Here is a 143,756-nt window from a genome sequence, read left to right as displayed (position 1 = left end):
ATTATAACCTGAATTCAGGGATGTGGTAGGATGGTACTGGTGCTCGTGGGACCATTGAACCACAGAAGAGGTGGTGACAATATTTGGTAGCACATCACTGAATGGTTCTTTTCTGCATTGGTTCTTAGCAGTGTGATTAAATGAACATGCATCCTTCTTCAACAGGCTCTTGTTCCAAGGGTGCTTCTTCTAAGCATCCCCAAAATACCCTGGGACATCTTTGTTTCTCTTTGATTCAAAGGCCTCTTCTGCTATGCAGCTTCTGAATCATAGACATATGCAGGGTATTTATTTTTTATTCAATCTATCTGTTTAATTTGGTTAGATATGAAATACAAAATATGTCTGCTCAGAACTGGGTGCTCCCTGATAGCTAAAACAACAGCATGGTAGGAGCTAAGGGCACCATTAAGCAACCAGTGCTTGTTGTGTCTGCTGGGGCACCACTGGGGTCATATAGTTGGACTGTATGTGGTTTATAAGGTGATTTATACTGCTGGGTTTTATATGAATGTAACAGAAAGTCTGAGCTTGGCTTGCAACTTAGCTGGGTAATAACTGACAACAGATAACTTTCAGCAAACTATTTTTGATCATTTTCTGTGGAAAAGAATACTGGGGTGGGGGGGAAGGTGAAGTATGGTGAAGACTACACGTTCCTTCCCTGTGTAAGGAGCGGTCTGGAAGAAAACAAAATGGAAGAGAAAGGCTGGCATTACAGGTAGAGCACAACAGCAACCTCCTCAGAGATGGTGGGCAGGGTGGAGCAGGCCAGGAGCAGCTGGAGAATGAAGCTGGTTTGTGTTTGTCATTGTGGAACAAAAGGAGTGTTGAGGCAAAAGGACATCTGGGGGCATCAATCCAGCAATAGCTGCAGGGAGGGATCTGGAGTTATCTCCTGCTCCGCTTTCCAGAAAAGTTACATTCAGAAAGTTGTGACCTTTGCCTAGACGGGGACATCTCAACATGTCACTCATCCAGTTTCAAAGATGGCCTTAACATCTGGCATTAAAGCCCAGCTTTGGCAGCACCCCTATAGCAGGTCACATCCCCTGCTATTCAGCAAGATGCTGAAACTTTTCGCGTTTAAAAAATGTGCCTTGAGTGCCTTGATGATTTGGGGGTCTCTTTTTTCAGGGAAGATGCCTACCAAGCGCTAAAAGCAAAACAAATGACACAATACCGACAGTTAGGACCACCAAAATCTTATGGATCTTGGCCAAATAAGTGTTATCTAGAGCTTTGGCTCTGGATGTTAACTGCTGTAAGAAATTCAGCATCACTTCATGCTGGCCTCCCGAATAGGGTAAAATTTAGCATTCTGCCATTCTAGCCAAGGCTGTTACACTTTCTTTTTTCATTATTAGGACAAAATGTACCTTTAAAATACAGAATGGAATTCTTTATCTCTGAAAGTTTCATTTAGAGCCATGGTTCAATATTGCCTGAGACATTTGCATACCTGTAAGTGTCTCTTACGTGATGATCCCCGCAAATGAAATGCATTGTTGATTTAGTTTATTATCCCAAAAGATGGTATCGTGGTTAAGGTTTGTATGTGGTACATCAGGAGAAAAATACAGAAAGGCTGAATTGGAGTAGATTTTAATTCTGCCAGGTATACTGCTGAAGTTAATGAAAGTCAGACATACATTTGGCTGCTGTTGCTAACTGAATAATGCAAGTAATAACAGAGGCATCTATTCAATTCCTGATGAACATGAGTAATTTCCATTATCTTAAAACGTGTAGGAGTTTTGAATTATAGGTGCAGAGATTGCCCAACACTTTCTCATTATTATATCTTGTTGTCAGTTTCTTATACATTTGCCAAAGTTTAATGCATCGAGCTGAAATTTCCTATGCTGGGTATCAGCCTCTGGCTGACTTGATTTGTTTAGTTTTATTTTTGTTTTGCAAGTTTTATCAAGAATGGTACATCTGTATCCAAGAGCAAGGTTAGGAGAAAGTATGTTATTTTGTCTATGGTAAGACAAATTCCTTCAAACATTTCTCTGAGAAGATGTTTTACCTCCATGTGTGGAAGCAAAGAGAAAAATTTGACAAAGGAAGTCAGCCCAACACCAGAAATTTGCTTTTCAACACATTTGGGGAATTTTTCCCAAATATGGACCATGTCTAAGCATTACTGTCTTTGCAGCTTGTACATGCTTGGTAGAGACTTGTTTAATTCTGACATCTAAAAATCCCATCTAAGCCAGGCATGTTCCAGCTCAGAGCCACAGAAATCTCTCTGCGGTTGGTCTCCAAATAAAAGGGCTGGCTGCAGATTTCCTCTCGACACTTGCAAGACAAGGTCTGCTGTGTGTGCCTGCGCCGCAAGAGGAAAGAGAAGGGAATTTGATTTACTCATGGAGGAATAAAGAGAGGGGCACTGGTTTTAAGAGTTGGAGAGTGAGGAGGGAGAGGGGGAGGTTATGGGCAAGAAGGAGCACAGTGGGAGAGGGAGAAGAGCGAGGGTGGAGGGCGGTGTTGGCATAGACAGGTGATGGCCAGAGCATCAGACCCACAGTAGGTGATACCTGCAGGGGCAGTGAGGAAGGAAGGCAGAGTGATGCAGTGCCTGGGGTGGCCAGGAGAAAGGGAAGGAAAGGGTCCTGCCAGAGACAAGGTGGTAACTGCCCATCATTGGGCATCTGCCCTCTCCTCCAGACCTCGAAATTACCACCACTGGATGTAAGGCTTCACATTCCTCTGCTGTCAGCAAATAGTGTTGGGAAGATGTCTGTCTGCCCCAACACTCTGCATTGGCTGACCAGCATAAATAATAGGCTGTATAGTGAGAGATAATGTTGTCAGTAAGATCCATGCAGCATTTTGTTGCAGAAGTTAAAAGCTACGGAGAAAATGACAAAGACGACTGTAATTAAAGATGGTATCATAAGGCATTAGCTGCAAGGACAACGTTAATTCTGATGTTTCTCAACTCTGAGCACTTTGCTTTGTAGCTTAAATGTTTTTATAGCAAAGGTTTTGTAATGTTACTCTTAAAATATAATGCACAACATGTCACATTTGGGTTAACTGATTTCTATTGTCTGGCCCTGGAAATCTTTACCTGTGTGAGTAATGTTTGTGCACATAAAAAAACCCACTGGAATTAATTGACGCCACTTATCACCTCCTGACTTATGGGAATACACAGATGCTGTAGAACTTGCCCATATAATATACCACGCATGCTCAAGTTAGTCCAGATTTGTCTATAATTGATGAAAGTGTTTTAAAACAGTATATGCTACCTCTTGCCTGATCATACTTTATTGTTCAGATATAAATATATTTTAAATAAACATATATTCCAAGTGAGCATCTGTCTATGTCAAGTGTTATCACAGCTATTTGGGTTTTTCACATTTACGTTTCTGTCTCTGTTGGTGTTCCTTTTACCTTTTCAGGATGGAACTGGATCCAGAGCCAAAAGAATAAATATGTGTCCAGGTCATACACGTTTCAGCATATTTATTCCAATCTCAGGATATACATCCTGTGAGCATCAAAACAAATTAGTCTGCAGTATAAGGAGAGTCTATGGTCTGACTGTTTCTAAGACAAAATGCAGCTGGACTTCTTTTTGTGATAGAGAAAAAGCTTCACTTTCATGTTCCAAGGTTTTGTGTGTGGTGTGTTTTGTTTTGGTTTTTGTTTGTTTGTTTTTTAACGTAGTTGCAAACTCATGAGGGATGTTGAAAAGACTACTTACCAGGGTGAAACGAAATAATGACCAATGTCCCTCAGTGCTGGTAGAGCAGTCCCCGGGGGAAGTTTGACACCCAGGTGAGAAGAGCCACCACCTATCACCGTGAGACAATGTGGTGTGGGGCTTCCCCTGGCTGGAGCATCCCTCATTTGGCGTTTCAGGAATCAAAGGGTAATACATGCATTATTGATAATGACCAGCTTCCTAATGATAGTAAAATGGGAATTATGCAGGGCTGCAAGCAAAGGACAAATTCTGAATGAGACAAAATGAGTTCAAAGCATGTGATTAAATAGTGGTAGGCTTAAGGTCTTAATTCTCCTCTCACACTATGCAAAGCAGGAGTAACTCATTTGTAGTCAGTGAAGCTACAGAGATGTAAAATGGCATCAGAGGAGAATCAGGCCATTGTTCTCTGCAAAACTCACTGATAAGACATTAATTACTAAAGAGAAAATGCCATCAAAAGGATTTTAAATGCTTTGCAGAACTCAGGAGACAAACTCATTAAATGGTATGTCATACAGGGAATTAGTTCCAAATTTGTGAATGTGGAGAAGACAAATGCTCCACTACAGATAAATGGGTGATCATTTTGAAAGCCTTTTTCGGAAGGCCTACTTTTTTGGGGAGGGGGAGCCAGCCCCACACATTACATCCAGAGATGTGAAACAATTCCAGATAAAATAAATCACCCTGAACCTTGGTCCATCTCACACACTGAATCCCAGCCAGCTGTGGTTGTTTAAGGTTTGTAAAAGTTCACTGGACTCTGTTTCCTGCCCAGGCTGTCTCCCCTTCCTCCCCTCCACTCCCAGCTCTCGTCTTAGGTCAAGCCAGGCTTGGAAGCAGAAAAACTAAACACCAGTCCGACAGCATCATGTGCGGTCTTTCTAACAGAACACCCAGTTAAAGTGCTAGAAGTCTCACTGGAGGAAATCTTAGCTCCAGGGATATGATAAAATCTATGGTTAAATTCTCATTTGACCTCTCCAAGGGCAACATTTTACTCTCATCCTCAGGATAGTGCTCAGATACTTTTGCAGATCCCAGTTGCTGAGATAGGGTGACCAAGTATTTGAAGCTTCTGATGTCTTTTTGAACAAAAACCCCAAGTAGTTATCCCTCCATTAAATCCACCATGGAGGAGATGAAGGTTATTAATATACAAGAAAGAACAGCAGAGGAGTTATCGGTGAGAAGTGAAAACGTGACCCCGTCATAGGCGACAGTGCTGCCTGCCACAGCCACTGCAGGTGCTGTGTCCAGCTGGGGGACCCTGGGTGCTGAGGCTCCCAGTCCAGCATCCTGGAGATCCCGAAGGCACGTTTTTACACCCAGGATTTGGCAGTCATGAACGTGATGAATAAATACCCCATGTGGGAGTTGGGCTTCTCAGAGCTGAGGTCTGCATTGGACTGTGTGATGGGACAAGAGAAGCGAGACAAGCAGACCAGCTTGTCACATGAACCAGGGGCAAGCTGGGGTTGCCAGGACAATATGTTCATAACACGTGACCTGTGTGCAACACTGTCCTGTGGTCTGCTGGGGTGACCACGTTCCTGTCACAGGATCTCTGTGAAGGAGAGAGTCCTTTTGAATATCCCCTACATCCCGCCCTTTTCTTGTCACTGTTGTTAAAACCCAGCCACTTGGATCAGGAGAAGGTTCAGACTATCTCATTGGCGTCATTGTCCACTGATCACACTTTGGGACTGGTGGCAGGAGCACAAAAGGATTATTCACAGTCCCTCGAGCTGCCAAAGAGGCCGTCCACTGCAGAGCAGCAGGAGTGGTTCCCTGGCTCATGGGAGAACGCGTCTGCCAAGACAGCAATGGCCTTGGCTGCAGGGCTTGTCTTGTCATCTCCATCTAGCCCTGAGTACTCGCAGTTCAGATTCCTGGGCACCAGGAAGATTGACAGGTACCTAGCCATGGTCAAAGTGGTCATGATAGCAGTCTCACTCCTCAGAACAGGGGCAACTTATGCATCGGCCAGAGGCTGTCCTGATTGTGCCTCTCAGTGGATGATGGTGCAGCCTCACAGATGTCATTTCCAGCTTGAATGGCATGATGAGGCAGTTGATGTCCCCTTGCGCATTGGGCTGGATGCTCTTCTGCTACCACATAGTTCAGACTTCTCCTGTCCCATGCAGTCTTGCATCTTCACAGTCTGGCTACAGTTGACTGGAGTGTTTTGGCTGTCAGTCCTGTGGTATAATTCTGGGCAACAGTGCAGATGATTTGCTCACAGACTTTTTGGATCTTTCCTCCTCCAGTCAAGGAGATCAAGTCTGATCAAGTGAATGTGACCACAGAGGCATGCGGGCAGTCACCAGAGCTGCAGTGTCTTAAATGCAAAATAGGGCATGACCTGTAGGGTGTTCAGCTGCACAGTTTGAGGAGGGTAGAGGTTTTGATTATCCTGTTACAGTGGTAGTGGTGGTTGTGACCACAACTCTGTGTTGCTCACTGTGGTGGCACGTGCCCATGCTGGCTGATCGCAGGTGGTTGAGACCCTGGGTGTCAGGGAAGTGTGTACCGTTGGCTAGAGAGATGCCCATTATGAGGTCCTTCAATAGGGGTACCCACTGGCTACCTGGGGCATGTCTGACCTGCCCCATGCTGTGTGCGATCCCCTGGAGACAGCAAGAATATGCAGTCATGGATCAGGGAACAACCTGGAGAAGGTGTGAGCTGGATAAACCACTCAATAGTTCTGGACAGAACCAGAAGTCAAGACATATACCAAAGGTCAGGAAAAGGCTTAGAAGCAGCACAATGGGCTTAATTTAACAGGTGGATTAATTGCATGCACTGCCTGGAGCAGACAATCTTCATGCTAACCCTCAACTCCAAAGCTAGCCAGGAGAATGTCCTTAGCCAGTAGCAGGTCACAAATGGGGGGAGTCCTACCAGAAAGAGCATCCCTTTTTTGTGAGCAATATATTTTGTATCCAAATCTACATGTGACCTCTTTTAGTAATAAGTTTAGATTAAGTCACTAAGTTGTGTTTGCAAAGGCATCTTTTCAAAATGGGCCAAAAAGTGGATTAATAGTACAAAATAAAACAGAATTAAAATAGCCAACATCAAAGTCATGGCTGTGCTACTGTAGTGTCCCATCACTGGGCATCAGCTTGCTGGAACTGTGTCCGTTCCAGTGTTTTGTTAAAACACTGCATTGGGAACAGTAATTAAACAGATTCTGATGATGGTTTTTAACACATGCCAGCTGGCTCATAGCCAGTGTTGAAGCAGAAACATTGTGCAAACTCATGGTCAATGATGACTTTGATCTTTGAAGGGCTTTGTAGCTGCGGAAGGAAATGGGAGGATAGGAGGGAGGGAGAAGAGTGCCAGCAGTGGGGAGAAAAAAGAGTGATGTGCACTAGAGCAGGAATTATCTCCTGCACCTTGACCAAGGCAGTGGGTGCTTTCTTCCTTCCTCACTTTCTTTATGTGTGGCAATAGGCACAGTCATAAACACCATCATAGAGGCCCAGTTTTGTTATGGGTAACCCATGTGAGTAACAGAAGTCACTTGAATATTCCCATGTGTGTGCCCTTGGGATTGCTCTGTGAGTGACTTGCAGTGCATGCTGGCTCGCAGCAGCTGGCCCTGCCAGCGCATTGATGCACAATGGACACCGCACAGTGTAGTCCTCCAGGACAGAACCTCAGACAAAGGTGAAGAAGAGGTCTTCTGTGGCCAGAAAAAATCAGAAACACATGTGCTATTAAAATTGTCTGCTCAGACATTGCCTGAAATGCTACAACAGCTCTTTAGGCAAATGGAAAGTTGTTGCTTCTGTCCCACAAGTTTCTCTGTGCCTTGGTCAGGAAGGAGCTCTTGTTCCCAAGCCCAATGGCTCTGAATATTGGTGTGCTTTCTCACAAGCGAACATTCAGAGATCGCAGCTGCTTTTACTCCAATATTTTTATGAAATTCTTCACAGAAGTAGGATTAGCTTGACAGTACAAGCTGCAATGCATCTGTAAAAGCACAGGAAAGCAGGAAAACCATGCAAATATCTTCACAGTGAAAAAAAAGAAATCTTCATTTCCCTTCCAAATTCTTCACTAATGTTAGATGATGACACATGATTTTTCCTTTTTTCTTCTCTTCTGTAATGAATGACATTTTAAATTCATTAACTTCCAATTCTGGAAGGACACATTCGGCAGCCATGGGGTTTTGCTGTGACTCCTAAGAATTTCAAAGAATAAAGTCCTTAATGAGTTCTCCTGTGCTTTTGCATGCACAAAAGTTGTTGTCAGTGAGAATAACCTTTATTTCAGTTCAAGAGCTCCAGGAGACAACTGAGTTAAGTAACTAAAGTTGCATCAGCTGAGCTCCCACAGATGCCAATAACCATCTATGTGCACTCCTCACCTGCTCTAATTGCAAGGTGAGGCAACTCAGCATGAACTCTGGTGGGAGAGTTTTAAGCTAAACTGTTTCCTCCACAATGGAATGAGAGTAGTTCAGCTTGGTATCTGAGCCACAAGAAAACAATAAGCTGGAAAAGATAAGCATGTTGTTTACAGGATAGCGACTGGCCTTGCTGCAAGGAGACCTTGAACTGGAATGTAAATACCAACAATCTGTGACTCAGTCTTGCATTTTATACCAGTCAGGTCCTCTGAGTGGACATATTTAATTGATTTACAACTGACTAATAGCAAAGAAATTGGTGTAAATCAGTTCTAAAGCAATTTAAGTGTGCACAGTGTAGCTCATCCTCTTAATTAAAATCCTATTAATTAATGCAGCTTTTCTGTTTATTCAAAACCTATTGCAAAGTTCTTCAGATAGTATACCTTGAGCTCTAACAGCAAAAATGGCCATGACATTGAACCCTCCAGCAATATGCAGAACTACAAATGCCCAGAAAAAAAAGATCCTGGAAATTATGTCCACCATGGATTTATGGTAAGATAATTTCCCATGCGATTCTCTGATCTAGCTCACATAATTTTAGCGTCCTTGCTTCTTGAGTTTGTTTGGACACAGAAGAAGTCTTGAAGAGACAGGCTAAAGGAGGGCAGCAGGAACTCAGAGGTTCTCCCTCAGTGTAATGAAGACTCTCCTGCACATATCCACTTAGTCTTGCTGTCTGCTTGCTGGAAAGGGGCCCAAGATCACAGCAGGCCTCACTGAAATGCACAGTCCCTCAGTCATTATTTTACTGCTGTGACACAATCCTTGTTCAAAAAAACTGTGAATGGAGAATGGCTCCTGTTGCGGCAGGAAGGACCAAATCAGGTTGGGCAGCCACTGCTGGAGGAGCAGCCACAGGGGTCCTGGCTCCCCCTGCTCCCAAACCGGTGGGTTCTGCTGGGCCCTTGGCATAGGACAACACATCTGAATTGTCCCCACCTGTGGGCACCTGGCATCCAGCCAAGGTCAGCCCACCACCCCATGAGGAGCCAGGGTGGTGGAGCTGCAGCTGGAATATTTGGCACCTACGTTTTGAATTGGATTTTTACCAGATGGATGGGCACATGCCCACACACAGAGATGATAATGCTAAATGACCACCTTACAGGTCATTGGTTAACCTCACCCTTCACAGATACATATAGAACTTACAGCTTTTACAGTAGCAAGAGGAGCTGATAATGAATGCTCCATCCTGTGACAGGCACCTGCTCTAACTGCAGTAGCGTGGCTGTTGTCATCGGTACTTGATGCACATGCTCTTTTGGGAATGACCCTCCACCTAAAATAAAGGGATCACATCCAACACCTAGGCACCAATAGCAGCTTCATTGGCTTGGGACTGCAAGCAGCTCAGTCACAGAGTAGAGAGGTATTTGTGTGCATCCATTCATCCAGAGGTCCTTTACTACAGCAGGGTGTACTTTTGCTAAGTGAAGGTAGGCAGGAGATCTTGGTTGGAATCAAGGACTTGTTTAAGTGCAAAAGAGAAACAAGGTCAAGATAATTGATCTTCTACAGTCATGTCCAGTCAAAGCCCTCTCACTCCAGCCAGGCCTGAGGGATGGATGGAGAGAGGACCTCATACCTGAGCAGAAGTATAGGCACAGTTGTGCTGTTCACAGGCAGCAGAGAGAAGTGTCACCCAGGGAGATGTGCATGGCTCAGGCAGAGGACCAACAGGCACATGGGGTTTAAAATAGTCTTGTTGCAAGACCTCATCACCAGGCTGGGAGCTCCCATCTCCCACCTCTGCTCTGCCAGAAGCACCTCGTGTGAGGCTGAGCCTTCAGGTAGCTCAGCTGCAGGTGGAGAGAGCAGGGGTGGGACCACTTCTCTACCACATGGGAAGAAACTTGGATCAGCTCACTGAAGATTGGGAGGTCATCACATAGCAGGAGCAAGGCAGAGACAGTAAATACACCCATGCTCAGGCTTTGCTGTACGGCCAATATTCAGGACACTTGAAAATGTCCTGTATAGCTAGAGACCCACCTCTGCATCCCAGTGGAGAGCTAGAGAAAGCCCGATAAGAGTCATGTTTCATTATGAGCTTGATGAAACTAGAGTCGCCATTTTCCTTGGAAAATTGGACTACTGCTACCCTTAATCTTCTGGGGTTCTGCTCTGTCCATGTGAAAGGTGAAAGGGAGTTCCTAGGAGATACTTAGTCACAGCTTAAACAGACCTTGCTTTTTCAGTTGAGTTTGATGGCTCACAAAAAGTTACTCCTCCCTTAATGAGCCCCTGGGGATCCAGTTGTGTATTTTTTCAAGATCTGTGATGCACATATGTATCTATCTGGCATCCTCCCAAATATTTTCAAAGATAAAACGTGAGATGAACATCTGGTTCACACTATTACAATCTTTATTAAACACTAATTTCTTCTCCAGAAAAGTACCATCTGCCACAGCTCCAGCCCTTGTTTTTTAACATGGATTTTTCTTCAGAAGTACACAATGAAATAAATCTTCACCAGTTACAGTCACAAGAATTTCCTGAGATGAAAAAGCACAGTGACAGTAGTATGCTACAAGAGTTTATTTGTGTAAAAAACCCCACGTTATTATTTACCTGGGTAAGAAACCATATTATCAGGGATAGTAACTTCACATTACAAGGAGTTCACTTAAGCATTTTGATAAATCCATTGCTGAAGGGTTTGATACTTTTTCAGCAGCTTAGAGCACCACATCTTCAAGCCTTGATAGTTAAGGTGTGGATTTTGCAAAATCTCCCCTGCTTCTCACAAAATTTTTGGAAAAGAGAGACAGCTTGTTATAGATATGTAGAAAGATAATTTTTACGCCAGTTCAGTCCCTATGTTTATGACTTCTGTTCTTAAGCCCAGTACTACCCAAAAGCCAGGAGAGAAAACCGCTCGCCTCCTTCAGAGGCAGCAGGATTCCCTGCATTCCCCACAGTCGGGGCACAGTCCTGAGTCGCTCGTGCCTTTTACATGATATTTGGAGATTCACCTCACTTTGCTTGGGAGCTTGAGTGTCTAAAAGGATTAGAGTCTCCTGGGCTATTAGGCCCTTATTCTTGCCCGTTACTAAAGCAAATCTAAATAAATGCTATTAAGAGGCTAAATTCAATTTGCTGTCTCTTGGTGTTCCAGTATCACATCAATAAGAAGCTGCGTGCACATCGCTCTGTGCCCGAGGTGCACTGTATAACTGATGCTTTCAAAGGGCTTCATAAAGTGCCAAGTCCTTAATGTTGTGGTGTTGGGCAGCGATGGAGCATGACTCCAACCCCTGCAGTCAGTCCGGCCTGGAGAAGACAAGGCTGAATGAGCACATTTAGCCTGATTTCAAACCCCCTCAGGTACTGGCAGCTGAAGAGCTTTGCACAGAATGAGCTGCTGTTGGGATCAAGGTTGGTTTTAGGCTTCAGTAAAGGAGGGAAACCAAGATAGACTCAGCCCCTCTACCTGTGGCTAGCTGAGGGTCTGACTTGACATGCAATGGCCAGGCAAGTCCCTGCTGGGAGTCCTTCTCCACTACAAGCCAATACAGGTCCTTTCTGTCTAGACTCCCAAACACAAAATGTATACCTGCTGAATGGTTGGTGTCATCAGAGGACAGATGAACTCCATAAACACCACACGGTGATGCTTTCCTCCATAGCAACATCCTAGAGCGGCTCCCCGCACCCCATGCTCTCTGCAACAGCAACATGCAGCTACACTCGTGTCCATAAATTCTTGCTGTAAAATGTATTTTGCTGTCTCTCTAGCTTCAGTTTTGATGCCCAGACATTGCTCAGTCCATGGTGCAGCAGAATATGAAAAAAGCCATGGAAGTTGAGCCTCCTGCCTTTCTCTGCCAGCCTGTTCTTTTGGAGTGCCCTCTCTGCCTTCGTACCTCTCACAACAGTTTGCTGGGCTTTGTGGCCACAGCAGCAGCAAAAAGGAATAAAGAAAAGTAAGCTCACTGTGATACAGCTCCTGGGTGAAACTGTTGAAGGATATTCTACATAATGTTGTCCAGAAGTTATATATTTCTAGCCTGGACCTGCTCTTTCAAGACTATTAGAAATATGTACTGAGTAGTGACAATATAAAAGTTAAGGAGTGTGCCTTTTTAATGGAAATCTGAAATTGATCTCAAATGTGCTGCTGACATGAGTGCTTCGATAAAAACCCTTGGGAGGTAAAAACAGTGTAGCGATTTTCATCAGAGTTGTGGCCTAGTGGGTGGAGGTTCACATGTCTATCAGCTTCACAATTGTCTTCCCCAAAGTGAGGGATAAACAGGTAGAAACTGAGATTAGAGAGAGTGGGCCAGCACCACTGGGAGTCAGAAATGCCTGCTCATACCACAGTGGACATGAGAGTGAGAGTGAGAGTGATGGCACGTTGATTTAGGGGGAAATTGGAAGATTTCCTGCAGAGGTTCATGAAATCTGTACACCTGGGGGGAGAGAAAGGTTCAGCCTCACAAGGAAATGGATGCCATACAAAGGAGACCCAGGCAACCCATGGCCACAGTTATCCCAGGGAAGAATGAGCTTTTTTTAGTGATTTATGGATTTCAGTGGTGTTCCAGCTTAGATAGTCCTCATTTGCCCTCTAGTCCCAAAACCAGACCCTGAGTGTCTTCAAAAAGGCAGCTGAAACCACTGCACTTCTCCTGTTGGACATTTTCCTTTGCTGCTGCCCCTTCAGACACTGTGCAGGTACAGAACATTCCCAGAAGCTCTGTTATTTACCCCAGCTGGAAACTGGGCCAAAACCACAGTGAGCACAGTGCAAGGGTAACTTTTCCAACTCTGCTCATTGCATGAAAATCCTCCCATTTCTCCAGTGGCAATATATCCTGACCAAACTGCTGGGGACCTCTGGCAGCTCCAGGGGAAAGGGCTGGCCTGCACCAGTATATCTGCTGCTAAAACCGAAGTATAGGCAAGTGGGAAAATTTGTTTCAAGATCACCGTTCTTGAGGGCAGTACTTGCAGAGCAGCCCCGGGCTGGAGGGCTGCTGCTCTGACCATTGCCCTGCTGGGTCCTTTAGAGGAAGCAAGGTCAGAGGTGGAGGTCGCCTCTGTGTCACCCTCCAGGTCAGAGATCAATCCTGTGGCATTCCTTAAAAAAATAAGAGTGAATGTGTAAACCCAGTGATGTCACTAAAATTCCTTCTGACCATTAAACAAGCTGAAATAGGCATCCAGAGTCACCAGAGCTGCTGTGCCTGAGGATTACCTATGTGATGTGATTGTATAGTTGCTACCAGCTGATGAATTTCCACTACAGTTTTCCATACTCCGCATGTGAAAAATGCAATAAAAGTCAAATTCCTCAGGACTTATTTCACAGTAATTTTGATTGTAAATGGCTCCTGCACACAGGCAAGGCAGGTACAGAAGGGAAACTGGAGACACAGGTTGTGCAGTCACATAAACAAGACTTCCAACGAGCAGCGTTTGCCCAGAACAGATACCTATTGCCAAGCACATGCACAGGCTGATGAAACCTGAAGTGACAAACTCTGAACGTGTCCACTGAGTCGGCTGTGTGAGCCGCTTCCATACACTGAGCCAGGAGATTACAAGAACTTGCTGCACTGGATGATTCCAGAGGGGTACGAGGAGTTTCATCCTGTTGCCCGAGGGCGGTTTGATTACCCTGTACAGCGTGTTGCAATCCTCAATCAAAACGTTTCACTACGTTCAGTACACCAGCATGGGAACATCTGGCAATTTACAGCAGAATGTCTTGTAGCATTTAGTGCCTGAGTATCTCTTTCCTACAACCTATTTTCATTTTACTGAATAGAGACCCAATTTCCTGAATTTTTAAACAGTCTTGCTAACATAATCAAATTACCATGATTACTCGGCAACAATTTCAAAAAGTCCTAAAAGCACTGTTCCGACTTTGCAGTGAATTCCTATTACATGTAGAAGATTTTGTAAACACTTTAAATAAAATGCTTTTAATTCAATCAGAAGAGTAAACAGTATTTGTTTTTAGCTATTCAACGTATTTGAGCCACAAGCATTTTTCCAAGTGAGTGGCTATGGGGGTTTGTAATGCAACGCAAAGCAAATACTGAGAATATAAAATCACACTTGTTCAAACAGGATTAGAGAGTTTATTCTAGCAGAATTTCCAAGGATTTCAAAGAGAAAATAGCTTTCTTTTTTTTTTAAGTTAGGTGGAAAATATGTGATGCCTGGTCAGTGATTGTACTTGCTAGGATCCCAGCAGTACCCTGCAGCCCACCCTCCTGCTGGGTAGCAGGGCAGGGATGCCATTCATTTTTCACAGTCTCTCATCCCTCTGCAGCTCAGTCCAGTTCTGCCTTTGCTCAGCAATCACTTTCACTGTGTTTTGTTAACACAAACTGGAAGCCACCAAAGACCTAAAGCCTATTTCTGGCATGCAGAGAGCAATTGAGGAAAAACGTAACTGCTCCTTGCCTCTTCATGTATGCTTTTTGCAGGCCACGTACAAGACATGATGATAAGAAAGGGGGAAGTTTCCCTGCCTGGCAGTGCAGGTTAGAGCCGTGTGGAAGGCACAGTGTCTCAGCCTGTGCTCGTGCAACAGCTCCTGTTTGCATGGCCACACCACTGAACCTCTCCCTGCATTCCTCCTCCTTCACCATCCCTCCCTGTGCCTCCTGTGAAGGTTTCTGGTACCTTTTGCCAGCCTTTCCCAGCAAAACTTCCTGCCCTGGGCTAGGCACATCCAAAAGTACAGGGCGAGTGCTGTCCTTGCTCTGCTTTCAGCTGTGTTGAAGCACATGGTGGCTGGCCATCCTCTCTCCCACAACCCGGCTCCCCAGGGCAGAGGCACATTGGGGAGGTATCAGGGCTTCATAGCAGGTGACCACAAAAACTTTGCCCAATTCAAAATATTAGGCAACCCAGAAAGGTCACTACAGACTCCCCCAGAAGTATTTCCTAGGTACCACACTCTGGACTTTTCCACGATAATAAAACAGTTGTTGCTGGGGCTGTGAATACTTCATACCAGATAGTGGCTAGCAAGACAGTTTGTGAGCCCCACCAGTTTCTTCAAATGTATTTGTTATTCATAAGCACTCACAGAATTGCTTGGACAGATGATTTGCAGATTACGAGTTGTGCATAACTTTTTTTGTTTCAGCTGCTCCCTATTCAGGACTTGTTTTGTGTGATTGGCAATTTAAGTGACATGGTGTCATTTCTGATCCTGGATTAGATGGCTGAAGTATTTTAAAGAGAAGAGGCGAGAACAGCAGACAGAAAACAATGCTGTTCTGCTGTGAAGACACATTTCTTCTACAGTTCATCAAACTTCCACAGGATTATTTTAGGCATCGACAGTGGTCGAAACACTGTCAAAATGTCAGTAAGATAATTCCACTCTTTGTAGTAAACTGAACCTAGTATATTAAAAATGTATATATATATATATAAAATGTAGATTTTGTTTACTAGTTAGCCTTGTGCATATACATGTGTACATTTGTGCATGTGGAGGCACAAACATTAAAAGAAAATATTAACCTTGTGCAAATACTGTATGCACAAACAGTTTCTAGCTTTGACTGTGAAAACATATCACTTTGCAACCCTTTCACAAAGTTTTAAGAAATGTTTAGTGTCACCCATTATGGTACAAAAGTCTCTAAATGCTGCCTTGATTTAGTATTCTGTTAGCAGCCCAAGAGCCAAGAGCACAACAAGGCAGAGTGCTGAATTTTTGTCATTGATTTTCTTACAGTTGTTGGTCAAAATCAAGTGACATTTAGATATTGTGATGTTACCTAATTATTTCTGCTTTAATTCAGGACGTTGTGGTGCCCTAGAGAACCTGGATTATAAGAGTGAAGATTTATGCTGTCATTTGAAGTTTTTACCGCCAACAGAATCCCTGATATAATATGAAACCAACCATCCACATAGATATTTCCAAAAAAGGGTGATATTGATCCCAGGCATTTTGGGGCAGGGCAGCTGTGGCCCCTTGCTGCTCTGTGACTCTTCCCACCAAAGGCTGGGCAGCTCCGGGGCCCAGCAGGATTTCAAGGTTGTGGAAAAGCAAAGATTGGGAGTGAGTCCTCCTTGTACCACAGGAGCACCCAACACATTTCAGAGCTAACAAAAAGTGGGAGTTTGGTTGTGTTTCCTTTTGGGGCTTCCTTTTCACCTCAATGATCTAACGATCACATGCATTTGACCAAACTAGGAAGGATGTGTTTAAAATAGGGAAAGTGAACGCCTCCACTGGAAAATTTAGATTCTGAAGAGTTATCAAATATTTTTGTCATATGGGTGGGAGGATTTCCCCATACAGCTTGCAAGATGATATTGCAAAAAAGACTACATATAAGGGTAATATTAAGCAATAGCCATATTTTTAGCAACCTTTTAAGCAATTAATAGCTGGAAGTAAAGAGAGATAATGACTCCCATGTGATTCACGCTGTAGGATCTGCTTTGTAGGCCAGAGTTTGGGATGTTCTCTGCTACCAGTAGCTATTTCTGCAAGAGGCTGCAGTGTGACACTGTGAATCCTTCAGCACCAGCATGTAGTGCTTTTTCATCAGTGTGTATTGTTGTCATAACTTCCTTAGAAACCCAACCACGATGCCAAAGCTTTCACAATAGGATCTTCAGACACGAGACTGTGTCTCAACCTAGAAAATATCCTTGTCCATGAATCTAACGTTGAGGAACTCCTCAGCGACAGCTGTTTCACATCTGGCTGTGTGGCATTCCCGTGGTGCTGGGAGGGCACAAGAAAGGCTATTGTCCTGAGCAATGATGATGGAGTGAGTTAAACAGTGTCAGTTGTCTCTCTGAAAGTTCTCTTGCACTCTTTCAATCCCTCTTGTTTGGCTATTTTTACTTAACCAAGTGCAACCTAAATTATCAAATTACTGAGCATTTTGGAAACAGATTTCAAAACTTTATAATCAGCTGATATAGTCAGTTATTTAAAAATATTGGAGCAATGAGTCCCTCTCTGCATTTGTTGAGAAATGGTGGCCACATGCTTTTGCCATGCAGCATGATGAATCCTGCACATGCCCCTTGTCATGACAGAGCAGATACCACAGGGTAAATAGATGTGCCAACATGTAAGGAGGCTGGGAGGAGAAGGACCTGTTGGGCTCCAGCAGGTGGTTTGGCTGCCTGTGCACAAGGTCCAACCTGCTGCTGTGACATGATGAATTACCACCTCAGGTCCTTTTTAATGTGCAAATATTACACCTTTCTCATTCATGTCTCATGAAATCCCTGGTAGGGTAGGAATTGCACCATATCAAGAGTATATAAAATGAATGAAACTCTCGTCTTCCACATCTGGATGTTACAGTGTACATGGCGCCCACTGCTGGGGCCTCCAGCCAAGCCCAGCAATTCACTGACACAATAGATCAGTTGTGGGCACTCGCAACTAGTTAGGTACAGCATGAAAGCTTCTAATTCCTCCCTTTTACCATTTTAGCTCATCACTTTGACATCATTGAGGCAGCATTTGACTGGTAAGCTTTGGAAGCTGGTAAATAACATCGCATAGAAAAGGGGTATGAGTTAAGCGCTGATAATGTGAGTGGGCTGTGATTTCAAATACCTCTGCAGACAGTAGGTAGAGGCAGGAAATGGGAACTGGGATGTTTGCTTTTTTTTGTTTTGTTGGGTTTTTTTTTTGTGTGTATTTTGTTTTTTTTTGTTTTTTTTTGTTTGTTTGTTTGTTTGTTTTGTTTTTGTTTTGTTTTGTTGTGGTTTTTGTTTTGTTTTGTTTAAACTGCTGCAGGTTGTGTAGTTAATTTGCAATTAAAATACCAGAGACCAAGTGGCCCCAGGAATACAGTCATTTTCAACTGCAGCAGTGAAAGACAAGAATGTTGAAATTTCAGTGTTATTCACAGTCTCTTACTTATCAAAAGAACCATGCTATTTAAAGGTAACTAATGGATAAAATATGAATAAAGATTAAACTACAAAGGCTAAAAAGGATTATTTAGAGCACTTCCATTATGCAGAGTCCTGACATTAATATTTAGACACTCATGAACACTTACATAACCACAGCTTATTTTTAATGGTCTTCTGTCTTGCTTTGTTAACAGGCTGACAAAATGTAATTTAGGACTATAAGCTGTGAGCCCCACATGGAGAAGAAAAGCCTATAATTCACATTATGCTCTGGCTTTTAAGATTTAGGAGACGATGGCGATTATATGGCAGAATGCAGCTTGCGGGGCAATATCCATTTACATGCCATTTGAGACCCTCAGGCTATGTGAAGCACTGCAGAGTGCATCATAAAAAAAGAAGGAAGAAAAAGAAGCTGGTTTAGTTACAATTGAACTGACATGATGGCAAATTAATTCGTAAGGTAAGGGGATGAAAAGAAGCCCTGGTTCCATCAGCGCAGCCACCTACCCACTGGCTCAGGAATGTCACGGACTTCACTTTGCATCATTGATTCTTTACTCCAGATTTTCTGTCCCTCCCTGGATGCAAAACCACAGAAAGGGGGTAAAACATCAGATCAGCATTTCCCAGTCAAATAGAGAGTCAAGCAGAGCCAAAGTTAAAAAAAAAAAAAGGTTTTGTGTGTACTAGGAAATCAAGGTTATTAGTTAACATTTGTTTTCTCCTCATCCAGCCTGAAGTTAATAATTATTAAGCCTGTTTTGAGAAAGGCAGGGCTGGGGCTTGACCCGTGTTAAGCACAGATGTCACCAGTAATTAGCCAGCACTGTATCTGATGTGCTCCCTGGGGACTCGATGTGGGTGCCAGGCCACAGAGGTGCAGCTGCAGCACCTTAGCGGCTGATTCATCTCTAATTTCCACTGCTGCAGCTATTTTCCACTTGGAGGCACTTCTTGCCCATTAATGTTATTAGTGGTTCCTTGAGGGAGACCCTCATGTCGTGACCTCTGAAGCATGAAGACAAAGTGATGCCCCTGCTGCCCATGCTCAGGTGCAAGGAGCCAGGCACATGGAGATGAGGACACCAGGGTCTGGTGGCTGCTGCAAAGAGAGGAGCCCCAGCCAGCCTGGGGTGAGGGCCGACACCGTCACTGGTCCTGGGGCAACATGCCACCTCCTTCTCTGTTAGTCGCCTCATGGAACCACTGGCCTCTAAGGAGTTGAGTGAGGGTCTTGTCTCTTTGCTTGCAATGGTTCATTCTGTTCATCTTCTCTGCCTGAGAAGGCTTCAGAGACAGCCATGGCTGCTGGTGTCCTTGTGCTTGGGAACATGATGTGATGTGACATTGCAGAACTGAGCTAACAAAATACTTTCCTGATGACACTGGAGAAACCTCGCAGGTCCAAGCTGTGACAGAGGACTGTGATGGCAGTAGCTGCTGCCTGCCCTTGGACCAGGAGCCTGTGTCCCATCAGAAATGCAGAAGGGGGAAGGAAGAGGCAAGAAACTCCTGAGCCCTGACTGACATCTTGGGCAAATACAGCGAATTATGAGGTTTTTCATGTGTGCTAGGACTTCTGTTGTGTTAACAGCAAAGTTAGTGGCCTTTTGGTTAGGCTGTGAAGGGCAAGGAAGAGGTTGGTGACAGCCCTGCAAGAGCCACACCAGAGCTAGTTGCCATCCTGTGTGGCGGCTCGTGTTAGCCCTTGTTAAGAAGTTACAATTCAGACTCAGCAGAAACAGATCTCTGCTGATTCTGTTGCTAAAAAAGGTTTCTAAGCAGCACCTCTACAACCTGCCTGTATTTTCATATATGTAAATACCTAAATGTATTGCTCCATCTCAGGACAAACTATGCAGAAGACACAGGCAGAGTGGCTGTTATCATGGGGCTCCAACAGTACGTTGGAAAAGGGATGCGACAAGAGATGCTGGCGACACCATTCATTTTGCATTGGCTCTTGCAAAACTGGTTGCCAGTGCTGTTTGTGATCACAAGGTTACTTATTGAAAGCTTGGTATTGCTGTTAGTGGCTAAAACAAAAATTCCTTTACAATCTCCTGATGTCCCAAGAAGCAATGTGGGTTAGCTGGTGTAGGGAAGTCATCCTTTTAACATGGCAATACTTGTCCTGGCCAGATAAATTCAATTGAGGAATTCTCTAAGTAACACTGTACAAGATGATATATATTCCTGTTACTGAAGTTTCTGTTGCTTGGGTAGTATTAAACGTGGAAATTGTTTAGGCTTTGGAAGGAAACGGTTATGAAGAACATAAAAAAAGCTTGCTGTGTCTCTTTTGCTGTGGTTCTCAGAGACTCTTGAAATTTGTAGTAAATAATAATATTTATTAATAATATTCAACATTTACAATATGGTAAATAATTGCCATGTATTAGGCATGCTCTTCAATGATGTTTTGCTGCTGCCTTGAATTCTTGTAAGAGAGTGTGGCCCCAGAGTTTTGAAGTAATATCGTTTTAAAGAAATTCCTGCTCATGCCCTGCTGTGGATGGAGGTTTGCTGTGCAGGCTTGAGCCAAAGCCAGCACATGCTGAAAAAAAAACCCCAAATGCTGGCTAATTAACTTTGGAACTGCCAGGACATGGCTAGGATGAGCACCTTTAGTTGGAGCAAAGACTAATTTTGCCCTGGTAGCACATACTGGACAGTGTCATTCATTTAATTTAACTTTTTGTCTCCATATTCTTGATGCGAGGTAGTCCATTAAATATCAGACGACAAATCAATGGTTTGTAAATGCTGTGTGCTGCAGAGAGGCTTCTGCTCATTTCCTGTGTGAAACTGTTTATTTATTTCCTATGAAACCTGTAGACTGGAAATTCAGGCTTTTAAATTGAACATAATTCTTCCAACACAGCAGGATAGCCACCATATTCTACACAAAACCATCTGTAGCAATAAAAATGCAACATAAAACTCAGACCCCATGATGAAAAAGTCCTCTTCTAATTTTTTAAACCTTCTTCTTCGCAATAGTGATAATCTTCACTTCTCTTTTGCTTTAGTGGTACTGCAAGCCCAGATGAGTCTGCCACAGTGGTTTAATTTTCTTCTTAAAATGTGGAAAAAAAATCATTACCAGAGATACGTAGTTATCAACCTGCCAAAGAAGGACTTTTTCATGGTACAATGGCTGCTGCTTTCTTCTCTGTATCTCAATTTTTAACCTCTCTGTTCATGATAAACTGGGCACCAAGGATGGGGTTTATTTTGGGGTGCTGCAAAATTTGAGGTTTCAAGGTTATTCAATTCCTTGACGTCTCCTCAGCTCCCAGGCCACAGGGCAGCGCGAGGAGCAAGGAAGCCCCACATGATTCTTGTCCCCGCTGTGGACTGCAAAGTAGCCCAAGCAACCACTCAAAGGTGAAAAACCATCCCTGCTCACACGTGGCCCAAATGCCTGAAACTTCCCTCCTTCTGGGGTCCTGAACCCAGCTGGGACATCCTCACTGCACAGGCTTGAAGCTTCACAGAGTGTCAATGGGAAAAGAGTCTTCTTCAGGGAACAAAAAACTTGGTTTTGGGTCCCTGAACATCCACTGTGTCTCATTCTTTAGGCTTCTGGTAGGCAATTTTGCCTTGAATTTCATCAGGGATTTGTCTCGATGTTCTGTGGATCATTTCCTTGTCTTTACCTGCTGGCGTCAGGACTGTGGCTAGACACAAATTGATTCTCTGATGTCCCTGCAAATGAATTAAAAAATCATTTCAAATACAGTTGAGAAAGGTTTTTCAGGCTCCTGTGAACAGCCACCTTTCAATGCTAGATGGTTCTGGCTCCAGATCTTTTCCTTGAAAATAAACACTCACAATCCCATAAAACTGGTTAACTTGATTAAGACTGAAATAATAGTTGCTGTTCATGATAAATGATCAATCTGATGATGGAAATTTTTGAATTAGCTCTGTTTTAATTTCCAAACTAGAAAATTAGATTGAAGAAGAGAATAGAATGGCTTGTCTAACACAGAAATGAAAGGAATGGATTTCCCACTCCTTTGCACAGATATGCATTCCCCTTGCATGAGTGCAGTATCAACCAGAGGAGAGCCCAACTTACAGATTTGGGTGCAAGCAAATCCGGAACTGCTGCAGTCAGTAGTACACTCACTTCAGAATTTGTAGGCTCTGATTTTTAGATGAGTATTTTCCTTTAAAGTAAATGCAGACCAGCTTTGTTTGTGTGTGTATGTATGTGTATGTGGACCAGATGCACAGATTTGTGAGCCTCAGAGAATTTCAGTGCTTCAAAGGATGTGATGTAAAATTCTGTACACTAAATTTATTTCTTCCCATGCAACTGTGTACAATCAGTTCTAATAGGAATGAGACACTTCCTGCACGTCTGTTTTTTAATGGAATCTGCTAAGTTTTATAAGGGCCATATTTAGCTGTACATCCTCTCAACTCTTAACTGTATTATCCTTTTAAGGAAGTCATTAACTGTTCACTAAACACTCTTCCTATAGTGGTTTTACAATGCATCCACATTGAAATGTGGTTCTCTGTGGGCTGAATAGCTCTTCATAGTAAAAGAACCAGTGCATATGTATGTCCTAGAATAAAGGAGGAGAACCCCTAAAATGTATGGCACAATTAGCAAATCATTTATTCTCGCTTGCCCTCCAACATCTGCTAGCACAAACGTAATTTCTTTAAGCTATTTATTTATTTATTTTTACAACTGATCCAGGGACTATTGCTCATGCTGCCCAGAAATTATATTTTCAGTCACATTTTTGTTTCAGCTTGAAGAAGGGAAATTATTTTCACATTCTGACTGGTTCAGCACTTGCAGTTGAAGCTGTTTTCTTCCTTGCGTCATTCTGGACTAGCTCCTACATTTCATCTCACACTGTTCTGTTATGCTTTCCATGTACAAAGTGGAATCATCAACTTCTAGCCTAAAAGGTCTATTTTAAGATGAAGGGGAAATAAAATGAGGAAGATTGTAAGTGAATTCTCCACGAAGAAGTTCACTGCATTTCCTCTTTATGAAAACAAACTGAAGACCGCCTCTGGCAAATATGGGGTTCATTTTAATGTAAATGTAAAGACCTTGATCCTTGAACCTACCACAGTCCTGCTCTATGAAGTATACAGAGAGTTTACATGGAGTTATAAATCAGAAAAAGAGAGCACCAAAATAAGTGATCTGTACTTCCTATGGAATAACAGTATTGTACTCTGCTAAACTGCACGTTAGTTTTTTGCTGTGCCCCTTATGCATTTGAATATTCAAATGTCAATAAATTAGAAACTGCATTCCTTTTCTCATTTACCTGCATCTGCTTCCTTTGCAAAAGAAAAAAAAAAATGAAACAAAACCAAAAAAAAAAACAACAAACACCCCAAACAAAACAACAACAAAACACCCATAGAAATTCTTACTTTCCAATGTATATGTTTTCTTCTTGTGGTTGTGGTTCTTTGTCCCTCTAACCCAGACTTGTGGAAGTACATGAGCAGGTGCCCAAACAATTTCAGGCATTCCCACATCAGAAAAACTACCCTTTCTGACTCTGTGGGACTCTGCAGCCCCTGGAGGTGGGTCAGACGTAACAGGAACAGCACACAGGCTCGCATGATCTCTGCCAGCCTCATCTGTGAGTTTCTCCTCCCACAGCAGTGGTAGACTGGAGACAAAAATAAATGGCAGGAAAATGATTATTCTACCTTATGTTTTTGAGAATTTTGATATTCGGGTTCTTTTCTCCTTTCTGATTCTGTCATGGGGAAGGCAAGAATGGATGGAATCACAACCCCCATGCAGTAGCAAAATGCCGAGGTGTGGACACACAAATAAGACCCACTAACCTAGATGTCTGCCAACATGTATTTCAAGAGAAAGAAACAATGGGATGGCTGGAGAGGACGGCACCTTGTCAATGTGTGTGCTGTGAACAGGCTAGTAATGAGCCTTGGGAAGGTATTCGTATGTGTCTGTATACTGTGGAGGAAGAGCACCATGAGCAACCACATCAGCTGGGACCAGCCCAGCAGGACCATGTTTCCAGCCAGTTCCCTGGCCCAGGCACGTTAGTACTTACAGTCAGTGCCAGGGCTTCTCAGCTCATCCTGGGACGCTGGTGGCATCGTAACCTCAGCCTGACTTGTGGTTGCTCTGCCATGCTCTGCCCAGCAGAGGGGAACAGGGGAGTGGGAAGCAGGTGGTAGGTCTTGTCTTCAGTCTGGCAAAAGGACACCTCATGCGCTCCCAGGCTCTGTGAAGCCAAGGGGCCACACCACATCCTTCTTCCCAAAACTGCAAATCCCAGGAGTCTGATAAGTGCAAAAATGCAGAGTAAAACATGGAGAAACTTCTTAGAGAGTTTTCCATTCATCTGCATTATAGGAGGCGTGACTGAGCTCTCAAGGTTGCTAGCCTAACATTTGGCATCCATTTAAAAAATATTTATTTTCAACATCCACATAAACAGGATCTTTCTTTTTTCTGCCCCTCTAAAAGAAAAAAAATATTCCCTGATATGTTTCTAGGAAGCTAATAGAGCATAAGAGTGTGTACAAAACTATATGTGTCGGCTCCCCATAAAGCTTGGTTGTGCTCAGGTGTTTGGAGGACTTGGTCCTTTATGAATGAAAACAAAAGAAATTCATTGAACTCAATATGCCTCAAAACAAAGATTCCTGAAGGAATAATGTAAGAACAATGCAAAGAAAATATTTCTATTTTTACAGAAAGTAATGGAAAAAAGTACTTTTCAAAAAAATCCACAACCTGCTTTTGCATAAATAGTCAGAGCTTAATTTTTCAGAAATTGTCCGGTGTTTTGTTTTGCTAGTTGGGGACTATGTCTCTCAATGGAGCAAGGAAAATGTCAGGATGGCAATGTGTGCAGCAGACATGATCTGAGTCACACAGAAGGGCTGTCATCTGCACGTTAAGCTTTAGGGGGATTCCAGAGGCCTCATTCATAACTTGGACCCCACTGAACAAGGCCCCGTGTAATCTCCCTGAAACATGCACAGCCAATTTACTTTTAGGAGTAGAAGTATACAACAAGTCGTTATTATTATACAATAGGAAATGCATGTGGGTGGTACGGTTTTGATTAAGGACTAGTTTACCTCTATTATATGCTGGAATAAATGACTACTCAGAGTGTGGGGCAATGGGGAGAACAGTGTTTTTGGTGGAGAATTTCAGTTTAAAAGTAGAACTCTGGTGTTTGGGGTAAAGGCAGATCCCTGCATCATAGATCTGGTGGAGGAATTACTGTGCACTGACTCCCGGAAGACGCACAGAATCATTTCACCTTGCTGGGCCTCCTTGACCAAAGGCTTCTGATAAAACTCCTCACCAAAGCCTTGGGGAAACTACAAGATTTGTTACAAGAGGAAACAAAACATTACTTTTTGCAATGGAGGAAGGTCACCAAGAGACTTTTTCAATTTATTTCTGGGACCTTCAATTCAATAGATTCATAAATGACCTAGACAAGGAGGTGAACAGCAAGGTGAGAACATTTTCTGGTCATATTCAGTGTATTCAGTATACCAAGGCACTCTGCATTCCCCAGGGCAGAGCTATAAAGTTCAACACGATGCATAAAACACATGAGATAAACTCCTGAACACATATCTCCTAGTGGCAATACTTGTAGCTCTAGACTGCCAATGGCATGCTGTATGTATAACTACACTGTAAATAGATTTATTTCAGTTTATCTTTTAATTAAATTCATGTCTGTAAGCTGCAAAAACCAAACACTTCCTGGGGACTCAGAAGAGCTGTGTCGGATGGAATGACGTTCTTCATCTTTGAAACAGGTCTCACAGCTAGTGAGAAAGTATGATTAAGAAAGACTAAAACATCTGGAAAACAGCTGATGATGACATCCCCCCAAGGGGCATAATCAAAATATCATGAAAGAATATTTTTGTTGCAGAAGCAAGGCCAGTATTGCACACAGAGAAGTTTTTCTTGGGAAAATAAAAAAATGTCCTTGTCGAAAGGCTTTTTATTCCTGTCTCCATTAAAATTTAGGAGAAAAAAATTGGAAACAGTAATTCCTCCTTTTTCGGACAATGAAAACAAATGCTTACTAATATCCCCATATTTAGACAGGCCAGCATACTTGGGGGATATAGTCATTCATTTGATATCAACGGCTCCTTTGTTTGTAGAAGCAAAAATAGCATTTGAATAACTCTCATGGACACTTCTGTCTTCAAGCACAACGTGGCTGTAATACAAAATTGCAAGTGATTCAAACCCCCTTTAAAATCAATGTCAAGATCCACTTCTTTAAAACTTTGCTGGAGAGGTTGACTCCAGAGGGTTTTGCAGGGTGTTTGGGTGAACATCAGCCAAGCCCCATCAGGTTCATTCCCAGAGCTGTTCTCCTGGGCTCTGCAGCAGCACAGGCCATGGCCAGCAGCCTTCCAGCAGGACAGCCCTCATTAGCCTTGGTTCTTAACTGGGCAGAGAGATAGCTGCACAACACAGCTCCTTTCTGCGAAGGAAGAGTGACCTGCCGGTGTCATCTTTAAAGCCTGAACTCATTTCCTCCCTGGCAGAGCCGGAGACTTGCTCTCATTCAGCGACACAGGGCTTGGCTCTGCCCTCCATGGCCATGTGCTGCAGGGGGTGGTGCAGAGCCAGGCATATCAGTCTCTAGCACAGCTCAGCCCACGATGACAATCAGAAGTGGTGGATGCTTGAAGGCGACCTGGGCCAGATTCTCAGCTGGCCCCATGCCACCCTGAAAGAGCTGTGACCTTTCCCACCCACCCTGTCAGAACAATGCCTTGTCTTCTCCCTGCAGTGTGTAGGCATCCCCTCCAAGTTTTGGCCCCAGATGCTCTGTCAATCCACATTTTGCATAATTTAGCCACCTGCACTGTCATCTAACAGTTATGTATCAGGGGAGAAGCTGTACTCGGAGAGCTCAGTCTACTCAAGTTTTCCTCCAAGACCTGCTCTGCAAAAGTGAAGGTGATGAGTTATTGTAAATCCCTCACATCAGGAATAGCACTGGACAGCTTGAGAATTAAGAAAAGGAAAGCCCTATATTTTAAAAGGGAGCAGAGAGGAAAACTGTCTACTTAACAGACTATTTTCCTAATCACCATAAAGTCCAGTTCTGGAAGGCTTTGCACAATTTACAATACATTTTGTGGGGAAAGGTATTTACAAGCATGGAGGTAACTGGTAAAGTGGATAAAATGGTAGATGTAGAAATTTGGCTTTCATAAGGAGCTGATGAGGGAAATTTTATGGGTGAGAGATCTCCTCTCTGGACTGCAGTGAACCAACTGATGGGAGAACATAAGGGGAAGTATTTGTTGAAATGGAGAAGAGGGGATCTCAATGAGAAATCTCAATGAGAAAGAAAAATAAATGGAAAAGTATGAATGGAGAATTAAGAGATTAGACTGAGAAGTTGGTTGTTTTTTTTTTTTAGTGTCTTCAGGAATGATCTTGACACAAAACACACAAGTGGCTTAAAAAGCCGGCTTGTGACATAGAGCTCCAGAACATTGCCAGCTTGTAATGGGATATTGGATGGGGAGAATGAGGTGACTGACACCTCTGAAGGCACAGGTAACAGAGGGGACTTAAAAAAGTGGAATGAAAAGTAGGAATTCAGGATTTCAGGGATAATAACTTAGGATTCCTACAATAAACCGGGAATTAAAAAGAATAAAGGAAATATGTAGGTGCTTCATTTATTGTCAGGCTATAAATCACCAGTGCAATGTGACAGACAGTGCAATAAGTAGTGAGACATTTCTAGTAGAACTCGGAATCGTTGATACTATTTTTCAAGCTACCGATAAGATGTAACCCAGAGGCGTGCGTTCAATTCTGGCTACCGGCAGTCAGAAAAGATGAACTGAGACTGGGAAAAATGCAAGGAAGGAGCAGCAAGTCACGTCTAACTTGTCCCAACCAGGAGGACATCTGTTCGTGATCTTGGTGCATGTGCTGGGTACATCCCGACCTGCAGCAAGGCAGGAACTGTCAGCACACACCTGGAGAAGTGAAACCTGCGAGCACGGTCAGGAGAGATGCAGCACAGCTGGGCAGCTCCTTGACCTGATTAATGAGGAGAATGGCACCCCAAGTGCTTCTTGGAGAGCATTCCCTCCCCTTGGCTTTCTAGCTGCCCCAGTCTCCTCTTACTAGACAGGACTGCATCAGGCCGGCTCCTCCAGCCTACGGAGGCAAGGCCTGGGCAACTGCTATGTATAGGTCCTTTTCTAGCTACTCAAAGTCATGGAGACTGTGATCCAGCTTCCTAGTCAGGGCAGTGGGGACAAAAGAATCTGATGAGTTTTAAGATGGAGCTTGATCCATTTAGTAAAGGACTTTAATGAGTTGTTAGACCACTTCTCAATGATGTAGGAGCCCCAAGTTCCTAGGAAGCTATAGGCTTTGTATTTTTTCATATGTACAGTACCAGCTGTGCTCCCAGAGGACCACTGGCAGCATCAAACAGCTCATTTCTGGAGTGTTGTGCAGAGCTACAGAAATGCTGGCTAGTACAGTTTTCAGATATTAACCTTTGATGATGACATTTAGTCAATCCCTGCTCGCGTGATGGTAGCAAAAGGTTCTTCCTTATTCCTGAACTTGGGTATTGCCTAGTTCTGTTCTATTTCTAGAGTATTTTTCTCCACTTCTTTTACATGTCGGCATTTTTTCAGCATGATATTTTTCCAATATGTCTTGTGGGCAGCAGTTGCTATTACCAGCGTCTTGTGCCTGTCTCTGTGCAATTTGTTTTTCCCCTCACAGCAGCATTAAGTTAATACAATCCTGCCATCACCTGCAGTGTTTCCAAGGTGAGTCAAGCCATTTCAATAGGATCTCAGAAGCAGGCATGCTCAGCTGCAGCAACTTCTGGCACATGGTAAGCACCACATTCCAACATGCCAGCAGCAATTAGCTCTGCAGCATGAAGTCAGCCTCAGTAACAAAATAAGGGAAGTGAGAAAATGGTGAGGAAATGGGAGAGTAGCAGTCCAAAATCCTGGGTAGTCAGAACCATCTGAGATCCCACACTGTGAAGGCTGGGTGAGATATCTATTAGTAAGGCTGCATGACTCAACGCTTCAGTTCCTCTTCACGTCCTCGTGCAGCTGTGCTTAAGTTGGGGACAGTCCACGTGGCTTCAGAATTTTTGCCTGAGTTTTAAAGAGTTACCAGAATGTAATGGGAAATGTGATCACAAGGAGTCCGGACTTGGTAGCTTTCTTGTTTAGTTAATAAGCCCTTTTGTTTAGACTTAGCAATTTCCTGTGGTCTACACCGTATTTCCAGAGAGGAAACTCAAGTGCTACTGTACAACTGCTGTCTGTAAGTACCATCAAAGAAATACAACATACAAGCCACTTTCCTTTATTTCACAATTCGGAAGTAATCACCCTCTTCTGTAGTCATGCCCCTTTTACTCAAAGTTTTCCATGTACTTCCCCTTAACACAAAGTCACTTTCTGTTGCTAAAATTAATGCTCCCTGGATACTGATCTCGTGCTAGAAGAGCTGGTAACACCACTGACTCTTCACCACCTGCATACGTTTCTCTCCCCAACCAACACCTTGGCAAGAGTCAAACCTGCCCCCAGGTGCAAACTGGTCCAGCACAGAGTCCGTTCCCCAGCACCCTACACATGGCACCTACTGACCTGCTTTGCCTTCAGCTCCTGAGCACTGTGCTCACACTGTCCTATCCCACATAGAGGTACCCAAAAGAATTGACTCAACCTGCCCAGCCATGCTGGGTCTAGGATTGGTGGCCTCTTGGTTTCCAACTCCACACACCATGAGCCAAATTCCCATCTAGCACTACAGTGACATTTATTAAAACCAAATACAATCTCTCAAAGTTTTGTAGCATCCTGTTGCTGTCCAAAGACAAGAAGAGCATCATCACTTAACAATACAAAAATAAATAGAAAAGGAAAATTAAGTGGGGTATGTTATGACTAGTTGCCAACCAGGCAACTCATGTTATTCCATCAGACCCTCACAGAGTTCATTCCTATAACAATGATTAAATCTGTTGTCAGTAATCTGGCTAGAGATGGACCAGGAGGCTGAGTTAAAACAGGGGAAATAAAATCATAGCAATAAAGGAAAATGAGTCCAAAATAATATGCATAGCAGCAAACAGTAAGAAATCTGTTTTCTCTTTTCGGCACTGTTAACAGTTATTAGATTTTTATGTGAACATTACAGGTGTGCATGTAGGATACATCAAGTAGCTATAACCCAAGTTCTTGCAGAAGGCTTCAGTTGTGAATGCAGAGTAACCAAAAATGCTGTGCTGTCCTGTGCTGCTGGCCCCATGTGAGCCTATACCCTCCAAAGTGCCAGCTGGTTTGGCATGGGAAGTCTGGGAAGGGATCTGGAAAATATGTTCACAAAGATGCTATTTAAGGGACAGAGATTCTAACCAGCAAATTTGTGGTCAGATTTTATCGTAACATGTGTATTTATTGTTTACCCAGAAAATTGACTAATTAACAGTTCTTCTTATAGCCACAGCAACTGAAAGTAATTGTAGTGCTCAGTGACTCGGAAGCCAAGCTGCAGTTTGCATTTCTAGCCAAGGCTCTTCCCTGAGTCCTTTGCCAATGGGTGTTTTAGAGTGAAACAATCTCCCTGTCCTTCCTTTGGAAAGACTGTCTCATAAGCCTTCAAAATCCCATATCGTCTCCTCTTTCCCTTCTTGTTGCCACATCGTCTCTGCAGAGGCTGCCACCAAGACTGGTGGTCCCTTGCTCATGGCAGACAGTGCTGGTGAGGGACTGATGGGAGTGAGTGGAACAGTCCCCAGCTGATGGGGAAAAGATTGCCCATGTCCAGACTCCTGAGGCCAGCCCCAGTCTTACCCATAGCATTATAAACACACAAGATGCATAATTCTGGTTCATTAACCATGAAGTAGGAGTGGTTTAGCCACCTAGAAACCTCAGCAGGCTGGTGGGGAAGGTGGCCAGAGCAGCAGGTCCTGCCTTGCTCTATCCTGGCAGCTGCGGACAGCGTGTGCTGGCTCGGGGTGGCTGTCGTGGCTCAGAGCTGGGGACAAGCAAGTACTCCGCCTGCCTAGAAATTGCGAAATATTGACAGATGGGTGGACTTTAATTTGTGGAGGCAAACTCTTATGTCACTATATTGGGGGTGATTGTGGACTGTTCTCGCTTTTCCAGTTAGTCCAAGGTCATTTCATTGGAAAGTGCATGTTTTCCCACATGCAAGTTTTGAGGTTTTTCTTTGAAGCATGGTCTGGGAGTGACATTTAACTGGATTTTAAGGGTTTCCCAAAGGGAGCTCCATGGGCAGAGAGTCCAAAGGCTGTTGAGCAGCGCTCTATGGATGCTGTTCTGTACAGATGTGGCACTAGCAATGCTATCCAACCACATGCAACAGAGCAGGCTGTCTTTCATCTGCCCTTCCAAACCATCACGGCATTTTATTTCAGCTTTTAGCCAAGGAAAAGACTGGGATAGTTTCCCCTGGGAGCAGCTGGTGGGCCTGGAGGCTGGGCTACAGATCTAAACCTAAAGCTTCATTCTGTGTAGAAGTCTAACTAAAAGCGAAGTAGCATTAGAAGAAACTTGTCTTGATACTATCGTTGCAGTCTCATTTTCCTCCCAGGCTAAAGATTTGTGTTTAAATTAACTCTACATTTCTAACTGGACTTTTCATCTAACAGGATTGGCATGGAAAAGCTGTCATAAATTGTTTCCCCATCCTTTTTAATTTTTTTTTTTTTAATCAAACAAACTCTGGAGGAAACTGCTTTACAAAAAAAAAAAAAATTTCCAATGAAATTAGGAGACCAATCTTAGTCTCAGTTTCACACTGATTTCTGGAGCAGTCACATAAAAATACAGGTGTAAAATGCTGCAGAAAATTTGGTTCTGGAAAATTTCATCTAACATATTTCATGAAAAGTATGTTTATATTTGGAGTTATATATAATTTTTTATATATGTAAGATTTTCAGGCTACTATTAATGCCCAGAATGTTAAAAATTGGCTCACTGTGTCCATTTTATGCAACCGAAAAACTGACCAGTGATTGCTACCAGTTTCCTCATGCTTAGGTCTGGAATCACCTCCACTCTGCTTGCAGATGCCTTGGGAGACATAACTTGAGAAAAGATGGTATGAAGCAAAACCCTGCTTGTAAGACATTAGCACATATGGGCTCCAGAAGAGAAACTACGATGACAATTAGATTTGGCCATTGACAATGGAGCAGCTAATCACTGAAGCTAAAATCAGATTACCCAAAATGAAAGTCTGTTGCCTGGCTGCAGTTGAGTTTCAGATGTTCTTACTCTAAGTATACCGAGAGGAATTGCAAGCCCATTATCCAAACAAAGACCAAAAGCCCAAATCAAATGCCAGAAAGATTGAACAGTGACTTCCCTCGTTCCTCCACCGCACGTGCCCATCTCAGTGCTGAGCCCACAGCCGGGCATGGCCCCTCCTCAGACACCTCCAGCCACGTGCTGCCTTCGGCTCTTCACCTGCAGCGTCTAAGTCAATTCACAGTGCCCGACCTTCAGCTCCAGTTTAAAAGATTATGTAGATGTAAACTGAAAAGTCTCAGTATTTTGTCTCGTTGGCCTCTTGAGCTTTTCCACTCTTTGCGTTTACAAATTGGTTGCAGGATTACACTTAAATTCAACAACAAATATTTTCTGCTGGACATGTGAGCATGGTCAGAGGCAGTGAAATATCATGTGGACAAACATTTGGACTCCTTGGTATTTTTGTAAGTTTACTAATATTCAGCTGAAGTTTGCAGAAGTGCTTAACTGAAATGTCAATGAAAGAGTATCTACATAATGTAAATCTAATAATTGAGGAAGATATAGTTTATTTAAATTTAGGAAAAAGCCAAAGTAAACACTTTAAAGAAATCACTCATATATTTGAGGCTAGCAGTGGGGTAATAAAAATAGAAATTATGCACGTAGGACCTATTGCGGTATAGAAACCTAACCTCAACATATTGATTGAGGCAGTTTTTGTCCCTGAATTAATATACGCTTATGAGTGAGTATTTGTTCTAAGGAAGTTAAACAGAAAGGCCATGAATAAATATAAAGGCTGCGATGAAATAGCCATCTGGACTACATTAGACCAAAATGCGTAATTGAAGCAAAGAGAGTGCATATCCTTTGATCCAGTCACGCACAACTGAAATGAAAGTAAATGGGCAATTCCTCTTATCTAATCATCAGAGAGGAGTTTGCAGCACATGTGAACAAGAAGGACCACTGGAGGGCTGCAGTTGGGGCCACCTCTGCGGCATGAGGACCCCAAGTGTGCCAGTTGCAGGTGTCCTTGTGTCGGGTGCTACATCAGGACCAGGACTTCAGCATGAGCCCTAGCCGGGCTTATGCTTAAACTGCTAAAACCATGCACCCAGCCTCAGCATCCTTGCTGTTTCCACAGGATTAGCAGCAGAGCCATATGGCAAGACAAACTTGATCTTGGCTCTTTGTGCAGCTGGAAGGTATGAGGTGTCTTCATGGTGCCCTGTCCTGCCGTGATGGGGACACCCACTCAGTGAGCCAGGGTGGGCAGCCAACCAGGGAAACACTGGTCCCTGTAAATCCAGATCAGTTCCACAAGCAATGGCAGAGAGAAGGGACACGTTTTGTTGTCCTGCTGCCTTGAAGTGTCCTCCATTTGATTAAAGGTGAGGATGTGGGGATGGGATTGCCATAAAACACTGATGGCAGAGAGAGTCCATGCTTCAACAGCCTGAATTCTGTCTCACCCTTTGAAGTCAGGGCTGCCTTGGGGCTGGTGCTGGTCTTTGGGGTGCACAGCCAAACTTAGCACTAAGGCAAAAAGAGCAAGCAGAATTGAGGTCTTCTGAATGGGTTTTGTAACCTAATGTTGAAATCCCAGCCAGCTCCTGAATGAGCTAAAAACTAATCAGTAACTGCCTTCAACAGGGTATGCTTTCCTGAGCACTGCCACCTCCTCACCCAGGCAATACACCACCCATCATCGAATCAAAGCCCAGAGGAGGTGGCTCTGCCTCCTGGCTCCGTGGTCTCTTGGTCAAAAATGCACTGTTGTTCAGTCTTGCAAACAGCCATATCCTGGATCAAAGTATTGTGCTGGCAGAGCTCTAGTGGGTAAACCAAGAAACATCAGAATCTTTTTCCTGATGTAGGTGACTTGGCTCACATTCCTGTTACTAGCCCCATAGACCACTGAGCTTTTATAAGAGCTGTAACAGTATCAGGAGAGCTTCCCTGGCTGAATAAAGGTACTCCTGGAGGGAAAGCCTCAGATTAGACTTCTCCTCCAGCTTTCCAGCTGAGCCCCTCATGTCTGTGCTGCTTTTGAAAATGGTGCCGCAGCCCTGACATGTATCATAAACCTGCTCTGCTGCAACAGAACCTCAAGGGCTGACCTACTGGTGTCTGATACAATGCTGAGACAAAACCCCCCACATTGCTTGCTCACCCCATCTCAATCAGATGCAATCAGGGCATAGCATGGGGCTGGGAGGCAGAGGCACCAGCTCAAGGGCTGAGCAGGAATAAGTTGCCTGTTGCTTTGGTGATGGGCAGCACGTTGCCTGGGCAAGAAGGTAGCAGTGCTCAGGAAAGCAGAGCTTGCTGAAGGCAGTTTCTGATTAGTTTTTTGCTTGCTCAGGGTCCGGCTGTGATCTCAACAGCTGCTTCAATCACAGTGGAGCACGCTGTCTTCTGGCAAAGCCCTGTCTGGAGTGGGGGAAGAAGAAATTCTGTTAAATCCAAGGAAATAATTTTTCAAGATCCTGTTGTCAACTGTCAGCTTCTTGAACAGCTTTTCAATTTCTCCCATGCTCCTTGGTTCTGTGCCTGTGGCTTAGTCCTGCGTTTAACATGCTGGGTTTGAGAACAGGGAGAATGTAAAAATCAGCTCTTCTGTGCTGAGGGCGACAGCCTGGGCAATAACTTTGATACAGCTCTGTGGACAACAGCATAGTATTATCTAATAAAGTTTTCTTAATTATTTTCCCAGCTCACACAGCTAAGGAAATTATTTGAAAATGGTTTTTATTTTTACATATGTATGTGTATATATATGTGTATATATATACATCTGTACATATATATATTTACATATGTATATACATTTTCTAACATTGCAACATAAAATATTAATGTGGAGAGTTTTTACGTTACTTCCCAAGCTCAAGCAAAAATTTCTTAGAACAGTTTGTCTGGCTGACATCATGTAGGCCATGTCATGTTTTTTAGAGGATAGAGATGATAATTCCAGAAAAAGAGGGTGCCAGAGCCTGCTGATTTGGGGAGAGTGGGAAGCTTTTAAAAGTTACATTTTCAAATCCTTGAAAAACTCCTCATGGACTTCTAGACTGAGACAGACTCATTTCAACTAGCTCTGCTATGCAGTGGTAAAGCTGGCTGAGTAACTGAGAGAAATGTGTCTGATATGACTACTAAAATTCTATGATGAGTCCTGTGACATGCTGGTCCTGAGAGATGCTCTTTGGTAACAATCATTAGTCGAGTGAAGTTGGGTGCTTCCTTCCAGCTGTATGCCTGGCCCTTACATTGAGAGCAAAGACAAGGAGATACAGGCAGAGCAGCTGAAAATATATGCTATGCCTTTGAATAACAGCTCTGAGTCCTGATAACTCCCTTACTTAAATCCAGTCTCCAGGCTGGAAAAGGACTTGAAACAAATTTTCTGTCATGGTCTGTATCCACCACTGTCCTGCCTGCTCTCTCACTGGAGGATGTCTTCCCTCTGTGCTCAACTGTTTGGAAGAACTTTTTCTTTTCCCTCCATTTGCATTTCAACACATTAAATTAGTAAAACTTGCACAAGATTTCAGAGGAAAAGAGGATAGCCCGTATCCCAGGCACTCACTCTTTCCCACGCAGCCTGGCCACCCTCCTGCACAGTCCATCTGCCAAGCAAAACTCTACACCACAGAGATGAACAGCAAGGGGAAAGATTTTGCATGAGAAATTGTGAATTTTCAGAGCAAATACCATATTCATATTTGTCAGGAACAAGAAGTACAGCTTATGGCCACGTGCAGCTGAATATAAATTAGTTTGCACAGCTGAGTTAACCTTTATCCCTGCCGGGGAGGAAGAAATTTTGCTTAAACAAGAAAGCCCTGGTCAGATTTCTCCAGTGGTAGCTCCACATGCTCCTGTACTGGCTCTTTCGGTCACAGTACCACAACCTGCCACCAGCTACCTACATAACAGAGAGGTTTGTAAAGAAAACACCATGATCCAGGAGCAGGGGAAAGAAATACAATGGACTCTTCCCACCACATCATTCTCCAGACCTGCATCCAAGCCTGTCTACATTTGCAAACCTACCAGCCAAGCCCTCTGTGCTCTTACTTATCCAGACTTCATAATGGTTTCATGAAATCCAAAAATATTGTCTGAACATTAGGTCAGGGTGGCCCACCTGAAACAGGAAGGGTGAAGTCAGAGGGTGAGGCAGATCTTTACAATGATAAATAAACACAATTGCTACCTTTTGTCCCATTTCCAAGTCAGTCTCTCAAAGTCTGTACTTTCTTGTCTGGAGATGTGGCTTCAAGTTCCTGCTCCATCCTGACTGTTCACATAGGCATTTCTGCTGGTCTTCTTTGGCCACTCTGGCTCTGTGCTTGCTGGACACAAGACCCTTCCTCTTTCCTGCAGGCTCTGGGAGGTCTGCAGAATAACTCAAGCCTGGTTTGCGGCTCCCCAGTAGGACTTTCCATCACTGATGAGGTGCTGTGTGTGTCGGGCTGGGGAAAGCCTGCGTGCCTGCGACAGCAGCTGCGTGTGCTGCTTGCTGCCACCCTCCCCCCGCGGGGAAGCTGAAGGAAGCTCTGAGGTATCTCTGATGAACAGGTCCAAGCTCCACAACTTCCTTCACCATTTGGCAAGGACCAGCTGGGGATACTCAGGGCACACTGTGAGAGCTGATTAGCTGATGTGGACTTGCTAGTGGCCAAACACAGGCTGCCAGAGGGAAGATTAGGGGATAGAAAAGAGGGGGGATGCCATATGCCTAGGATTTGTCCTCTTTCCACCCTGTGTGTGTTGCCTGAGTTGAGTTTCAAGGCTCAGTACGTGTGCCCGGCCAGCAGTGGAGGGCAGGGGTGGCAGCTGGGCTGTGACATCCCACCATGCCAGTGTTGTGCCAGCCCCACGGCAGTGGGGGACAAGCAGGTCCTGTGTGTTCCCGGCACGGCTGGTTCCCGCGCTCCGGTCGGGCCAGCTCAGGAAGGCAGTGGCTGTCCTGCGAGGAAAAGGCATTTATGTGGCTGTAGGCTGGGGAAGCTGGTGTAGTCATCCCTGTTGAACCGGTGGGTTTGCTGTTGCTGGAGATACTGAGCTGTGGTTTCAGTCAAGTGTCACAGGGGACAGAGGCCAGCCTTGCATTAAGCAACTCCCCTGCAACGAGAAACTGGGGTTTTAAAGAGTTGGGTACCCAGATTGTCTCCAGCATAGTAAATATTTTAGTTCATTTTTTGAATCAAGACTAGTAAATTGTGGGTGCAAACAGGTAAACTGAGTAACCTGGCCTTAGATTCATTTAAATGGACAGATGAATCCACCTTCGGTAAAATTCCCCCAGCTTTGGTGCCCTTATCCTAGATCAGCAGCTGCCCACATCTTGATCCATCTTTGTGACAGCTGGAAAGGCTGAAGTAGATCATGATGGAGGAGCTTCTCCGGATCTTTTTCTGTTCAAGGCCACTTGAACATCAACTGGTCACTTAAAGTACATGCGGTTCCGGGAGCTCAGTAGGGGAGCTGACAGGCGAGTGTTTAGTCCTCCATCCCTAAGCAATAGAGAAAATAAAGGAAGGCAAAGAAAAGTGTTTCACTAGGAAAAAAGAGAAGTCAAGTCACACACATGATTTTTAAATTGAGATGCACTTGTCAGGAACCATGAAACCAACACCTCACCAAGAAAGCTAAGCCATGAAGGGCTCATTTGCTGACAGGCTCAGTCTCCTGTGGCTGTTGAACTTGAGACCTACAGGGAAGTACAATCATTCATACTGTGCAAAAACCACTGGGCTTTATCACAGCCTGCCACGGGAATACAGCTGCCTACACATCTGGGGGCATAGCTCCAATCAGTGGGCAAGACTAGAAAGTCAGAAAAACTTCCCCTGGGGAACTGAAAGGAAAACAACCGCCCAGCCTTCAAAGGCAGCTTAGCAAGAGAAACAGATCCCACAGGCTGGTTTCTGTAGGCACTGCTTATCATTTCAGCTGCTGGAGGTTTCACACTTTAGAGGCTCACTTCCCCTGCAGTGCTCACACAACTTCAGTATAATAATATTTCCCCCACCTGCCTGGAGTCAGTCATTATCTTCCAGCCTCCCATACATATGATCCAGATCATAAACACTCTTTGTGGGCTTTTCTGCAGAATTACTCATTCACATGTAGCATCCGAACAATAAATAATTGCAAATTATTCCCAAGGTTTGTTTTACCGGTGCTGTCAGATTTTTTTAAGAGACTTTTTAAAAAACAAGTGAAATGACTTGTCCTGAAACCATGGGCAGCAATACTTAGAGCCTGTGGTGAGGGAACTGCAGCCTGTATCTGCCGTTCTCTCCTCTCCCCTTCCATCTGCTTGGGTCTCTGTCTGTCTGTCCTGCCACAGTTTGCCAACCTTTCAGGCAGCCTGCAGACTGGCAGAGGTGGCATGTGAAACCAGGCAAACATCCTGGTCCCCACATGGATCCTCACGCATGTGCACCAATAAAACAGGACCAAGCACAAGTAGTAAGTGAACCCTCATAATTCAAGGCAGGTTTTTACCTGGTGGTGCAGGTAATAGCCCTGATATGTTCCCTCTGTTCAAAATGCCCATGTGGCCTGGGCATGCACAGCTCTGCATCTTTCTAAGTCATCCTTCCATTAAAGAATGTTGAAAACTCACTGTTTTAAATGCTACATGCAGAGACAGGCAGAACAGACTGCGGCCTCTGCAAAAGAAAACAACAACAAAAAAGAAAAATAGTAATGTTCTGGGTGATTTTACCCAACCTATTAAGAACTATAATTCTGACAAAAGACAAATTGCCAGTATCTGCAAATGGCATAACAAAGAGGACCTGAAATGCCCTATATTAGCATGTATGTTGGCTGAGTAAATTACCTTCTTTTCTATTTTTCTATCTCTGGTCCCTGTCTATCCACTGCATTACCTTATGCAACAACAAAATGTTTTCCAAATAAAGCTCCAAGCCCAAAGACTCCACACTAGGTAAATTAACTGAAGTAAACAAGCAACCAGCTAACTGGAGCTAATTATATATCTGCCAGCAGCCTTGCTTTTAAGCACCTTACAGGTAAACATTTTAATTACTTAATGTGCTCTATTGTTCTTGAATTAGATATGAGAAAAATAACATTGATCCAACCCTTTTTTTATTTTTACGCAGTGGAGTTGGAAGGCAAGTGGCTTTGTAAGGGGATTACGCTTGTGTTAATCCTCCTTAGCTATGATAAAGTTCTCTGCTTCCTAGTGAGATTGTTTAACCCTCTTTTAACAGCTGCAGTCAGCTCCTAAAGAAAGAAGCTGCAGAAGATGATTTACAGCTTGGCAGAGTTGAGAGAAGGGAGGGAGAAAGAAAGGAAGAGAGAAAGAAGGGAAGAAAGAAAGAAAAGTGTCTCTTTTCCCATGCTGAATATCACTTATCATTCTAGTAGGGAAACAGCCTCAAATTTAGCAGGTCCTGTAAGAAAGCAGGTGAACAACACATTCATTCCAGCATGGATCCCTTCATTTCCCTTTTGATGCTGCAACAGGCTCAGAGTATCTGCGGCATCCTAAAAGCACACCATGGGGAAGAGGCGTGACAGTAATTTCCATCCCATCAGATGGGAATTATCCATCGCCTGAGTACAGTATTTCTGCATTTGGAAACTAAAATCACACTGTGAGGACCAACAGGGAAAAGAGACTGATGGCTCAAATCAATGGAGCGACACATGACAAGGGCCTGGACTCATCCCTTGTAATTTAGGTGCTTCCAGAAGGTGCTGCAGTGAGAAGGCTGGTGTAGCTACACACCTGCTGCCCACAGTGGAGGCTCCTTTGGAGGTCACCTGATACTCCAGAGGGTGATTAAAACACCCACAACCTCCCTCGATCTTTGAAGGTACCTACTGAATAGGCACCTGTGGGGACTCTGCACCTAATTTAGGCTCTTCCATCAATTGTCTCAAGAGGAAACAAATCCAGGTGTCCTGAACTGCTGCTGGAAAGGGGGAGGCTGGCTGCTGCATGAGGGAAAGCAATAGGGCAGCTGAGGGAGAGGAAGAAAATGTAATTGTGAGTGGAGCAGAACAGGGGCTGAACCAGACTGTGACCAGGACATCTCTGTCATCTGCTGGAAGCTGAAGCCTTGTGGGATTACATTAGATGGAAGAACAGAGATGAGCCAAGAACCCAGCTCAGAAACAAAAGCTGTATTTTTTTTTTTTTTTCATTTTGAAATGGTTGGCATCCTCCTATCAAGTTCCAAATGTAATTAGTCCTTGATGAAAGATCTCTGATGTGTCAAGGCAGAAGAGTATGGCTGATGGAAGGAAACACCAGAGCCTGGACAGGTTCAAGAACAATATTTAAACAGCAGAAATTGAAACTTTTTAGCCTGGTCCAAACTCACTTGGGTCACAATCTCCTTTACTCTTGCTATAACAAAACAAGGAAAACAGTATGATGCCAAGGTGATCACCTCACCCAGCGATTTTGATAAATGCAAAACCATGAGGTCTTTAAGGTCTTGGTATTAGTGGCAAATCATGTACTTCTACAAATTACAGTTTCGTCATGCAGGTGCAAGAAGGCAATGTGTGCCTGGGCATACAAACACACAGCAAACAGGTTTCTCTGCAACAACATGGAGCTGTTCAATAACAGAAAAAAAGATTTGAATTTATGTGGTGGCCAGACTCCTGCCTTATCCCAGCGTTGGGCTTTGCAGACATCAAGGGCTATGGAGAAGCAACTGATGTCTCAGTGCTTGGTGCTCCAAGTGATTTATGGCAGTATATTTCTGGGTCAGCAGTTGCTTGGAAATACCGTGGTTATTTGGTGTGGAGTCATGACCCATGCCAGTTTTAATAGTCAGTGGTGCACAAGGAATATTCATAGCCATCTCCAGAACCAAGCTAATGAGAGCTTAAATTGTAAAGATTCGCTGTTGAGAGAGACACAGGAGGACCGTGTTGCCAGCTAATCACAGCAGCTTTTCTCAGAAAGGTCCTCTGGAAACTTGATAGGGGTCAGATTGTCAGATAAGCAAGAATCAAATAATGGTCATTGTGGAGGACCACAAAAAGGACAATCTTGCAGTAAGCTGAGAGATGAAACTGATTTGAGCTCATAAGAAATGGACACACCTAAGAGAAACATATGGTCCAAAACAATCTCACAGTCCAAGACAGATGTGGAGCATCTCAACAGAGAGCATGGATCTGCAGGGAGAATGGGTACAGCACCTGCATGTGCCCAAAACAGCAGCAAGGAGCCCGTGAGATCAAAACACTCTTTGCCGTGTTATTTAGTTTAGAACAGTTCCAGCTGCTATTTTTTCATGTACATGGGGGAACAGTCTTCCAAAGGACTAAGATTTCCCTTTGAAGCCTGTTCTGATTCAAGCATAGGATGAGAATCCCACTCCCAACCTCTGGCTGCTGTCCTTTCTGCAGCCCTGGTTCAACCAGGATCACTGGACTCGGTGGACTGTGAAGAAGGCAAACGGGCCTGTTTCACCCCTTGGGAAGTCAGATGTATTGGACTACAAGCATTGAAGAGAAAAGCAGAGAGCCGCTACGTTGCTTCAGAGCCATGGTGCCCCAGCATGCCTTGAAGATCCAAAGATCGTCCTCTTTGCTCCACAAGTGTTGACCTATCTTTAGGAAACCCTAATTTTAAATCAACAGCTGAGGTGTTGGTCACAAAAGCTCATTAGAAAAGGTAAGTAAATTGAAGTCAGCCAGCAAAATAAAATGAAGATCAAAATATATGAATGGAGGGGAGGTATCAACTCACTTCTGTTCTCCCTTTCTGTAACACAATATGTTTTCAGTTTTAAGGATTAAGAGACACAGATAACATTCTTGGATTTACTACAGAAGCCCTTTTTTATCAAGTCTCATGATAATTTTCTGGTAACAGCATGGGAAACTAAGGTCTGGGATCCTACTCTTCTCTTTGTCTTCAGCTTCCTGAGGAAACATAGACAAGTCACTTACCCTTTGTCCCCATTTCCAATCTTTAACATCAACTTACTGACCATGCCCCCATCAAGTTTTCAATGTCCTATGCATTGTTTCAGAGAAATTCCTTCAACATGGATGTGGTGCAAAAAGAAAACTTCACAGCATGAAAGTTCATTACTGGTAATCGTGTTACCATCCCTGTGAGAAGCACCGGGACTGAATGAACAGCATGTGCTTCTGAAACCTGAAGTCAACAAGTAGAACACTTCACCCTGAGAGATATTTTGGGATGTTTAGAGAACATGTCGCCAGGAAATCGCAATTCAGCTCTTGTCTGGTTTCTCCACCCCCGATCTCTGTCCTGCTATTCCAAATGCATTTTAAATGTGGGCAAACAGAATGCACAGATCCCGATTTGGGATCCAAATATGACAAAGTCAGCAAATGGGCAGAAAGAAGACTATTTAAAAAGTTGTAAGCATCATTATGCATCACCTACTGCTCTTGCAACACATACATAAGGGGAAAAAAAAAGCTAAATGTCTCAGCTAATTTGATAAAAGGTCCCAGTTTTCTTCCAGATTATTTACTTGATTAAAGGAAATATATGTCCTTCAGTGGTATTTTTCAGTGTATTCTTTTTCCTCCCCATTGAATACTGAAGTCAGGCTCCAACAAAACCATTACAGTGCTTCTACTAGTGGCCACCCTGTCCAGAACCAGATTGAGAAGAGCAAGGACATCATGTTTCCTCCTCAAGAAAAGAGGGCTGTAATTTCTTCTCTCAGATGGCCACATACAAGTTAAATGATCTGGAATTGTTTCCTTATCCAGCAGGAACATCTCAGTTTTAACAGACAGAAGTCATAGTAACTGATACAAACTGGGTGGTTGTGTGGTTTGTGACTGACAGGATTTTCCAAATCTTCACAAAAAATCTAAGTGACTCTCACAGGAAAAATGGGAATCCTTTGCAGAGAGTTATGAAGTTCTGCATGCTTACTGAAACACACTGGCCATCCCAAACTCTGAGCCACATAATGACATGAAGCGATTATAATCCACACACAGGGTTTCTGGGAGCACAAACCAAACCAACTTCTCGAACGGTGGCTGCACTGCCCCACCCCAGTGCCTTGCACAAAGGGCAGTGGGAACAGGAGGGAAGCCAGAAGAACGCTGCCCAGAGCGTCATCCCAAAGATCATCTGGAGAAAGTAGCGCTGCCTTCAAATGGGGAAGGTACAAATTGGTAGTCTGTGTGTTCTGTAGAAACCAAAATAGAAGTCTCTTGCTCTCCAAAGACTAGGGCTATCATTTAAGATTTTAATTAAAAGCCTCCACAAAGCTGCTCATTTGATTTTATTTTGCCTTGGTTGTTCTGCAGCAAGTTTGACAACACGGGCACATTGCAGGCCTGTGTGTACAGCACATGTAATTAAAGTCAACAGGAGTTACGAAGTCTCTAAAGCCAAGCCAGGGTGGCTAAAGCCAGTAGCCCAAAATTAGAAGCAACATTTGAAAATCCAGGTCACGTTCTCTGGGTGTTTGTGTTACAGCATCACCTAGGGGCTGCGGCTGAGATTGGTGCCTGATTGTCCCAGACCTTATAGCGCTACACACAGATTTGAGTGCTTCCAAATGTCCAGGTGCACAGCACACATTGTCACGGAGACTACACTCAACCAGGCCCTGAACATTTTGATGAGAAAGTTCATCTGGTAGATATATCTGTATATATACATACACACGAGTATTATATGCTTTTTTAAAGCAAGAACCACCAAAATACTTAACTGGAGGGTACAGCAATCGTAGAACATACTTTGGATCACAGCCATAGGAATGCTACTGCCATAAATTCCCCTACTCTAAAAAACATTAAATAAGCCATCCAGTTATTTCATGATCATCTGCAAACTGAGATCCATTAAAACTATGAAAATTAAACCCATGTGTATGTTTAACATAGTCTGGCACTTATATTGTTGCTGATTATAGGAATTCGATGTTTACAATTCACATTCTTTCCCAGACTTTTTTTTTTTTTTTTAAATTATTTTCTGAATTGAAGTTAAAACTCACTTGGTCTTACCATAATATAACTGAGAGTGTTGAGGGCAGACGGACGGCTCCTTTGCGAGGCACACCTGCAGCTACAGCACCAACAGAGGAGCGAGCAGGCTCACAGGTAACAGACCACACATCTTGCTGGGCACAACCTGGTTGTCTTTGTGCATTCAGCCCAGAGTATGAAGAGTTTGTGGCCGCCCAGTCCTACTTCCTTTAAATAACAATGTATGTTCTCAATTCCTGACCAGCCACACAAAAAGCAAAAGCAAAGTGGGTAATGTGGGGTGTATATGTGTCCAAAACATGTTTTCAGATGATTGTGAAATTGCACCTTTTGGTAATGTAATTTTTAAAGTAGGAACAGTCCCTGTCAGCACTCCAGAGAACAAAACTATGTGGTAGTAATGGGTTGATAATGTAGATTAGACCTAGAGATGTAGACAGAATATTGCAGGAGGCATTGGGAGCATATGAGGCTTAAAATCAGCTCAGAGATCTCCAGTTAAACCCCAGCCTGCGATCGTGCAGTCCTTAGTACTCCAGCATGGCCATGTTTCTCCAGAAACACCGGTGGAAAAACAGCAGCACAGCAGAGCAGTGCCCAGACCTATGGGCATGTTGTCTGTGTGCAGCTGAATTGAGTGCTCAGGTATCTGAAAAAGAGAGCACTGTGCTCCTCCACCTTTTCCATGTGAAACAGCACACTGAAGCAGCAGTTCCTCAAACACCGTGTACAAGGGAGAACTGGTTTAGTGCTTCCAGGGTAAACGGCCATTATAGTGATAAAAACTGAATGAGCTGCAGATGACACAGTAGGCATGGACACCAATACCTGTTTCAGTCAGTATCATACCAGCTTTTGGCTCTATAATCTAGTCTGTGTCAAATCACACTATCAAAATGGTGGGCAACCTGTGCTATGGGACAACGGAGCAGAAATGCAGCTGGTCACATCACTCGACCCTACTCTGATCTTGAAGTCAATAAATTAATTTCCCCAAGTTGAGTCTGTTTTGCCTGTGATGGTGATTGCTGAGGGATAAACCCATGAGCCTTTCATCATATTTTCTCTCCCCTGCCCAGCTGAGGAGGGGAGTGATAGAGCAGCTTTGGTGGGCACCTGGTGTCCAGCCAGGGCCAACCCACCACACTCAGCTGTCCCATCCAATAGAAAACAAATCCAAAAAGAATTATAGAATAGTTTGGGTTGGAAGAGACCTCCAAAGGTCCTCCAGTCCACCCCCTCTGCAATGAGCAGGGACATCTTCAACCAGATTAGGCTGCTCAGCCTGGCCTTGAATGTTTCCAGGGATGGGGCATCTACCACCTCTCTGGGCAACCTGTTCCAGTGTTTCACCACCCTCATAGTAAAAAATTTCTTCCTCACATCTAACATTAATCTCCCCTCTTTCAGTTTAAAGCCATTACCCCTTGTCCTATCACAACAGGTTCTCCTAAAAAGTCTGTCCCCATCTTTCTTATAGGCCCCTTTTAAGTACTGAAAGGCCACAATAAGGTCTGCCTGGAGCCTTCTCTTCTCCAGGCTGAACAACCCCACCTCTCTCAGCCTGTCCTCGCAGCAGAGCTGTTCCAGCCCTCTGATCATTTTTGTGGCCTCCTCTGGACCCTCTCCAACAGGTCCATGTCTTTCCCATGCTGAGTGCTCCAGAATAATTAAGATTAAGACAAGACATATCCCATATACTAGAGAAACTTCAGAAGGCATAGTATAACTGTTTATATTATCAGATCTGCTGTTCTGAAATAACAAACTACAGCAAAACCTTAGCGTGCACTGTGGGCTGCTGGGAAACACCACATTTGTCAGCATGCAATTACATAGAATAAAATGTAATATAGCTTCTAAAGGCAGTATGTAATCATTTCCTACACCTTGCAGGTACAGACAAACACACATATGGTGACATGGGTTGATTTACTGAGTTATTGCAAAATACAATAATTTGCAATCAGTACAGAGCAAGTGTATTCAAAAACTATAAAGTAGATGGTAACATCTGTGTCCTCTTGTGATAACAAAGTAAAAAATACAGTTTTAACAGCTAGGACATCAAATGATGATCTTCACAGAAGAGTAACAAAAGCACTGGTTGAAATCACACTCCAAATATTTAATTAGACGCAGTGTATGATCTATGAGGCTGCTCTAGTACTGGAATCCAGTACTCAAGGCTAGCTCTGGTTGGCTGTATACCTGCATTTGAAAAACTTGCATTTTTATTTAATCCACTAGTTAAAGTTCTTGCCACTACCCTCTGCTTACACCACGCTGTCCTGAATCAGCCTCCCTTCAACGGCTGACACCACCGACGGGCAGCCTCTGGAGGGCCAACTCCCATCTCTGCACAGCAGCAGGGGAGATCACCAGAGGACAGAGACAGGAAAGAGCATCAGAAGCAGGAAAGTAGGAATGAGAGGTTGTGACAGAACAAATACTTAAAACCAGGACAGTGCCTCTGTTACAAAATACTGTTCAAGCAGCAGAACTTGTACATGGATGCTTGTTGCTCAACAGCTCAGTGATTTGTCATTGTAGGTGCTACACACATACAGAATTCAGCAGGAGCACACTAAATGATAGAATTGGGATCACTAGTTTTGCAGCAGCGATCAAAAGCACCTTTCCAAGGCCTGCCCGTGCAAAGCTCACATCCAGACGATGGGGCTGAAAATACAGTTGTCAGTCAGTGTAGGACTTGAGAGAACACACGTGAATTCCAGCCAGAACTGCTGACAGAGGACACAAAGTGCCATTTTCCAAGCAGCACATTAATAGTTTACTTAAGTTTCCCCTCTCCCTAGCCATCCCTCTTCTAAAGTATCAAAAACAAACAAATGAACAAACAAAAACCAAAAACACAACCCAAGCAAACACAAAAAAATTAAAGTAAAAAGACTTCATGGGAAATATTTTTAAAGGTGTTGTTAAACAACATTTCTTCAAGGCCAAGCTGTTGTAATAGCATCCAGAACTCAGCTTCGAACAAGATGACACTTCATATTTGCCTTTTCAATATTTTTAGGGTGCAATTCCACAGGGTGAGCACCAGGTCTGCATTTATTATACAAAATGTGTGCTTGTCCCCACAGGCAAGTAGATATTGTACTTCAGCATCTGCTTACACATGTAAGCTTTGTATACATAGTGAGTGCATATACACCTTGCAAGTACAAAACAGGCTCTCACCTTTGAAAACCACAGTACTTAACATATCTAAACCATTAGATTTCCAACCTCTTGCTTTGGTATTGAATCAATAGAAAATTTACAATGCCATTCTTCAGCCTTACACAGACTGAGTTATTAACTAAGAAAATAAAAAAGTAACAAGTCTGAGTATCCAGAGAAATGTACATTCGTCAACATGTAGTACATTACGAATAAAGACACAATACGTGGAATTGCTATAGTATGAGGAAAACAAGTAGTTGTAGCAAAGCCTGAAAGTCTTCCTAACATTTTTTCCCGCGTACCATTTGATGTCACTGTCGCAATGATGATATAGCAGCTTCTACTAAGTTACTTCCCAAGTTGTAGACTTTATGTTTGATGGAAAGCGGGCTGAGAAATTAAGGGCCTCTGAGGAGTTCAGCAGCAACACTTAAGTGCATTGAAAACATTGACAATCTGTGGCACATTGGAATTAATGGCTTACACAGGATACTTCTTCTATTTACAGTATCATACACTTGTATAAAGTCTCTGCTGCATTTTTTTTAGTACTTAGCCTGTGGCAAATCACAGTAACATTATCCATAAAAAAAAAGGAAATCCCATTTTCTTATGAAGACTAAGTAACTAATAGGTGTTAGTTATTCTTGCTTCAGCTACCTACCCCTCTGAGCCCCATAAATCCCAAAATCTAATTGGCACAAAAACATTTTGATAAGTTAATACGGGGACTGATTCCTCTTGATTGTTTACCTCCTGACTTAATAATTACATTCACTGCTGGAGAATTATCCACTTTGCTAGATGTCAGAATTAATACATTAAAAAAAAACCAACACCCAACAAACACCACCACACACAAAAAACCCCTGCAAAGGAAGAGTGACTTTGCTGTTGAGTATCTGACTGCATGACAGGAAATACCAAAGCAATGGGGTATATCACAGCGATATCACGCTGCCTCTCAGACACCAAAGACTACAGCAAGCCTCACAAATAACTATGTTTATGGCAGTAGTAAGAAAAAAAACTGCCTTATCACCAGGCTTAGTAGGGCAGAGCCTTCAAAGCAGTTTCTGATACCAGTCTGAAGACACTGGGATTTCTGGTTCCAGCTGAGGCAAAGGCAAATTACAGGGAAGTAGGAAGGAACATTGTATACAATGTGACACAGCTGAAAAAAAATACGTATTTCCACTTGAAGATGCAAAACACACTGCAGTAAAGGAGGAAAAACAACTAAATGACATGACATTTGTCTCTGAGGGCAGAAAGCATGGCCCTCTACTTTGTAACAGGTTTTTATGTCACTATTTTAAATACGTTAAAGAAACAGAATACATAGCAATCAAGCAGAAGGACGATGCAGAACAAAAGAACCATGTTTGAAGGTCAATTTCAAATACTTTACAAGAAACCTGGACTCATTTCTTCACTGGTAAAACCCCGTCACCAGGTCTAAAGAGCCTTTACATAAAAGCAAGCAGCTGGATACAAATATGGAAATATTAAATATTTACTAACTGTTGTATAGAAAAGTTTCGTTGTGAGACTGATAAAGGGCAGTTGCTCTTAGTCAAAGGATTGTGTACTCTTCCAGAGAACAACAAAAACAGTAAAAAAAAATTCAACCAACTATGCCAACTGATTATCAGTTTACTAACTTTTGTGTTTAAGTCCTCAACTGAGATATTAAAAATGCACTTGCAACACCTGAACACAGAACAGGGTGTACCTGCTATGACAAAATTACTTCTCTTTCCAGCATACTCTTCATTAGCTTTTGGTGCCACATGCTGAAGAAATTAGATTTAAATCAGTGAATGGCAAGTGTCAGCAGGCAATGATTTGCACTACACTGGTGGCTCCATCTTGATCATCGTTTTCTTCAACACCTCCTTTTTTTAAATTTAAAAATCAATCTTCCATGTGGAAACTCTGATTTTCTTTGTCACCTCCGGTCACACTGTAGGCTGTTGTCAGAGACCATTCTTATTTCTTGCCAATGCCATTTGTTACTTTTGATTTGGAGTGCCGATTCCTTCTTCGCGATGAATGGCTTTCACTATTGACTGTTTGTTTGGCTGGACTATTGTCAGCACCTGCTGAGAAATAAATATATATTTTTTACATATACATATTTGACACTGTTAAGCTCTTGTCTAAAAGACAGTAAGGCTTTCCAGAGCTATAATGTGTTTACAGTATGGACTATTTCAAGCGAATACAAACTGGCTGATACTCGTACGCCACCTAGTGGCCTATTCTATTTTTTAAAAAAGCAATTCTTAGGACTACTGTAAAATTCTCTCTCTTCCAAAAAATTCAGAGGTTTGCTCAGACAAAATATAGTTGTGAAACATCCTACATTTTAAATTGCATCAATAATTAAACCTCCACATTTTTATTATTGACAGGCACCACTATCAGAAGTTAAGAACAATGGAAAGTTACAGATTCTTGTGAGAGTGCATTTCTTCTTTTCATTCTTACATATGACAGACCATGTTTGACTCTGAGAAAGAAAAGGGAGACAATGGGGACTGAAACAAGAATACAAGAGCAAAACACAAAGGAGGACGAAGTTTGTAATTAATGAAGTAAAAGATTAGAGAAATATTTGCTTGGCCAGATTTCACCAGCATATATAAATAGGAAAAACATTTTGAGTGCAAGCATTTTTTTCTCCAAAATATCAAAATCCACACATTTACTAAACTAAGAATAAATTAATATCAGCATCCAGGAAAATAATGTATGAAATACAAAGAAGCTCTGCTGTAGGTGTTTCTCGAGCCTACGACAAATAAGAAATATTTTTAGTGATACAAATACCTGGAGCATAAACTCTGACTGAGATTAACTTCCAGGTGTGAGATGTGGATCTTGATATTGGGTCAATAAGCAAGAACCCACTCAAGAGTTAACAGATGAGGTGGGTAACTTGACTGACCTCTAGAGTAGGGAAAAGAGGTCAGAGAATGAGGCTGCCTTTGCTTATGACAGAGAAAGCTGTCTATGACCACAAGTACTGCATTGACTAGGCAAGCATCAGTAAGAGCACAAGGTCCAGGGCACATTCTTAAATGTTTCTTAACAAGCAGGAATAAAGGCACAATTCACTTTCATATGCTTCAAATCAAACATGCACTGTTCAGACAGAAAACCTGTCCGCAAGAGTTATGAAATGCATAATGTCCTAAACTCACAATAATGGCCTGGAATAGAGGCAGAAAAATTCAGGTGCTTCATTGAAAAACAAACATATTTCCAAGAGTTAGAAGAAAAAAGGTAGTAAATCCAAATAGCTTTTCAGATGATTTATTTGTATAGCTCCTGCAGGGATGTTTATATAAGTCCAGTTGTCGCCAAGATAAGTTTCTCAAGCACCATTTCCTAGTACTGAGCCTTAATGCTACCACTTCAGGAATATAGGTACAAAAGTGCCAATACCTCTACTGAATTTAGAATGAAGCCAGGAAGCATCTGGACTGTAAGGGCTGTCTTCGCTTTCTGATAAGGTCTGCAAAAACAAGAAAGACACATGTCATTGGATGCTGATTCTTGTGATCAGCACGTCAGTTCAAAATTAGACTTGTAAATTTAAACTGTGGCAGAAGTCCCCATAAAACTCAGCCACTACTGAGGACTTCTCCCTTCCCAGTTAGAAGGTGCAATGCAGATGATACAGTAAGAACTCGCCCCTTGCCATGTGACCTGTTGTGTAACCAAGTATTCTTAATATTCCCCTAGCATTCCACCTGTACAATGGGAACATTAGCTAACCATTCATCCCTGAATGCTTTGCTAAACTTACAGCCTCATTTTGAGTAACTAAGAGGACAGCATTCTTTAGAAACCACAGTGTAATTTGGGATCTGTCCAAGGACTGCTGAATTCAGAGTTCTTTCTATTGACTTCAGTTAGACTCTGGACCATCCCCCTTCACCCCTATTTATACTACTTCTGGTAAAGAATTCTAATATCTAGGAGCATTGCAGTTTTAACACTGGTACTAAACAAAAACAGGCTTCCTAATAAAATACCTTTTCTCGGTGGCCGTAGTATTCTGCGTACCAAACCATACCATATAAACACAGGAAAGTTGTAAAGGCCTAAACAAAGGAAGAAAAAGAAAAAATCCGTAAAACTTTTCCTATATTCCCTGCTGGTTCAAGGTCTCAGAGTACCTGGAGATTTTGTGTTCGGAAACTTTCATGCTCTGTTTCTCTCTGCACCTTTTGTCAGGATGAGTAAGACTCATGTTTCAACTGCAGGGTACCCACACACTTCGCCACCATGGGGTGTGCAGAGCAGTTCTCACCGGGAGCATGAGAATACATACGGATCGCTCACATACATGCAGGATACATGTCAGTATGATTCCTGTCATCACCCTGTAGATTCAAAGGCAGCTGGTAGGCATTCGTAGGTATATTACGAAGAATAACCAGTCTGGGAAAAAAACAAATTCTCCTTTTCCCTGCCCCATGCTTCAGGCTGGGTTACGTGTTTGGTTTTGTGGTGCTCTGATCTGGGAAGCAATTCAACAATGTTCCTCTCTGAAGTTTTGGGAATAAAATCGTCATGTGAAATAGGAGAATAATAAATTCTGACTCCCTATCACCTGTTTGAGCTGTGTTCCCAGCTAAAAGGGAGAAGTATTTATCTGTCAGCCCATTATAAATGCCTTATTTTTCACTGACCATTAAAAATGTGTTCGGCATCAGAGCTACAAGTCTGGCAAGAAAAACATGCATTTACTGTTATAAAATGGGCATTTCATGCTGCATTTGCAGTAATCACACTGAAGTACAGAAAGTAGCAGGCTGAGTAAGAATGATTTGCCTGATAAAGTAGGGTTGTGTATGTAGTTATAAGACTTCAGTGTGAAACAACATGCATTACTTACTAATGCTATTCATTAACTTCTGTTCCTGTCAGTGGGCACTATAGCGAGCACAACCAAAGTCAGCCTCAATTGAACTGACATTTTCTCTCATAAAACTCCCTGTAACTAGTGTTTGTTTCACTGTTAAGCACTGGTGAAGTTGCTATATTCTGCTATGTCAAGTAATAAGAAAAAAAGTAATTTAGTCCCTTCAAAGTGGGTTATAAACAATCTAGCATTTGCTTTTCCGAGGTCATGCACAATGCTCTTCCCCAGCATTCCCACACAATGATCCCCTGCTGCCAGTGTTACAGGGAGGAAGCTATTGAAATGCTTTCAATGCTTTTGCCATGCTTCATGTTTCACATAAGAAATCTCACTTACCACACAGAGAAGCCAAAACACAACATACAGTATTTGTGTTTTGGAAAAAAGATCCTGTCCAAACTTTATGCACACAATAGCTTCAAGGAAAGCAATAACCCTGTGGTTAAATGAAAGAGAGGGAGGGAAAATGTGGTTACAAATACTCAGGGTTTAACTCACATGTTCCCAACGCAAGCTGTTAGCTCTAAACAAGCACTACTCTCTAGCCAGCACACACCTCCCCAACACCACTGTTAACTGAAATTTATTTTTCTTTCTAAACTTTTCTTCAGCATAAACAGCATACAAGAAGTGACCAACTGGCAGTTCACAATTCCACAAGCCTTTGCTTGTCCAGGGAGCAAGCAGGAGCATGTGCCAATAGCAGAGAATTTCTGTTTATACCTATTACTGTTTTTCAGCCCTCACCAGATATAAATTTATTTTCCATGCTGAACAACCAACAGATGCCCTGTTGGGTAAACTAAGACTGTGCTTTGGGTGTTTCTCTACTGGATGTAAATTTACTAAAATTCTAGGTAGGCTTGCTTCAAATAGATTTTAATGAGAAAATTAACATGAAACAGCATTTCAAATCCTCTGAGAATCCATGCATTTGCTCTGGTTTATGTGTAAACTTAGGTCCACACCATAGCATCAGATAATTTAAGGAGAAATAAGAGAGGAAAAATTGCAGTATTTACTTTCCCTTCTGGCATTTTTAAGAACAAAATCAAGTATCCCCAGCTCTTTCCCTGTAACCAGATGTTTACATCTTTTCAGGCTCAAAGCTAAGGAGGCTTGTACACCACTTGATGTGGAACAAGGGATTATGAACCCAAAGTTTCCATTACCTTCCATGGAAATATATTTAGTTGGTATAGGTCCTGGACCCAAAATTTCATATTTCTAACAAATACAAGCGTAGAAACATGACTAGTGGAGCAAAAATGCAGAAAATTGACTCTTCAAGCTAGAGCAAATAATGAAGAAAACTATTCAATTTCTGCAAGTTTAATATTAAACTTGCTCAGTAGTGACTTTGAGGCTGTACATATGAGCACATGCATGAAAACTCCTCGTCAAACACAGGTACACTTAACATGGGGTCAAATGTTCCAGTCTCCCAAGGTCAATGCTGCAGGAACACATTCCCTGCCAGCACTGACCACAACAAGGGAGTTGTTAAAACCAGCTTTACTGCCTGGCAGACAGGACCCTGCTCCCTCCGTCAAAGAGGGAGGAAAGATGCATGCATGACTTAACCACTGGCACTGCAGAGATGGTCCTGGTGTCAATAGCAAATTACAGCTTTCTCTGCACCATCTAATATAACTTGCAGGGTGATGAGTGAGCCCAAAACTTAGAATTGTGGAGTTAACACCTAATTGGACAATAACGCAAATTATCAAGGTACATATTAGTAAAAACTTGAGAGCAGTGTTACTCTGTTGGGTCACTGACTATTTTTAATTTTGGTTTTGTGTTATTTTTCCTGATCCAGCTGCAGATTAAAAAAATAGTTAAACTAGAAGTACAGCAGTAGGAACAGAAAGGCCACCATCAGGAAACAAACATGGGTATGAGGGTATGATATACTCAAAGGTCTAAACAAAACAACAGGCTGTTTTCAGCAAGCACTCAAAAATCATACAGCTGTTTGTGCTGTATTTATACATTCTTACCATTATTCTTGTCAAGAATACTTGGGTTAAGTGCATTGTACAATAGGACAGCTATTACAGCTAAAGAAGTGGTAAATCAAAAGACAGAAGATGCCACCAGTAAAAAGTGTTGGTGTCCTACTGAAGGGTCATGAGAATACTAAACAGAAGACACTGTAAGCTTTTATTCAGTCCAAATGGTCTTGTAACATTCTAACGTATACTCCTTTTTGAAAGGCTTCATCTTAATGAAAATTGTGCAATCTCCAGCAGAGCTGTTGCACTGGCCTTGTTCATGCCTTACATCACTTACTGTCCACCTATTGAGAGCGACTCTAGAGTATGTGAAAAGTCACAGAGAACACAGTTTCGTGCTAATGCAAGGCACTAATTTTAATAATTCCCATGGTTTTGCCATTACATATTTAATTTGTGCCTTTATAAGTGTTTCTTCATCACCACAGATATGAATATTCTATATACTTGCTTTTAATTGCTTCAGAAATTAGATTCTGGATAGTTATTACTGGTAGAGTGCTGCTTTTCCAACAAACAACAGGAACTCCTGGTGTTGCTCTTTTTTTCTTGCAGACTACAGATGTAAGCAGTATCGAGGAGAATACTTCATGCACATTTCCCACTATTAGATTGGGCTATAGATTAATATTCTATTGCAGTTCTTGTTATATGATCATAAAGAGATATTTGGGCTTCTATTTATTGACAGATATCACACTAATGTGTTTAGGGAGAGCTTTAAACCAAGGATGATGGTTTCTGTAAACCGTAACAATTTTTTAGAGCCAGAAGGCAAACATTCAGCATCGTATTTCCCTTCAATTTGCAAAAGAATACATTTACATTCTGTCTCTCAGATGAAACAGGTTACTCTGTCATGATAATAAAAAAAAAAATCCAATGCCCTTTTAATGATTGTGTACGTTACAGACTCTCTTTAGGAATAACAATGCAGGAGGTTTAGGCCTACAGAAAAATATTATCATCTCCTACCCAGTAACAGTAAAACTAAATAGAGTTACTACCTTTTGTATGTCCACTGGGTGTTACGGTCATGAGTTGAAGACAGTAACAGATCCATTGAGGAAGGTGTTAAGTCAGTGAAAGAGGTGAATATGTAAGCCTAGCCAAACCCAAGGAGACACGTGTCATGTTCTCCAGGGTACATCTAAAACAAGAGTAGAAATACCTGCAATTACATTGCAGCATGCTCGTCTCTAACCTCAAACGCTGAGATAAGGGTATTCTTTATGATGGTGTACTGCACCTGGAAACATGCCTTCCAGCCCAGCACTCCTCTTAAAACTCTGTAACATCCCTAAGCCTAACAGTAAAGATGAGATAAGTTTGCCAGAGCACTGTGTCTAAATTAGATCTGAGTATTTTATGGCTCATTTAAATGCTATTCCAATTTAAAACAGCAATAGATTCTTCTATTCAAGATGAAAAAGGTTCAGACAATTCTGGAAATAAGACAAACACTAATCTTGACAGAGAGAATGAAATGGCAGCTTTAATTTAAAATCATTGCCATCAAACATTAACTTCTTTAATAGTTTCTTAAAATACATATTTTTTTTCTTTAATATGTGATTCAGAATTTTTTATGTTTTCCCGTTTGTAAGCTTCCAAGTCACAAATCAAGAGACACTATTACACTGCTTATTTATAGAACACTTTTACAATGCCACAATAGGATATGCTTCAAGTTTCCAGAACAGTACATTTGAGTCAAGCCATCTAGAGAACGAAGCTCTCACCAGAATCAATCATGCAAACTCTTCATTTAAAGGTCTCCTCCAAGAGACTTGTTGAAAGAGATTATTGCCCAGGTAACCATTGTTCATAGCGTTATTCTTTTCCTTCTTTGAGAACAGAACAAAAATAGTTGATATCTGTGGTTTATTTCACTGTCTTCAGTTGTGATTCCGCTAACAGTGTCAATGCCCACCTAGATGGCCAGGTAAACGTTGCCTCAGTGACGGGCAAGCGGTAAAGGCAAATTTTTTATCCCTCTCACCTGACTGAAAATATGGGCTGCAAGGCCAACGCTACTTTGAAGCCGCCTAGCTTTATCCCGCAGTTCCTAGTTCTCTTCCTTCTGTTCTTTTCCTTACTCATTCCATCACTTCCCATATTCTACCTCCAAATCCAGGACTTTCCTTTGCCCGACCTTGTTCTTTATACTAAAACCAACACAAGACAAGGACTGGCTTCATGCAAAGCCTGATTCTGTGCTGGACTCAGGCTTAACACTTGTCCAAGTGCTACAAGACTGCAGCAACACTTACCCGAACACCCAGCACTGAGTTCCCACCCTCTTGCACTGTGTATCTGTGAGGTACGCATAGTATTGCCTGAGAAGGGAAACAAGAAAATTCCTCAGTCACCTTAAAAGTCCGCAGAGTATTTACATTTAGAAAACAAGTTTAGGTTACAAATCTATACCTATACTGAAAATGGCGTGCTGATGGTTAAAATCACATGCAATCATGCTGGATACCTACCAGATGGTTTCAATTCTAGTAGGACAGATTATCACATAGATCAAGTAGCTTGAAGCAACACAGAAAACAATCCTGAGAGCGAGGACTGGGAAAGTACCCAAACTAGTAAAATAACAAAGTGAATTTGTCTCCTGCCTCTCCACTGAATCTCCAATTCTTTCAGGCAAAGTGCAACAGCTTTGAAAGAATTAGAGAAACGCCCACTTTTTCCACAGTTTGTCTTTAATTTATTAGCAATTGCATTTTCTTGAGAGATGTAGGTTGGAATCTTCAAAGAAACTGAATATAGCTATTCCATATCCTGGGCGAGTGCTCTAACTACTGGCATGTTTTCCTCTCAAGAACAGAGGAGATTTTCTCACTATTTTGGAAACAGTCTGGAGACTGTTCTGTTCTTCATGTTCTTATGCTCCTAAATTTTAAGAGTTTTGAGTGAAATTCTGAAGAATTGGGACCAAAATTCCTTTTCTCAGTCTCTGAATTCCACTGACAGATGGGGAAGACAAGTGTTATTAATCTCACAATACAAGGATTGTTTAAGAATAAAGACTTCTACAGATTAGCAAGTGCCATAAAAATACTTAAAAGTTCATCTATACAGGATCTTAGAAGATGTTTAAGGTGATTTAACTAACAGTGTGGAATCAGCGCACATAACTTCAGACACTAACAGCTGTATTTCAGGAATAAACCAAGGCATGGTTGCCATTTAAGTGTCCAAGGTAACACAACTTTCCTCATGAATAGTAAATTCCCTGCCTCTGATTTCAGAACTATGTGCATTCTGTCTACCTCCTGCTAGTTCACAAGAAAATAAAAAAAAAAAAAAAAAAATCAAGGGGACTCTGCTAACAATGTGAAACAGTGTGCGTGACTAAAAGCAGGTTAATATTTCTATACAACTGTTAACACTGCATATATACTGTTCAGTCATTCAGAATATGGCAATGCTCTCTTTTCCTATAACATGCTAATAGTGCCTGTAGATAAACAGAATAACAGTTTCAGTCAGAAAACCCAACAGTTATATTTTTCCTCATCTACACTTTTGTGAACATCCAACTCATCAGCTTCAATACCTTCACATATAATCCTTGGGGGTAACATATGCAGTGAACCCACAAAACAGGGAGGTGCTTTACAAGCAGAAGATAGAAAAGACTGGTTCTGCATCCCTATGGAAACACAGATGTTTATATACATTTAACTTTATTAGTCCACTTGTCAGAGAATACACTCTATTGAAAAGTGATAATCGTTTTGCTTTTCGTGGTAGAGAAAACAAACTTCTTCAGATGTGCTCTACTTACTCACAAACTAATATATGCAGTTCTTGGGTGCCTAGAAGTCAAGCTCCCTTAAACCAAAGAAAAAACACCATGGCAACAAAATTACCTTACAGTGGGTGCTGTAATGATACCTATGAAGAGAATTCTCCCCCAGCTTAAAGGATGGCTTGCTTGGAACACAAAGATATGTTTTAAAAAGAAAGTGTTCAACTCAGTCAGCTAAAAAAAAAACCAAAACAAAACAAAAGTTAGTGTTCAACTTTGTAACCCTTAAGTTACTACAGAAAATGTGCAAATATTAATATGAGAGCTAAAACACAGAAGTAAAACTATTTATGCTCTACTATAGCCCTACCGGTTAGATCAAGGCTTGAAAGAGTCTGAGACTTCTGTTCTAGGACAAGCAACAAATATACTAGTAAAACAAAGAATTCTCCTCTATTAAAGTATTTGCTCTCCTTCCAGAAACCCATTAAGGGATCAGACACTAATTCACATTTCACAGGTCTTCTGATAGCTTTAATATCCTAAATCAGGTATGAATGACTAAGGTAAATTTATTAAAGGAGTAGAAAATATCATATTAAAAAAATATATATACCAATATATGTACACTAATGGTTCTCCTTTTAAAAACTAAATTTAGCGAATTAAAAAAAAAAGTTTTAGTGAAGTCTGCTAGCATTTGTATGATGAAATACTGAAGCAGTTGGGACATATTATGGAGTCTTGCCAGATCAAGACCAGAACTCAGACTACCAGTGACCCATCCAACAGTCAATGGGAAAGAAGAAGAAGAAGAAGAAGAAAAAAAAAAACAACAAAAAACCCCCAAAACAACAACAACAAACCCACACACCAAAACCCCACAAAAACACAATAATAAACAAAAAACCTCCCACCAACGAACCAACAAAAACCCTCATACAAAAAAAAACAAAAAAACCCAACAAAACAAAACAATTAAAAAGCCACTGTCTAGCCATTTAAAAAAAAAAACAAACTATCAATTGCAAAGAACAATCTGCCACATTTGTCTTTTTTTTCCCCCCACAGATTCTGTAATTACACTCCTGAACTATCACATAACTGCCACGAACAAAGCCCTGACCAATCCTGTATTATCAATTCACTTAACTGCGTATTTCAATGATGGACATACATTGCATTAGAATATCTTCCAGCCAAACACAGCCAATAAGTAACCGAGCTGATGGCAGCTTTGATTTCACAGAATTTCTTACCTGCCAAATGATCATGAAAAGGTAGATTCCAGCCACTCTTTGAAATGAAGACTTAGGGTCAAACCAGCGGACATAGGTCCAGCTGGCTGGGGTGAATTGTAACACAGCTCTTTTGATTTTCCCTGTGGTTGTGTGAATGTCCCTAGAAAAAGAGAACGGCTGGAATAAATAAAACGAATATGCAAGAAAAAAAAAAAAAAAGGCAGCACAATAGTCACGTTACTGATGTTTCAGAACAATCACACTTTTCACTGGACAGCAGACATCTTCACAGACACAACTGTGTAGCAGGCAAGGGTGAATTAAGAAATATAATATAATCTATTAAGCACTTCAGTCAGGGTGCATTCTGCTATGCAAGTCCACCCTCTGCTATCCTCAGCCAGTAAATAACTACAAAACGTATCTATCATTCTCTCCATGAAGGAAAGAAACAAGGATTGTGATTCTGCACCTCCCTTGGAAGATGTAAAGGATATTTCTTCCTAGTCTATGCTGCTATTGCTCTTATCCCAAAGACTCTTTGTTCTAGAGCTCACTGACATCAATCCTTCAAGAATCTGTGAGATTAATTATTCATTAATTGTATAAGGGGCTGGCTTCACAGATTTGAAAATGCTGCACTTCCAGCACACACAACACCCGCTGTTCTGATATTAGATGCACACAAATCTTCTGGAGAGATGTGATAGCACTGTTAAAAGCTAGAAAGCTTTTAAATTCCCTTTTGAAAGGGGATATGAATGGAGGTTCATCTGACAGACATGTTACTGGTTCTTGCTTTTGATAACATTAATGCAGATGAGCAACAGCATCCAAAGGACAGGGAATGTAAGAAAAACTCAAGTTTGCTTTTCTGAAGGAAGACCAGCATGGCTACAAGTCAGTTTTCACTCTATTATTTCACCAGCCCTTCTGGACAAAAAAGGAGATTCAGATTTTATTTCTGATACTTGCACTGTTTTAGGCTAGTGTGATCTTATGTCAGGAGGAACCTTCTGATCTTTAAGATCTGTGCTTATTCAACCAAAAAAAAAAAAAAAAAAGAAAAAAAGAAAAAGAAAACAAAAGTAAAACCTTCTAATTCTATGCAGCTCCTCTTCATATTAAAGGACAAAAAAAATCTACTTTAAAATAACATGAGGAAAAATTATTCCACAAAGACAGTAAAGACTAATCCTGACATAGATATTCTGCTGTTTTAAGTGAACTCTCTAAAAACAGAGGGACCATCAACTCTTTAACGCTCATTATTCTTCCTGAACTGAAATGCAGGAAAATTGAATTGAGACTAACGGTTGGATGTTTCTCAAAGCAAATAGCAAATTTGTGAGTAATAAAACAAAGCAGTACTGAAGTTAATGTAGAGTACAAGTTTGGAAGTCAAGAATTGAGCTCCTTTTCCATCTCTCAAGACAACATCCTTTGGCAATTCATTGTATTTGATCCTATTTGATCTATATCATTGGTAACACACAGATAACCATGCTCACCACCAGCTGGCAGGGAAGGAGGCAAGATGGGGGCAAAAAAATATGGAAGAAATCATACCTGGACAGCCAGGACCTGACACTTGCTAGGCTGCAAGCCATTGACCCTTTACACAACAAATGCTACTTTATTTTGCAATTACTCCATTTACTTTAGAAGGTCAGCAATGGGGTAAGGCAATTCACAGCACACGTACAATCAGCCTAATTCCTCTTCAGCAATTACAACTAGCACTGGCAGATTGCCACGCTAATGCCTCAAAGTGAGCCCAAATCTAGTTCAAAAGCATCGTATAATGAGATAACTATTACAATTTGTTTTTTTCACAGCCTTCTTCAAACTCTTGCTCGTACAAAATAAACTGACACGGCAAATAGCTTTACTACTTTATATTTTCATTTGGCATCAATGCTTGAAACTTAGATTGCAAAGGAAAATTATATATATACATATTTACAAATATATGCTGTACAGTCACATTACTATGAAATGGATTTTTATAATTTAACATAAATTTACAGCATTGTTAGCACATGTAGATTGCATGCTATTTCTATACCACATGAATTTTACATATTCAAAGAAGAATGTATATTAAATTCATTTCCTTGGGAAACAGAACACCAAACAATGTTTATCAAGCTTTAATTTAGACCTACTTGAAGCTTGCCCAGTGATAGGTCCTCATCTCCAAGAAACGACAAACTACCATGCCCAACCAGATGCCACCCCCGTTACAAAGCAGGATGTCCAAAATGACTTGATCCCACCAGCATTCAGCAAAATTAGGCAGAAGATGCATGAAGAAGAGCTACAGAATACAGCAAAAAGATTCTGGGTGAGGAACAGAACAGAATTCATATAAATAAACTTTTTAAGTACACATTGAAAAATCAGCTTTTCAGTACTTGTCATACTTCAAGGACACAAGCCACAACCACTGAAATTTTATGGGGATCCTTCCATTAACTTCAGGAGGCCTTGGACTGAACCACATGAGACAGAGGTTTCCTTCTCATCATTCCCTGTTGGGACTCTGCTGTGTATAAGGATATCACGCAGCTCTTAGCCTCTCAAAGATGCTACACAGAACATTCATAGAAATGCATGAAACAAGCAAAACTACAGCATTTCTTGGAAAAAGGAAGATATCTTGTGCTTTAAAAAAAAATAAATTGAAGAGAATCTTTGATTTCTGCTAAGTAGTTTTAAGAGGTCTGTTTTCTAAACCAGCAACAAGATGCAGTAAGTAGAATGGATACATTTGTCACAACTGTCAGTACTAAAGCATATTGGAGTTCAGGAGTTAACACTTGCTCTATTTCAAAACCCTTTCTTTCATTTAGTATTCTTAGAAAATTTAGTGACCATAAAAGAGTTCACCAATATTCCAGACACCACAAGCTTTGCTGCTATGCTTGATCCAGAATGGCTCAAAAAGAGGATATTTCACTCTCTCTTCCTACTCGGTCTCTCCTAAGCACTAATGATGAAGGTACTTTCAAAAGGAAGATAATGAAAACTAGGTCAGAAACCAACCAACATCAGACTGAGAAGCTGACACCATCTGGATATACCAAAACATATTCAGTCTCTTAAAGATTTCCCCTGGAAAGAGCACGTATCATTTACCTCTGAAGCAATCTTTTCCTTTCCAAACACTCAACTAAGACCATAACAAGGCATTAAGTAAGGCAAACAGATATATTTATAGACACATTTGACGACTTTACACTTTTGATAGAGTGAAGGAGGACAAGTGGCTAGACCTAAGGCAAGATACAACATAATTTAACTGAGAGCTAGAAATGGATTCAGCAGCTCTCATTCTCCTTTACAAGAAAAATGTATTCTCTATTCTACAAGAAAAATCACAGCAACCCAAAAAATAGACCGAAAAAGTTAGCTGCAAACTGAAAATCAAGACAGCCAAGTGTTAAGCAGTCCCTTTGGAATATTCAAGAAGACACTTAACAAAACACATAGCAAGCTTAAAAATATTCATCCCTCCACAAAAACAGTGCAGTTTTTGTCAGTTAATGTACATACGCTGTGTCTGTTGAAGATTATTGGTATAATTTTGTAAAGTATCTTCTGTTAACAGATGTGTAAATAAAATAATGGAAAAATCAGATGTGAGAAAAGGAACAAGAAGAATGTCTGTATACAGGAAGAATGAACACTGGTCCATTTATAATAACCACAGTTGCTTTGAAAACTCTTGCAGAAGTATATCAAAGCAACTTGTTTTTCTTTGACAACGCTATGGGATTTTCAATGTGGAAAAAATTTGAATTTCTCTTCAGGATCCAAGCTCATTACCCTGTTACATTTTCGTGTTTTAAATTAATTTAACCTGAAAGGGAACTAGGCTACGAATCTCAATCTGCAATAATCCAAAGACACCAGAAGTTACAAATAATAAGGCAGCAAAAGCCAGAGGACAGGTGGTAGCCAGCCCATCTCTAAGGTGCTAGCTGTTTTCTCAGCATGAGAGACCAAGGTCTGTCTGCATCCCAACTTTAATCCGATAGCATGGGGCACGAGCCAAGGGTCCCATTTCAGAATGAGGAGCCAGCTGAAATCCATTAATGCTAACAGTAGATGCACAACTAAATCCCTGTGTAACTGCCTTGATAACTTGGGTAGGTTTCTAATGACTTTCCTGAATCAACGAATTCATTAAAAATCCATTTGAGTGGTGATAACCTTTCTATATGTTGAACCTTACCCAATGCACTATCTGTTCCAATAATATGCCTTTCAACAACAGGGAATACTAGACACCCCATGCGGTGTCAGGTTGAAGACGATGGTTGTGCGATGATTAACTGAATGATAAGAGTGCGAGTGAAACAAATCCAAATTCATTCTTTTCCAGAGGGAAAAAATGAGTACAATAACTAGTAAAGCTGCTTTTTGTGGATGGGTACTTGTGAAATCCCAATCTTAAGCAGTTTCAAAATAGCTCAGAAAACAGCATAACCTTCAATGCCACAGAACAAAAACATGTCTTGAAAAGGAACTCATGGCACCAGTATTTTCAAACCCCGAAGTTTAATTTTAGACAACTAAATCCTTATCTATGTTCCTGAATGACACCTGACTTGTCAGATGAGCCAAGCATTCTCAAGACAGCAAGCTCTACAAAAAACTATGATTTTAAAGACTAAATTCAGGTGTCCACATCTACACTTAGTATTTTAAGTGTGACAAGTCAGTCTGCACTGTTCCAAAAGCTGATACAAACTGGACTTTTTTTCTCTGAATTGTCCAATCAAATAATGTAATTAAATTAAACTCATTTTTATAGAAACATATCCTTGGATTTTAGGTGACATATCTCCTACTCATGAAGCTCTAGGTTACATCCAAATGAAAATATTTAGAGTAGCAATTAATCATCTTGAATTCTTAAAATAGATCTAACAATAATGAGCAGCAGTCCAAACAAAAATCAGCTAAGTCAAGTATCTGTATTTTTAAAATCCAAAATAGGATTTGAAAGTGCCAACTGTCAAATGACCTAAGCACATGCTTGGGAAAACTGTGGTAAAGCTGAATAACAACAGTAAGTCAGTGGTCCTCCAAAGCATGATGCACGGGACTACACTGTGTGTGAACTAGCTTAGATCCATGCCTAGTAAAAAATCACATTTGTATACCAGTGAACATGAATAAACTAGCCTTGTGCAGTACAATTTAACAAAAAAAAAAAAAAAAAAAAAAGGGGGGGCCTCATGACAGAAAACAACACACCAAATGGTGTCTTGCCATTCCATTTAGAATTCTCCTTATGGGTCCTTACACCTTCCTCAGACATCCCTTAACTTCCTTTCACCATACAGTATGTACAACTATACACAATATGTAACACTGTTGTATTTGGGGTAGGAGGATCGTGACAGTAGATCACAGATACTGCAAAGTGGAAAAGGAGAACAACTGCTCTGAATCAGGGAATATCAGTCAACTTTTGAAGTAGCACGAGCATTGACTCCTATAACAGCAGAAAAACAAAGTATGGATGGCACCAACAGGCTGGCCTAGACTTCCCTCCTGTTTGAGTACTAGTAAGTCACTTAGCTAAACCACAGCTTGCTGTTGTCCGTTAATGCAACTGCGTCAATTGCTCAGCATCTGATTTATAAGGTTTAAAATGTAAATCCATACCAAGAACCAGTGAGTCATCCTTCTAGTAACGTGCACACTTCCCCTGAAGAATAATTCAAGTCTCATACATTTGCTTAATTAAGATAAATGGGTGGCCTACCTCAGTGAGTTCCCAGGTGATGCTAATAGTCCAGCACAGCCCATAGCTGCGGATCAGCAAAGCCTTCATAGCCCAGCCCCAGAAATGCCCAAACGCAAATATATCAAAGTGGCTAAGGATTCTCTCCCAGGTGATAACATGACAGTTGACAGCATACTCCTGTTAATACCAAAAAAAAAAACACAAACAAAAACAAACCTCAATGAAAAGGCATCTTCAGAAACACTAGAATGAAGAAACCTCTTTCTGTCCAGTGCAACAAGCCTGAAATTATACAGATATCAAAATATGTTATTCCACTTTTTGTTCCTTCTGATCTTTGTAGAAAAACTTCCAGTGTTAAGACCCAGTGTCTTCACAGTACAGCTCTAATTCAAACGGAGATAGAATAGACCTTGGTTCCTGAAGGAGCACGTATTTCATATGTGACAGAGGAACAGCAGGAGCAATAAAATCAATAACAATAAAACCAGCAAACAACACTCCAGAAAGCAGTTATTTGTTTTTCTTCGGAGTCGTGATTTGAAATAACCACCTTTCCTCATTTTCATGCTGTCTGGTGTTCAGATGTGGCTCATGAGTGGCTAATTCTCACCAGTTTGTGATATTATGTTATCATCTCAATGCTCATCTGAGTATATTTTGTGTCTCATTTTCCTCACCAAAGCAATCTCCCAGATCACATTCGTAGTGCGTAAGTTTGGTCACAGGGCTGAAGGGGGGGCAGGGGGATCAAAGGGAAATTGCAAAAGTTCTGTTACAGATGAGTGGCAGATTCCTTAGGAATATTAATTAGTATTCTAGTGATCAATAACAAAAGAAACATGTTCATAATGTTGTACAGCAAGTGCCAGAAATCACTGCCCAATTAAAAAATATCTGTATGCCATCAGGAAGCTGTACCTGTGGGGCATCTGTGTCTCATCACTGGGCACAAACTGAACTATGCCCAACTGGAAACACAAATTTCTAAAAAATCCCTTCTAAAATATATATTGCCACCTGCAGGTGACAACACATCACTGCTCAGTCCTGTTGAATTAAGAAAGGATTCTCTTTCAGGCCAGAGCTATTGCTAATCCTGTGTAAATGAGCCATGATCAAGTTGAAAAGGAGATGGCAGAGAAACATTTAAATCCTGGTCTCCACACAGAGAAGAATGCACAATTTCACATACACACTCCTCTTATCTCCAATGCTTCCTATCAGGAGGCAGTTAAGTCCTACTATGAAAATGTTAAGTACCTCTTACCGCTGGTGCTCCCTGAAATGAAAGCACAGTACTGCTTCTCACACGTGCCAGTGCTGCTGGACATTCTGAGAAAGACGTACCACCTGTCCTAGGGATGGCAAAGCTGCAGCCCCAGTGCACATGCCCACACAGAGATCTGAAACTGGCACGTTTTGCTGTATTCCCAGTACAACTGGGAACATCTTGGCAGAATGGCAGACAAATCCCCCCACACTAGAGCTTCCTTCCACATTTCTGCTTCTTTTCCCTCATATATAAATGCAGAAAAACATCCAGGTTCAAGTCTCAGGAAGCTCTGATCTGAATTCACTACAGCACCTGGATCTACATGTACACAAAGTGTTAGAGCCACTATGTTGAATTTCCTAACAAAGGCATGAGAAGCACTGAATGTACCATGGAAGGTGCAGGCTCCTAGCTACACCATGATACCTGAAATTCTATCATGAGTGAACACAATGAGGTTACTCCAAAAGTAGACTTTTTTTTTCAGGACTCTTGCTTTTTTGTTTCATTTTAACTGGGGCTTTTTTTCCTCTCCATCTCATCTTTCCAGCTGCAGCTCTTTCAGTCATACAGTGAAATATGTTAAACTTTGTTTAATACTCAAGGAACTTTGCCAGCCCTGTGCAAAAGATCAAGCTGCAGTCTTCATTACAGTTGCACTTTAAAAATTTACTCCAACTTTAAGTGACAGTATCAGGATGGCAAAGTAGTACAGCGTGCTCAGTGTCAGGAAATCTGCTGCACTTTGGCTCTGTGCCAGTAGCAACACCAGTCCTCCCCTGACTTGAGTCTACTTATTTCTGACTTAAATGACAGGAAAGCCAGGTGAATCTGACTTGCTTACCAACAGACTCCTCATGTCAGCTCCGTTTTGTTGCTCAGCAACATCACTAAACCCCCCTGCTCGTGCTCTACTTAGCAATGTGTCCTCCTACCACCTAACAGCAGGCTGCCCACGCCTCACCACCACTGCACAGCTCCTGTAGAATGGAACGTCACAGCCCAACTCTGGATGCTGGAGTTGTACAACACGTACTGCTGATCAGCTGAGGTACAACACCTGAAGCATCCAGAGTTTTCCAGGCAGGGAGCCCTCACTATCGATCAGCCAATGTAAGCTTACTGCACTACAAAGATTTCCATTCACTTTTAGGTGCTACACGGCAGGAGTTTGAAGCCACTGCTGATTAGGTGTTGTGTAGGAGTTTGCATATGCAGTAAATTGCTACTTGCCAAAGATAATCAATTATATTTCCTTCCTCTTGAGGCATAAGTCTGATAACAGCACATGCTACACAATAGGTGGCCACAGTGCACTGATGCACAAACCCAAGGGCAAGGAAGCAACACTGGTCAGATGGTGGGCAGTAACTTGATGCGATAGAGAAGAGGACAGGACTGGCAACTCTTGCCTTACCCTTTTCTGCCTGCCTTCCAACATACCTCACATACTTCTCCCAGCCTCCTTTCACTACCTCAACTTCCTGTGCTGGGGGCCTCTCCTTAAGGGGAAGACCAAGCCTGGCCTTCCACACCACTCCAGATCACAGTCTGTGGAAGTAACTTCCCAATGGTAACAGCAGCAGTGTTTAGCTGGGCAAATGGAAGGCAGCAGAGCCCTGCAGTTGCTGTACCTGGATTTCCACATACTCAGTAGGATGCCAGCCATGTACTAAGCTCACAGCAATAAGGCAAGACCAAAGTTATCTGAGTACAGCATCGTGGCATCAAAAACAAAAAAACAAAAAAACAAACAACAAAACACACAACTGATCTGGGGGACGCATACTGTACAGACCTCATTTAGATACTACCTTGCTAAGTCTATTTTCAGTATCCAGGCTCATATCTGTTAAAGGAATCCAAAGCCATCCCAGTGCAAACATATCTCACACTCCTGACTGCACACTCATCTGAGCCATCTGCATTAGAAAAAATAGAGAAGACTGTTTTCCACACCAATTGATTTCCATGTAAAGAAACAGCAATTGATACTAAAGGCTCACTGACTCTGTCAAGTAGAGACACAAACTTGCATCACTTATGATTTACCCCTTCCCACTCATGTAAAACATGCCTAAAGTAGCCAAAACCTCCCATAAAGTGCCATAGATACATACCATGATATCTGCTTCCCTTGTGGCATATCGAAGATTAGGATCCAGCCAGTACATCACAGCTTTTACCTGCTCGAAGTTAAGGAAGAGCACAAACACCAGGAACAGAAAATAGAGCACACTGAGACCTGCAAAAAGAAGAACCTTTTAAATCATGTTCACTCACAAATGTCCTTGGGACACAGAGAGTCCAAAAAGCTGGTTTCAAAGTGTTGCTCCATACATGCCTGGATTGCACAAACAAGTTTTCTACATATAGTGGCTACATGCAAAAAAGCTCAAGAAACGCGAGTCACATGACAATCTCTGAGCACTCAGCCCTTCATATCACCTCCCGTTTCAAGTGATACATGCTCGACTGCATGAACTCAATCAAAACAAACTCAGTCTTCTTAGTTTAGACGCAGTAGTACAGGGCTGTGATCAGGAAGCTCTTTATTAAGAGATACATTAGGACTCTAGGATTGCATTAGCTCTTTCCTTTGGCTTTAAGAATTCTTCAACTCACTAATGCAAGTGCCTATGACTATATGCAGATTTCAACACAAAGATCAATTTAATAATCCTGCCTGACAATTCTGAACTACGCTGGCAATAAAGAATAGTTATAAATATAAACTAATGCATGCTTGAATTACTTGTGAGCTAGAATATTCACTGTTGGAAGCTTTTAAAGAGAAAGACAATTATGATTTGTTTTCACACCATTATAAATTATGAAACACTACTGCATTTGGGATTACTGCCTCTCTCCTCCCAACATCTGAATATGGATTTTTTTTAAAAGAAGAACTCATTAGAAGATGAGTAGATGAAACTGCTGTTGGGAGCATATCTTTATATTATTCACAAGTTTACAGATATCTAAGACCACATTTGGAAGAGGCATGTAAATACTTGTTCCATACTCTAGCACTCAAACCTGCTTGTGTCCTGCCGCAATGTCAAAGACGGCAGAAAGATTAATGTGAGTAAACTTAGAATCTGCCATCCAAAATAAACTACAGCAATTCTAAGAAGTTATTTTAAACTATATCCAGAACTCACATGTTATCAATCTACAGTGTATGCTAGAGAACAACTTCCGTTCAACTACACACACGAACAGGAAGTATATATAGCGTACTCAGCAGTACATCCTAAAAACACATCAGGTAAACAGATGCCAAACTACTATAAGTACAGCCTGCAGGCAAGGGTACCTCCTGAAATGTTGAGAACACACTGCTCCTGCCTTCCGTCTACTGAACAGGTCCAAGACCTCAAGCATGGCTAAACAAGCAATGCCAGAAGAAGCAGAATTACACAGGGAAAACATGGCTCTTGATTTTGCATGCAGCCTTTGGCTGAAAGTACAAGGGGGTCCAGCTCTAACAGTATCAACATTGAAAATGACCTTTTAATTTACATTTGCTGAAACTTGAAATGAGCAGTACGACCTTTGTTTCCCAAACTTCACAAGGAGCAGGAATCTTTAACACGTACTATCTAATCAACGGTATCTTCTCAATGTCAACAGATGAGTAATCAGCTACTTTGGGAGGCTACTTATTTTTAGCTATATAAGGTGGCGGGAGAGAGAAACATTCAGTCCTCTTAAAAAGAAACAGATCAGCTTTTAAATCAAATGTACCTAGTTCTCTGTAAATGTACTTGAAGCCTAGGATATGCTCTGTGAACCCTGAATTACTTAAAAATAAAATTCCTTATGTTTTTGTAATGTAATTCAGATGTCTAAGAAGCAGGATTTACCTCCGTAAGTTCTGTAGTTAATAGAACTATTTTCCAAACTATTAATGCAACTAATATTTACAGGTATTTCTGCTGAAATTATAAATTACGAATATGAATATATACATTGAGAACATCAATAAATGTATGTTAAGCTACACAATGATACAATTTAACAAACAAGCAATAGCATATTTTGTCAATAATGAAAAGAAGCACCCTGCTAAACTGGATTTAGTTAGAATTCAGATAGTAAATGCAGTAGCTATAAAAAATTTTTGGGGTGGGAAGAGATGACAGTAGGAAGGGCATGGGGGAGGAGATTAGGCAGCATAAACACAAAACAGAATTAAAACAGGGTATCAGAATGAATGATCCCTTTCTGCTGATTTAATTTACACCATCCTGACAGTGTAACTACAATGACATTCTCAAACATAATTAAGATCAGATTATTAGCAACTGCTCAAAAGTGGGAGGGAAGTGACATTCACATAAGTCTGACATACAATTATGTTTCATGACAATTCCACTCATCTGAAAGGTAAAATGGTCAGTCTTGCAGAAGCACTGCAAAAGTCAGAAACACAACTTAAACTTACCAAAAACCATTCTCCATATTGCAGGGTGGGGGCGTGTAAAGGGTCCTGTGGGCAGTAAACAAAAAGCCTATTAGAAGACAGTCACTAAGAAACACATAACCTATTTTTGAGTATATCTCAGACAAGGATTTGGCATGGATCAGTTCTCCATCAAACTATGTAATACACCTGAAGACTGGGGCTCTGTTAAAAAAAATATATATATATGGTCATGGCAGATTTCTGAAAGGAAAAGAAGGCTGCCTGTTAGTAAGATGTAGACAAAATTCTCCATTATTTTGATGGAGTTGTTTCCAGAACAGTAATATGCTGTTTGCTCAGCAAACAACATCTCAGTTGTCACCTAAGGACCTCTTGATCTGGTTTCTGTCCCACAGCTCACACACATCTTGCTTTCAACTATATATAATACAAATTTCAGTGTGTTAGCAAAGCAGCATGGTGCTAAGCCTTCAGGTGACCATGAAATGTTAGCAAACAGGCCTCCTAAAACTTCCAAACTGAGTATCACATCTGACAAGAAGCAAGAAACTTGTGCTCTTTACTTTAGAGCCAGTGATTAAACTGACTTTTTAGATTAAAAACCTCTCCATTAGTGTGAAGAGCAGAGAAGGTAAGTCTAGTGAAACTGGAAAACCTCTAAAAATGAATCATATATTTAGGTAGCAAGAAGTGGCTGAACAAATATTTTCAGCATACAGTGTACACCGCTCTTTCACCACTGTGTACATAAAGCTCATTCTTCTCTGACACTCTTTTCCAGGGATTGCTTAGTGAAAAGTAACGGATTTTTATTTTTTTTTTAAAGGATTTTTAAACTATGAGAAAAATATGTCCCAGCTCTGAACTACAAAGTTGACGTGAGCACCATCACTATTTTTTCCTGAACACTGCCAATCCTGATGTAGTTCAGACTTGCCCCAAGAACTTTGCTCTTGCTGCCATCAATAAGTCAAAATTAAAAATGAATAAATAAATGAAAATAGGAAGACGGCATTTTCTCCACGAAGTGTCACACATGGGTTTTTACCTTTTTGCACTTCCTGCTCCTCACACAATTACCAGAACTTTTGTTCAACTTAAATTTCTACTGAGCAACTGTGGTTTTACATTGTAATGCAACTTAGAACATTTCTAACTATCACTAGCTTCTGGTAAGGTGATTTATGTAAGGTGTCGCATCTCTGAGCATTTGTAGAATGACACTTTTGTTAAAACACACTGAGGGAGACTCCTTTTAAACATCATTTAAGGATCTGGCAGTATCATTACTTAGCAACCTGTGCTGAAGCTGCTCACCTGCAAATAGAGACACTGATTTGGAAAATCTGACTTCCTTGTTAGACACAGACAAGCTATAAATAACTCGCATTTTACTGTTATCTCTGCTCAGTGTGATTGCAGCCTATTTTTAGACTGCTCCTTAACATAAAAGAATTCAAAAGCATAAAAGAAAAAATACATTTAAAAGTGGTACTTTAACAAAAATAAAAACAAATATAGTGGCAATAAAAATAAATTCAAATGAAATGAAGTTTAAACAGTATAAACCTTACTTACCATTTGGAAAAGCTAGAACACTGATGATTAGAAAGAAGAAAATAACAGAAAGGATACCCCTCCAAATATTATCCTCCGGGACAGAATCATCCCTGAAGAAAGAGACATCAAAGCGTTAAAGACCACTATAAAGATGGAGTTAAAAGGCTCTGAAGATATGATGCTATTTAAATAAAGACTATACAGAAATAAGTATAAGAAATGAGCATGCTGGTTGTATAACAAGTCAGGATAGTAGCTGCACTGAATGATTTTCACTCTGTACTTCTGGGTATCCCTTTCTTACCAGAGAGATAAACATATAATCAATACATGTAAGCCATACGTATTGTTAGAGGTCACAGAATCACAGAATGTCAGGGATTGGAAGGGACCTCAAAAGATCTAGTCCAGTTCCACCACCAGAGCAGGAACACCTGGATGATGTTACACAGGAATGTGTCCAGGCAGGTTTTGAAAGTTTGCAGAGGAGGAGACTCCACAACCTCCCTGGGCAGCCTGTTCCAGTGTTCTGTCACCCTCAATGTGAATAAATTTCTTCTCATATTTAAGTGGAACCTCCTGTGCTCCAGTTTATACCTACTGCCCCTTGTCCTATCATTGGTTGTCAGTGAGAAGAGCCTGGCTCCATCCTCGTGACACTCACCCTTTACATATTTATAAACATTAATGAGGTCACCCCTCAGTCTCCTCCAAGCTAAAGAGACCCAGCTCCCTCAGCCTTTCCTCATATGGGAGATGCTCCACTCCCTTAATCATCTTTGTTGCCCTGTGCTGGACTCTCTCCAGCAGTTCCCTGTCCTTCTTGAACTGAGGGGCCCAGAACTGGACACAATATTCCAGATGTGGTCTCACCAGGGCAGAGTAGAGAGCGAGGAGAACATCTCTCAATCTACTAACCACCCCGCTTCTAATACACCACAGGATGCCATTGGCTTTCCTGGCCACAAGGGCACAGTGCTGGCTCATGGTCATCCTGCTGTCCACCAGGACCCCCAGGTCCCTTTCCCCTACACTGCTCTCTAATGGATCATTCCCCAACTTAGACGGGAACCTGGGGTTGTTCCTACCGAGATGCAAGACTCTACGCTTGCCCTTGTTATATTTCGTTAAATTTTTCCCCGCCCAACTCTCCAGCCTGTCCAGGTCTCTCTGGATGGCAGCACAGCCTTCTGGCGTGTCAGCCACTCCTCCCAGTCAATGGAGAAGTAATGACTAAACTTAATATAAGGTGGGGAAAAAAAAAAAATCTTCCTGCTTTAACATTCACATAAACATCATCAAAAGTACTTTTACACAGCCAACAAAGACCTAGACCAAAAACTCTGGAAGCCTGGCTTCAATTCCTAGGTTTTCCTCTGCTCTTTTGGTGCTACTTGCAATCCCTTTCCCTTCCCTTGGCTTGGTCCCAATGCCAAATACCTGAAGTGAGTGCAGAGAGGGGGGAAATAATGATTACCATCAGCCTTTGGAAAGTATGATTACATAGTTTAGAATCCATGTGTAACAGAGAAGCCAAAACTTTAAAGAGCCAGGGAAAAATACTGACTTGCTTTCAGATCTATTAAGCTAAAGCTCTGAACAAAATACAATGTATTATTTGTGCTGCTGTCATATTATGGCCAGATGAGAGACCTAAGAATTCAGTTTGGAATGCCAAGGCAAACATGACTGAGCTTTCTTTTCAGGCAGGTAGAATATAGTGCACAATAGTGAGATTAACAAAAAAGCCCAAACAAGTCTTCTAACCAGCAGTCAGCTTCTAGGGCACTTCAGTAATACAAACAGAAACAAACTTCAGACTACCATAATATGCACAGCTAATATTTCATAATGTATCCCCGACTACAACTCAAAGTTTTACTATCTGGGTAATCTTCACGTACTTAGGACCAGTTTATCTATTTAAATATATTCCTTTATTTATTCCCAGTCCACGATACCAAAAAAATCCCATCAAACTTCAGAGGGATAAAGCTCTTCCTGGCACAGCATGTCACATTTCTGGATGGTTCAGTAAAGAATCTGTGACAGCATAAATGCACTCCACAATAGATATTTGCTGCACTTACAAAATATTTCTCACTCTGCCAAATTATTTCCCTTTCCTTCAAAACTGAACCTTAACAGCTTCACCACAGACTTTCATCATTGAGAAGCATTTAAGCACTGTGTTAGCTTAACTGTATGGCAGGAGAAAGTCCACTAAACACGAATGGTTTCTCTGCAGGACTCAAGGGTTCCCCACAGCATTTTTTTAAACCAGCTCAGCACAGATTTACCAATCAATTCCCAGCAGGTGTGCTGCACAGGCTGACACTTTACACCAGCTACAAACCCCAAGTTCCAGAGCTTGACTGTGGCACCTTTGGCAATCTCAAGAGCCTCGTGCCATCCTGTGCACTTCCCAGAGAGAGCCTCAGGCTGCGATGGCTCAGACAGCAAAGCCACGTTTCTCTTTTAACATGTGCAAACAACACACATGCACATGCTGCCACAAATGCTACCAAGTGAGCCAAGAAAGAAGACACTGTGATCACATCACTTAATTGTCACACCACCTGATGTGGGTCCTCACCTTTGCACATCAGGATTCTTCACTTAGCTTCAGGAAAGCTGTCCTAGTCACATCAGCACCAATTCTCCGCAAAATCAACAAGTATTAACAGTGATTATCAATAGTGTTAAACAGCACTTCATGCCAAGTGAGTGGTGAAGACATTTCATTTTGGCTTGCAGATACCTTTCAAAAAGGATAAACATCCAACCTTCTTGCCAGAAGCAGGTAAAAACAGGTTGGGGCAAGAGACTCACTATTGTGCCCTACTTAGGATAAGAATTATAGTGTTTGCCTGGAAGAGCTATTTTGGGAAATGCCAAAAGAAATAGGGAAGCAAAATAACTGTTGGAGGAAAGACACCATCACAACAAGCTGCAATGAGGAAAATGTGCTAAATCACCTCCTCGCTTAGCCTTAGGAACTTTGATGCTGACTTTGAAATGTAAGCATTCATGCAGTAAAAAGATTTCTAATGCTTGCATGGGAGGACAGATGAAAATTCTCTCAATTTAAACTCCCTTTACCAGCACACTTTTCAATTCTGTGGTGTTTTGGAGAAGAAATAATAAAAACAACAAAGCACATAATAACTGCATAACCTTTTTCTCTCTCCTGCTCCTCTCCTTGCTCCAGAGCACTACATTACTAGTTTACATTTTTGTAATGTGCCAATGTAAGTTATTATATCATGAATAAAAAAAATAAGGATAATCAACTGAGGAAAAAAATAGCTAGGACACCAAATTTAGAGTGTGTTTGGGGAAAAAAATGTTCCATAAACTCCCCAAATCAAACCTAAATGCACAATAATCCAGTTTAATCGACTCTATTAATCAGGGGATGTGAAAAACAGCCCTACATCTTCATAGGTCTTACTCCTGCATAAACCCCTGCAACTTCATACCAGAAGTTACCAATCTGTCACCCTCCTCGATCCTGTTGTTGGCTGCACAAAATATCCCCTCCAGCACCCAGCTGTCCTCCTGCTGGCTGCCTCGGGCTCAGAGAAGGCCACATCCCTCTGTGTGGGAAGGAAGAGGACACGGAAAGCTGAACCCGCTCCATGCCTCTGCTCCAGGGCACAGCCTGGAAGCAGAGCAGCCTGCAAGCAGAGCAGCCTGCGTCTGTCTCATTTAGCAGGAAATAACCAAGGCAGCTGCAGCCATTGTCAAAAGCACTAGAAGGATGTGCTTTAAAAAACAGAATATCCTCTACCACCCACTTTAACATGGAGAAGCTAAACACATTCACGTTTCTTTTTCTGGATAATTATTATTACTGCTACTTGAAGATTACTGCTATCTGAAGTTCAGCTTCACCCTTATCTATCAGCTCCAAGGCAGCATCAACTGCTCTCAGTGATCCCAAGGGAGACCCCACCTTCTGGCTTGGTACATCCATGGGAAAAGCATTTTCTAAGTTCATTTGAACCCCCACATATTTCTGACATAAAACAATTATAGAAGAAACAGTAAAGGCTTTAGGGGAAGTAGAATTTCCTCTGCCTATGCTGAAGTTCCTGAAAAAAAAATTATTTAACAAGATCTGTATGAATGTATCATAGAAAACCCCCTGATTAACAAATTGACCAGCTACGGAACAACTGACAGCACAGGGGAAGAAAATAATCACTTGTCACACCTAACTGCCCAGTCTACAGCACCTTGTGCCCAGGAGGCAGAAATACGAACCCAGTCCCTAGAGACTCAAACAAATAAACTGATGTGAATAGAGAGACCAGACCTGGGAGCACACACTGTAAGCATGTGGGGAACTAGGTCCTCCCTCCAGCTTCTCAAAGGGTACATATGGTTTGGGTAGCGTCCCAAATAAGACAACAAAGGCAGTACTCTGGTATCACCCAGGAGACTTAGGAAACTTCTGCAATAGTTGGAAATAGCAGAAGTCAAGGGGATGAGGGGAGAAGAGTAGGAGAAAAAAAAAAAAAAAAAGTCAAAGTAGCTTCCACAACCTGAGAAGAGGAGAAACCAAGAAGTTAAAGAGAACTCTACCAGTACCTAAACACAGGAAGTGATGCAGAACAAAGGCAGTCAGAGGGAAGAAAATGAAACCGAAGAAGTCAAAGTCAGAAAGCTAGCAAGACAAATGGAAAGAAAAGCTAGCAGTCCTCTTGGAAAAATGCAAACAAATGCTTCAGAAGTGAAGCAATGTTGTTTGGGCCTAAAAGACCCTGTAATTCTGAAATTGCTGCTTGGCTCATCCTCTGCTTGAAAAAATTAACAGCAAAATTATTTTCCACCCCCAAAGGTGAGCAATCAATTCCATTAACCCTACAGAACCATACATGGATGAGAATTCCTTAGTAACTCACAAGTTTGACCTAAATTAGCCCTATAATGACAAAAGTGATTGGCCACCAGGAGACAGGACAAGAGGAGCACTTGTAGCAAAAGTCTCTAATTAAACATTGTACCACAAGCACAGAATCGTTGAACTGCTTTGGCTGGATAAGACTTTTAAGATCATCAAGTCAAATTTTTAACCTAATGCTGCCAAGTCCACCTCCAAACCATGTACCTAGGAACCTCATTTATGCATCTTTTAAACACCTCCAGGGGTGGTGACTCCACCACTTCCCTGGGCAGCCTGTTCCAGTGCCTGACAACCCTTTCCGTGAAGAAATTTTTCCTAATATCCAATCTAAACCTCCCCTGGTGCAACTTGAGGCCATTTCCTTTTCTCCTATCACTTGTTACCTGGAAAAAAGAGACTGACACCCTCGTCACTACAACCTTCTTTCAGGTAGTTGTAAAGACCGATAAGGTCTCCCCTCAGCCTCATTTTCTCCAACTACAGAGTTAAGAAAGGATCCCTGGGATATTCTACCTTAGCTTAGATCTTGTTACCTAAGTAGAACAAAGGATGTGTTCACCAAAAATATCTTCCTTGAGGGTCATACACAAATTGAAACAAGAAAAGTCACACTTCAGACCATTTGCAGCTACACTATTTTAAATTTTCTTATTCTCCTTCCTCAGCTCAAGACAGGCTTGACCACTATTGTCATAACGGTGATAAAAACCATACATTTGGATTTTCAGAATAAGATAGAAGATTACACACTGAACTGTATATCAGGCCTAGGGACAAATAATGATATTCTTCTGTCAAATGCACAGTTTAATCAACAAGGATGCTGAAATCTGTCATTGTGTACAGACAATATCACAGAAGTATACACAAGCCCAAAACACTAGCACAGCTCAGCTAAAACCTCTCAAGAATCAGTTTGCTCAAGGACTGCATGATTTAGCCTAAAGGAAGATGATGTCATCATCATCTTCACAGCCCTTTTCAGCAGAAGGCAAAACAGAAAAAGTATGCACAACTTAGCAAAATACTGCAAGATACCATTCAGACTGCACTGCTATACCCTTTGTTTAAAAATAAGGTTCGTGGAAATAACTGTGCCTGTTCTTAGCTTTATTTCCATGAATGACTGCAGTGGCAAAGTCCACAGAGTTGCTCCTGTGGTGGGGAAAGGATGTGGCTAAGCACGTCTGGGGTCTAAGCCAAGGTGTGATGGGCCTCAAAGTGTGTCAGAAAAAAACGATGACACAAAACAGTCACTCCTGGTAAATTATCTACTTTAGTGATGTCATTGCTAAGCTTTTTGATAGCCTAATAAGAGCCATTGTTGGCAACTGCTTGAAACACACACTCATTTTGGTAATACCTTTAACAGAGAGCCACAAAATGATCAACAAGTTCTCAGGAAAGGAGAGGAGGACAACGGCTGTCCGAAGGGAGGGCGCCCGGGCAGGCTGTTCCCCAACCCGCAGCGACGCAACAGTCCTGCCCGCAGCGCCTACAGAGAGTCACGGCCCCACACCGGCCCTGCCGTTAACCCGATCCCAGCAGAACCGCCGCCCGCCAGCGCCGCGCTGCTCGTCCTTGACCCCAGGGGACCGACCCCGGCCCCGACCCCGCCCCAGGAACCCCCTTCGCCGCGGGCCGCTGCGGGCAGCGCGGGGGAACTCCGTGGTGGCGCCAGAGGCCGCGCACCTGGTGAAGGCGAAGGCCATGAGGCTAAGGATGGTGAAGCTGAGGAGGGTGATGGTGTGCGGCCGGTAGAAGAACTCCAACGTGATATCCTCCACCTGCTGCTCATTGATCATGCGGAAGTGCAAGCGGTAGTTCACGTCGTCCTTGCTCAGGGTTCGGCTCCCCACGCACGACGCCATTTCGCCCCCTTTCCCCTCAGCTCAGTTCTGCCTCGGGTGGGCTGGGGTGGGACGGCGCGGCCCGGCCGCCCGCGCCGCCGCGCGCTGAAGCGACGGCGCTGAGGGGAGAAGCGCCGCGCCCGCCTCGCCGGGGGGCGGAGCTCGCCCTGCCGCTCCCGCGGCGCCCTGCGCCCACGCGGTGAGGGAGGATGGAACGGACAGAGGGCGGAGGGGGGAGGCGGAGCCACACCGCCCCTTTCGAACAAGCGGTGGGAAGGAACCTTTACAGCCTGCTCCTCCCTGTCTGCACTCCCGAATGGTCTCGCCTGAGTTGGGGCGGGGAGGGGGGACACGCACGTGGGCTGGGCCGCGCGCAGGAGCGGCGTGAGGAGCAGGTGGGCGGCTGGCTGGTCCCCAGGGCTGGTCGGAGAGGCCTGGCCTGGTCTGGCCTGGCGGCCGCGGTTGCCATCGCCCTCCCGCGGGCCGGGCTAGCTGCCTGTGGAGCGGCACGCTCTGACGCAAGCCTGTACGCAGTGGCTGCCGGCCTGGGGAGGCCAGCAAGGGCTGGTGAGCACGGCGCGGCCCTGTGGCGGGATGTGAGGTGACGGCTCTGCGCGGAGCGCCCCGTCCCTCCGGGAGGGTTTGGGTCCCGGCTGGGCTTCCCCCGTGCTCCCAAGGGAAGGGCTGTCGGACAGGGCAGCGAGCTGTGACGTTCAGAGCCGGCTCCTCAGTTATGACTTTTCTGTTTATTTAAAGTCTCAAGGCAATTACTGAACGTTTTGAAGGGAGTAATCCCCGCTTTAATGCTCAGGGATTTATCGCTCGCACGCCCAGCCCCGCGGGCGCGGTGGAGCAGCGCCTGTGTCACCCCTCAGCAGTTTCTCTCTCGCAGGATGCTGCGCTGAGGGGCAGGATGGCGGTGTGGGCTCGGCACGTCTCCCGCTGGCGCTGCCTGCTGCGAACGGGATGTCCGGGGAGGCCGAGGGGCCGCGGCTATGCACAGGCGGGTCGTGGGTTCGCCCGTTCGGCTCTGCTGCCCTCTAGAAATGACGTTCTTCCGTGGAGACTGCAGGCGTGCAGGTTTGTGTCTGTGGAAAGCTGTTCTTCACCTGACAGTGCCAAGGATGGATCATTTTCTTCTCCTGAAAGTAACTTGCCTTCACCAGTAAAACAGGAACAGGCAAAAGCAGAAACGTTACCTGATCTGAATGCAAAAGTACTGTATGAAGGTAAGAGGCTTTAGGGATACCATTCCTCACAAATCTCCAAATCATGCTTTCAGTATTTATATTGGTTCTCCTTCTGTGGCCTGTCTGTCTAAAATATTTATCTGAAGTTCCTGACTTTCACTTGATTTTAGTCCCACAGTTAAAGCAGAATTCCTGTGGTCACTCTAGCATATAAACAATACCTTTAAGCCAAGATAAAGACATAATGTTTTGGGTAGAAATGTCAGTCTGGAGCTGCTGTTTCAAGGGTTTTCATAACTCTACCTGCAGCAGGCGAGCATGTGCCTTTACCATCATGGTTGCACTGGTACAAAATAAACTGGTTTGTTTGTTGAGTTTTGGGGTGGTATTTTTGAGTAGGGGTGGGGGAGGCCACCCCTGAAGCAGCTCGCAGGACACGGCAGTGTAAACGATCGGGGTGAACAACAGGAGGCAGCAGAGTGTGAAGCCTGTTTAAGCACTGGCCTGAGGACAAATGCCTGTCAAACTGTCTTCTGAGGAAAGAGATACAAGGTCACCTGGGTGTTGTTGCTTTGAGGAAATTGCCTCACTTTTCTCTACTTTTATATCTTAAGGAGAATAAAAAAAAATCACCCTCTGAAAATAATTCTAGTATGCTGAGGAAATTTGCTCTGGATTACCAAGCAGTCTTGTACATTCAGTTTTATCTTTGAGCCCAGCCAACTTGGATCCTACAGAGCTTATTTTTGGGGTGGCTCAGAGCTGCAACTGAGATCTGTGTGTTTGTGCAGCTGGTTCTGGAAACAGTGCTGCACCAGAACTGACAGGTCAGCCAGCTTGTATGTGTCTGCACCTGCGGTGCTTGTATGTGTTTGCACATGCCAGATTTTTAGCTGCCATCAGGCTTACTGTTGTGTATGTGTGTGTGGAGCATTTTGCCCAGTTGGCAGTGTATATAATGGAAAAAACATTATTGCTATTTTTTTTTTTATTTTTTTTTTAACTTGAGGTATGTTTCCTGATAGTTGTAAAGAACTTAGGGTGGCGAAAGAAGGGCATCTGTGCCCCTGGCATGGACATTGGTATATATTGGTTTCAGTCCTCAACAAGTGGCAAGAAAATACTTGATATCCGTATAGATTCCTAGAGAGTTCTTATTACTGTTTAAGGTGTAAATGTTGCTGAAAACATTTTCTTGTGCTTTTGCTTCTGAGGCTTTGTGAAAAAGAAGCAGCAAGACCTTCAACAGCTATTGAGCTAGTCCGTGCAACTTCCTAAAATATTAGGATCATCCTACATATTTTGGAACCAGACTTGGTAGTTCTGGTGTGGCTTTGTTTTCTTGACATGGAAAAATGTTATCTTAGTTTCTAGGAAGTCATTGTGTGAATGTTCAGGGCACAGATCCCCATGCTGAAGAGTTTATAACTAGGGCTGTTGATCAGTAATCAGTTTGATAATTGAGGTGGATGTTAGCAGCCAGCCTGCAAACAGTAATCTTGATCTAGCTGCTGCAAGCTTCTATCAATGGAAAAATAGGTCAGTTTAGAGAAATATTTTTTTAAAAAGACATTGAGCTCTGTGACTTGGAACACTTAAAGGGAAACAAGCATAATGATGTCCACTTGGAAACCTTAATGAACGGGAAATGGAGCTTGATTTCTTTAGCTGTTAGAGGTGGTGGCAGTCAGCAGCCATTCTGTAATGGATAAGACATGATAGTTTGGTTGGAGCTGGCTGTGAAATGCCTTGAAAATTAAAACAACCGCAGTTCGGGTATCAGATTCAGAAGATGCACAAAGTAGTGGCCTTGTCTGGTTAAGAAAAATAGTCTTTGCAGTAGCCTTTGGTCTGGATATGATCAGGCAAGAAGCATTTGTGAAGACATGAAAGCAAATTCTTTTTCAAGAAGGTGATGTGATCTGTTGTCTGCAGTGAACAAGGCAGCAGACTGAAGGCAGGCTTGCTGAGTTCTGTGCTCAGATTGACCACATAAGCAAGAGCTGTTGTGCAGTGAAAAGGAGATGGAATAGAGACAAAAACTGGGAGCAGAGTTTGTTTTCATACATTTTCAAATAATAATACATTGGCTGTTCATCTCATGCACAGTGTTCTTGTGGTTTTAAATGGATTTTAAGAGATCTGTGTAGCGTTTGGTGGGAGCAACTTTGTCTTTCACAAAATGTGTTTGGGTCTTCTATATTTGTTTCTTAGACTGGGATGATGTCCCACCTTCATCTGCTTTGGAGGAGATTTCTGAGGAAGAAGCTGTAAAGATCATTGCAGAACCGCTTCTTCCCCTTCATTCATCCACGCTCCGAGATTATGTTGATCACTCGGAAACCCTGGCAAAACTTGTCCACCTAGGTATGTGTGATTTTTGTTTGTGTGGTTTGCCTACGTCTGGAGCTTTGTAGGTTCTGTAACTTGTGTTTTGATCTTACTGGTTGCGTTGTAAACTTGAAAATAGGAACAGTGACCAATGGCTAAAAGAAGTAGAATGTTGTCCAGAGTAAACAGAAAAAAATAGAGGACTGCCTGACTCACTTGCAGTGCCATATTACTTGAAGACGAAGCTGGCTTGTTTTACTCCCTTAGTGCTGTAGATATTAGGAGGAGACATCTCACACAGCTTCCAGAGATGGGGAGGACTTTGTGTAACTTTATTGGTCTTTGTTCTTTTGTGCTGGTTAAAGATGCTTTAAGAAGGAAGGAAGGAGTACAGAACCTTAGAAGTGGGGACAGTAAATTGGAGAGGCAAGAAGAAAGGGATGGAAGAGAACCTTCTCATCAAAATGCACTTGGACTGTGCAGGGGTAGCTGAGCTTCAGCTTGCTGGCCACCTTGTTTCCCAAAAGTGCAAGGAACGCTAGAAGGGGATTGGAGAAATAAATATTTCAGAGGAGGAGATCTGGCCCCATGTAGTAACCAGTTGCTATGTGTGAGCCACTATCCAAAGGCACTTCACTGCAAAATTGTCCCTTTCGCATGTACAATGGAGTTGGGAGTTCCTTGCATATGGACTTCTATGCAACAAGAGCAGGTCTCTATGTGTGGCACTAGCTAGTGTACTTGATTCCTCACATGCGGGATTCACTGCAAATGTCTTCCTTCAAAAAATAAATGCAGCAGAAGAGTGTAAAACGACTGCTTTTTTAATCTGGAATCTTTCAACAATATTTAAGGTGTTGTGACCTTGCTGTGTTGAGCAATTAAAGTATGCTAAATCAGTCCAAAAAAGTCGTAGTCCTATAAATATCAATGTGCCTTCATGAAACACTTAGAGGAAGTAGGGCCTGTGTTTAATTAAAACAATTTCTAATTTTGTTTGTTATAGGAGTTGACTTATCCCAAGTGGAGAAACGTCAAAAGGCTGGTCAACTCTTACTGACCTTGGACTTTGAAAAAGATATAAAAAAGATACTTCTGTTTCTTAAGGATGTGGGTGTAGAAGACAATCAGCTGGGACCATTCTTGACCAAAAATCCATACATCCTTGGTGAAGATCTAGAAGCTTTAGAAACCAGGTAAACCTTTCAAACAGGACTTCAAATGGCTTGAAGATCTAGTTTCCCAGTTGGCTTAACCTTGTCTGAACCTGTGCTGCTGCTCCTTCTTTTCTCACTGGATCCTTGGCTGTCTGTTCCTGTGTCTTCCCATCAGTCAGCATTAACATGTAATGGTGTCATGAGTTGACACTGATACACCTGAAAACTGACCATTAACAAATTTTACTACTCATCCCTGTCTCTCTGCCACAGAGGAAGCAGTTTGCTATCCTAAGCCACTTGCTTTACTTGTGTCAGCTTAGATTCCAAAATGTCAGTCCCTGAGGCTTTACCTGAATTTGTAGAACAATATTAACCTCTTCAGTCATGCTTTGAAACTGCTCTTCTAGATGATATGTCTACCCGTACCTTGTGAATTCTGCAGTAAAAGAAGCAGAACAGATCTCTTCTGTGTTTACATCTAACAGTAGCAGAATGTTTTGGTGACTTTTTTGTTCCCTTATCCAGCTCAAACTGAGCACAAGACTACAATGAACTAATTTTTGTGTGTGTTCACACTTGTATGGACCTACACTGTTCCTCAGTCCATAAAATGGACTTTTATTCTTGAAATTACTCCAGACAGGCTTGCATTAATGCAACAGTTCTTTTACAAAACTTGTGTGTGTGTGCACACTTTGTAAAGAACTCAAAATGTCTTGGTATTTAAAAATTCCAGAAAAGAAAGTCTTGTCTGTTTGGCTCTTGCATGTAGTAGCTGTCCAAGACAGAAATGTGAAAATATGTCTTTTTGGAAACAGGCATATTACTAGACTCATGTCTAACACAGATCCGATTTTTTTCTTTCTCCTCTCTTCTTCCATCCTCCTGTTCAGTAAGTGGCCTTTCAGAAACAATATCTAAAAAGAACTTGTGTCATTTTTCAGCAGTAGTTTTGAGTCTAGATGTCAGAGTGGCTTATACTCTTCTGAAGAGACTGGTTTTTGCTATGATAAACATTCTAACTCTCCTGTGAAGTCAGATTAGCTTTTCAGTGACTGTCTTGTGGCACTGCCTGGTTAGTGAAGTAGAGGCTGAACAGGACAATCCAATTTCTTCTTCTTTTTCTGCAGCTTGATATTTCAGTAAATTTATCTCTGGCACTGGTGAATGGTTTCCTGCAAGCTTTAAAGTAAGTGTGCTGCAGAGGGTGAATGGCAGGCTGTGAAGTGAATGTGTCTCAGATAGCTGTCTTCTGAAAGCCGAGTATCACCTTTGCGTAAACACTTCGGTGCAGATGGACATGGTATTGGTTACATCACTCTGGAATGTTTTATTGGATTCCACGTTGCCAGGAAACAAAACACAAATTTCAATAGATTTGGCATTTGACTTCAGATAAACATTGTAAAAGTCAAAACATTCCATAATTCATAACAATTCTGACAGTTGCAAATCAGTGTCTGTGCTGCAGCTGCACCAGATGCTTTGTTTTACAGTATTGTTAATGATGACTTAAAACTGTTAACATACCGCATAGAACTGCTGACCCCTGTAGTAGACCAAGGGCTAACCTTGTTGCCAACACTCACAAATTTATGTCAAACTTTGATCAGGTTGGATGATTGTATTTCTTTAATGTACCAGTTTCTAGAGCCAATTTATTACAAATTTGCCATCCCTCTTTTAAGCTTCTTTTATTTCCAGGATGCAAAGAAATGCTCCAGGTGTGAATCTTAAAATGACTTGTTAACAGAAAACAAGTGGAGAGGAGTCAGGACAACCAGGTGGTTTTGTTTTTATCTGCTCAGTTAGCCATGTTTCCAGGATATTTGGCAGTTGTGCCCTTGAAAAAATGTGTCAGAAGTGTAGTGTAGCCAAGCTGCAGCATTCAAAACATGATGGGATAATTTTTGAAGGGCCAATTGTTTATTGTTGTGTTCTGCATTTTTTTTTCTCTCCTAACCTCTCCTTGTCTCTGAGGCTCCTGCAGCCAGTTCCCTCATTGATGTCTGGCGTACCTGCTCGGTTAGGAATTAGTCCTCTAGAGCTTGTTCTTGCATATTCTGTCTAGAGGTTTTTTGCTTGTGGTGACTTCATTTTCGAGAGTTTGTGGAAAGAGAGGGAGGTTGTAGTGACTGGAATGCATTTTTTTTTTTTTCTCTCCACAAGACGTGATTGAACACATACAGCTCATCTTCTGCTGAATATCTGCTTCTGCAGGATATTCTGCAGTCTATTTGGTATCTTAATTACTGCCATATAAGTCAGTTCTTGTATACTCTTAAGTTCATCTGGCAGCAAATACTTTGCATATGCTTATCTATAACCAAAGGAAACCTCTTCAAATTGTAGTTTAGTTTTGGATTTTCTTTATAAAAGGTGGCATGTGGGTTAATTATGTCTCTTTTTATTTTGTGTGCCATATTTCTCCCCCCATTCATTTTTCTCAGAGCTGTGGTAATATTCTACTGCACTTGAAATAGGATTTCACTTTCACTAAATTCAGCAGAGTTTGGGAAAAGTTTTGAGATGGAAGGAAAGAAAGCTCTGTTAAAAACTTTAGTGAGCTCCTTCTTTCTGACAACCAGATGTTTTGTAATTAAATCCTTGGACCATTGACTGAAAGTAGGGACCTAGTAACAAAAGTAACTTCAGCTGATTTAGAAATGTCTTTTTGGACAATGTTTCTACAGATGGCATTCTTGTGTGATATTTCTACTTCAGTGCTATTGGCAAAACAGGGATGTATGAGGTATAGTACTCTGTTCTTTCAGCAGTAGAAATGGAATTCATTAAAATAGCAAAAAGCTGTGTATATCTTTTTGTCCATACCCTGTGATGATCTATTGATGTGTTTGCAATCTAGGAGACAGGCTGGTAGTTAAACATAGGTTAACATAGTTATCTGCTTAAGTACAGCTGGAAGGAATTAAAATCTGTCTTCAGTATTGACATTCTGCTCTGAGGTTTATTTTACTTCTAATTAATTGGAAGGGATGGTATTTTGCTTTTATGATAACTGCAGATTTCCCCCTAATTATTTTTGGCAAGGTTGCATGTTAATGCTAGAACATCTGTCCGTTTATAAGATATCACTGAGGAATTTAAGCAAGTACTGAATAAATGGAGGCAATAAAATTTTCATCACTGGATTTTATTTTGTTTTTGTTCTCTTTCTAGAGTGGCTTACCTAAAATCAAAAAAATTTGGTGAGGCAGAAATTGCTCAGATGGTCTCAAGAGCTCCATATTTGCTGTTGTTTTCAGTGGAAAGACTGGATAACAGACTGGGTTTCTTCAAAAATGAACTTGGTCTCAGTGTAAAAAAGGTAAAGACACTGAAGTCTTCAGGTACTTTGTTAGTGACAACCATAAGGCCTTGGAACATGAATACTTCAAGTATTTGGAGGTTATCCACAAATAGTGGTGACATTACTGGTGGTAATACAGAGGGTTACAGGAGGACAGCTTGATTTTAACTTTGTATAGAAGTCATATGGACATCAAACAGTCAGAGGTCCTGAAATACAGTTCTTGAAGATCTGCTGCAGGTTATTGTCAAACAAGCATGTGTGTGTCCAGTTTTATTATCTGAGGTGGATCAGGGGACTGAATCCATTGTTGAAACAGCAAGCAGCGTTTTTAACTTTTAGAAAATCAATTTGCTCTCTTCATCTCTTCAAGATACTGTAACATACTTAACTCATTGGTGAAAAATTGTCTAATCTGCAAATATCATATCAAACTAAATGCCAAACCATACGATCAGCTCACCAAGAGTAACCCCTGGGTTTGCTTGAGTGTTCTTACCATGTTACATGCTCGGCAGGTATCTGGCACCACACTTTAGGATCTTCAGAGGAGGTAGTAGCTAGAATTTCCTGGAATAAGTGGGGAGTGTTCGTTGTTTCCTGCAGTATCTGGGGATTTTAGTAAATGCCAAGTTCCAAGTGGAATCTGATTGTTCTTCTGTTGCCTTCTGTCAGCTGCACAGTCATAGCTGTCACAGTGCCTGTTGCTGGCCTTGCCACGTTTGAGGTGAGAGATCTCTCTGGAAAAGGGTTTAGTCGCTGCCATGTACTCAGGGCAGATTACGAGTGATGACGTAGCTTAGAGGATATGGAGTAATTTCTTGTATTACCATAATACTATGGCCTAACCAGATCCTGAGGTAGACAAATTCCTCTGCAGCTGAAAAATCCTTTTAAAGCCTCTATCAGGTAGTGTTTTGTTTACTCTTTTTAAAATAGGCAGGAAGAAAGAACTTGAGCACCAAGAGAGACTGGGCACTTGAGCATGCTTTCTACTTCTGGGGTGTGCTTTCACTCCCTCTTCCTGTCTGTTTTACAATAAATGTTACTTTTTGTTTTCAAAATGAATATTTTTGAGTAACTTTTTGTATCTTAATATACTGCTGCTTCATGCAAACTCATCTTTGGGGTAAAGATAAAATGCAAGTGACAGTGCATCCCTCTTCCAACTGAGGAAAAAAGTTTATATGAGATCTCTGTCTTTCTTTCACAGATGGATATACTAACAAGCTTTCTGTAATAATCTATACTTTGTGTGTTTTCCCTAATTGTAGATAAAGAATCTGGTAATCCGTTTTCCAAGGCTACTGACTGGCAAATTAGAGCCTGTAAAAGAAAATCTTCAGGTGAGCTTATTAGTAGATATTAAAAGTGTATTGTGTATCTACATAGTTTAAGAGTTGTCAAGGGATAAAATGCTTGGAGAATCATGCACAGAAATAATTTAATGATATCATTTTAGTGGAGATGGAAAATAACTGAGGATTTTGTTAAACAATTCATTTCCCTCTATAGCTTGCAAGCTTACAGCATACGTGGAGCAGTATCTTTTTCTGTCTTCTACTCTGATGTATGTTAGAAACTGCATCTGGGTCCCTTCCTGCCAAAAGTTGCTGTCTGATGACACAAGTTGTTACCCATTTCTTTACAACAAGTGAAAAATAGTGCCTGCTCCCTCCTTCCTGCTCCCCCTTAATTATTATGTTTTTTTGCTAACTTGGATTGTCCATGAGGATTTAGGAACAAGAAATGTGCAGTTGATTATTTTCCTCTTGGCAGGTAGCTAGTCTGCCAAAATGTGCATTTGACACCTATTGTCTGATAGCAGATGGTCGTTATTAACAACTGTTGAGTAAATAACTTCAGACCCACAGGGACTCCTTTCCCTTTTGAAAATGTAACTGTGTATTGGTTTAATTATTGTGCTGTAAAGCCATCTAGGCCAAACAGCATGATGTAGTGTAACAATTTGAAAAATCCCATTATCCTATAATACATAACTATGAATTCAAATATATGATTTTCAGACAGACTCACTGCTCTCAAACTATTCAACACTGGGAATCTTGCAATCTGAAATGTGTGTGTGGTAAGGGAGGAGACTGGAAAGTAGCAGACTGTTTCAATTAATAGTGCTTTCTTTTTAATGAACATTGTTTCCATGAGCTAGGGATTCAGTATATTATAATGGATGTGTTTTTAAGATCTTCAGTTCTATGTGACTATCTTGTCTAGCTACCAAAAAGCATATAGTGTAGCATTCATATCTTTAATGTGTTCTAGAGAGAGAAAGGATTTTTAGGTCCTCACTGTTAGAATTTACTGATACTTAGATGCCTCCAGCTTTTCAGGAGGTTGGATGCCTGGGTTCAGACCTGTATGTCCTAAACTGGTGGTGGACAAGTAGTACTCAAAGTGAACCATGTACCAGCAGTTTAGAAGTGATCTGCTGGTATCTGTCATTCTGAGTGGGCTGTTGTTTAGAAATGACTGCTGCAGCTGATACTGGTGGTCAAAAGGTACCAATCATGGACTAAATGAGCTAAAGGATGGCTTATTCCATCCTCTGAAGGTTTCATCAAGCACAATTAGAGATTCACTTATAGGGTAAAACTGAAAAGCTTGCATTACTGCCTGTTGAGGGAATCATACAGGGTATGTCGATCTGGAAGTCCTGAGGTACAACAGCTTCAAAATGCAGATTCTAAGCTCTTCCCTTTGTATTTGCCAGGCAGTTTTGGAAAAGAACTGCAGTCTTAGCACTTTAAACTAGAAAAAATACCACCTTTTTTACCAGCTGAAGAAGTACCTGATTTGGATTTTAAAATCTGGTTATGTTGACTGGCAAGCACACCCACTTCATGAGTGAAAACAAGCTGCTTGTAAATGTCACTGGAGGACAGAAGAAATGGCTGAGTTACCAGACACTCTTGTATGCTGAATTCCTTTCTCAACAACTCAATGAACTGCTTGTCATTCTGCACTTTGGGAGGAGTGCTCATGATTTTATTGAAAAAATGTGCTTTGCTTTCCTTTTGGGAAACCATAATTGAAGTCAAAGCAGTCTCTGAAAAAGACATCTTACTTTAGACATTAAGCAACTGTAAAATAAATTGGAAACACTGCATATTCTACACAGCTTTCAGGTTCAACAGACTTCAGGTGAAGACTACAAAACTGAAATTATCCTCCCCAATATAAAAATATAGCTTGGATATGTTAACAAATAACGCATTAACAAAAGTAATCACTAGCTATTTGATTGCTGTGTTTTACAGAGCTCAACAGCTCCACAACTAGAAAGTCAGTCTCTTTTGACAGCTTGGTTTTGAAACTGATAAAAGACTCTTGGGGGAGAATTTTTACACTTGTAACTGCCATGCATACAGAGACACAGCTTTTTTGTTCATATCTCAGACAAGCTGAAAAATGTGTTGCATTCACAGAAGTCATCTTTACTTCAGGGATACTGTATAAACAAATTACACTTTAATCTTGAATGATAAATAATTTGCACTGTCTGACTTGAGAAGAACTGGAGTGGCAGATATTATTATGGGTTGCATTCTTGTTGCTGTGTGACAAAAGATAGGAGAATTTTGCATTCGTTTATTTCAGTGGCATGTTAAAAGAAGCTAAGTTTGCTGTAGCTGACTTTTGAACATAAAATTGTGCTCTTTTTCAGGTTTGTCAGATTGAACTTGGTTTTCAACGTAATGAAATACAACAGATTGTATTTAAAACCCCCAAGATTTTAACTGCAAGTAAAAAGAGACTCAAACAGACATTTGACTACTTGCACAACATAATGGGCATTCCGCACCACATGCTTACTCGTTTTCCTCAGGTGAGCTGTAGATCTGGGAATAAACTGTAGGTGCTTTTTGCACAGCTGCTTCACTAGTTCAGTGCTGAAGGTGGGGTTTCATGCAGTTTACATGTGAATTCTTGCACTTGTCTGTGTCTTTACTGTAACTGGGATAACTTTTATTAGCAATTCAGCAACCATTGAGGATGCCAGTGTGGAAGTGCCCTTCCTTTCTTTCTGGCATGTGTGACTCCACTATACCCAGTCTTGTGAATTTTTAAGTTTTTCAATGAAGTAGTCATGCTCACTTCTTCTGGAGTAATGCAAGAGAGATGACTGCCTGTTTAAGAATTCCTTGACCTGAAATCTTACCTAGTTAAGAAAGACGTAGGAAGACAGATCATGCAGAAGATCTGTTCATTAGATAACATACATATAAAAACATTTATTTCACATTTGTCTAGTTAAAAAAATAAAAAAATAAATAGATTCTAGGATCTGAAAATGTCTTTTAAAAGTAGAAGTTTTGTCCATTAGGTAAGCAGATGGTCATTGAACTTCATATTGTTGCTACAGCAATAGCTAAAAAAATCAAAGAGGTGAAAAAAGATTAGTTTCTTGATGACTATTTTGCTTTTTCCCTATCTCCTTATTTCTGTTATTTCCTCACAAGTTCAAAGTTGAAAGCATTAGTCACATCCAACACTGACATGCAGTCACACCGGCTTCTTAAAAGGCTAAAAAAGAAAGCACATATTACAACTTCTGAACTGCAATTATTTTCTTCCTAAAGCAAGTCTAGTAGGGAATCTAACTTAAAATTTTGTGGGGAAATAAAACTACTCCCCAGCATTTTGCTAATTCATCTTGCTATTTAATGTATTTTTACTTAAAAAGGATGCTTGCTATAACTCCTGTCTATATGTCACTTTTGCCCTTCTTGACCAGTAAGTAACCACAAGTCTTGTTCACTTCCTTCTCAGTTGTCACATTGTTGGTTTCGTGGTGGTTCACCTCGTTATTTCTCTTCCCTTTCTGTAGAAGCGGAAGTGGAGAGTTTCCTCTGTTACTTGTTCTTGGTGCAGTCACCTCTTCTCCCTCTTCTTCCATCCTCAAAAGCTCTGAGTTCCAGGGTATGGCTTAGTGCAACTCAGTCTGTATGTAATCTGGCCATTAATTGGCGCATTCAGAAATGCCTACTTGTCTCCATCTGTTCTTGCTTCTATCCTGAATTACAATAATGCTGAAAATAGGAGCCATATAGAACTTTTTTGTCAAATCCTCTGTGATGTTACAGCTGCTGTTGTAACTACCCTTCCTGTCAGCTAGCTCCATAAATGGTGGTTAAGGTTTTTTCCCATCTTCTGACTCCTCCTTAAAATTCAAGGAAGGCAGAGGAGGGGAACAGTAGATTTGCTTTCTGCCCTAGTTCAAATTAATTTGTATCCTTATGAAATCCTTCAGTAGTGTAGTCTCTCCTTTTTAGTAAAAACTCTGCTCACTTCTATTGCTTTAGCGTTAATGTTTTCACTGTTTATCTTCTCTAAAGCGTCTCTCTCTTCAGTTGTACTGCACAGAAATGCAGGTCTCTGCTTTTAAGACTAGACTGTACATCTGTTGTTTTCCCTACTTCTCTTTTTAGTTTTCAGAAGTTCCAGTGATTTCTTTCATGTTTCCCTTACCATTGTTCTTGCCTTAGACTGCCTAGAATTCTTTTGGTGACAAATATCTTGAAAGGCAGGCATTGCTGTGCAGCAGAAGTGGTTGTTTTGAACCACTGCGCTGTGCCTTTTGGCTTTGTTAATGACAGGAGGTGCAGCCACTCACCTTTTCTATTGCCGTTGTGCAGTTCACTCATTTGCATTACGCCATGTGGTGACCTGCTGGTTTCTTCCTTGTAACAATGCTCAGCTGAATCTGACTGTGTATATAGACACTTCTGATAGTATAGGGAAAATGCTTACGTATTCCTGCTCCCTGTTTCTGAATATCTCCTCTCCACTTCCTTCGCTATGGTTACTCAAAAGCAATACAGTTACATAATCAAAAAACCTAACATGCTTAAGACAATTGTATTACTCCCCGATTTCCCCTGTGCGTGTACCTCAGCATATTGTATTGAAGCATTTATTTAGAATTTAGATAATTTATATATAAATGAAACCCTACCTGGTGTTTGATATTTAAATGAGAAAGGATGCAAATTCGTTGTTTTCTTCCTAGATCTTCAGTTTGTCTAAAAAATGTTCTTCTTTTAGATTAATGAGAATCTGAAACGTAGGCAACCTGAAACACTCTTCCCTTTCTTTCTTTTCTTAGGTTTTCAACTCAAAACTATTACGAATCAAAGAGAGACATATGTTTCTTACGTTCTTGGGAAGAGCCCAGTATGACCCAGCACAACCCAGCTACATCTCTCTGGACCAGCTAGTATCCTTGCCCGATGAGGTGTTCTGTACAGAGATTGCCAAAGCTTCTATACAGGACTTTGAAAAATTCTTAAAAACACTTTAATTAGTAACACATGTAAAAAGGAATAAAGTTATGAAATAAACATATTTTATAAAACTACTCCCCTTTATGGTCTCCTGACTTAATTACTGGTTTAAGAAGTTGTTGCTTATGAAACATTTGTAGGCCTTAAAGGCTCACAGAAATATTCTTTCTGGTTACTTAAAAATATGTTTCAAAAGGATTGAGTAAATATGTTGATTGCTACTGATGCAATCCTTGTAATTAATTGCTAGCTTAATTCAGAGTGAATGATGCAGCACACTAACAGAAAAGTGGATTCTTCTTTTATATTTTTTTTTCTTTCAATAACTTCAGAGTTTTGGGAAATGGAAAAACTGGCTTGTGACTTATTGCCTGTCTCGCCCTCTGTCTTCTAGCCTCACCCTCCCAAAATCTAGAAAAACAAGCTAATGCAGTAGCAAAGAAGTGACGTGTTTACCTGCTTCTATCTTAAGAGCTAATAATGTTACTCTTGTATGGTAGAATGAAGTACTCTGGGACATGTGAAGCCTCTCATACAACAAGGCATTTTTTCTCAGCAGCTTACAAAGGAGTTTCTTTGTGAAGATGGCTGCTGAAGTTAATATGCTAAAAGGTTTGCGAGGAAACTTTGTTCGAAATAGCAAAGAAAATCAGAAAACTGAATCTAGGCAAATTACAAAAAGAAAATAAAACATATTATACATGCCCCTGAAATCTAGAAGGAGCTCATTTTAGGTCATTTTTCGCTTTTTTCCCCACCCCAATGAGATTTGTGTGCCTCTAGTATACAAGTAACCATCTGAAAAGATGCTGTAGTATATACTTACTTGACAGTTATCTTGCTCAGTTATAACAATTGAAATAATATTAGGAATTGTGGGATTATTGAAAGTACTTAATCCTATCAGTAAGCAAGTCACATTAATACAGAATTACCAAATGCTTCACAGTGTATTTGAGCAAAGTAAAGAAACTGACTAAACCCAAATGCAAACTGTCTGATAGTTTATTGTTTAGAAGTTTCCATTCTTTCAGTTAAAACAGTTCAGGAAACTGAAATCCAGATGTTTTATTTGGATTTAATGAAAAAGCCTCAATGTTTTGAAAGCTCAGTGTTGGAGCTTAAAATACCAATTTGTATGCAGATACCAGAATAAAATTGAAAACATTAAATTCCCCTGATATAGGGAATTTAATAGGTGGGAAATGTAAGTAAGGTTAAGGTGACATTTGAAGAATGAGAATAGTAGTGATCTCTGTATTACAACTTGGATCTTTTATCCAAAATAAAAATTTGGAATTCAGATTACAACACCCAGGAAAAAGGAGTGTTGTCAGAACAAGCAGGGTGCAAAATAATTTACTGGGGCATCTTCACTTGAAACCCAGTACAAACCCACATTCATTGTCTGCAGCACATATCTGAGATGTTCTCTTTTGTCTTCTGTTCTCATGTTTCCCTCTCCATTGGTCTGGGAAGATCACTTGAAGTCCTCTAGTAAGTCGGATGTTCTTGGTGGAGATGCGTAACAAAATTTATCTGAAGTGGTGTCTGAAATGTGATGGCTAAGTACTTTTCCCCATTCCCTCATTTTAAATAAAAATATCTAATACAATATACTTACTTAGATTTTGACTGTATTAGATGCTAATAAACTATAATCTTCAAACAATCTGATAAAATTAATGCTTACAGTAAAAATTAATGTTAATAGGAAATATGCCAATTCATAATGCTGAAGTAGAGTTTGTTTTTGCAGATTTACTCTGCTGTCCTTATGTTCTATATTACTATGTGACAAACCCATTATAATATAAATTATGTGATAGAATGTGTATATTTTGAATGTTTCAAACCTTGAGCTTTTAATTCCTTTGATATTTTTTAATGCAAAATTGGTTGCTGTCAGAGCTGAACTAGTTTCTTTGAAATATTAAATGAATGAGCTTATGCCAAAATAGCTTCCCAGAAATACCGTGAAGAAAGGAAGCAGAAGATTTTATGGGAGTGTTAAAAGGGGAGAGAGAAGAACTTCTCGAGGATCATGCTAAATAGTGTTTTGGATTTAAGATAAAAAAATCTTTAGATGAAACATTTGGCCCAGAATTACACAATGTACTGTAGTCTGCTGTTCTTGATAAGGGCCAGCAGCCTTTGGTGGAGCATGACGATTAGCTGAGGTGTGCTGGGTATGATATGGCCAAGACCCTTTGCAGTCTGCACACATGCACTCTGAGCTGTGCTCTTTGCCTGTGTATCACATTCAGCTGTGTGCTCCTCTGATTGAAATTCCCTACTGTGACAATATTTCTAGAATAATTCCACATATTTTATTTATTTAAAATCGCCATGGTCTGTGTGCAAAGGAATTGCTGGGGAGAGGCAGGATCTGTGCCTCAGAAACCAGCCTTTCACCTGGCACCTGCGGTACCTGAGCGGAGGCTCCCGCTGCTTTCTGTGATTGACTTTGTGCTTTGCTTACTGTGCTTCACAAAGGTAAAATTATTTTTAGCTAATATTCACTTTTACCCCTCAGTTTGTAGTTGCTGAAGACTCCTCACAGCGCAACCAGTTAGGCGGGTTCAGCTGCTGTGATTGACAGTGATTGACAGCAGGATGACCTTACGCTAAGCCAGTGTTCGCATCAGCTCTCCGGGCCCTGTGCTGCAGCCGTGGCCGCGCAGGGGACAACACAGGCACCGGCAGCAGAGGCGGCAGCTCGGGCTATCGTGGCAAAATATGTTGACGTTTGAGTCCCTGCGGGGTGCTGGTGCTGCGGGGAAGCCGCCTTGCCCCGCCGCCCAGGGGCGCATGCGCCTGCGCTGAGGCGGCATTGGCGGGCGGGCCCGCCTCCGCCCCGGAGACGCCGCGGGTTACCCAGGAGGCCGCGCGCCGCTCCGAGGTCAAAATGGCGGCGAGGGCAAGCGGTGAGTGGTCAGGGTTGTGTGTGGGGTTGTGCCACTCGCATTTGTGGCTCTGGACTCGCCTTGCCTTGTGCTGGGAGACGAGCCGGGCCGTGAGGGGGAGCTGGTGCGTGCTGTGCGCGCTTGACGGGGGCAGCGCCCGCAGCTCCTGTCCCCCCGGCGGGCGGGTGTCCTCTCGCCCTTCCCGAGCGGTGCGCGTCGGCCTGGGCCTCAGCGGAGGAAGCCTGGCTCCGGTACCGACGTGTTTCAGGAGCGGTGGGGCAGAGGGTGCTCGGGAGCACTGGAGGAGCCCTTGGGCTGCTCCACACAGGCCCCGGGGATCGTTGTCCTGGTACTGGCTCCGGGCTTAGTTGGTTTAATATTCCTCCTTCTCAAGTCCTAAAGTAGGGAGGAATAAGGCCTGACGAGGCAATGTGCCAGTGGGGTACTGGTATCGCATGTAGCACTGGTTTTGTGGGGTGACCTAGTAAGACAACTTACTTAAGGTCATGTGCTGTTTTTGGATTTCTACCACCCCTTGTTGAGTTACTTTAATGATATTTGATACTGCATTGTACTTGATTACATGTAAAAACACCTTTGCTATCCAAAATCACAGTTAAGGAAAGATGAACATTCTACATGTGGTGTATTTATTTTTTCTTTTTAAAGACAGTGTTTCTTTGGGTTTTGTTTTGTTTTGTTTTTGAGGGATCAGTGTTGGTTTTCCAGTTGATTTTGGCAGTTCTTTGGAAAAGGAGGATCTGAAATAATATTTAAGTGACTAGAGAGGACAGTAGAAGGTTGGCAACATAATATGCTGGTCTTTAAATTGAATTAACCCATAGTGGAGCTGTGGAACTTAGATGAGTGATTTGAAAAGCATGATGGTCTTGCTTTGTGTAGAACGTAATGTTTTTAGTTTAAATAAGAGTTATGGAGGCTAAAACTGCTGGTGCTGCCTTTGACAGTGAACTGCTAGCATTGTTCCAAGTCTTAAAGCAGTCTAATTTTCAAATTGAGTGAAACAGGTCAAATTATTGTATGTAATAAGCACTCCTTCTACCTGTTCAGTGTCATTTCAATGATACTGGAAACCAGAAAGGCCAAGTTATGTATGTTCAGATTCAAACTTGATGTAGTGTTGTAATACTGCATTTGAAGGAGGCCAGCAGATGTTTGTGTACTGTCATAGTGTGAAAGTGTTGAATTTTATCTTGTTCTGCAACTGATGATGGTCGTGTTCAGTTGCAGGAGGTGGTCGCCTGATAGACAGGATTCGCAAGTGGTATTATAATGCAGCTGGATTCAACAAACTCGGTAAGTATTTAATTGAGCTTTTAAAACTCTGCAAATGTAACAGTGCTCAAACTGATTGTGGCTCATAACTGGTGTATGTACGTGTGGTTTGGCATAAATCTTTTTGATCAAAATTAGCTACTAGTTTTGTGGGGAAAAAGTCAGCAATAGCTTCAGTCGTCATGATTGCTACCTGGTAATTAATCAGTGGCTTTTCTGTTATTTCTGTTTGCTCTTGTTTACAGTGTCATAACTTCCAACAGCTAAGGTTAAGCAGGAGCAGATTAAAAAAACTTTCACAAAGCAGCCCTGGGAGCTTGCTTATTTGCCCTTTCCCACCAAGTCACTTTCACTGGCTACTATCTTCTAACCCAAAGGCTGCCCTTGAAGCTGGAGAGATTCTCACTAATAGCAGCCAGTCTGTCTGCAATACTTACGCAAAGTGTCCAAAGTACAAAAAAGGATTTAGTTAGTTCTGCCGTTTGTATCACCATAACTTCACTTGGTGTCTCTCTGGCCTGCGCAATGGTGAAGTAGGTGTAAAAATAGTGTTTTCTTAAATAGGGGAGGTTGCCTCCATGGTACTGTCTTCATTTTGTTCAGAGTTGTTACCAAGTTTATTTAAACTACTTAGGTGGTGGAATTCTTCCTGAATGAGAAGAGAATCTGGATGTTCGGAGGTTGTAATTCACTGCTGACCACAATATGAGCAAATCATTTAAAGAAAGTTAACACACCTGCCCTGGGGAAGTTAGGAAAAAAATGCAAGACAGCTGTAGAGGAATAAGCTTGGGTCTTTCCTCCAGAGATGCAGTGCTTACCCCCTCTTTATATCTATTTGCTGAAGTTCTTAAAGGCATTAATACTTTTTGCTGCTTTTCTGGTAATGTAGCTAAAAACTGAGGAGAAACACAGAATTTAATCTATTGATTAAAATAGCAGCCGTGCTCCCTGTGCTTTTGAAATAAATTACAAAACTGAATTCAAGAATATGGGCTCAAAAGAAATTTCTGTTTTATTGAGACAGCACTGGCAACCGAGTCACGTGAGATCAAAACCTTTAACCACAAGTTGGGAGGTATAGTCTTGTGATCTGCATCAATCTTGGAATCTTACAGAAGTAACATTTTGTCCTGTGTTGTTAATACTGAAGCTTAAAGCAGGACTGGTTGAATTTCACAAACAGTGTGGGGATGTCCTTGGCTTTGAAAAGATGAGGTACTTCTCCCTGGTTTAACTTCTTCCATTCAGCATTGCAGGGAATGAACTTAGGCACAAACATCTAACTTCAGGTTTCCATAGCTTAATACAGTCAGTGGAGATCTAGTCATTATGCACAGTGGAGTTTAGAGAATAATTCTTCTTTACTGAAGTAGCCACATCTGTGGTTGACTGACTAGTGGATTTAGAGCTCTTAAACCTTTTACCTAGACAGTCATCATGAATACAGATGTAAAATTAGATGAGCGTAAGTCCACTCCTCAAATACAGAATAGTTATTGTTTTGTATATGTATGTATATATGTGTGTGTATACTCTTGTGAAACACATGGGATTAAATACAGATTTTCCCTCTTACTCCTTAAGAAAAGGTGTAAAACCAAGTAAATAGAGTATGTGAAAGCCAGTGTTTAGTTTTTGTTCTCTGTGAGCAATTAGTGGTTCTCTTCTCCTGGATTTTTTTGTTGTTGTTGCTTTCTTCATAATTTTACATTGGAAGTGTTTTGCCCATGTTATGTAGAAACACTTGTGTCAATCCTAAATCTTACTTAAGAACTTCTAGTCCGTCATATTGTAAAATCTTCTTGATACAGGGTTAATGCGAGATGATACATTGTATGAAGATGATGATGTAAAAGAAGCACTGAAGAGACTTCCAGAACATGTTTACAATGAAAGAATGTTTCGCATAAAGCGAGCCCTTGACTTAAGCCTGAAACATCGCATCCTTCCAAAAGACCAGTGGGTGAAGTATGAGGAGGTATGTATACAGTGTTTCCAAGGTGGACGTCTTAAATAGTGCTGCTGTGACCGGTCTTTGGCATTTTCAGTCTCTGAAGAGACAGGTGCCTACATGTTTTTTACAACGAGTAAATGAGCTTTTGATCACTGTTTGAAAATCTCTGGGTTTCAGTGGAAATTACAAATCTTTCTCAAGATGACAACAGCTTAAACTACAGCTCAGAGCACATCATATTTAGACATAATATTTCTTCTAAGCTCTCAGGTAAAGAAATATGCTCTAACTAGCTCGGAAATTCTTATAAAGGCTCTCTTGTTTTACTGATGAGTTTCTTAATTTTATAGAAAATCTAGAGCCAAATCTTTTATTCATGAAGATGCCAGGAAGAATAATTTAAAGGGAAGTCTTGCATTAAAATAAGTGGTATCTTGTAATTTGAAAAACAAACCACACCTTTCTTTTCAGATGTTACTAAAACTTTTTTTTTTAGTAGGGGATTGATTCACAGACTTTACCATTCATCTTGGCTTTCTCCAAGTTACCAGGCAGAGAGGAATTTTATCACTAAACTTTTGACTGTGATTATATAAGGGTATTATGTTTCAATATGTAGGCAAAGGCTTTCTTGTGGTCTTATTAGTCATATTTAGGTAACTGCTGCTTTGAATAACTGGTTGCATAGTCCCTTAAGCAGCAGGGGTTTTTTCAAAGTGTTAAATATGGTCAAGGTGTTCCATTGAATCCAAGTTTACAGAACTGCTTAGAAGTTAAGATCAAAATGAGTTGCTTCACAGTATTACAGTTGGGCTTTAATCTGATTAAACTGCATCTTGTACATTTGAATATCTGCCAAAATAACATAATTTCTAAAGGTATAGCTGGAAGCATCACTTTGCTTGTTCATGTTGGTGACGCATTAAGAATTTGTGGTTGCTGCAGTAAATAACTTTTCATTGCAGAGTTGGTAAATACAAAGTTTTCTTCTTCAGAGTAAGTAGTCTTAGGTTGGATTTCAGTCAAATCAGAGGAGGAATGAGAGGTAAGTGATCTGTAGGAATGGCTTGAGATGTTTCTGAACTTCCCTATAAATTTAAATATATTCTCTCTTTTTTCAGGATAAGCATTATCTTGAACCGTACCTAAAAGAAGTAATCCGTGAAAGACTTGAAAGAGAAGCATGGAACAAGAAATAACTGTTGAACTACTTCATGCAAATATCCATATACTTCTGATGTTTTTAAAACATTTGGTCATAGAAGTCTACAGGGAGGCAAATGTGAGGCTGAGGAATACTGTTTCAGCTTGTTCATTAAATCTATTCATCCAACTAAAATAAACATGTCAAAGTATAAAATCTACTTGGAAGAGTTCTTCGTAAATGTTAACAAGCTAATGTTCAGATCTTTCCTATGAGCTTATGCATTACATATTAGCTTAGTGGTATGCAGCCTTCATTCCAGGTTTTGGATTCTTACTATAGTACAGCTGTTTTCTGCAGTTTTAGGGTTAGGTAGGAAACACACAAGGCTGTTGGTGTGTTTACTCTGTTAAATTTAAAAGGGGTTCTTTATTTCATTCATCACTTCTCCCTGGAGACAGCAACATCAAACCAGTGCTTGATGGCACCGTGAGACGGCAGAATGTAATATTCTGTGCGTCTAAGCACGTACATCTTACAATAATGGAAAATATAGATGATTCCTTAATCACAAAATCAGGAAATGTTTTTATACCATATACATTGTTAGTCCTTAAAACACTATTTTAATATAAACCATAATGACTGTCTCACTTAAGCTTTTCAAGGGTTTTTTGAACTGTCATGCTAAAGACATTGGAGATACACATGGAATTCAGGCTCTGCTTAAAAACAGAGGGAATTCAGTTGTTTCTAGAAAATACTGGTCCTTGCTGGCTGAAGACCTTGAGTTTAGTCTGACGTTGTAATAGTTGTGTTAATTCGAGACAGATTTTGGTATTCATGCAAAATTCGAAGCCTATCATGTAGCTCTCCGTATGAAGTACACAATCTTGTGTGATAGTCCCACGGTTTGGTTTTTTTCTTTTTGTTTTGCATGCTTGCGGGCCAAATACAAGGATCCATTGACCAAAAGCTCAAGCAGTTTAGGAAAAAAAAAAAAAAACACATGCAAAAAAACCCCAACCAACTAAACAAAAAAACCCCATAAATATGGAGCAAACTGTGTCTGTACATTGAATTGGTATGACCAGGTAAATGGAATACTGGATTGGAAGTTAGAATACTCTGTTATTCACCTTCAGCTGCTTGCTTCAGTTGTTTGCATCTGTAGGATGGATACAGTGATCTCTAGGTGAAATATTTATTTCAAAACTTCACAGCCTGATATGGCAAAACACAATGCTGCAAAACTATCTGTATCACTGATATTCCTTAAAAGTCTGTGGAGAGATTGTATTAAGAATGTGAGGTTTCTTTCATCTCCTATAGTAAAATCTTACAAATGAAGCATGCATAATTTGTTGTATTTTTGAGAAGTTTCTTAATTTTCTTCCAAGAGACAAATAGAATCTGAAGTTTCACACGTCTGTTTATGGAATTATTAGAATACTTAATAAAGTAGTTCTAACTCCGTTAGAAAAATTGTGTTAGAATAGTATTAGGAGACTTAATTAGATAATGGAAGCAGCACTTGAAAGACATAGCTATGATTTTGTAGAAAGCTAGTGTCTTCTTTTTTGACCATATGTTTGGATTAACATTAATGTGGTTCAAAAGTCTCAAAAACTACTTTGTTAGAGAAAAGGGTTTTGTTGGGATCAGGTGCTTAAAAATCAGCTGACCTTTTGAGTGGCATGCAAAGCAGTCACACTCCAATTGGGCTGACACACCTGAAATCACTGGCGTCTTTACACTCAAATTTAACATCTTAAGAGTCAGAGGTGAGTAGTAGAATTTTTAAGAGAGTCTTTCCAAGTGATCTTTATAGCATTTCAAGGGGAGGAAAGAGAAGGAATCCATGTTAAGAGCTTGACAGTTCACAAAGGTTCTTTGACAGCTTTCATTTAGACTTGTTTTCAGATGCTTCTGACCTGGGTTGATCATTTTTAATTTCAAGTTCCCATAAGGTGCAGTAGTCTCCTGTTGAAGTGTTTTGAAAAGGTTTAATGAATACTGTTCAATTGTATCACAGAATGTTAGGGATTGGAAGGTACCTCAAAAGATCATCTAGACCAGTCCCCCTGCCGGAGCAGGAACACCTGGATGAGGTTACACAGGAAGGCGTCCAGGTGAGTTTTGAATGTCTCCAGAGTAGGAGACTCCACAACCCCCCTGGGCAGCCTGTTCCAGTGCTATGTCACCCTCACTGAGAAGTTTCTTCTCAAATTTAAGTGGAACCTCTTGTGTTCCAGTTTGAACCCATTACCCCTTGTCCTACCGTTGGTTGTCACCGAATCTTAGAATGATATTAGTAAGGAAAATGTATTTGTTTTTTTGGCAAAGATGGGTCTGTATTCTTTGAGATGTTTAGTAGTGAGAAACAGAGAGGAAGGAGGTGAGTGTAAGAGAGCGATATCTGCTGCCTGGGAACCAGGAACTGTAGCAGCTTTGTGTTATTCATATTTCACCCTCTGGTCCTGCCCTCTGTGCACACTGAGCTACTAGCATTGATCTGTAGCTAGAGGAAACAGGAGTTTTCTTGTATGACAGATCTGAATCCTGCTGCTAACAAAGTTAGTGGATCATGTGATTCCTTTTTTTTTTTTTTTTTTTAAATCTTTATCCCTAAAAAATATCTGGATTGCGAAGGAATGGACTTGCAGAAATTACAGATTTTCAGATCTGTAATTTCTTTGTGATGCTTCCATCCTGCCTGTGCAGGTCTCTGTGGGATCCTGCCATGTTCTTTGCACAGGCTGTGTGCTCCTCTGTGAATGATTCAGGACTCTGCAGGCATGAGCTTGCTATCTGCAAAATTACCTCATTTTAAGGAAAAGCTTAGTAACAGTAAAGGAAGTTAAATTGCCAGAGCTGAAAAGATAGTCCAATGTTGAAGGAAAGACCATTCTGTTCTGGAGAACTGTGTTTTTTTTCTGCTGCTGTCATGAGGTTCTTCTGTAAAACTGAGAGAGATGCTTGGTTCACAGAAACTCATGAAGTATTTTGCTAAATGCTTAATATGTTGTGCTTGGGGCTACATGTGCAGAAGTGCAGTGTAATCACATCTACGTCTAGGTTCAGTAGATCTGTTCTGACAATATGAGGTGAAAGTGTCAGTTTTCATCCATGCACACAATGGATACTACAGGTGGTGATACCAGAAGCAAATCCCACATGGACTCTGTGAGACCTCACAATCCTTATTCCTCTGATGGTGAGTGCAGAAATACCTATGGAGAAATTGATAGATTTGTGGTGTGTATGGAGTGCAGAAAGCAAGTTTGAGCTGTGTACTAAAGAGTTCCTGAATCAGAGAGGGCTTCCTACTGGGGAAAAATGTAAGCCTGCAGTTTAATATCATAATGCACAAGGCAATGGTGCATCTTGCGTTTCCCAACTTGACTTCAAAACTTTATCTTGATTAATGTAGTTCTTTGGATGTAAATTCTATACAGATGCCTTAAATTACTGAGGTCTTTTTGTAGTTTGAGTTCACAACATCTTGGGCGTATCTAAATTATGCATGTCAAATTAAGAGAGAGTCTGAGTTGATATTGCTAATCCTGCAGTTTGATGACAGTTTTAGCTTGAGCTATTTTTCATCACTTTTAAGCAAACCCACACTTCACTTGAAGTTCTTTTATTAAATACGTAGTGAAATATAATAATACATTTTGATTTCTGAAGATCATATTTGTTATGGCAGACTGATTCCTTTAAATTTTGAACCGGTCAACCCAGAAACAATAGATTTTTTGCAGCTCCGTAACAAGAAACATATGCTTGTTTTACATCCAACTTCCATCTGAAGGAAAGCTAGAGCAGATATAAATTGCTTAAGAATTTTGATGAAATATCATGCTTGTCATTATAATGGAACTGTTTTAGCATTAATATGGTAAACACATTCCCATTTGAAGCGTTTTCTCTCTAGATAGCAAAGGTCAAAGATTATCTGCAGGATTTGCCCATGGTGCTGTTGCACCTTTGCGGTCAGTTTTCATGGGCTGAAGCTTGGGCCAGGGTCAGGGCTGCCCTGGCTGTGCTGAAGAGAGGGAGGCAACCTGAGCCACTGTTGCTCCAGGGCTGGAACTCGGCATCCCACCTGGGATGCAGCTGACCTGAATGCCCTGAGTGCCTTCACTTCTCTTTCCCTCTTTTAGCTTCTCTAAGGCCCAAAGGGCTAAGACCTTGGGAAATCTCTGGCTGAATATCTCCACTGTAAACAATTTGGGTTAGCATGTAAGTACCCTTGAAGAACTGGGCCTGATAGCAAAACAGGGATGTTTTCTCAAACATCCCTGCAGAGCTGTAAGCTCCCTCAGTGCAGTTTTGTAAATCTTTCAGTGCCAAATAATCCTTGGTTCGTCCAGGGCCTTGGTGCTGGGACTAGGCAACAGGCTGGGGTAGCAGAAATCAAGTACACTTCCACTTACCTGGCAAAGTGGACCTTCTTCTGGCATGTCTGGAGAAGGAGCTTTCCGTGCCTTCTGCTCACTGGTGATTTTATCATGGGCTCAATTCTTTTTTCTTCATGAAAAGGTGTGGGTTCACAGTTCCCTTTTCTGCAAATGCTTTAGTTCTCTAACATGTTTTCCAAGTACGGCCATTGCTCCCTTTGGCTGACTCTGTTCTGTTTTGAAAGGTGTAGTTAACTGCACCAAGGAGAGACTCTGACTTGAGTAGGTTGGCTAACGCTGTTTCCTACGCTGCTTTGGAGTAAGTGCAATGCCTGACTCCACCTGCCTGGAGGCACATGCCTGCTTGGACAATTACTGCCCACCAGCTGATTGTCTGCAGTCACGGCTTCTGTCCTGCTCAGCTCTCTCCTGTGGTATCTGAGCCAGCCCTGGCACCTGAACCAAGGAGCTAAGCCAAGGGCTTGAGCGAGGAACACAGGATATGTGAGAGACTGGGATACACCCAGGGTTAGGAAACCATGTGCATGGATTTGGAAGAAATGTAGGGAAAATAAGTTAACCTCAGTCCCCTTTGCCTGCTTTAGGGGTGCGTGGTAAGGATGAGATTGAGGAATTTATGTGCAGACAAAAGGTGGCCACTGGGAAGGGGGAGAAAAACAAATGTGGTTGAACACATTTTGGGAAATGGGAGCACTGAGTAGGATGGTGAGGAAGGAAAGGTGTGTGTTGGTTTGGCAAAGGCCAGGGTGCTTTGCAGGCCACTGCAGAGGGTGATACCCATGTGTCCTAACTTTGGGAACCCCAAGTTCACGGCACTGACTGAGACTTAAATTTTCCCTAAAGAATACTTAAGTATAATCCATTGAACCAGATCATGAGTGGAGCCCAATCTGTCCTTGTCCTGCCTTCAGAATGCCTGGATGTGACCTAAATGTCCATTTTGTCTCACTCAACTTCATCTGTTTCTTTCCATAAAAAACAGAGTGGTTACCAGAGGATGCCCTGACAGCTACAGGGCGAGTCTGGGGTTGGGGTGCTCACATCTCTGCAGTGAAAGAGCACTGGATCTGTCTCTTCTAAAGCCTAAGCAAGTGCTGGAATTGCTGTTGCTGTTTTATGAGAGTGTGCTACTCCAGTTTCTGCACTGGGAAGGGATCTGGGACTTGAAACCTGATCAGAAAGAGGTACCTCGGCACAGCTGGGCTATGCTCTCCTTGGCAGTTCCTAAAGTGGTTCCCCACTGGCCTGTGCAGATCTGGTTCTTTGTGTCTAAATCTTCTGGATTGCACAGGAAGGCTGGATAGCGAGACATGGAGTTAAACGCTGCTGCGCTCAGTATTACAACACCTAAGCCCTTTTATGAAGCCTCATACTCCCACTGCGGCCCAGCAGATTGAAATGATTGTTTATAAGCAGCAAAGTTCAGAGTCCAAAGCTCAGATCTCTTCAAGGCACTTCAGAGGGGTTTTTTGTCTGCAAGTTGTGCTCCCCAGTGGAGTATTAGCTTAAAAAGATACTATTATGAAACAGTCATAAAATCAGCTAGATATGTTTGGTTTACTTCAATTAACTAAAAATTCTTCAGATTCTAAATGTTTCTCAGCTGCACTCTTACCCTGAAGAAGATGGAAGAAAACTCCTTCAATTTTCCACCAGTGTATAAGCGGGCCTCCAGCGATGCTCAGCGCCCGGCCTGCCTGCTGGAGCTCACCAGACTGTCACAGCAGTGTGGAGGTGGCTCTGATAAAAAGCAAAATGTATTCTGCTGCCAGGTGAGGTTTGGCTCAGCTCTGTGCACCACAAAAGCTGTGGTACCAGAGGAGGGGTGAGATCAGCATTTCAGAGCTTTATGGAGGCAGTTGTCCCTTTCTAGGATAGATCAGGATGTAGCAGGGGCAAAGTCGGGACCTGGATCTGCACTGGCAGCAGCCAGAGATGCTTTATTTTGTTCAGGAAAAAAAAAAATCCAGGGAAAAAGTAACACAGCATATTTCCTTTCAGAAGTACAGCTGTCTTGGAGAGAGACTGCTATTTCCATTATAGGACTGGTGATGTAATTATGACAGATTAGACATTTAGATCTGTAGTTTAATGTTTGCATATGGTAGCTCAGGTTCGCCTGGTGTACCCCAAGGAGCATTGTTATTCCGTGAGTCCGTTCCCCAGGTTTTGAGGACAACTTCTGCTGGGAGCAGCATCTTTTGCTGGACAACTTGTAGGTTTGCAGCTGTTCATGAGTGCTGATCTTCATGCAGAACTTGGGGTGCAGGGTGCCTGACTTTGCACAGCCTTGTTCTTATCTAAGCACAGGCTTCTGCTGTTTCTCATGGAAAGAAAGGGTGTAGCCACCTCCACCTTTGGAACTTTCAGATATTTCTTTGATTCATTTTTATACTTAGTTTTTCATATGGATATCAAACTCATTGGTGTGGCTGGACACTTCCAAAACAGCTGTTAAAGCCTTGATACTTTATAGTAATTCAACAAGCTACTCCAAAAAGAACATGAGGGGGTATGTTTCGAAAGGGGACTTCTCCTCCAGCTCTTCCATCCAGCACTTTAAAAACACATAAGACACAATAAAGCACGTGTTGACATAAGTGAGCTTCAAAAAAACCATTGGATTATTTTGAAGGAGTATAAACACACGTGGGGAGAGTTATCATCCTTCACCGAGCAAAACAATTACATCAGTGCAGCTTGGACTGGGATCTGCCTTAAGATCTCCCAGATGTTGCAAATGGCACAGTTGCTGATCAGTTGCTCCGGGTAATTATAAACTGTCAAATGGAGGAGGGGAGGTTTGTTCTCAAAGAAAGAAACATAAAGGCCTTTTGGAGAATCAAAGAGAGGATCCACTGTTCATAGCTGATACCCAGAGCAATAACAGCCTCTGCTTATGCCCAGCTTTGCTGTGCTAGTCTCATGGACATGTCTTAGAGCATACATTATGCCTGAGCTCTGGTGTTTTGCATGTGGTGGATGGGCCCACCAGCAAGGAATCGCTGCAGGGTGATCCCAGGGATGCTCAGAAATTGTGCTGGTGGCATCTCCCAGCCTGGAGTGAGGGACCTGCCACCCACCTCACTAGCAGAAGCCCAACTGGTCCTGAAGCAGGAGATGCCAGCTCTAACCCTCAAGCAAAAAGGGGGACCTGGAGGGTAACAAGTCAGCTGGCCCCAGGGCTGGTCTCCTGCTCGGACCTGGAGCCTCAGATGAGGTGTTGGTGCTGTGCTGCAGCACGAGTGTTCAAGACTTGTGGAAATACAAGCAGATGGGGAGCAGGTCCCTGATGCTGTAGCTGGGCAGTCCAAACACTTACCAGAGTCCATCTCCATCTCAAAATTGTGGTTTTGTGCAGTTTCTGTGAAGTATTTGCTCTTCGGAGCACAGGAGGAACTGTGGGTGTGGGGCACAGGAGACCTGGTTGAGCTCATGTCAGGAATGAGCCCCCACTCCTATCTTCACCAGGGCTTGGTGTGCTTGGGCCACCAGCAATCTTCTGCTCAGCCCTTTGGAGGATACCAGAAGGCACCAGTGCCCTGAAGAGCTCTCAGGACTTGACAGTGAAGCATCGTGAGATGCTTCAGCCTCGGAAACAGGAGGGATTTCAGCCCCTGTGCTGGTGTTTCCATGGGGTGACCTGGGTTGTTGAACTGGCTCTCCAGCATCTCTTCCAACAGCCCCAGCCCACGATGCTGCTGGGAACCGGCCATGCCACCCTCACTGTACTCTTTGCCCCCTACCAGGGCAATGAGGCAGCTGCGGTGGCTCCGCGCAGCCCAGGGCACGTGGCAGAGCTACCGGCTTGCGTCTGCCATCTTGCAGCTGTAGGTCAGGCTGTGAATGGTGGTGGGTGAAAATCAGAAGTTGTGCTGCGCTGCTGCAGTGACACAGCCTCTGGCAGAGGACATGGGTGGGCAGTGACCCCTTTGGGCACCTTGGCTGAGGCAGTGAGTGACAGACCCACCAGCTAAAGCTCGCAGGTGCTGTGGCAGAGCAAATACAGGCACCCAGCCCACAGCTCTGGCTTCTATTCCTGGCACATCGCTGCTTTACTGGCACTAGCCCAGTGGGACTGCTGACCCCTGGCACAGAGCAGCTGTGGAGCATGGTGCCGACTGGATGATGTGCTTATCCATCACCCTTGTAGGAGCTCCCTGGTGCTGGAGACGGATGCTGCTTCATCAGCACATGGGGATAACAAGCTAACTAGCAGGTCGGCTACACAAAAATGAACCCCTGGCAACGCCAGTCCCCTGCATCAAGGGGCTGTTTCATCCTGGACACGATGGCAGCAGCGGGAGGAAACATCGCTCATCCCCAGCATTGCCCGTCAAGGCCCGCTTACCCCGACACAAGGTGGGGCTGTGCTGTAACAGTACAAGCACCACCAGAGCGTCCTGGCATTGTCTTCTTCTCTATTTTAATTTCATTTTTCAGGATGACAACACTTTAAAGGTTTATGACCAACGGGAGAATTTACTACTAAGTCATATGCTGATGTAATGAAATCTAATATATGCTGTGTAATGAGTTATGAGATGTTATTTAGTTTCAGGGTTTTATTACTTCAATCAGTTATGACCATATTTCCTTTTATATGATTGCTCACTCTTTAAACATACCAGATGACTGTATAAAGAGCACCTAATAAAGTCTGGAGATGTTAAAATATAAATGTTTTAATTTGCCATAAATTTGTTTTAATTCTACCAATTGTGGCTTTTGTGCTGGAAGTGGTGCAGTCCTTGCTAGCAGTGCAGACCTTGGTAGTGTTGTCTCACATCCTTTGTGGGAAGGAGCTGAGCAACTCTGCTTCATTGTAAAGCACAGTTAGTCACCAATGCTCACCCTTGGTGTTTATACACAGAAGTTGAAAGATTTTTAGAATGAAACTAGAAAGACAGAAAACACTGACCTGTGTCTTAATTATCCTCTCATACTTAGCAGTGTAACTGCAAAATACTCACCTTGGTTTCTGCCAGTCTTCAAGAGGGGAGAATCAGGCTTATGATCTTCAGCATTCAAATCATGTATGTAAATGTTCTGCCCATGTGCCTTTTGGCAATCCAAATTTTTCCACATTTATGCATTGTATTTTAAAGTAATTCAGGATAACGTCATAGCAATGTAGTTATATAGCTATGAAATAAGATCAGAATCAAGTCTTTAATAAATCAATGTTTAAGTAAGTGAAGGACTTAAACAACTGAACAATTGCAGGAACCAAGTGGTGTCAAGTCATGGTCATTATATGTTAATAGCGAGTGTTGAGTTCTCAAAAATTATTGTAGAACAAATTTTATGATGGTTAAAAACTCTGCAGTAAGACCTTGTGTCCACATTCATACAGATTGTGGCTATCGTGAGGCTTCAAGACGCTGCTGCTATCCAGCAAGCCACCTACTGGAGGCACACCAAGGTCTCCAGCACTGCTGCCTGGGGTCTTGCCTGGCAGTCACCTGCAGCCGCAAATACATCTAACTACGGCTTTATAATTTCCTCCCCACCTCTGCAACAGGCTGTACTTGTATGATTTATTTAACCTGATTGAAGTCCCCTCTGCCTCTGTCGCAGGGGCTGGTTCTCTCCTGTGTCAGGCTGGGTATTTCTGCCCAGGACACGCGCTGGTCTTGGTGTGAGGATAAGGCACCATTGCAGAGCTACTACAGTGGGGTGGTGGAGCAGGGAACGGCCCCCTCTACCTGCAAACTGTTATTACAGAGGCTCAAAAGCAGCAGTGAATGAACTGGGTCATCTAAGACCTCAAAAACAGTCTTTGCAACAGAGAATGTGTTTCTTCTGTGCTCATACAAGGCACAGGGCTCTGGTGCCTGGGCTCGCTCCGGCTGCTCAGCAGCATGGGGGAAACCAGTCTGTGCTGGGCTGACTGGGAGGCTGAGCTGGGGCTGCCATGGCAGAGAGGTGAGCTGGGAAGAAAGGAGCCTGGTAAACCTGAGCATGCTGTAGATGTTTCCCTCAACAGAGGGAAAACTACCTTTTAGTTACAGTTTCATCTAGAATTCGCAGCAACCAGAAAAAAATTTAACATTTGGTCTGCTGTGTCTGTGGCTACTGCCTGTATCATGGCCCAAGGATAACTTTGTTTGGAGTGATGATCCCTGCTGCGCTATTGCCTGTGACAGAAAGATGTCAGAGGCCAAATTGGGCAGAAGTCCTCTTCCCAGCCCCATCCCAGCATCCAAGCCCTGTTCCTGACCAGCCTATGCCTCGTTTTAGCTGTGGTTAATATTGCTGCCATCTGTAGACTCCTCCTTCTGGTTCAGCAAGGCAGGGTGTCATGTCAGGGCAGTCCCTCTGGACAGTTGTTTATCATTTCAATATTTTTTTTTTAATTGTGCGTACATCAAGAAGCTGTACTTCTAGTATTTATTCAATTATTGATAAAGATACTCACAGAAGGGAAAAACTTCTAAATGTCCCATCTTGCTTCTCCATACTATTAATATCTCTGTCACTAATTGGATAAATTTTAGAAGAATTACAGCAAGTAATGAAATAAAGACTTTACTATTCACAAATTCAGGATAATAATTCATCCGAAGAGAATAATATATCAAAGAAATCACCAAGCATACTTAAAATATGTCTTGTGCACTAGCAAGGCACAATTTAATCCCATTAAGAAAATGTTGGCAGTAGCTCAGTGTTGGGAACATGCCATTGAACTGTCCTACTGTAACCCTGGATGCAGAAAAATTTGAGACAAAGCAGCATACTCAGTTTGACACGTCTGTGCCCTTTAGGTCCTTAATGATGCAATGAATTACTAAAACATTTAATATTGTTTATCTGCGGAAACTGTCTTACATGCAGAAGCCAAGTGACAACACACTTGCTGAATGTGCCCTAGCTGCTACTTTGTATTCGAAGTTTATTTGCATCTCTGTAAAACACTGATTCCTGAGCTATCTCAAAAGAGCAAGCCCACATATTATTTTAATTTGCAAAACCCAAAATCTTTGTTCCATATATCTTATTTAAAGAATAAAAAGACAGGTGGTTAGTTTCTCACTAACAAAAGTTTAAGAAAAACATTGGAGTTTTTTCTCAGATTTTAATTTTCACCTGGTTTACTCTGCTTTTACTTTGTCACCAATATTGTCAATAGGATCCAGAGTACTTTTCTCTGGGTACTTCATATGTGGCACTCAGCTGCCGAAACAATTGATTTCTCTTATTTCTAATTAAGAAGGATTTAAATGTACTGTAGAAAAGATAGTATGGCTAGATGCATTTCTCATGGCCACATATTGTGTCCTTGGATTTTCAGCTACAGATCTTGGAAAAAAACCCTGTGTGAATAGTTAAAGCATTAGATTTTCAAGACGAATTCACAGCTGATTCAGTATAGCCTGAGACCGGCGGTGTTCTTGGGGGTCAGTACAATGAGGGACCCACAGATGCAGAATGCTCCCCACCTCTCTGCAGCTCAGCGGGGTGTTGGTGTTGCTCCCACCCATGCACACAGCTTTCTTCTGATCGGTTGTTGTGGCACTTCCTGATTTCTGTAAGAATGGAAGGAGAACAGGTGCTTTGAGTGTTATTAAAACATGCAAACATTACGAGTCAGAGATATCAATATTCAGTGCTGTCCACTGATTCTCTGTGAAGGTCTTGCCTTTAAAATGTCAGCTGTGTGGTTTTCCTTTGTTGTTACTTGCAATATCATGTTGTTGTGCTGAATGATTTACTTGACAGCTTTGTGTCTCTTTTGTACTGTAATAGCTTCTAGAAAAATTCAAACTGATAGTTCCTATAGTAAGGTATTAGAAAATATGTTTGAATAGTGCATTTTTTTCATAATGTGAGGTCCCAGAGTACACATACATCACAGGCTGCAACAGGGAATAAGAGGGTAACTACAGATACACACACCACACACAAATATGAGTGATTATTTTTTAGCTCTTGATCCATCCTCTGGCATTCACTGCCAAAACGAAGTGAAAAAAAATGCTGTCTCCTTTCTATGCAATTGCAGGAGGAGTATTCACTCCATGGACTGTGGGTTGGAAACTGCAGAAAGAACAACATGGCCCATAGAAATGGCATGGACCCATTTTTCTTGCATGAGTCATGGTGCCAAGCAGCTGGCATGGATGCTCAAAGGGGCTGTTCTCCCATGCCAGTGGCCCCACCGTCACAGCTGGGATGGGGTGACCTTGCTGCTTCCAGCGGGTTTCCTTCAAGGAGCACAGGAGCAGGACAGCTTAGTAGGTCGGTGTACCCTAGGTGGGCTCAGCACCAGCGCTGGCTCTGAAGTGGCTCTCTGCCACCAACAACCTTGCATTGATGTTTTAAGGGCAGCTTGCTGACGGCGTAAGCAATATGACAAAAATTAGGTAGGCAAGAGGGATTAAAACATGTACAGTTGTGCAGAATTTGTTAAGCTCAATTACATGAGTCGGGAACTAGTGAAGTGTTTGAAGACCTGGAAATAATTCCAATTTGTCATATCAGGAGTCTCTTTCCCAGAAACAGGCTGTGGAAGCAGGGGCAAGTCCACCATATGGAGAGCAGATGTCTCAAGGGAGCTGAAAAGAAGATACTCTGCTAGTACTAAAAATATTCAGTATGAAGAGGTGATAACAAGTGCTTCTCGAGAAGAAGCAATTATTTATCACTGAGTAGACAATTTTTACTGTTTCCTAGAACACAAACCTATATGCTCAAATAATCCTGGACTGTCACAGTGAAGAGGCACTGATTCACAGCTTGGGGCAGAAGCTATAATAGTAAGCAGATTGCACATCTTGTTTAACTATCTGCTTTTTAAAGTACATTTTATCACAGGCTGTATTACACTGAAAAAAAAGATGGGGAAATAGGAAGACAATGAGTTACCAGTGTACAATTGGTGTGATGTAAAAAGTCGTATGGTTACCTTTGCCATTTGCAGCTTTGTTGTTTTACTTTTTAGTACTTTAATTAGGAACTGTGCCAAGGAGATTGACTCAGTTTATCACCTCAGTACTGTGGTGTTAGATGGTTCCTGTGAGAGCTGCCTCCAAGTACAAAACCTGCTTAAGCATCAGGAATTAAGCTTGAGAAAATAACTTATTTGCTGCCTTCAGGTGTCTTAGGAGGCTTGCTAAGGAAGGATCCCATTGAATGAAGAAGCTCAAGGACAGCTTGTATTTAAGCGGAGCTCTGCAATGTCTTGCTCTGTCAGCAAATTTATGCAGCTGTAGCTAAGGCCTATGTAAGTACCAGCCACCACATGCTCACGTTACTCATGTCCCAGGTAGATGTTTGGGTTTTCCTCTTGCTGGAGCTGCTCTGCGTCCCAAGCAGCAGATCAAGACCTATTGACACAGCTCCCTCAGCTCCTGCAAAACTCCAGCAAATCACTGCAGGGAAAGATAAAGCAATCCCAGCAAAGTAGGGCCATGTGGATTATTCCCTGGTGCTGAGGTGAGACAAGCTGTAACAGACCATCTCCGACAGATGTTCATCTATTCTTAAAAACCTCTAATGACTGTACTCCCCCAGCCTACATAGGTAGCCTGCTCCTGAGTTTATCTTTGATTGTAGTTGGGAAGTTTGTCCTTATATCTAATCTAAATCTCCCTTGCTTCCAGTTAAACCTATTACGGCTTGTCCCACTCTCAGTGGACATCAAGGCAACAGATTTTCAACCTCTCTACAGTGATCTTTGAAGGCTGTTATCCTGCTCCCTCCAGACCCATCCATCTTCTCTTCACTAGCCCAAGCTTGTTCAACCTCTCCTCACAGGTCAGGTTTTATAAACCTCTTAACACCCTTGTTGGTCTGTCAGGGCTTTCTGTTTCACTTATGTTTTTCTTAAAAGGTGATTCCCAGTGCTGGATACAGCACTTGAGAAGTCCCCAGAGCCATGAAGTTACCAACAGCCCTTGGCTTTCTCATCCCCATGGCTATCATTCACGGGTGTCACCATGGTCACCCAGTCTGTGCTTACTCGAACTCTCTTCTGCCATCTGGTCATTCATGCCCTGTTTCAATATGAGTCCTTTTGACCACTGTGCACTTTGCACATGTTCTCTTTGGTTCCATTTGTTGATTCTGGAAAACCTCTCCGATTTTTCATAGCTATTTTGAATTTTAATCCTGGGCCATAATATGCTCTCAATCCTTCTGGCTTAGTGTGATATTTTATTCCATTATCCAGGTTACTAGCAAACATATCAAACAGGCCCTGGGCAGACCCTGGATGACCCTATTAAAAATGAAGTTTCAGTTTGGTGGCAAATCATAAATTCAACATGTTTTTCAACCACTTGTGTATCCACTGACTAATAATTTAATCTGGCCTGTATTTCCTTAGCTGGCCTTATAAGAATGTCATGGAGGACACATTCAAACACTCTGCTGTAGTCAGGGTATATATTGCTGCTCCCTGCCTGTTTCCAAGAGAGAGGAAACATCTCTGTTCTTCCGAATCAGATTTGCCTTGGTCATGCCATACTAGGCTGTGAAGAGGACTCCTCCCACCCAAGTAGTTGCAAGGCATCAGCTGGTGTTGGGGAATTTTTTGGCAATTGCTATTTTAAAACTCTAAAAACCCCCATTTTGTTAAACAGTGTTTCCTACTGCTGCTACATGCTGGAGTCTGCAGCAGTCATGAGGTGTAAGGCCACTACCAGGCACCCAAGGAAACAGCTAAGAAGGGAAGAAGGAGAGCAAGCCAGCATCCCTCCCTCACCCTGTATTTGAACCCAGGTTCATTCACAAACCCCTCCAAACCAATACCCAACACCTCTGGTAGCCAACAGTGAGAGGAGCAGCACCCACAGCCCCAGAAAGGCTAAGGGATGCCATACTGTTGCCATTTCCAGGTAAAAAACAAAACAAAACAAAACCAAAATCATTTTCCTTGATTCAACGCAGGATTAACATTTCCATGCAGCCCTAGCAGGGAGGTCAGAAAATGGAGAGGCGTTGTTTTGCCCAGACCAAGAAAGGCAACCGCTACAGGAAAGGAAACCTTGGGGAAACCTCCTTTGGTGAAGGATCCCTCAGAAGGAGGAGAAAAGTCCTACTGGGAGAGCACAGGAAAAGACTGGCTGTGCCCCTCGGGCACAAGCTTGAAGAAGAGGCTTCAGGAGTGACAGGACTTTGTTATTCATCATAAATGAAGAGACAAATATTTTTTAATACACATTGTGATTGCCCAGGGCTGGTTGTGCACTGGGTGCCACGGTGGCCTCTGCAACCACAGAATCTGGAGCAGAGTCTTTTGTGCTGGTAGCTCTGGGCTATGTATCTTGCACCTTTACATTCAATTTGATACTGCCTGTAGTCTGCTGGCCTCCTGCCAGCACAGCTGCAGAAAGGTTGGGAAAAATTGCCATAATATGCTTGGGAATTCTTGTGGAAAGCAAGTTTCACCTACTGCAGTGGAGGTGGATAGGTTTAAGGAGCTTGGGTTTCTTTTTGTCCTGAAATGCTCATCGCCACTTAAAATCAGAAATAAAGTGGAGTTTAATGTTAAAATATTCCGTCTTGAATATACGGAACCACTGGAAATTAGTGTTTAAAACTGTTTGGAAAATGCACTGAACTCATGCCCTGAATTAAAACCTGTGGAAGCAAAGCATTACTTCAATCCAGTTGGTGTTGCTAATGCCAGTGAAGACAATGCTCTCAACCCAGAGTTGGATGGATGCCTTCATATGGATGCCCAGAGATGGGCATCCCAGCCACTGCTCAGCCAGCAGCACAACCCCAGCCCACCATGGAGCTCCAGGCAGCCCTTCCCATGCACTCTGGCAAGGGAATCCCAGAACAAAAATCTCTGCTGGCACCAGACACCCCAACTGCTGCACCCTTCAACTGCAAGAGGGTTTTATCAAGCCTAGAGGAAGATGATTGTGAGGGCGCACATGATTAAAGATAGAGACACCGGCAGACTTTTATCTGTTTCATATCAGGAAAAGCATAAGAGATGTTTTAGGTTTTCAAAAATACCCTAGTTCAGCATTTTACTGCAGCAGGGTGGTCACTGGGCTTTGGACCACAGCCCAGCCAAACAGAATAGAGCTTTTCATCAGTTAACATCCAAGAAGGGAATAATGATCTCAGAATTTTGTATTTATCATTGGATTTGGCCTGCTGACCTGCCTAAGGAAAGGCAATGGCTTGAAACAGTTTTCACAAAGTCAAGACCTAAATGGCTGCAGTAAAAATTCATTTTATCATGGTGTCCTTTTTTTGTTTTTTTTGTTTTTTTTTTTCTCCCAAATATACACATTTCCCTAATGTTTGGATAAATCCTGCCCCCTCAGTTCCCCCAGAATGGTCAGTGCATCTCTCCATGCTCCTAAAGTCTAGACTGGCCCGAAGATGTCACTATCTTGGCAATGACTCACACAGCCCCAAACGGGACTATGTGGAGTTATGTATGATTCAGCAGCAACAAGTGTGAAAAGGCTGAGACTGCTGGCACTTACCCTTCATCAACCATTTCATACTCCTGGCACTCGCCATGAGCATTGCTGGCTGCAGATATTTAAAGAACAAAAAGAGCGAATACTGTAGTTAACTATAGGTTTGGGGTTTTTTGTTTGTTTGGCTTTTCATTTAGTATTTTTCCCTCCTCTTTGTTCATTTAAGCAGATATTTATGCTTTTATGGACATGAAGTGCTTCCTCCAGCCCTCTTAGCACAACCATGGGCCCTTTTGTTCTCCCAGCAAGGGCCAAGTGATGATGAGCAATACTGCTTGTCCTGGCAGCCTTTCTCCTCAGGACAGGCACTTTTCCCCCTTACCCAACAAAACATGCAGGCTTTGTGTGGTGAAAGCACAGGGGGTTTCCATCATGTGATGGGAGCATATTCAGTGGGGTGGGGCACAAGTGCCAGCTGAAGTGACAGGGCGTTTTACTTGTTCTCCCTTACAAGCTGCCCCATGCCAAGAGATCTCTGGGTTTCTGTCAAAAGGACATTCCTGCTCTGTGAGAACCTGAAGATCTTCACATTAAAAGAAAAAATAAAAAAGGCATAATGTAAAATATCTCTGAGAAAACACTATGGGATTTTCAGGCTTCTAAATACAACTATGGAAAATAAAGACAAAATCCCCTGCATGCTACACCTACCAAAGCATGCTACAAAATCCCTTTGTGCCCACTACATCTCAAAGCCCAGTGCTTCTTCCTTCTAATATAATTCTTCTATTATGAAACAGTGGCAAGACCTAGACAACCTGAAACTCAACTAAACTGGGACTTAAGACTCAAAAATCCACCTAGATCCTGGGCTGTGATTTAGTACCCAGGGCTGTCTCCTCCCAGGATGTACCCACTTTCATTGGGCACTTCCCGGGTCCCTAGCACCTAACTTCTGCCATCCATATGTCCATCAGGCGTGTTGGTAATTGTCAATTGATGTTAAATTAATTTGGTTGTGGGTGGAGTTTTTGAGGAGAGGTGTTCAGAGAGCCAACACCATCACGACAGGCAGCATTACTTTACATTTGCATTGGCTGCCTCAGCAGAGCTGATGATGGTGAAAAAGATGGAACCTGATTTACCAGCCAAAAATGGTCTCTCCAGGTTCACTGTGAGCAGCATTGCTTGCTGCTAAATCCAGAGCTGAATTGACTTTCAGATGAAAGCAAATTCACCTACAGTTCTGACAGCAAAAGAAATCACATGCTTAAAGACAAATGAGATGTATATTTGATTTTGTTCTTCTTTCCCACAGCATATGTGATTGCTGAACATTCTTTCTTTCCTGTGCACAATCTTTTTTTATTTTTTTCTGTTTATTTGTCCTGATTCACAGCTAACAGCTGGTTTTACCTATGACGACCAGCTCACAGATGCACTTCAGGATATAAAGCACATTTATGATAGGACACCTGATAAATCCCTTTACGTTACGTATCTTTCCTGTAAAGCTGGGGGTGGGGGAGCAGAGAAGGAGAAAAGACCTGCTTTAGGATGATGTCATAGCTGTTGGGCACATCTGCCCCAAATTAAATTACCATCTAAAGGGCTTATTTCCCAAACATATTTCTTTTCGGCTTGGAAGGAGACATAAAGCAGTGTATCCCTTCAGTTTGCATTTCAGGAGTCTCTGAAAATTCAGGATCACCCTTCACAGTATGCCAGCAAGATTTACTAGTGCTGAGTCTCTCAGGTGATGATGCTGTACAAGTTGCATGAAAAATGAATCTTTCTTGGTTCCTTGATTAAGTTGTGACTCATAATAAATCTTCTAGAGACAATCAGGATTGTTTTGCTAAAAGCATGAGGGACCTTTGCAAAGCCCTCTAAGAAGGTGTGAGAAAGAGATCTCACCTTTAAGAAGAAAGCTTGCAAAAGTGAACCTATTTGAATTTTAAAATATCCATTCTCCATCTTTAACAGAAAACTCTGCATGCATGCCAGAATTTGAAGACAAAATGCAAAAGGCAAAGAAATAAACAGCAGTGTTTAAACACATAAAGAAGAAAATACTTGCAAGAGAAGGAAGGGAGTAAAATGCAAGAAAACTACATTTTTTTTAATACCCTCTATGCGATCTCTCCCTACAAAGGCATTCAGACTGTATGGCTTCCAGGTGATAAAGAAGATGGAAATGTTGCACTAGACAAAAACCCCATCTTCTTGCTTTCTACTAGTGCAAACTGCAGGTGTCCCCAATCTGCCCATCATGGCAAAGCCCCATGTGACAAGGATGTGGTCTCTTTTGGCTTTGGTATCTGTTTCTGAGCAGACTCCCTGGGCCCAGTGACTGTGATAAATTTGCACACGTGCGTAGCACGTGCTGCATCAGAGGGACAGACCCTGGTACTCCCCGGGCAGCCTGGACAGCTCAGGCAACCGGGATGCTGAACGCAATCACACTGGCATTGTTTTACAGGAGCTCCACTAAAAATCCATGAACCTGTCATTTGCCCATGGTAGTTACTAAAAATGGAGTAAAAATGCCCCAAAAATGCCTCTTTCAAAGCACCTGACAAATAGCATTGAAACACAGCGTAGCCTTTCAGCCCAGCTATAATGCATGAACCCAGTTTTATGCTGATGTGAACCAGCACGGTTGGTGGAGTTATGCTGATTTACACCAGCTGAGGAACTGTTCCTATATTTTCACCTGGTTCATGAAGATTTATATACTAGTTCCCTGCAAAGCATTATAAAGGAAAAAAAAGAATTGCCTAGCCCTGTCCATAGGTCCTATTTCATAACTAAGTTATCTCCGCCTTGCTGGGTCAGATCTTACTGAGAGGATGATACATCCAGGGCTGTCATGTAAATCATTTCCTTTTGAATACTTCTGTGTAATCAACTTCAGACCTTGTTTTGGACACATTGTACATTTCATAAGCTGAAGAACTCTCTCTGATTAAATCCTTGCCTCCTGACCCCGAAATACATCTGAACAAAATTGTCCCATCAGGAGTTCGGATAATTGCTTGGCCTTTCCTGTCAGTCATAAACCAGACTGATCCAACTTTTTTGGACACTTCCCCACACTTTAATGTGCTTTTCAAACACATTCCGAACAGCATAACAGAATAGGAATGGTTGCTTTTATAAATGTGTGGTACCTCATATGCTACAGCAAAGAAATCAGACTCTCTTTGCTGGTGCCATATGTCTTATTGTGTGATAAAAATTTGCCAGCATGTAGTTCTGCAATTATTGTTCTTACAGCTCCATTAGTCTTAAATCTTATTTATGTAGTGTGGGCTTTGTTCTTTCACTGGAACTCCCAGGCTCTCCCTTTTCTCTTGACAAAGCTTACAAAGCACCGAGTAGCCCAGGCACAATTTGAAGACTCGATCTTTCTTATGCCCAGAGTGAGTATGTTTAAGATCAATGCCTTTCTGCTCCCACCCACAAACTTCTTCAGGGTCCACAGCCACACAGCTCTTTGGATCTGACAGAGGAGGCTGGTGGTTGACATGGCAGGGCACCGGCACTGAGCAAGATTTGTGCTCACTGCTTGGCCGTGGCAGCATCTGCCACACAAGGATGCAGATTACAACAGGGAGAAGCCCAAGTCCTCACTGGGGTCCGAGCTGGGATGCTGCCCAAGCACTGTGGGAGACAGCAGGGCGAGATGCCCCTGTGGAAAGGATGGAATGGACTCAGCAAAAGCCAGCAGAAAGTTTTCTACTGACTGCTGAGGGGGCCATGATTTTCTAGCCCCAGCCCTCCTAGACAGCCTACTGGTGTGTGCAGGAGAGCTTCGGGAGGTGAGGAGGATTTGCTGGAGGAAGTGCGGCACATTTCTAACAGTGAATGGCAAGCCGCCCTGTGCACTTGGACGGTTCTAAATCCTGAACAATGAAAAGTATTACAAATATTCAGACATCACAGACAAGGGTTTACCGAGATCATAGTCTCGAGTTGAAAGCCTGGGAATTCCTCAAGGAGAAGGTGTGGTCTGGGGCAGCACATGTGAGCCGAGGGCTTTCCAAGTGCCTCTGCAGCCCTCAACATTTGATGAGAAGATTAAGTTCACAGGCAAAACACATTATGAAAATGGAAAGCAGGCTGCTAACATTTATCAATAAGTTGAAAGGACAAAAATCTATATGAATGCTAGAAAAGAACAATAATTCAAAGGCCATTCTACATCAAGAAGAAATCTTTCCAAGGAGTGGAAAACAGGGGCCTGCAGGGCTTGGGTGCCATGAAGGAACCACATTTCCACACCTGAGTCCCAGCTGCACGAGTGGAGCTGCAGAGCCACACGTCGCCTCACAGACCATTAGGATGCTAAGCCTGTCTGTCTCCTGGTTCCTGCAGACAGACAGGTTACATTTGACATCACCATGCCTATCTGAGTTGTCAGCCTCCTGGCGGTTTGCTGGAAGTCATTGCTACCTAGCCATGGTGACAAAACTGAATATAACGTGGCTACAGGCCACAATTTACAGTTTAGCACTTTACACCATCAATGAAGAGTTATCTGGAAACACAAATGGTGTTTCTGACACTGGTGAGTGATACACAGGGCAGGGGTTTGGCTCTGGCAGAGCTTCATGAGAATATGTACTTATGGGTTTCAGATCTATACATGTTAAAGAACTGCTCCTGGAGCTCATGCTGGCTTGATCATTTTGCAGTTCACCTTTATGAGCTTGTAATCATGGGCAGAGTACTTGCAGGGTTTCTAAGTTGTTCTTGAGGACATAAAAGCATTAATCTTCAGGAAGTTTGCATTCTCTGCAGAAGCACTTGCAGCAAAGGCCACAGGAGTCACTTGGGCAGCTGTTGTACTCATCAGGTTGACAATGCCAATGGACCAGCACATACTGAGCTGCTTTTCCCCAGACTTGTCACTATTTCAGGACCTACTTACACTAAGTGTAAGAAAATAACTTTCAATTTTTCATAGCCCTGCTTTTCTCCTCATTATTGTGAGAAAAGCCCTTGTCTCATCATTCCACTGTGCTGCGAAAAACTTGTGTGATTTCCAGGTTGGATTCCCGTTGTTGATACCAGATCCCTTTACCTTTTTGTTTCCTCAGCTCGGATGCTCTCTAGAGCTGCTTCGTGTCTCTGATGTCATCCCTGTTGGATCCTCGCAGTGCATAGGGCAAGCATCATAGGAGAAATCGGTCAGTGGGCTGCTTTTTTGAGCACAGAAGTGAGCATACAGGGCAAATGAACACAGAAATGAGGTCAGAGATTTTCGTGAAGTCAGATCAGTATGAACAAAATCAGTGAACCGTCCTAGAAAGGCGTTGTGTGACTGTCACAGGGACATGCAGGAGACACTCACAATAGCGTACGTGTGTGTGCCTGTGTGTCAGGAGCACACTGACAACAAGCAAAACCCACCGCAGGGCGCTGCCGGGGACTGCTCCGGGATTCCCCCCGGCGCCACGGGGCCGGATCCGGCGGCAGCGGTGCGTCCAGCTCTGGCCGCCAGGTGGCGCTGTCGGCACGGGCAGGGCCCCGGGGAGCGGAACGGGAACGGGAACGGGAACGGGCGCTGCCGGGGGCGCCGCGGCGGGGAACGGGCCGCCCCTGCCCCCCGGGATCACAGCGGGCAATTCGGGCCGGCTGTGGGCGGGGGGTGCGGGAAGGAGGTCAGGGAGCACGAGAGGAGAGCCGTGACACTGTGTGTGTTTGTGTCTCCAGGCTGTCACCTCTCGGTGCAAGGGGTGGTCGTGGCCTGGGGGAAAAAAAGTCTGTATCCCCCTGGAAGGATTTATTCACAGGCTGCCAGGGTTTTTCACTTGGGTTCTGTTAGTTCATTTTGAATGCTGCATGGAAAGGGTCCGTGATTTTCCCAAGGACCCTCTGAGGTAGCTATTTCTCTTGGAATATAAGGAAAAGTCATCTCCCTGCCCAGCGTCTCGTGCTAATCTCTGAAATGCATCACCTAGCTCGACCTCTGTGGTTTGGTCCTACTATGAAGTGGTCTACAGACAAGCATGTTTCTTGGCTCTTCTCTCTTATAATTTTATTATGTGCTGGTGCCTCTGAGCTCCCATCTCTGCCCAAGACACTTGCAGTTAGCTTCACGATGTTGTTTAGCAACAGCTCACTTTAGTTTAGAGATATCTGATATTGAAGCAAGCACACAATTCAGAAGTCTGTCACAGTCCAGACATGTTCACCCAAATTCAGAGACCAGATCCCTGTCCCGGCCCTCAGCAGTCACCAAGTACAGCCGACATTTTGTCAGCCACCTGTTGTTTTCTCCACAGCTCACTGCTATGGACACTGTCAGGTCTCCCTGTGATGTGCTCCCCTCCTTCCCCAGACACCTGGGCAAAACGGGCAGCCCATGACGTTTTCCACTCACCATCTGCTGATGTCTATTTTGGCCCTCCTACAGGTGTTTCCAAATGACTTTTGTGGGAGAAACATGGAAAACAAGATCTAGAGCAACTCACTGAAGGAACTGGGAGACTGAAGGTGAAGACTCCCCAGGGTGACATCTGCTTTTTTTGCAGCTTCAGCACTCTGTCCTGCCTTGGTTTGGACAGGCTGAAAATGCAGCAAGAGCAGCAGATTTTCTTCAGATGCCTGGATGCTGTTGTAGAATTCAAGAGGCACTAGTAAATGAAAAAGGAAGTCATTTTAGTAAACAAATATTCGCATGTAACCATTGGAAGGTAAAGTCGGAAGTTTAGAGTTGATTTGCATTTTAACAGATGTAGGAAAACAACTGAGGAAACAGGCTTGCTTGTAAGGCTGCCTGAGCAAATACATATGAATCAGACTGAGAGCCATCAAACTTACTTATGCTGAATAATATCCTGTTACTCCCTGAACGAATAAGGCAATCCTCGATGGAGCTATCAAGGAACAGGATTCCAGTAAGTTATATACAATTCAGGACTTATTTTCTAAACATATGCTTGCTTTTTTTTTTTTTTTTTTTTTTTTTGTAAGAAGACCATTACATTATTTTTGGCCACTGGTTTCCTTTTCTATGGCTCTGATAAAGCTCAGTCTGTGAAATATTTCTTCAGCTCCTTCAAAGCAAGTGTTGACATCACCAACAAGGAAGCAAAAGAAATGTATATAAGGGAAAGCCCAGACTATGATTACATGTGACAAAACAGTAGATGCCCAGCAAAACAGTGAGGTGGTTCTATTGACTTGCCCTGGAACTTAGTCCTTTTGCTGAAGAACTACTGTGAAATTTCAGGCACAAATGAGTCTTGATGAATTTTGAGGCAAATTTTGTTGTCAATTAATTATTTGGTGAGTTTTGAGAATAGCATACACACCAGGGAAGTCTCCCTATAACATGCATTTATCTGGTTTCTATTCCTTGTCGTGCTCCTGTTGGGGATATTGAACACCTCCTGCTATGGAATCCCTGCCCTGGGAAAAAGATGGTGTCAGCCGAGCACAGGCAGTGCTGAGATTTATAGGGAAGTAAAGACAACTTCTGATATTAAGCAAAGAAAGCTGAGCTGGATAAAGAGCTTGCTTGAGTAAAATGAAGCGCTTTCCCTGCCGCCCCCCCACCCCCCACCCCCCGCTTTCTTAAGCTTAACCAAAAAAAAAAAAAAAAGAAGAAAAGAAAAATGGAAAATCCCCGTTGATTGCATCCAGCTGTTAAAATTTTATGATACCGAGATCCCCAGTTGTCATGACCACTTCATGTAGTTTAATATGCAGTCGTATTCTTTTCAGTTTCATTTTCTTCCCCAACTTTAGTTAATAAAACACCTTTCAGACAGTCTGTTCTTAGCAGTTACAGAGTGCCTGGTCTTCTTTTATAAAAAGGAGAAATGCATGCAGCTTTAAGAACTAATTCATATACACACACCCAGGCTGTTACCTGTGGGATACCTTGGCACGTGAGGAAGTTAAACTGCAACCACAATTCCCGTTAATGTCAGTGAGAGCAACATTTGTGCGTTTCTCCGTGCGGAGGAGACGTGGGCTGAACAGCAGCAGCTCTTTTCTGATCACTGCAGATCAGCCCTGCCATAAAAAGGTTGACCCCCTGCCCCAGCCAAGACTCCCCTTGCCTGCAAATGGCTCTGGGCTCAGGCCCAAAAGGAATGAATCTCTCCAAACTTTGGCAACTCAGAGGCAAACCAGCAACTCCCGAAGTATTGCGCGTTTATTCTCTGTTTCATCTGCAGTGAGCATGAGGGTTGTTATCCACCTTGTTTGCACAGTTCCAGCTTGAATTTCCTAAAGGATGTATTCACTGCTCAATGGGCATAGAGAAAACACCCAGGATAAAAGCAATACCCACATTTTCTGCTTTTAAATGCACTGATGTTTTCAGTTTGCTGTCGCTCCCGGTTCCCACCTGCCTTGCTGGCGTTCGGCCATCCCAGCAGCCGTGCACGCGTGGTGTGGGAGGGGTAGGAGTGTGACTTCCCGTGCCAGGGCAGCGCTGGCATCGGTGGGGAGCAGTGACGCTCCGACATCCACTTCTGCTTCAGAGATCTTTGTTCACCACAGCATGCTGATGTCTCACTGGCTTCCTACCACTGCCCCTACATACAGGAAAAAAAAAAAAAAAAAAAAAAAGAAAATTACATTAAGAAAGAATAAAGGCTGAGCATATATATCAGTCTGCAGCTCCAAGATCAAACTAGCTGCTTTAATTAATCCCAGAACAAACATTTCAAAGAAAGGAATCCAGAATTACAATTAAGCTGCAAAAGAATCAGAATATGCTATGAGAGAGAGGTTTTTGCTGTGCTCTGGCTGGTGAATGTTTCTTTTCCAGCCTCAACATTCTTTTATATTAGTCTTTTGCCTTTGTGGTGTTGAAAATTGTTTAGGGAATTTATGAAATGATGCAGTTTTATGTAAAAGGTAACCACATTACTGCATTAAATATGAAGCAGCCAGAGGAACTGAAAATAAAACGGTTTGGTTTCCTAAGAGGTAGCGCTGATAAACATTTTGGGCAGCCAATGCATTTTGTGGATGATGTTTAAGGAAACACTAGCTGCTAACTTGCTTAGCTTGAGGAAGATTTATCCTCCCTGTGCCAGTATTTATAGTCATAGTTTAATGGGAAGCCTCTAACGATAACATCTTACTGCTTGTTTAATCATCCTTTACTCAGCAAAATAGCTGAGTTAATTTTGGACCACGAAAGGATGTGAACACCCATTCAGCATGGGACTGTGTGCCATAGTACTGTTCTTGGAGAAAGAGTTTAACAGTTTCCCTGGGGAAAGTCAGCAGCTTCCCCTCGCTGTGCCCATCTCTCACGCTGTGCCAGGGATAGGAAAAGTGGCTTTTTAAAATTACACAGAAGCAAAAATGGAAATGCAAAGGGAAATAAATATTTTCAGCACATGGGGATGTTTTCTGAGATGGAGGTGAATTTTGCACTGAGGGTTCCCCTCTCTTTACTGATCTTCTCAGTGACAGGGAAAATCCAGCTGACAGCTAACCTTTCAATAGAAAACCACTGCCAGCCTGTCTTTTCCTCTCTTTCCTTGATCCAACAAATACCAGAAAAAAAGTGGCACTATCACGAGGTCTGTCACCATCATGCAGTTCAGTCTGTGCCTCCCTTTCCCTGGTGACTATCTTTGAGCAGAAACTCTACAGATCAGAAAACATCCCCAGCCTGGGGACTGCTGCAGCACAACTCCTTCTGACACCAAAGCATTAACAAGTGTCAGCATGAATTTTGTACTTCCCAGAAATGGGTTTCCTTTGCCAGAGGCTGCTTGGTTGGCACCCTCTGGTTTGGGTCTGTACACAGTGAGACTCCTACGATGCTCCTAAAGGGATTTCTTTAGGGGAAACGGTTGCAGAGCACCATGGAAATCCTTGCCCAGGACAGCAATAAACAACACCCAGCAGGCCTGGCAAAGCTGGCACTGGCAGACTGCTTTGAACTGAAGAAACATAAGGAAAAGCTAAATTTTTGCTACCAAGAAAAAAATTAAATGGCAGTGCTACGTTGGGAAGCAACCCCTGTCCTGAAGCATTTGGAGCTGAAACAAAGAATGAGGCAGAAACAGCAGCATGGAAAGATGGAGCGAAACTCCTGAGGTAATGTGAGTACAGATGAGGTTGGTACTCATATCTTTGGGGTCTCAGGTAAACTGCTCACCTGCATCCTGACACTGGTAACAGGACAATAACTAAGATACCTTAAAGCCATCTCAGGGCTGGCAAGAAAATCTGGCTGCCACACTCAGAGTGCCCATGCAGTGCTGAAGTGACAAGAGAGAAGCAAGAGAAATTAGAGGAGCAAGTAAGGAATTGTAAAATAAAAGAATGCAACTAAATTCCTTTGTTCTGTTAGACCAGACTGTAATGATGCAGTGTTTCACGCAGACTCCTTCATTTTCTTAAAAAAAAATATAGAATTTGTTGTATGTCCCTGTCCCTCCCTAGGCAGAACGTGTGGTCATGATGATTCATGACAGAACATCGTTTCATAGCACCAGACTGAGCAAAGCCAAAGCTGGAAGCCTGAGTTGGGATATTCACCCACCCCAAAAAAACCCAAAACCTACAGTTAAATCTAGCTTATCAAAACTGTAAGTATCTCCATGTAGAATATAAAAGTGCAAGAAATGGCTGCAAATCATTCCACATTTTTTCTAAGATCCAAAGTTACTATTCATATATGAGCTCCTACACTCGTAGCACTTAAGCAAAGAGCAGCCCTAGAAGTATGGCCACTAAGTATTAAAGACAACAAATAGTATAATTCAGCCCACAACCAGAGGGCTGGATCCTGCTGGGGCTGAGGTCCTTTTGTGTCCTACAAAATGAGGAATTATGGATACTCAGCCCGAACAAGAAATGTTGAGTGTCCTCCGGGATGGAAAGTCAGACTAAAAAGAAAACAATAAATTAAAGTGCCACCCAACTCCTCAGAAAAGCGAAAACTGAATTGAAGCAACAGCCTTTCGCTTTTAGCCCCCCAAGAGCTGAAATGAGCAGGCACTGAGGCGGCAAGCGGTTCCCATCCTGCCACCAGCAGCAGGATATACATTATTTAGAAATGACAGAAATTGTCTGAGTTAGCAGCGTAGCTGAACAAATTAGAAATTATAGTAAAACTGGGGGTTCAGTTTATATAGCTGGAGCTCTGAGACAGAAATACAGATTATGACAGGTTAATGGGGACTGTGACATTCCCTATACATGTAAATAAACACTGAATTTGAGAACCTCTGTTTTCCCCAAGCACTAGTAAATAAAAGTATAACAGAGACCTCATGTAAAGTAACCATATGCTTATAATTATACAAACATTGTAGATCCCCTGTGTGAAATTTCACATCTTTATTACTTCTATTTTAATGTTTACAAAGTTAGCAGTAATTTTTCAAACCCAAATCTATCCTAAACAGGATAGACAATTTCCTACATCGTTTTTATTTTCTATGCCAGAGCAAACGAAAGCAGAACCACTCTTGCAAGCCTCTTCCCATTCTTGTGCTCTATACACTGCAGTTTGTTTCCCTGACATCAGGATGTGCTTTGACGCACCAAGAATGCAGGAGTGGCTTCACTCTTCATGCCTATATATTAAGTTTTTAACTGTGAGTGAGAGACAATATGGTTCTAATCTAAGACAGTGACAAAAATGCAGAGAGCTTGCAAAGAAGCTATGTTGCCACTGGTTCGTGGCAAAATAAAATACTGTAAAAAGAAACAGTGGTGCATAGGGTTAGCCCTGTTACTTCTCCCGACTTTTCTTGTGAAAACAATAGCCACCAAAAGTAGGACCAAAAGGATGTGAAATGGGAAAACCTGTCCCTATGCTGTGGGGCTGCACAAGCCTCCGCCGAGCCAGAACGCGGGGGACTTGCCTGGTAAAGCCCTGCAGGCTGTGGAGCACTGGGAGAGGCGCAGATCCCTCACGGGATGCTTGGAAAGCAAAACAGAACCTTCCTTGGAGGACCACAATGTGGGAGTGGATTCTGACTCTAAAGCAACCTATTTATTTGGGTATGCTCCTTCACCTTCTGTTAGATCACATGCCATGGCTTTGACAGTTAAAATTCTTGGTCTACTTAGACTTTCAAGGTCTATGTTGACAGTTTGGAGAGTGGGTAGGCTGAAACAAATATTGCTGTATTAAGCAAAAATATATATATTTGGCTAATTTGATGTTCCAGAATGCAGGCAGCAGAGGAGTGAGCTCAGTGCTCCCTCCGTGAGGATGCTCTCAGCTGAGAGCAGGACAGCTCGGCTGGGAGGGAGGCAGAGAAAGGAGCTGGAGCCTTACCCACCAGGGAACGTCCATCTAGGAGGGGGAAGCAACTTCTGGGTCAAAATCTACCTTCTGAAAACAAATATTCCTGCTAGTATGGAGCACTGAAAAACAGTATTTTCAGGAGCATTGCAGCAAGGAGGCAGGAGTGCTAAAAAAATTGCAGCTAAAAGCAATGGGAGTTTAATGCCTCAGATTTGGGGTCTTTGAAAGATTGTTCCCATTTTCAAAGCTGAGGCTTGTGGAGGCTGGTGTTTTGCTGAAAACCAGCACATATGGACTACAAGGGCATTTCAGAAACGGTTGTGCTAACTGTTCTGCCAGTAGGACTTCCTACCCCCTGATTATGTGGTGTGACCACAGCCTTTTCAGAGCTTTTTGTGGTAAAGGGTGAAAGAAGCCTGTACTTTGAGTGGGTACATTTTCTAGTCAGCCTAATAGAGAATGAATTTGGTTCACAGAAAAAAAAAAAAAAAAACAACAAAAAAAACAACACCCTACAATGCATCATTCATGTTAAAATAAGCCACAATCTAGCTGTAAAAAATGTAAAAGATTAAGAGGGACTGTCTACAAACGGATCAGCTCTGTACTAATGCCACTCATGCACCACAGTAAGTTTTCCGAAAGGCCACAAACCAAAGGTCAAATGAGGGTTGCTTAGGCCTTGGCTTGACCACTTGTGGAGGGCTGAATTTTAACCTCTGACACTAGTCCTCAACACTGCTGCTCATTTTATAGTTATAACAAGAGAAATTTACATTAAACTTCCAGGGGAAAAAAATTACATTTGATTATCAGTTTCTCCTGGCTTTCAAATTTTGCCTCTAGTGATATTATTTTTTTTCCCAGAATAGCAACTTCACATAAATAAATTTGAGATATGTGAAATCTGTGTCTTCTAGTGCAAGGAAATTAATGAAACTGCTTCTAAAACTGTACTTTAGAAAACTTCCCCAAATTGCTTAGTTTGCAGAAACATATTTGAAATAAAAAGTTGTTACAAAATATTTATAATGTAATTATAAACTGAAATTCTGCCAACTTTTATTGTTGAGAAAACCGGAAAGGAAATAATTGTTTAAAATGCTATTCTTCTTTCCTTGTGGCTGTTATTATTTTACTCTTCTTATTGTTGTTACTGCCGTTATTACGCCCTTTGCCAAGCTCTGAAGCTGCAATCCCAAGTGTTTCACAGGCGCTGATTCATTCACGCGCTGCCCACAAGATGCCCACTCCTGCCTGTGGTTCTCAGGTCCGGTTCCATGCGGTTTTCTCAATGCCAATCAAAACCAAAACTTCTTAAGATGGTTTGATATATTCAAGTCCCTCACAATGATCTGAGTACATAGCTGCATAAGGCACCACAATTGCTACAGCTTCTCAGTTTCCCTATGCTCAGTCATTCCCTTAAGTGATTGTCCAGGCTATCAGCTGTATTGAACAATGGCATTGTCTTCTGAAATGGCATGGGGACACCCTGAGCAACAGGGCCTAATGCCCTGAGAAAGGTTGGAGAGAAGCGCTGCCTACTTTATGGCTGTTACTACTAGCTGTGTACACTATCATCTGGTTTCCATTGCTGTTTTGGGGTGATAACAACAGTGTGTGAGCTCCCCTCAGCCTCTGTGCTGCCTGAAAGGTCCCCAGAGCCAGGGGAACGGCCCCCGTTGGCTGCAGAGGGCTTTGAGTCAGGCCCCTGATTAAGAAGCAAGGGTGGAAAGCAGCCGTCTGAGTCAATTTGAGAGAACGTGTTAAAACGTACAAAGGCAGCAGGTAGAAATGAAATCAGGCTGATGGAAGTTGCTTTTGAGACCACTCGACCCTTGCAGCTTTGCATTAGTATGAAACCACCTTCCCTAGGGAGAGGAGGAGGCCAAGGGAGGAAAAAGCTGAGAACAAAGAGAGAAGAGGAGAGACAGACCAAGAGACAAAGGCAGGAAAGGAACAGACACTTCGGGAGCAGCAAGGGGACCCTGGAAACCAGCGGGGTGGGAGTGGGAAAGGGCAGCCGTGCAACAGCAGCACTGGGAACTGCAAGGAGGGGATGTGGGAAGTTGAAACAATATCAGAAAAGGAAAATAGGACAATGGAATGCAGCAGGATAGAAAAGAAAGAGCCTGGGGGATTTGGGTTGAGCAGAAGTTGGCAGAGAAGAAACTGGAGCTGGGCAGCTGATTGGAGATAGCAGGCAGGAGTGTGGAATAAGTGAAGAGGGCACAAAAGGGGCAGAAGGAAACAAAAAAGTGATGATATGGAACTGGGTCGTGGCAAACAAAAAAATAGCCAAAATGCTAAGTACAGAACAGAATGGATGAGGGCGGAGAAGGGGACCGCAAGTAACAAAAGTGAGGCAGCAGAAAAGTGAAACCAAAGGGACAGGAGGAGGGGGAAGGTCTCAGAGCAGAAAGCAGCTTATGAAAAGGGAATGGAATGGTCAGTAGGGCAGCTGTGAAGCCAGGAGTCAGGCGAGAGGAGTGAAGCCATGATAAATAAAAGGGGATGAAAAAGTGGGATGGAGCAATGTGGGAATTGGTTTTTCAGAACACTTGCCTCATTTCTACACTGTCACTGATACTCTTTTGTAGCCCTGTTTCTTCACAGTTCATCTGCCAGCACCTCGCAGTACATCTATCCTACTAAAAAGAAGCCAAAGCAATGACAGGCACTGTTCTCTCATCTGAGCTATGCAATGTGTCACATATCCACATGTTTGAATCCAAATAACTATATAGGGGACAGCCCTGGGCATAAGCCATAGCTTGTAACAGGCCTGGGCACTGTCTGGGAAAGTGCTAGTTGGCAGGGGCCCAAACCACATGTGGAGAGTTGCAGGGCAGCACGTGAGACCCTGCCTTGGAGTCATCTTCTTCCCTAGTGGAGATGCAGCCTGGGTTGCTTGGAACCTGAGCCTCTGTTTTGATCCAAATCTCCCCTTCATGGTCCTCATCTCCACTTCATGGTCTGCATCTCCCCTATCTTTTCTCCCAAAGAGCTGAGGAGCATAGTGGGACTGAGCTCACTGCAGGTAAACTGGGACCTACCAGGATAGCTGCCTGCTCCATATGCCCTGGCTGGGTCTGCCTCATCCCACTGATGTGTGGGTTACACTGGAAGCGATGCCAAAAGCCCAGGCATGAGTTGCCCTCTCTTGGTGGAAAAAGAGAAGGAGTAAGAAAAAGACAAGAAAGTCCAGTGTATGACTGCATGGACATGAAGAACAGCTGCTAGTGAAGAAGTGTGGTCAGGGATGTCAGATTCAACTTGAGTTGAAAGCCAGATTCCCTTTATTTTTGATATGGAATGAGATTTCACTGCTGAACAGGCTGCAGAATCTCTTGCTGGAATGAGAGGAAAATCCACCAGTGGCAGAGCTGGGGCAGATAGGAGAGGTAGAAAGAGGTGAAGCATGGGACACAGTGGAGGAAGATCAGGAGAGGAGAGCAGGGAAGCTCAGAACAGGGCAAAGGAAAGCAACATTCAGAAGCAGAGGGGGGTGGCTTGTGGCTGCCAGCAGTGCCATGGTTCAGGCAGAAAGATGAGAAGAAGGTCAGGAAGAAGCAAGGAGGGAACAGGTCAGGTAAAGTAATGCGAACTTGTTGCCGTCATTTGTCCATGGCTGTGAGCCCCACAGAGGTGGTTGGATGAAACCATTTGGAGAGCTGACACAGGTCTTATGCACCTCTGAAAAAATGAAGAGGGCTGGATAAATCCTCTTGCAGAAAACAGCTCCAGTGCAAGAAGGATCTATGCCCTGCTTAGGGGAGGTTTTCTGCCTGTCCTGGGCTGCCCCATTTATGTTGCTGGTGCTGTCTGCCCATCACTGAATTTTCCCAGTTCCTATCCTGGCACCGTGCTCCCTCTCAGTCTGGTCCTCTCTTGGTGGCTGTGCAGATTTTGAAAGAACTGTCTCTGTCTCTTTGCTCCTGTGCTTTCCTTTCCCTCTCTGATGAGTGGCAGTGTTTGCCCCAAGGCTGCCTGCTAGCTGGGCCCTGATGCATCCCAAGGTGAGGCCCCCATTTTCCACCAAATTCTCCTTCTTGAGAGACCTCTGCTTTATGTCAAGCTCTCGACAGACACATAGCTGTGGGAATACGCAGAGCATTACAAAAGACCATTAGCTTTGCCGGAGTCTGTCCACACTCGGAACCACAGCACCCTCAGCACCTGAACGCACCAAAGCGTTGGCTAGTTGATGAGAAGCGGTACCCGAAGGGTGGCAGCGAGACGCTCGGCAGCTGTCCCGGCCCTCGCGTCCACTTCCCGCCTGGAGTCCGCACCGAGGAGGGATCGAAGGACCCCCAAGCACCCGACCGCGGGGTGTCCCGCCCCGCCGCGGACCGCCCCGCGGGGGCGGGATGGGTGCCCCCACGGGGCGGTCCGCGGCGGGGCGGTACCCACGGGGCGGGGCGGGCTGCTCCGGGCCGAGCCCGCCCGGGTGCAGTCCCCGCTCCGCGCCACGCCGCCGCGCAGTCCCCGCGCCGCTCCGTGGGCCGCCGGAGCCGCACGTCGGGCCGCCCTCCTCTTCTTCCCCACCGCCGCCGCCTCTCGCTATGAATGCACGCTGGGCCCTGCTCTCCGCCGCCTTGCTCGCCAGCCTCCTCTGGGATTTACCTTGCTGCCTCCCGGCTTCTCTCCCCGCCGCCTCGGAGCTCACCGCCTCCTCCAAGGGTGGACGGGGCCGCAGGGTGACGCGGACTCCTCGGGACAACCGCCCGCGGCAAGGGGGACACGCCGTGGGCCGGGCGCTCCCACGAGCGGAACCTCACGAGTACATGCTGTCTCTGTTCAGGACTTACTCAATCGCGGAGAAACTGGGCATCAACGCCAGCTTTTTTCAGTCGTCCAAATCTGCCAACACCATCACTAGTTTTGTAGACAGGGGACGAGGTAAGTTTTGCCCCCCCACGCCTCTCACCTTCCTCTCGGGGCTGCGGGCGCCTCTTCCCGCGGCGCTCCGCAGCTGCCGTCCCGCGGAGCCTAGCGCTGGGGAGGCGGGGAGCGCACTACATCGGTCACTGGTGTTTTTCGCCCCCCTCGGTATTGCAGAAAGTGGATCTTTCCGTAAATTGTGGATCGAGTTGTTTTATTTTAAAACAAACTGCCCCGCGGCGCTAAATCCGGACCGCAGCAGCCGTAAATGCTGCGTGAGAGAAACACGCGTGTTCGCCCCCGGATCGTCACGGGGTGGTGCGAAATACGTCCCAGCTTTGCAGGCGCACTTCGGGTGTAAACGCAACCTTGGAGCAAAAAAAATCGCTCTTCTAGTTTCTTTCTGTCTGCAGAAGAAAGGATCGCTCTTATCGCTGCGGCTGTAATGCAAATATTAAGTTCAAACTGACCGAGGGCAAACATACGCTGCCTCAAGCTGCTCTCGCGTAGGGTCAGTTTATCGGGTCCACCTGGAAATTCACCAGCCGCGTTTGAAAGAGCTGGGGCTGGGACACAGCCGGCTCCGCATGCAGGGGGCGCAGCCTGAAGCCCAGGTAACTCCCGGCCGTGGGGCTCAGTGGGGAGCGGCGCAGACTCGCCGTCTCCTTCGGGGCCTATCCTACGTCCTTTAAGCCTGGTGTGTGCGGAGCTGGTCCTCACCCATCCCAAGGCCGGGGGGGGGACAGCGGGTGTCGCTCCCTCGGGCCCTCGGCTGCCCCCGCCGCCGGGAGAGGGGAGGGGAGAGGACTGTGCGGGCGGCGGAGCCCGGGGCCGGCCGGGCTCCAGGCCTTGTCCCCACTCATCCCGGGTAGCAGCGGTGCCGTGGGGCTCCCGGGACCCCTCCGCGACCTGAAACCCCGGCCGGAGCTCCGCTTTACTTTTCTCTCGTTTTATCGCTCGTAGCCAAGGCAGCGGGTGGAGATTCCTCAGCGATCCAGAGGAAAAGAGAATTATCTTCCCTCAAAATTGTCTCTATATTTTTTTTTCCCTTACATTACCCTTGTTTGTGAGCCTTTAACGATATTAACAGTTTCTCAATGAAGGTTGTGTAATCTTTCCTTCTCTCCGCGATTTGAAGATCCTCCCCTCCGTTCGCGCCCCCCCCGCCGCGGTACCCTGCCCATGTACCTGCCAGCGGCTGGCAGCGGCGTCCCGTAGCTGCCGACAGCCGGGAAAGCACGCCGACCGCCCCGCTTCCCAGCCGTTTCAGGGAAAAACGCAGCGCCAGGAAAACCGCACGGCTCCCTGGAGCTACAGGAGCCACTCTCCCCCCAAACCAAACCAAACCCAAATCAACTCTCTCCGCCGCCTCCACGGTTCTACAATCACTCCTCCCCCCTGGGCACCCACGGCTCAGCCCCTTGCCCCATCGCCTCCCCCGGCTGGGGGTCCTCCTCTGCAGAGGGGGCTCAGCGAGGCTCTTCCCCTCTAGCCCCGGCGCCCGTTGAGTCCATCTGGGCTCGGGTGGGTGCGTGGAAGCGCTCACGGTGGGTGCTCCCCGCGGTCGGAAGCGCCTAGGGGTTTCCGTGGGGAGAGGGGACACGGGGTTTTGCTTTCCGCTTTCGCCTTATGAGGGTTGTTTTCTTCGTCGCTGCTAAACTGGAGGTGGGGGAAAGAGGACACGCTTTCTAGAAACACTGTTTCGAAAGTTCAGCCGTCAGAAACGCGCTGTCCCGCTTTCCCCCCGGAGAGGAAACAGGGTGCTAATTCTCCGAGCCGCAAGGAAATAGAGACGTGCTCAAGATCACCTTATTCTTGATAACCAGAAGAAAGACAGTTAATTTAACAAATTTAGCTCATCTCGCTGCATGGGAGATTCTACTCCGGGGGAAGCGATTTGCTAACAGAAATCCTGGTTTGATTAAGGAAAAGCCTCACTTTTCCCCATTGATTTTGATTTGATGTGTCACAGGCTGTGACCTTCTGCTGGACCTTCTGAGGGTTGCTTAGCATCAAGCCACTGATTGGAGTATTTCAACTCAGTGATCTAATTGAGTGTTCATGTCATAACATATCAAATATTGTCTAGTCTCCCATAATGAAGCGGACCAGCCAATGGCACATCACCAAAAAACTTCAAGAGAGCTTCCGTTCCTCTGAAGTGGTAGCTATTTTACTGCCCACCTCCCCGTGGGCTCCTAGCCCAGTTAATTGGCGAGCTGGAGCTGTGCTGATGATGAACAGTCTCAGGGAAAGCGGGGGGGCGGGGGGGAAGTTTCTGTCAATTCATTTGCAGACAATATAGCCGCCCAAATTGACCCAATTAGATGGGCTGCTCTTTACCTAAGCGGCAGCTCCGGGGGGAGACGGCGGTGGCCGTCCCTCCCTCCCGCCCGCACGGCATCCTCCACCTCACTATTTCGGTGGGACAGCAACTGGGAGAGGGAGCGTGGAGCAGCTTTTAGTCTTGCCGAGAAATGCCCTTCCCGCAAGGCGTGGGCTGCTGTGCCCGCGTGTCCGAGAGCGTCCCGCGGGAACGACAGCTCGACATCCCCCGGCCGCAGCAGCCGGAGCGGCTGGGAGGGGCAGGGAGCTTCGGTGCGGACACCACAACCGCTCCTCTCCGCCTCTTGTTCATTTTCCTTCCCACTTGAAACTAATAAGATCGCTTTCAGTCTGGATCGAGAGGACGAAAGCCATACTACTGCATTGTATATACATATATATATAATATATATATTTCCCCCCACAGAGGTAGGAAAAAAGTGCAGAAAAGGGGGAAGGGGCTTGCGATTCCCCCTTTTCCACTCCCTCCCGCCCCCAACTCGCTCCCCCTTGTTACGGTCGCAAGATCAGACAAGACTTAGCTGAATGTAGGAAAATTACTGTTGGCACATGAAGTAACTCATTAAAACGCAGATGGTGCTCTCGCTGGCCTCAGGACCCCCAGCATTGGAGCTCCACAGTAACGCAGGACAATTAGGAGCTGCAAGGACTCCACCAGGCAGGGGAAAAAAAAAAAAAAAAAAAAAAACACACACAAAAAAAAAAACAGAGCAGGAGGGAGCTAGAGAAGGGAGCTATAAACAAGCAAATCCACAGCTAGCAAGAAATGCAGCACGGCTCGGAACAAGCCGAAAACAAAAAAATAAATATCGAGGATGCGAGGAAGCGCGATTTCCAGAGAGATATCCCGTGGGAAGGGAATGCCACAACGGCCGGCTGCCGTGGGTTCAGCTCGCCTTTCCGTTTTGTGTTTGCAGAGTTGCCCGCAGCCGCGATACCGCGGCCGGGCTCTCCCATACGAAATGTTGAGCTCCGCGCCTAAGGGAAGGGGAAATCAAAGTGGATCGAGGTCGTCTCCTTTTCCGTTCTCGTTTTCTTTGTGTAGTTTTGTGTTCCAGTTGAGAGACAGCTGATTCAGAAGGACCAGGGTCCGACCACCGTTATTTTGCTCTTGCCGTTAGCGTCGGGAGGGGGGTGAGGAAAGGGGGCAGGAGGAAGGGGGGGATGCCGTGTGCAGGAGCTGGAAATGGCCGGGCTGCGCGTGTGGCTGAAGAAAAGAGCGTAAATCCCACTTGAAGTTCATCTAGTGCAACATGTTTATGCAAAACAGCGGGTTTCTGGGTGGACCGAAAGCTGCAATGTAGTGTAATCTGTGCAGCGCCTTTGCCCAGGCAGTGTTGTAGTTGGCAGAAGGAAAATGAAATATAAGCAGGGAAGTATTTTAATGGGGAAGGAGGGAATTCACAACTGTTAATTATTTGGTGACCTTGTATGCGATTTGTTTGAGCCCCTTATAAAAACACTAATGCAGACCAGACGGCTGGAGCACGGCATCGAGCAGCCGGTTCCTATCCCAGCCGTGAGCCCGGGGAAGGAGCGGGCGGCCCGGCTCGCCTGGCCCGGCGGCGGGGCCTCCGCGCCCGCGGAGCCAGCAGCGCGGGGGCGGGCGGCGGTGGGCGAAAGGGCTGCGGCTCCGTGCTGCCTGCTCCTGCGGGCTATCTGGAGGTTTGTGTTTTCCCCCGCGCTGCCGGAACTGCGGAAAGGGAGCGGAGCGGGCAGCGGCGCGTCTCCTCGAAAGCCGCGGCCGCACCGCTCGTCTCTCCCTCCTGAAAATGGGGAGTTTCTTTTTGTTTTGTTTCGTTTGTTTGTTTTCTTTTGCAAAGGCGCGCACAGAAGCGCATCGGGACGGGGAAGCGCCGTCTGGGAAAAGCAGAGCCCTCAGGCGCCGGGAGAGGCAGCCCCGCGGCCACTCCGCGGCTCAGATGCCCCGGCGAGGCGGTGCGCGGCCGCGGAGCCACTCTGCTAACGAGAAGGGATAAAACCTATCAAGGCATTCCGATGGCTCATTTCAGTCAGACCCCATCCTGATTTTTTTTTTTTTTTTGAGTACAGAAGCTCCCTTGCGGGGCTTGCTAAGAGGCGGCGTTTGTGGTTTTATGATTTTTTTTTTTTTTTTTCCTACGAGGGGGTAGGACCGAGCTCTCCGCTTCGGAACTGTTGAGTTTCCGCCGCTCGCGGGCAATGCTGTGCCGCAGTCCGGGCTGGCCACAACCAGGAGACGAGAAGCCCGTGGGGAGAAAATCCGGCACAACTCGGTGTCAGCCCGGTTCGGGTGCTCGCAGCAGACGGCGTCATGGCCGGGCTGCCCGGCGCTGAGCACTGCAACTGGGCGCCTCGCCCTCCTCTTTTTCCTCCTCGCTTCGTAGTTCTACAGAAAAAAAAAATAAAAAAAACCCAACAAAACCACAAACAAACAAACAAAAAACACCGAGCTATTGCGATTTAGAGTCAGGCTGGAACTGAGGTTGGTCGTCCTTGCGTGCCTGAAGTCTGGTTTCTGAGCGAAAGGGAGCGTTTCAGTCCTTGCTAGTTGTGGCCAGATCTGTACGCTGGGTTGCTCTGTCCTGGTGCTTCCACATATATCGCTCAGAAATATCCTCCAAAGCGTCCCCTCGGTCCGTTTCTTAGCTCCCAGCGCTGGGAATATTCAATCCAATTTTCTCAATAGGAATAGTTTTGGAGGAATGATTTATCCTCGATCGAAGTATTTCGGGTAGCAAAAAGACCACAAACGAGCAAAAGGAAGTGGGCTCGGTTAATGCTTGTTACAGCAGGTAGGAACCGCACAAGGAAGCCCCTCTTCGCCTCCGCGCAACTCCTGGGGCGATGTCGACAGACGGGGGGCCCGGAGCCCCGTGGCACGGTCCGTGACTGTTGCGGCGATATCTCTGTCCCTGAGAGCCGAGCGTCGGTCGTGGGAAGCGGGAAGGTGGCGGGAGGCGGCCGCCGGCAGCGGCGAGCGGGGTGAGGGCAGGTAGCCTTCCCGGCGCAGGTACGGTGAAGCGGTGACCAAAGGTATATTGCAGCCAGGTGCCTCCCCGCTTCAGGGAAAAAGAAAAAAGCCGACAACAGCCTTTCATCAGCTCTCTGGGGTTTCGGCAGGATTGGGAAGGATTTGTCGGAGGAAGATGTGGTCTTTCTCGATTACTCGATAGAGGAATGAACGAAACATTTAAATCTAATCACTCGGTATAATAAAAAAAACACGGCAAGGCAGGCGCTGCGAGATGCGGAACCGAGAACTGGAGAAATACCACACATGGAGAGTCAGCCTCTTGTTTCCACAGCTCTAGTAATGCTCCGAGAGAAGTACCTGTCACCCTTGCGACTCTGCAGACAACGTGTGGGTAGCCCCCTGCAATTACGGGGGATATATGTTTTAATTTCCAGATTATTGTTGAGCGAGCGCCTGCAAAGGGTCTTTAAACTGCAAATGTGCTTTTGGTTTGCGAGTTTAAATATGGCTTGAAAGAGAATTTGGGAATGGGAAAATTCTTCATGAATGTGGTTTGGGTATAATTTGCAGTGATGTAAAGTTAAGATCTGAGCCCTGATGAATTGGCTGGGAGCCCAGTACCTGATCTGCCATGAAAAGGGAAACTTTGTATAGCCTTCCTTAACCCCCGGCTCTCCTCAAAGCCCAGGCTGCCGGCGAGAAAGCGAACCCGGGAAGCGGGAAAGGGTTCACACAGGGAGCTAAAGGAAACGTCCCAACCCAATAATTCATTTAACCTTGGGAGATGATAAACGCTTCGCGGCGGCAGAGGCGGACGGGGGGCCGGCGCAGCCCGCCGCGGCCGGCACGGTGCACACCGCTGCCCGGACGCTTTGGGGAGGGCAGAGCGGAGCAGGGTTGCTCTCCTCCCCCGCCGCCGACACGTTCTTAAATTCCGGGTAGATCTGCTCTCTTCTTCCCCCCCGCCCCGCTTCTAGCTCCCAATATTTTATCGGAAAAAAATAAACAACGGGGAGTCGAAATAATACTTACGGCGTAACTAACATTCATCTAAGTTAACGTTACAAATATAAACCCCCCCTCCGGTGCATTTTCTGCAATGTGGCTTTCCCCAGCCTGGCTGGATGTGAGATGACTTGGCTGCTCTCTCCAAATATTACGGTAACGGGAATAACGATAATGAGAATCTCGACTGGCCTGGGAAAAAAAGGCAGATCTCGAACTGGCTGCTGCAAATCCCGGACCTCACCACAGCCACTCCTTGAGTTTAAAGGCAAACTGAAGAGGACAAGCCCTGATCCGTGTGTGTTCCTCACAAGGAGGGAGAGGGACAGCCAGGCTGCCCCCACGCCGTCGCTGCTGCCGCTCTTTGTGTGCTGCAAACGCGGTAGCTTCGCTTGAACAAAGGTTCCCCAAAACAGACCCATCTCTCTCCAGTTTCTGGAGGCTACAAAGGTACCGCTTTCCCTCCCCACCCTCCGTTGCTTTTCCCACCCTCTCGAACGTGCTGGGAGCGAGCCAGTACTGGTTTAGGATTATGTATTCATCTGGAATTATTAGGTTACAAGAGTGAATAAATAGCGTTTATCTGATCGGATTCAAAGCTGCTTATTTGAAACAACCGGCAGCCCTGCCCCTTTCTAGGAGCGGGAGCTGGCAGCTGAAGAAACAGAGGAAGTCTTCCAGCACAGAGTCAGTGCTGCCTAAACCCGCCTCGGAGACTCGAGTGCTCGGGGACACATTTCTCTGCCTTTCGGCCGTGTCCCCAGAGTGCCATGTCACCGAGCTAGCCAGACTCACCGTGCAACGCGTTCAATCTCCGCCAAGCTGGAGCGTCAAAACATGCTGCTGGGGAGCGCGTTTCAGGCGCACCCCCCCACCCCGCCGCATGACAGTGTTCTGCAGACCCTTTATAAACCGCTTGCAGCACAGGGCATCTGCGAGGAATTCAGCCTCTTCCCACTTCACTCCCATCTAACCCCCACGCCTGGATGCCACCCTTGAGGCAACCGAGTCCCTTCGCCAGGGACACCGGCCAGGAACAGGACGGGGAAGGGGGTGAGTGGGGTGTCTGCTCCTGAGGGACAGTGCGCTGGGGGCAGCCCATCCAACCCTCAACCCATCCAACAGGGAGTACAAAACGGGGTGAGCATCTATCTGCCTTTGAAACCAAGCCTGACCACCCCATCCCAGCACACCCCCAAGCAAAGAGGTGGCTTAAAAGCAGAGCTGTGCCCATGCTCGGCTCTGCCCACAGTCTAAAGCCAGGAGAAGGGCTGATTTGGTTTCCTCGACGGTCGCTGGAGCCGTTGGAGGAAGATGGAGGCAGCTCGGCGGAGCAAGGACAACCGCCTGCGCCGTGTCGAATGCTCAGGCATCTGAGAGATGCTGGTCGCAGAGAAAGCCAAAGGAGAGGAGAAGAAGGAGGAAGAGGATCTGTGCGTTCTTGCCTGAGGGGTGCACGTCCCTTTCTGGCTGACGTCTCCAGTTCTGCCTGGGACCCCCTTGAAGAAGGAGACGATGGTCCCTGAGCTCTCTTGCAGACCCTTCTCTTGCAACCCAGGCCCACCTCAGCCCCCAGCCACACCGGCCCAAGTGTGTGAAGGGCAGAAGAACACTCCCAGATTTACAAGCGAAATCGTGCTCCGTCCTTGCAGCGCTGCCGAGACCGTCCAGCGCCTGCAGGCAGTTCCCTCTGTGTTTAACTTTTCCTTTTCACCCGGGGCTGTGACGACATTTTTCAGGCTGTGTGTGTTTTTTACAGACTCCCCCCGGACCCTTCCGAGAGGCGTACGCGGCCGGCCGAGCTGCCACTCGCTCCCGGCCGTGCGCTCCTCTCTGGGGAAGAAGCAGGCGTGCTGCGGGGAAACCGCCGAACCTGAAGCGGGATGAGGGGACAGGGATGCGGCACGCCTAGGTCCAAATTCCCCGGGACGCGTGAAGGGCCTGACCTATTTTGGCACCGCTCCCCTCGGAGCGCAGCCCCCGCGGAGTGCAGCGCGATCAGGGTGAGGGGGGCTCTGGCTCCCTCTCCCCGACCGACCCTTCATGACATGCTGGGGGCGCGGCGGGGTTCGCAGCCTTGCACCGGCCTCCTCCCCCCGGGTGTTAGGCGGGCACCCAGCTCCGCAGCTGGGGGTGTGCCGTGGGTGCGCGGCGCTGCCTCCCGTGGCAGCACAACACGGTGCGGACGGGACGTGCTCGGCCGGCAGGCAGCCTCCACCGTGGGCTCCCGTGGCCTAGAGTGGGCTGCGCTGTCTGCGCTCCATCTCCATCTTGGCGTACGGAGGAACGCGCAGCGACACAGGGCGACTTTAGAGTATGCTCATCCGCACTGATTAACTGCATGTTAATCCGCATTGATTTTTACATTGCCATGGTGCGTCTGAAGATCTTGGATTGCATAAATCATCCCGTCGTCCCTCCTGCCCCTTCAGGAGGTCCCCTCAGACCTGTCAGGTAGGGCCGAGGTTATGAAATACACTGATTAGGAATCGCAATGACCTTTGATGTCAATAAATAACACGGGGCTGTATATCTCTTTAGTCTCTGTTTCTGCTCCTGG

The 143,756-nt window shown here is 43.3% G+C and overlaps 4 protein-coding genes and 1 long non-coding RNA gene across 13 annotated transcripts in view; 3 read left to right on the top strand and 2 right to left on the bottom strand.

The window, feature by feature from the left end:
- Positions 1-46,305: 46,305 nt before the first annotated feature.
- On the bottom strand, positions 46,306-79,481 carry PTDSS1 (phosphatidylserine synthase 1). Of its 5 annotated transcripts, none has more exons than XM_065054051.1 (13): positions 79,177-79,477; positions 72,591-72,682; positions 71,031-71,075; positions 68,701-68,825; positions 65,323-65,481; positions 61,709-61,860; positions 59,559-59,700; positions 58,421-58,533; positions 56,810-56,875; positions 52,855-52,954; positions 51,626-51,694; positions 51,033-51,102; positions 46,306-49,684 (listed from the first exon to the last, which is right to left on the bottom strand). In XM_065054051.1, exons 1-13 carry the CDS (start codon positions 79,353-79,355, stop codon positions 49,572-49,574), a joined length of 1,425 nt encoding a protein of 474 aa, XP_064910123.1. In that variant the 5' UTR covers positions 79,356-79,477; the 3' UTR covers positions 46,306-49,571. The 5 variants fall into 5 exon arrangements, with proteins under 5 accessions (XP_064910123.1, XP_064910124.1, XP_064910125.1 ...); XM_065054052.1 differs by having other exon boundaries at positions 46,306-49,681; positions 79,177-79,467; XM_065054053.1 differs by lacking the exon at positions 72,591-72,682 and having other exon boundaries at positions 79,177-79,481.
- Positions 79,482-79,518: 37 nt separating this feature from the next.
- MTERF3 (mitochondrial transcription termination factor 3) lies at positions 79,519-93,704 on the top strand. Of its 5 annotated transcripts, none has more exons than XM_021280909.2 (8): positions 79,519-79,653; positions 80,227-80,563; positions 82,739-82,891; positions 83,862-84,051; positions 87,196-87,343; positions 88,600-88,671; positions 91,011-91,172; positions 93,453-93,704. In XM_021280909.2, the coding sequence occupies exons 1-8, from the start codon at positions 79,651-79,653 to the stop codon at positions 93,645-93,647; spliced, it is 1,260 nt and encodes a 419-aa protein (XP_021136584.2). In that variant the 5' UTR covers positions 79,519-79,650; the 3' UTR covers positions 93,648-93,704. The 5 variants fall into 5 exon arrangements, with proteins under 5 accessions (XP_021136584.2, XP_064910119.1, XP_005499485.2 ...); XM_065054047.1 differs by having other exon boundaries at positions 79,529-79,729; XM_005499428.4 differs by lacking the exon at positions 79,519-79,653 and adding an exon at positions 79,673-79,901.
- Positions 93,705-96,452: 2,748 nt separating this feature from the next.
- Positions 96,453-101,153, top strand: LOC102093966 (cytochrome b-c1 complex subunit 7). Its single transcript, XM_021280944.2, has 4 exons — positions 96,453-96,557; positions 97,782-97,853; positions 99,647-99,813; positions 100,911-101,153. The coding sequence occupies exons 1-4, from the start codon at positions 96,539-96,541 to the stop codon at positions 100,986-100,988; spliced, it is 336 nt and encodes a 111-aa protein (XP_021136619.1). The 5' UTR covers positions 96,453-96,538; the 3' UTR covers positions 100,989-101,153.
- A 24,287-nt stretch (positions 101,154-125,440) lies between these two features.
- Positions 125,441-136,808, bottom strand: LOC135578675 (uncharacterized). Its single transcript, XR_010470679.1, has 2 exons — positions 136,078-136,808; positions 125,441-126,310 (listed from the first exon to the last, which is right to left on the bottom strand). It is a non-coding gene; the product is annotated as an uncharacterized LOC135578675 (long non-coding RNA).
- The window catches only part of GDF6 (growth differentiation factor 6), a 12,815-nt gene continuing 3,501 nt past the window's right edge, over positions 134,443-143,756 (top strand). The window contains exon 1 of the mRNA XM_021280204.2: positions 134,443-134,907. Within this exon, the coding sequence (XP_021135879.2) occupies positions 134,571-134,907 (337 nt within the window). The 5' untranslated portion in view covers positions 134,443-134,570. The remainder of the gene's footprint in view (positions 134,908-143,756) is intronic.

Source organism: Columba livia, chromosome 2 (genome assembly GCF_036013475.1).
Source record: "Columba livia isolate bColLiv1 breed racing homer chromosome 2, bColLiv1.pat.W.v2, whole genome shotgun sequence".
NCBI classification, from domain to species: domain Eukaryota; kingdom Metazoa; phylum Chordata; class Aves; order Columbiformes; family Columbidae; genus Columba; species Columba livia.
This window is presented reverse-complemented; position numbering and strand designations above follow the sequence as displayed.

Coding starts and splice junctions, on each gene's coding strand:
- PTDSS1 (XM_065054051.1), bottom strand. CDS start 79,355: ATGGCGTCGTGCGTGGGGAGCCGAACCCTGAGCAAGGACGACGTGAAC. Junction 71,076..72,590: donor TGTTCTAGCTTTTCCAAATG/GTAAGTAAGGTT, acceptor TACTGCCCACAG/GACCCTTTACACGCCCCCAC. Junction 51,695..52,854: donor TGTTTTGGCTTCTCTGTGTG/GTAAGTGAGATT, acceptor TCCTTTGTTTAG/GCCTTTACAACTTTCCTGTG.
- MTERF3 (XM_065054047.1), top strand. CDS start 79,544: ATGGAACGGACAGAGGGCGGAGGGGGGAGGCGGAGCCACACCGCCCCT. Junction 79,730..80,226: donor AGGAGCGGCGTGAGGAGCAG/GTGGGCGGCTGG, acceptor TCTCTCTCGCAG/GATGCTGCGCTGAGGGGCAG. Junction 91,173..93,452: donor TGCTTACTCGTTTTCCTCAG/GTGAGCTGTAGA, acceptor TTCTTTTCTTAG/GTTTTCAACTCAAAACTATT.
- LOC102093966 (XM_021280944.2), top strand. Junction 97,854..99,646: donor AGCTGGATTCAACAAACTCG/GTAAGTATTTAA, acceptor TTCTTGATACAG/GGTTAATGCGAGATGATACA. Junction 99,814..100,910: donor AGTGGGTGAAGTATGAGGAG/GTATGTATACAG, acceptor CTCTTTTTTCAG/GATAAGCATTATCTTGAACC.